The 144,179-nt window shown below is 39.5% G+C and overlaps 2 protein-coding genes across 2 annotated transcripts; both read left to right on the top strand.

Annotated features, from left to right (window-relative positions):
* Nucleotides 1-11,960: 11,960 nt before the first annotated feature.
* Nucleotides 11,961-13,303, top strand: LOC121960568 (gamma-crystallin M3-like). Its single transcript, XM_042510344.1, has 2 exons — nucleotides 11,961-12,245; nucleotides 13,025-13,303. Exons 1-2 carry the CDS (start codon nucleotides 11,970-11,972, stop codon nucleotides 13,301-13,303), a joined length of 555 nt encoding a protein of 184 aa, XP_042366278.1. The 5' UTR covers nucleotides 11,961-11,969.
* Nucleotides 13,304-36,493: 23,190 nt separating this feature from the next.
* Nucleotides 36,494-115,545, top strand: tgfbr1b (transforming growth factor, beta receptor 1 b). Its single transcript, XM_042510033.1, has 9 exons — nucleotides 36,494-36,557; nucleotides 84,584-84,844; nucleotides 90,045-90,305; nucleotides 94,746-94,976; nucleotides 98,515-98,682; nucleotides 99,876-100,032; nucleotides 105,120-105,244; nucleotides 105,383-105,513; nucleotides 113,054-115,545. Exons 1-9 carry the CDS (start codon nucleotides 36,494-36,496, stop codon nucleotides 113,177-113,179), a joined length of 1,524 nt encoding a protein of 507 aa, XP_042365967.1. The 3' UTR covers nucleotides 113,180-115,545.
* Nucleotides 115,546-144,179: the final 28,634 nt, after the last annotated feature.

Raw genomic sequence — 144,179 nt, 5'->3', positions numbered from 1 at the left:
ATGTACAAACATGGACTGTTACAACTGGCCCCTGGCCTCCTATCATTTTGATTTTCACTGAAGCCAAGCTCAGCGGTCTGACATTGAAGACAATGAAATGAAGTTGGCTACGTTTTCTGCCAAAGACTGGCCACGAGGAGCTGTCATTGTAAGAATTGGCTGATTTTAGACATAAATGGGAAAATGGCTTGTTTCATGTAAATGACAGTGAAGCTGTTACCCTAAACTTTGACTGAGGCACTGTTGTTGCTGCAGAAAAATAAACAGCTTTAGAATCATAATGTGTCAAAAGTGTCTACCGTCATGGCAACAGTTCCTCCATCCTTCTGTCTACCTTTTTAATAACTCTGGCTTATCTGATTCGTGTCTGTGTTGTGCGTATTAACCAGAGTTTTACACCTGGCCAGCAGCTCTAACCGTTAAATTTCCCACCTTATCTCATCAGTTGACCCAGTCACCCGCCCACCCAGCTGTGAATCAGTATCAGTGGACTATATGAAGAGGAAAACTTTTAGTCTGTTCATTTATCTCAGGGTTTTTGGTGGTTATTCAGTTCTACCTGCTTTGATATCCTGTCCTTGTCTTTTCACTGCTGCCCTCCTGTCACAGTTCTCTTCAACTGTTTGCCAATGATCCAGAGTTTCACACCATTCTTCTCTGTAAGTCTGCTGCTCTCTGAGTGATGCTGTTTTACAGGACAGACTTCTTGTGAAATACTGTTTAGTAGTCTTGGCGCTGCAACTTAAAATGATAAATTTGTCCTAGGGTGTCACCAGTGTATCACAGGCCCGACACAAAACAGACACATATTCACACCTGCATGCAACTTAAACCCCTTTTTTTTCCCCCATTTAGCACATCCAAATGTTTTTTTTTTAAAACATGGTAAACCTGCTAAAAATAGGCAATAAACTACTTTACAATTGGCAGTTTGATGTCAGGCCGGAGAATGGGTAAACAGTAGAGGGCAGCATGAATGGAGGCCTATGAAAACTTCACAGTGGTTATTTATCTCATACCTTTTCAGTATTTCCTTTAAACTCTGTACAGACTAACTTTGAAAAAAAAAATCCAAATTCAGACTGTATGGAACTGGACCCACCAGCTCTATAGGCACTCTCATGCTCCTTATAGTAAGACGTTTCAATCATGTTTCATGCAGACGCAATAGGTTCCTTTTAGCCACATCCTAAAGAGACATCGCTCATGTGCACATTATGCAGACGCAGTAGGTGCCGTCTGCCGGTGTATAATAATGCCTGTTTCACACAGTGCGTGTCAGGAGCGTGTGACCAGTGCCAAGCGTATTGTTTTTTTATTTCTGCGCCCATGTTATCAAGTTAGAGCATTTATATTGGCCACCTAAGCAGTGGTTGTCAGGTGTGTCTCTGAAATAGTCAGCTGCAGCACATCTAGAGATTTTTTTCTAAAGAAAATTTTTTTACACATGCCACTTTTTACTGCAGTTTAAAAGTCCCTGATCCCTTTCAAAACAAAAGCCCTCTGACAGTTTCTCTGTGGACAGAATGCCATCAGTTGCTGATATAAGGCATTTTATTTTGAAACATTTACAAGACCATGTTGTCAGCTGTGCAGGAGCTTGCACAACTTAAAAAATGACTGGAACCTTTGTTGCATCGCAGCAGCGATGACGCAGCACGCTGCATGTGTAAACACCACAAGCATGAAACGCAGCTCGGCAAGGCTGAAGTTACGCACTTCTGATGTGTGCTGTGTGAAACGGGCATAACACGAAGACTTGTTCTTTCCAGCTGCACTCTCACCTGACAGTCTCCAGCAGCATATAATATGCACATGAAAGGTGACTTTTGGGATCTTACTCCAAAAGCACTGTCAGAGCTGTGGTATTTTACAAATTTGGAATGAGAACGGGCTGGAATGCCATTCCATTCCTATTGCATTAAAAAGCCAGATGTTTGCGGATCTTGGCGGAATTTTTGTTCAGTGGAAAAGAGGCTTAGAATCTCAATATTCTCATAGCCTTTGGACTGTGGTGGGAGATTCACATGGCCACACCCAAGCCAGCAAGTGGATTTGCGCTCAGGACCTTTCCATTGATGCCCTTGAACATCCTAATCAAGATTTCAATAGGCTGGTTAGATCATTTCTATCATGTTGCTCAAATTCATCAAAAAAGCATCAAAATGGACTTCCAGGTGGCTGTCCAAATGTGATATGTGTGTAGTTCTGAGATCCGTCTCAAAAGTCTGATAATACACAAAATATCCTAAAATTCAGAAAATACTCTCGTTTAAATTATGCCTAAGTATCGCTACAAAATGTCAAGTGGGAGAGGAACGAAAAATAAATCGTCTACGGACGAGACAGCGGGCAAAAAGAAAGGTTCAGTCCAAGAACCGGAGGATACTTCAAATGCAGCAATCTTGTTAGCATTGCGTCAGCAAGAAGAAAGACTAACTGGAAAAGTTAAGCTGGCTGTGAGAGAGTCAGTCGGGGAAATGCTTGCCAGTGAAATCCAAGCCCTGAAATCGATGATTGAAGCCTCCAACTCGGCAGTGAGCAAACTCAGCGAGGATATCGCACAGCAAGCAGAGGTAGGTAGAAAGCTGCAAGGGAGGCTAGATGCTACATTGGCTAACATGAGAGTGGTGAAACACGATGTCGGTGACCTCCAGAAAGAGCTACTGAACTTCCGCCAGACACTCACTGAGATGGAGGACAGATCACGGAGGTCTAATTTCCGACTTGTCGGTCTGCTGGAGTCAATGGAGGGTGAAAATGCCATCCAATTTTTACAAGATAACTTGCTCGTGAGGATCCCCTCCCTTGCAAGGGATAAGATTGAAATTCAACGGGCTTATCATATATTCACTTCTCAGGACCAAGACCAACAGTCCGCGGACACTCATCTTCCAGCTACTACGTTATCAGGACAGGGAGAAAAATCTTAATTGAGCCAGAGCCCTTTCGTCCGCGCCTACACACCAGATATCCAGCAAGGGGCACACATTGACATCCAGGTTGCTGTTTTTTCCTGACCGGAGCCCTGGCCCAACATCCAGTGAAGCGAGCACCCCTCGCATCTCTTTTCTCACCATGCCAGATGATGAGGGACCCTCGGCGCATACTTTCCCCAGGTTTATACTTAAGGTTTATGACTGATGTTTTATTAATGCCATTTTAAGATACTGTGGACACTATGATAAACTTTAGTATTGATTAGTGGTGATTCGACACAAATTATGATGTGTTTACCCCTCTCCCTTTTTTGTATCATTATCTTATTCTAATTTTATATAAGCATACTACCTCTTAATACTGTTTAAGTCACTTTAAGTATTCAATTCAAGTTAATGCAGACTGATTCTGAGGAGTTAACCTGATCAGAGCCCCTTTTTTTTTCAATTTTACTTGGACAGGAGACGTGTATCACTGTTGAGAGCCACAGTTAGTCAACAAAAAAGTCCTTCTTTTCTTCTTTTTTTTCTTCTCCATCCTAAGAGACCATCTATCATCTCTTGTGTGTGGAATGTTTTGTTGTATATGTTCTGTGTTTGTTGCCAAAGCCTTGCCATTTTTGTAGAGACTGTTATACTTTTTTTTTTTTTTTTCGGATCTGTATGCTTTACATTTGAGGAAAGCCATTTTTTGTAGACCTACATGTGATATCCTTCAATTGATAAGATGGCACAAATTTGAATATAAATAACTACTTTAATGTAATGTCGTGGAATGTACGGGGCATAAATTCTGCAGTAAGATGAATTTCTTAAACGTAAAGAGGTCTCCATTGCTCTGATCCAAGAAACACATATGAAAACAACTGATATTCATAGGTTTCAGAATAGATTTTATAAGTGTGTTGCTCACTCTCCTGTGACAAATAGGACAAAGGGAGTGGCTATTTTATTCAGTCAGAAGTTAGGGGTGTAGGTGGAAAAATCGGGCAGTGATGACATAGGTAGACTGACTAATTTCTGTGTTACAATTAAAAGTACAAACATTTGTCTTACATTGATTTACGGCCGAAACATCCACGATCCAAATATCTTAATTACAATTTCTAATACTCTTAGATTTTTCAGGCCATACGCTTATAGTTATAGCTTATATATAGGTCACTTTAACTAGGTGTGTGACACAAATTTAGATAAATTGGTAAATTCAAGTCCAACCGAGGACTCCTATACTTTTTCTCAGCCAGACACAAGACATACTCAAGAATTGATTACATGTTCATTTCCGCCGCCTTAAATCATTTTATCAATTCCACTGATATCCTCCCTATTGTAATATCAGACCATGCCCCTGTGTTAACTTTAAGTCCTTACAGACACACAGTAAAGATACACACAGGTGGCATTTCAATATAACATTACTCCAGAATACAGATTTTTTGAAAAAACTGAGAAATAATCTTAAAGTATTTCTAGAAATTAAATCAGAGACAGCAGCCTCACCCCAAACACTTTGGGAAACAGCTAAATGCTTTATTAGGGGAGATGCCTTGTCATTTGCCTCCCACTTGAAGGCGACCAAGAGGCGCAGGGTTACACAATTAGAAGATGAGATACGAACTTTGGAATCTGACCTTAAACAGCAGTTTTCTGAACAAAACCACTCAGCTCTTTCGGCCCTGAAATTTGAATTGAATAATTTGCTCAAGGCTAAAGCTGAGTTTATAATTCATCGCACGAGACTCTTGAAAGATCAAGCAAGCTTTTAGCAGCAACATTAAAACAAAATTAATAATTTTTCACTATCAGTGCATTCCAAATATCATCTGGATCTGTCACCTATGACCCAGTTGAAATAAATAATACTTTTGCAGAATTTTATTCCCATCTCTATACAGCGGACCCTGCTCCGGACTTGGCTACCCTAAAATTGTATTTGTCAGAACTTAAATTACCATCACTGACCGACAATGATGCAGAATCCCTTGAAACACAGACTCTTTCAGTACTTAAAGAGGCACTGAGCTCGATGTAAAAAAGGAAATCGCCTGGCCTCAATGGGCTGCCTCAAGAGTTGTTTTTGGAATTGTGGGATATTGTTGGGCCACTGCTTTTAAATTCTTTTAACTATGCTTTAGAAATTGGCTCCTTCCATCATGACCAAAATACATCTCTCATATCAGTCCTGCTTAAGAAAGATAAACCACCTTTGAGATACGGCAGTTACAGACAGATATCACTTATCACAACAGAACTGAAGCTGTTTGCCAAAGTGTTCATCAGGAGACTGGAGCGATTGTTGGTGAATTAATCCATTGTGACCAAATAGGTTTTTTTAAAGGGGAGACTTACATTAGACAATGTCTGACACCTTTTGCATATAATACATGCGTCAGAAATGGATAGACACCCCGCAGCTATATTCAGCTTGGATGCGCTAAAAGCCTTTGATCGAGTGAGCTGGATATATTTATGGCAGGTTTTGGAGAAATTCAGATTTGGCAAAAAATGTATATCAATGATCAAAACACTGTACAACACTGTACACTGTACAACTCGGCAAGGCTGCCCACTGTCCCCACTCCTTTTTGCTTTGTCATTCGAACCGCTAGCCCAGACAATCAGATTAGACCCACACATCTCACGCATCAGTATAAAAGGTACACAATACAAAATTTTGCTTTACGCAGATGATGTATTACTTTTTTTACCAAGATTTCTGAGTCTCTACCTCAAATACTCAAAGTCTTCATGCAGTTCAGTCTATTTTCTGGTTTTAAAATTAATTGGGATAAATCCCTCCTCATTCCTTTAAATGCCCCTGCAAAACACCTCACTTTACCAGTCATTCAACATATTCAATGGCATAACTCAGCATTTACATATCTAGGCATAATTGTGACCAATTTTCCCTATGCCTCCACCACCTAAATACTTTGATGAACTATAGTCCCTGACCACTAAATTCATATGGAATGATAAAAGAGCTTGTATTCGCCTACACAAGTTACAACAACCAAAACATTCTGGAGGCTTGGCAGTTCCTGACTTTAAATTATAATACTGGTCATTTCAAGTAAAGCAATTGGCAGTTTGGTGCAATGAGAAGGTTGTCACACCACACAATGACAGTTTGCCTTCTGAAGGAATTCACATTCTTCAAGATTTGTATGACAGAAAGTCAAGTCAAGTCAAGTCAATTTTATTTATAGAGCCCATTATCACAAAACATGGTTTGCCTCAGAGGGCTTTACAGTGTACGACATCCCTCTGCCCTTAGACCCTCACATCACCCAAGGAAAAACTCCCGAAAAAGAACCCCTGACTGGGGAAAAAAAGGAAGAAACCTCAAGAAGAGCGGTAGAGGATGATGAGGGATCCCTCTTCCAGGACGGACAGACAAGCAATAGATGTCGTAAATAACAAATGAAATACAATCATTGCAAAAAAGGAAAGAGAAAGAGAGAGGGGAGGAGAGGGGGAGAGAGGGGGAGAGAGGCACGGCAATAATAGAAACAGATGCATGTTATATTACAATAACGGTGGGTGTGAAATTATCAATTGCACTCTATGATGATGTTGAGGGTGATGATAAGATTCTCATGCATATGTTGATAGGGAGGTGTCCAAAAGCAAGATCACAACATCGGCGCAATCAGGACCAGACCACGATCAGGGCGAGCGGGGGGCACAGTATCAGTACAGCCACAGCACAAGCACAACCAAAGGCCAAATGGCTTGATTTCACTCCAGGTGCTCAAAGAACGTTATTTTCTCCCTGGGTTTCCTTGGTTCTTGTATTTCCGAGATCTGCAATCTGTGCCCATGGAGTTCCATGCGATTCACCTTTACCCTCTCATCCGTTGGACACTTGGATTTCCTCTCGAACACCCTCTACTGGATTAGTGTCCATTATCTACTATGGTCTGCTCTCTAAAGGTGTTAAACCTTTGGGAGTTATTAGTTCTTGGAACCGTGAACTTGAGGGTCAAGGTTATGATCTGGACTGGGACAATATTTGGACCAACATACCCATCTCATCAAAAAATCCAGCACATCAACTTATTCATTACAAGTTTGTGCACAAATTTTATGCCACACCATACAGATGCTTTACAATGAAACTGACAGATGATCCCAAAATGTGATCAGAAAATTGTTGGCACATACCTTCATGTTTTTTGGGAATGCCCCTCTGTGTCTGGCCTCTGGTCCAAGGTGCATAGTTGCCTTGAAAATATTTTGGGATTTAACATTCCTATCCAACCACTTCATTCAATGATGACTCCATTCTTAGCAGCAAAAGAGATTGGCACATAGGAAAACTATATTTGCAGGAATGACTGCTGTTAAGAAGACTATAATACATTCATGGTTTTCGCCAGACACTCCATCTGCAAAAGAATGGCTGAACCACTTTAGAGACATTGCTCTGTTAGAAAGGTCACTGGCTGTCATACATAAAGTGTGTGCTTCTACTGTGCAGGTTCATTTTCAGACATAACTTTGTTTGCTTGCATATAAGGTGTTACTGTGAACTAATGTGTCTGATTTCATAGGTCAGCTCATCACCAGCCTTCTACTTCTCCTCTTTCTATTTGTGTGTGAATGTATGTATATATATATATATATATGTGTGTGTGTGTGTGTGTGTGTGTGTTCTTCCTTTTTCTTTAAAAAGGCTTAAATGGCAAGGCAATGGCACAATGTTTGTAATATAGTGTTCAAATTGTTCAATAAAAAGTTTATTACAAAAAAAGCATCAAAATAGAACTTGCTCTTTGGGGGGAAAAAAAACAAAAAACCCTTGGGGGGTTCGGGATAATTTCTCAATGTTCTCAAATCCTAGAAATGACACTGCTCAAGAGTCATGTTCCTTTCATGTACACATCTTTTCCCAGCTACTTTAACAGATTCAGACTCAAACACATAAAACAGATTTCTGATGAAACAACAGACCAGTATGTAATGAATAATTTCAAAGTCAGAGTGAACATATTAAACTCTCATTGATGTGCTCTGCACACTGGAGGGGCATGTGATATGTCTTAACTTGAGAATCGCTCTGGAGGCCTCAAGAGCAAAAACAAACTTCTGATATCAAAGGAAAACATTAAATATTAATTATAATAACACATTTTTTCTCCATGTAGCACTTCAGTAAAAGAGTGGAGTGAGGCGGGATATCTGAGCTGTTGGGGCAGAGAATTCAGAGGGAGGAGGCAGTAATGTAGGAGGTTCTGTACCGCTCAGGTCCAGTGCCTGAACTTGAGGTCAGTGAGGTAGGAGAGGGCCTAGGTTGTGATCGGATTTGTGGATGATGAGCTGAATTTTGAACAGGATTCTTTGTTGAATTGGGAGTCATTGGAGGTTTTGAGAGGACTGGTGGGGGGCAGGTGTGATCTTTGGTTTTGGAGTAGGTGAGCAGGGGCCATCTGAGATTTGGATGTATTGTTTGTTGAGGACTTTGAAAGATGTGCCGCACAGAATGCTGATTCATGTCCCAAGGTGATGATGGCACTGATCAGCATTTCTGCGGCTGAGAAGGAGAAGTCCTTACTAAGAAAAAAGCAATGGAAAAACATGGCTATGTCTATAATAACAAAGCTCAGTGTTTTTTCTATTTTGATTTTCTTTTTTGGCCGGTCATGGTAATGGTAAAACAGAATTTACTGCTATAGTGCTCGTAATATATTATATACACGTACTGTATCAATGTGTGACCATGGAATAGTATTACCAGTGCAAATATTATTTCAGCAACTGTCATCTTATGCACTACTTTGAAAAGATTTTAGAAATAGTAAAAAAAAAACAACACAATACTACACAATATGTAAATTTATTATCTTAGCATTACTACCTTTACCATGAAGGGGCAATGAAAGTGTTTCATTGAGCATTGCTTTAGAAAGTAAAACAGTCATACTTACAAAATTATTTCACCATATTTATAATTTTTTAACATTAATAATGAATGAATCAACAATGATTGATCAGAAGTTCATTAATATTTTAAAAAATAGTCCATCAACCATCTGATGGAGCTTTTTTTTTTCTTTTATATCATTTGAGCCTCATTTAATTTTTATTTTGTGTGTGAAGTTACATAAATTGGTTAAGTAAGACCTTTTTAACTAGAACATGTTGAAAAAAAATCCCACCACACAGAGCCCTCATTTCTGGTGTGATTATTGTTGTTACCTTTTGTTACAGGCAGACTGTTTAAAGACACAGCAGCATCTCGTGGATTTTTTTTATATACATAACTAAACCGACTGGTAGAGATAGCTCACTTAAGCTGAGATAAGTTCAACACATATTTCAGTAAGATGTAGTGACCCCAAATGTGTTTACCAAATGGTTGAACAGGATGTTAAAGGATTTAGATGACAAAAGGCAACTTTTGTGATGTAGTACAAGTGAGATTCAAAGGAGAGGGATGGTTCAAGATGACATGAGTGTTCCAGATGTATGTGGAAGCACAAACAGTAGAGCCATCCATGAAGAGGAAGAAATCTTGGCAGGGTTTTTTCAAGGGATTTGAGGCATATGATGAGGATTCCAGATATGTTGCTGTTAAATTCAGAATTCCATATCTAATTAAGCAATATCACACAAGAGGGTGTGATATTCTGCTGTATACAGCACAACACACAACCTCGAGTACAGTAGTTCTACAAGCAACTTTTATTTGTTTACAAGCAACAGCAAATTATGATTTATGATTTGTTTGTTAGACGTGACAGCTGTTACCTAGCAACACATAAACATTTTCCTGCACGCTGCTTGCTAATCTGTGTTAGCTCGGTCGTCATGTTCTGCACAGAGCAGCTGCTTAGTATCGTGAACATTTATCTCTGTGTTTACAGTGAAATCAGAGTCCGTTAACAGACACTTTGGTGGCCTGTGTGATTCAGATGAGTTAGTTTGATCAGACAGTTCGTCGCTGCAGCATGCATCCACTCACTGCCGTGATCTCCGTCACCCCGAGTCTCGTATCAAACAACGTTTGTGTGTGTATGTGTGTGTCGGTATCTCTCAGGCTATGGATAGTGTCAGACGAGTGTGTCTCACTGCACATCCTTGTAACATCTGTAACAGTCTTACTTCCAGTTAACGGCGGTTTACTAAAACCCGTCCGTCACAGCTGCCCCCTCCTAGACTTCCTCATAACTTTTAGTAACTCCAATGCATGTAGGCTACAGTCAGCACAAACCACGCTTAAAAATTTCCGTCCTTTCTTGTTCACACCATGGCACCCCACTCCTCTCTTCTCTCTTCTTCTCTCCTCCCTCAACCTGACCAACTGACAGCTACGTGAACAGCGCCAACTAGCTGTTTGCACCTATGCTTACACCATGCTATAAACATATCCCACTTTTACTCTTAACAGATTCTGAACAGCCGTTAAGCGGAGTGATACATGCAGAGTTAAAAGTGAACAGTCCCAGTGATGTTGTACTCCAATATCTATTGAAGGTGATGTGCTGGCAAAAATGCATGAGGTGAAGATGTAGAGGTGGGTGTCACCGGCATGACAACAGACATGGAGGTGGTGGCAGTGTGTTATGTGACCAAAGGGAAGCACGTACAGCACACTGTAAACACACTGGCTGATCTTACTTTAGAAAAATCTAGGAAACTGATTGCGCTGATAAACTATTACTTTTAATTTATGTTTTTTTTTTCACATCTGTTTACCCACATTTTTGTTGTTTGTACTTAATTTTATGAAGTTGTAAGTTAAAAATGGTGTGGATTAATATGTTCTTTGTAAGTGATAGCAAGGAAACCAAGTTTGTCAGACTTAACTGAACAGTTTTATGTATTTTGTAAATTGGCTGAGGCTTGATATTTATGATGGAATGGCATGAGATGGAGTCCTCTTGAAATAAAGTCAAAGAGAAATATTTAGTCTGAATATTTCTAGATTTGTTCAAAATAAATTAATAGATAGATTAATGAATTAATTTTAAGAAATATATATGTGTATGTGTGCGTGTGTATGTTTGTGTGTGTGTGTGTATGTGCTTTAAAGTAGATTTGTTTTATTTTTATTATAATGTTTGTCCCTACAAACACTGTTCTTGTCTTAACATGCTCAGAACTGTATTTTTTAATGTATTTATTTATGAATTGTATTTATTCAGTGAAAATAATCCTGTATTAATCCATTCTTGAATTTCCTATGTAATAAATAAAGTATCCATCTATCTGCAAACTAATCATCCTTTGTTGGGCTTACTTTATTTATCAAACACAATCAATTCCTAAATTCATCTGTGTAAACACAATTGGTCTGTTAAGGCAGACTGACTTGGTTTGATTAAGCTTCCCTCACTTAAAAAGAAACAAGTTAATTTCCCTTGTCATTTTGAAGTTGACTTAACAAAATAAAGTACAACAATATTTTAATTAAACCTTACAGATAGATATAAAGTAAACATAGTTTAAGAATAGCTACATTTACTTGCCTTTTTCAAGACAGTCGGTTTCCACTTGTTTCCACTTGTTTTTGAAAATGAGATAAACTTGTCAGCTTTTACAGTGCATTAGTATTTGCAACTGTGTACTGTTTAGTTTTGCTTTTTTATTTATTCTTTTCTTTTTACTTTGCTTTCTTTGCTAGTACACACACACATGCAAACATGATCACCACGTTGTTCTCTTTTTTCTGAAAAATCCTTTGTCAATTGTCCTGTATTCATTTTTGCCTTTTCCTTTTGTTTTCCTCAAACAAACAAAAAAAAAACCCTATTCAGGTGTTAAGAGCACTGTGGGGAATGCCTACTGTACAGAGAGAAAAGGCTTTTCTAAAGACTGCGAGGTCCCCGGTCTCTGAAAAAAAAAAAGTCCATAACCTCTGTATTCTTTTGGCTTCAATGGTAAGCTGCTGAGTCAGGGGGTTCTCTTGGGGGTGAGGGGGGTGAGGGAGGGGGGGTCAGCGATTCTTTGGTCAGGTATAAAAGCAAAGGGTTAAACCAGGGAGGAGAGCAGTTCAGGAGCAACATCACCTCTGCAGCTAACATGAGCAACAGCGGCATGAACATGAGGGGCAAGATCATCTTCTACGAGGACAGGAACTTCCAGGGTCGCTCTTATGAGTGCATGAGCGATTGCTCCGACATGACCTCCATCCTGAGCAGGTGCCACTCCTGCAGGGTGGAGAGCGGCTGCTTCATCGTCTACGACCGCCCCAACTTCATGGGAAACCAGTACCTCATGAGGAGGGGCGAGTACTCCGACTACATGAGCATGATGGGAATGAGAGACTGCATCAGGTCTTGCCGTATGATCCCCATGGTAGGTAGAAGACAACATCCATCACTTTTACTCTAGTATGGCTGACATCCGAGGCCGCCAAACAGCCCCAAATAATTCTCATTTTGAGCGTTTTTTGTCACTAGATCAGGGATGCCTAGCTTGCTTTGCTTGGAAGCCACTTTTGCAAAATGACAGGAGGCCAGGGGCCAGTCACAGGCTGCCCCATAAATGTTCTTCGGATTTTAGGACATTTCTGGGATTTTAGGAAATTACAAGAATTAAAGGACATCCTAGAAATGTATGGCATTTCTGAGATTTTAGGACATTCTAAGATTTCTTAACATTTGTTGGATTTTAGCACATTGCTAGAATTTAAGGGCATTCCAGGATTTTAGGACATTTTTGTACATTTGTTTTGTTTTGTACATTTCTAGGATTTTAGGACATTTCGAGAATTTTAGGATGGTTTTAGGATTTTGGGACCTTTCTGGGTATGGTTTTAGGATTTTAGGACATATTTGGGATTTAAGGACATTTTTAGAATTTTAGGATTTTCGGGTATTGTTATGTATTCAGGACATTAGAGGCAGATAGGATGGTTGTTGGGGGGATCCTCCACTGGCACTTTCATTTAATAAAAAAAAAAGTTCTACTATGGTGCTATATTCAACTAAGCATACAGTCCTAAATTTTGCCCATATTACCAACTAACATCTTTTACTGCCCTCCATTCTAAGCAGTCTGGAACCAGGTCTGGTGACATCTTAAACAAAACTTGACATTAAGGCACTTTTTTTCTGTTCTCTTGAAATAAATAGCACAGAGGCCAGTTCAGGATGATGATCTATGAGAGGGAGAACTTCGGTGGTCAGATGCACGAGCTGATGGACGACTGCGAGAACATCATGGACCGCTACCGCATGAACGACTGCATGTCCTGCAACGTGATGGAAGGACACTGGCTGCTGTACGAGCAGCCCCACTACAGAGGCAGGATGGTGTACCTGAGGCCCGGAGAGTACAGGAGCTTCAGGGACTTGGGCATGGGCGGCATGAGGCTCATGAGCATGAAGCGTATCATGGACCCCTGCATGTAAATGTTCACTAAACGATCACTGAATGTATCAAATGCCAGTAAATTAAAATCATTTCTGCACTATCAAAAAAGAACAATAATTTCTTCATTGTGTCATACCTTTATTTAAACTCTGCTGCAGGAACATTCGTTCTCGAGCAGCAACATTTTCTGAAATTTCTTTCATATTTTCTCTTGATTTTCTGGTCAGAAAATATGAGAGAAGTCAACTTCAGATGCAGTAAATGTTCTAAATCCTCCAATTCTGCTCTTACTTGGATGTGATCATTGCTGAATCCCACTTGATCATAAAGCATGTATAAGCATAGGTAACTCTCCTTAAACACCATTTAATTGACTGATTGTTTCAGCTGCAGTGTATATTTTCATATTTTTGGTTTGTGCACAAACATCTTAATTTGTAAAGCAGTTATCTAGTGATAGTAGTGGAGTAAAAAGTTTAATATATTCCTCTAAGGTGAAGTGGGGTAGAAGTGGAAAGTACATGAGATTAAAATACACAAGCAATTCCTCAGATTTGTACATAAGTACAGTACTTTAGTAAATGTATATAGTTACATTCCAGCAGAGGGACGCACAGTAAGCGAAATTACAGTCATTAGGATCAAAATACTAAGTACAGCAGTATCTCTTATATTTAATCATCTAGTGATTAAAATTGCTCTAAAACAATCAAAATTCTATTAAATCATATGCATGCATTTTTTTTCCTCACATGTCAAACTTACTTTTCGTTGCACTGGGCAGCAATTGGTGATCTGTAAAAACAAAATATTTTTCTCTTATCTGGTAAGAGTGCTCTCATCCGCTCATAATATTTTCTCCCACCTAATACCCCTTTCCCACTCAAATTAGGGCACATGCGCTTTTCACACATGGGCTAAATATAGGCGATCACCTACATTACCACAGTGGTTTCTTCTCTTTATATATCTTTGCTTACCCAGTCTCTCTTTTAAACTCGATGCAGACTAATTTGGAATAATGTTTGAGCGCTGCTTAGGAGGAAACGGAGGGTGTTGTGTCCTCATCAATGCTGATCTGAGCAGGAGGTGCTAAAAACCTGTGTCTACTGCAGTCATTTGACCCTGGTGTGAATGCCAATCATACACATTCTCATTACAGCGTGATTTTTTATGCAGTGGTAAGGCTTTAGAGAAGAGCAAAATTAGAAGACAATCCAAGACAATCAAGGATTCGGTGAATCCCGAAAATCAATGAGTACTGACAAAATAAGAACATATTATGGATACAAACAAAAATAAGAGAAAATTTGCTTGTATATCATCGCTTGCATGCAGCTCTATGAGTCTGTTAAAAAAATCATCAAAGACAATTCACTTAAATCACTTTTAAATATTAAGTCTTTAAGTCGGTTACAGCTATTACCTGTGATCAGGTTTGGAAATAAGCATTTCTTCATTGTCGTTACAGACACCCAGGAAGAACTTTGATTCTGCATCTTCCACAGAAACATCCCATGGCAATGTTGACCAGCTGCTGCATGCTGTAAGACCAGGAGAACTGTGCCAGCCTGGGACCTGTCACATATCATCATCTTCACCAGACATAAGCCTGGAGGGGTGAGTCTGTGTATCTGTCTGTCAACAGCTAATCTTGCAAACTACTGGACCAGTTGGCCTAATATTTTGGGAGCACATTTATGACTGCATGCTCAAGGACCTCACTGACTCCTCACTCCTCTAAACCAGCTGGAGGGGACTGCAAGTTTTCCAGAAATCACTTCAGTCTGAAAACAAAATAACCCTCACTGTCTGTTGCCAACCACATTTTGGCCTTCCTTGTGGCTCAAAAAAGTGACATCCGAAGAAAGGTTTGGCCTCATTTTGAAACAAGACATCTACAGATTAATTCCAAGATTTTATGATCCACTGAAGTTAAGCAAAAAAGTTAGATGAATAAATCCCCATTTTTGTTATCCTCGCTGTCATCTTAACTGTAATGGAGCTGGGAGGGACATTTCCACCGGCTGCAGCTGTCTATGGCCTGGTTGACATGTCTGTGACCCTGTTTGGTCCTGTTCTCTGCATGGTGTTTAAGTACACCAGGAGCATTTTAGAAGTTGAGCGTTTTGCCTGCTTGATATAGCAGACTTGGAGATTTCGTTCACTTGGTTATTTTTCCATTTCTGCTTGTACTGTAAGAAATTGAGAATCATTATAATAATTATTATTATAATCTCTAAACAGTAGATAGAAGGTAAGTGAAATGATAACAGTACAGTTTAAGTATAATAATAGATAAAAACATTTAAAAAATCATAAAATGATATACCATCTTGTAAAAGAGTGAAAGTTACTATAAATAATAATCAATAAAAATGCAGGAAAAGCTTAATTAAAATCCAGACTAAATCCCCCCCACTCAGGTCTTCAGGCAGGTTGCTCCACACATGTGGACCATTGTAATAAAAAAATGCCTCACCGTTAGCTGTAGTCCTAACTTTTAGGACTATCAAAAGGCCACTGCCAGAAAACCTGAGGGTTGGAGAGGGCTCATAAGATAAAAACAAAGCTGATAGATAACTAGCACCAAAAATATTAAGAGCTTTAAAAACTAAGAGGATCTTAAAATAAATCCTGAAACACAACCACAAATGCATATGTAACTGGTTTACACAACAGAATATATTCCTTTATATTATAATCTGCTTCAGATGAGTTTCTCTCCAAGTTAGATGTTCATACTCTCCTTTTAGTCCACAGTAAGCAGCAGTAGCTCAGGTGTTGAAGTCAAATAAAGTAGGCCAAAAAAACTTGTCAGTAAGACAATTAATGTTTGAATAATTGACTAAGTAATTTGATATTAATAAACAGGTTTAGACTTGAGGTCAAAAGAGCATGTCTGATTATGCATGCTGCTGAGGGTGCCTTTATTAAATCATGTGCAACTAACTTGGCTTTTCCAAATGAACAACATGAGCACTGTGCTTTCAGTTAATGTGCGTTACTCCGTGAGTTTATGAGATGTAAATGTCAGACTGTGAGGGGGAAGGTGGCATGCTGGACACAGGTCGGCACAGTCGCTGCATGACAAACCACTCTCCCCTCTTCTCACTCAAAATACCAAATCCCATTTCGCCACGTTATGACATTTATGAGAATACCAACATGTCAAGTGTAAGCTCTGAGTGATGATTGAACATGACAGCTCTGGCTGGGTTCCAGTCAGTCAGACACTTGTAGTTTGCTTTATCTTCTCTGCTCAATCTCATGACAGCACTGCGTTTTGGTACATATTTGCAAATTATAGCTCAAAAATTAGTGTAAAAAGAACGGAGAACAGCTCCAGATATGTCCCATTGTTTGTTTACATCTGCGTATTTCTTCTTAAAGTTCCATTAGGCAGGTTTCTGTTACCCCTAAAATTGTGCAAACTGATATTGCGAATATGAAATTTGGCTAATGGAAGCATGTCAGTGTAAAAAGAACTCAAATTCACTGCAAAAAAAGTTTTTACGCCCACATGCGGTGGTATTTCAGGTAATATGAAATAGAAACATTTTGCAAATCTGCAATGCAAACCCTTTTTTTGCTTTTATAGGTCACATGATAAAGATACTGGCTCCCTTGATCAGGGTGCAGCAGAGAGGCGTTTTTGTATCGCATATTTTAACTAAAGTTTCGAATCGTCAAAAGAACCCTCAGAACTGTTATTTTCACTTGCATACCACGCCTACTTCACTTTCGATTAGAAATTATAAGGGCTACAATAATATAATATATAATATTATAGAATATATTATTTATTACTGTCAATTGTTCGAACTGTTTCCATGCTTTCCACAATTTCTTCTGCCCTGAAATGTCCTACAAATGTCACAACTCGGGTATCATCAAAATTTCCCAATTTCCCACTCATAATAACAACTTTGGAGTGCCGTTCATGTGCTCGTAGCTCTGAAATACAATATTTCAGAGGAGCACATGAAGGCAGCATCACCTTCATAGTAAATGAACCACCATCCGACTGGTCACCAGTTGCTCCTCTATGAGTTTACTTCTCTGGTTTTCTTTATGGTCAGCAATCCAGCAACAAGTTTTCCAGGCAATCGTCATCCACGGTTTCTGCTTCCTGCAGACTGTTTTCACACCTCATCATCACTCGTATCAAGTCCAAGTTTGTTAAAATGACAAAATGCAAAAGCCTGCAGCTGTAGCTTCACCTTCGTTCATTTCACTGCTCTGTTTCCAGGACGTGTTCTGACGCAAGTGAGAGAAATGGTTTACAGTAAATGGGGGATATGAATTGTTGGACCTATGATTGGTGATGTGTGTGTGATTGCCTCTAATGATGAATATGCAATTTTTTCATTCTTTCTTGGTGCATGCAAATTACATAGCCAAAAGCAGCCTCATTGCTGTTAAGAGATTGTTTATTTGGGTTTCCGTCTGCTCAAAACATACTGTTTTAATGTTACTTGGGTTTTTTTTTGGCTGAGTTTCACACAAAACCAAAAAAGCAACATGTACTGTCCATAAAAAAGTGTTTTTATTAATACTTTTGTCCATAAACAGAAGAAATGTGTATCATATCAGCAGTCTCCAATTCCAAATTTCCTGTAAGATGCTTCTTGTCTGGCACTGGCGCCAGATTACCGCTTTCCGATTGGTTGCTATTTGTGATCAATAACAAGGCTGACTCAAAGTCTGAATGTCAAGTTTCTGCATTTGCCCTCATGAATATAATTTCTATCCCCAAGGTTTTATGACTCCCTGTAAACTAATGATAATAATATTCCAACAGTCCACTTCAATCAAATTTGTTATTAGACAGTCAGTGACATGCTTTTTAGATGATATAATGCAGAATAATCATCATTGTTTCTATGCAGGGAGGACAATTAGCCTTCATTTTAACTGATGGGGAAAGAAAGGGACATGGATTTGGGGTAGGGGGCTGCTGGTCCACCAAAAGTTGAGGAACAGTGATTTATGTGCATTTCCGGCATTTATCATCTCTCAGTATTAATGACATTTTTTCTGTGCAAATTAGTCCTCAAAACTTTCCAAAAAACAACATGGAATTAAACAAGCAAATTGGCAATAAGCATTTCTTCATTGTCGTTACAGACAAACAACTGGAGTTTATTATTCCTCTGAGATGCATCACAGAGTGCCACAGGAAGTCATGCCTGTCTGTGACCATCAAATTTTACAGCTCCTCCCTCACAGTGTCTGACACTCCAGAATTTATTTATCATACTTTAAATGTGCAATAGTGTTTTTAAAGTGCAATAATTTTTTATATCACTGTCTTAACTGTATTATTTGGTGCAATACTTCAACCACAGTAATCCTCTGTGCAGTTATTCTAATGTGCAATATTTAACATGTGACACATATTGTATGTATTCTTATTGTTATTCTTTTTATGTATATCTCTGTTGTTTATGGTAGCATTGCACACATGGCACAGCTCTATATTTTACAGACTCTATACACTTAGCACATTTTCCATATTATGATTTAAATACTCACATGCTAGTGTCAATTGTCTATTACTGTATTTCTTTACATTTATATTTTTTACACACTTTAACCATAAGGGCCCTCTTTAATATTACACACACTCATATCGCTCTTTGCACAAAATTCGCTTTTTTTAATCAAGCTTTAAAAAAAATACCATGCATTTATATTATTTCCTACTTTCAATGAATTATATTTTAACCAGCATCAGTCCTAATCATAAACATCCAATGTTCCTTTTTAAGAATGTTATCCCTTTAAATGCCTTTTTTTCCCCATGATGCCACTATGTTTTTAGTATTTTCTCCTTATGCCAAATATGGTCAAAATGATGTCATCTGGTGGAAAATAGTAAAAACACAAATTCCAAGGCAAAAGCCCAGAATGACACCCAGAAATAATATAATGCATGTTTTATACTTTGTTGGCTATGGAATCAAAAGCTGCAGTTCAGATGGGTTTCAGTGGAGCATTTTTTGCAATTATCAGTATGAATATAACAATTTAGTTTTCACGGTATATTTTAGACTTATTGAAGGAGCTGAGCTGGAAATTCACTGATTAAACAAAAGTACACAAAATGTATGTCATATGCATGAACACAGCCAAAATTATCAAAAAAAAAAAAACAGTCCCTTGAAATACTCAGAAACTCAAAAAATAGTAAGCAATAAGGACTAGTATGTAACGATTAAAAAAATAAAAGGGTCTATAATAGGCTATTTTATATTTGTACATACTTGTGCTGTTACTTATTTGTCCTTGCTATAATTCTCTCAGCTGGCATCAGAGTGACTGATGAATTTTCTTTGGGGATTAATAAAGTATTTCTGATTGTGTTCTGCTGAATCTCTGAGTTCTACTGAGGTAAACTGTGATTGTGAAGACAGGCTTTATAAAAAACTATATAACTATTGGCCCGTGGCTGTAGTCCTTGAGGTGTGTTGAGGCGCAACTTTTTAGCCGAGACACAGGGGACGGTGGGACAACAGCTCCCGTCACTGCTAGTTCAGGTTTGGTTTGGCGTGTCTGGGCCTTTGTGATGTTTGGGGGTGCAGTGAAATGATTTCTGAGAGATCCATTCAGCTCACTCTTTTGAGTGTGAGCTCCATTCTATGGTTGACCTTATACTGTATGAGTTCTAGCTATTGAAAAGAAGGTCTATTCTGCACTCGTAGAGCAGTTCTTTGTAAGCCATGGAAGCAGAGTTTTGTGCTTTGTTGAAACGGGTGGTGAACTTAAGTCTTTTTGTTTTTGTGTTCCTGAGCTGAGGTCTGCACGATGACTGAACTCCAGGGGTGGAAGAAGTATGCAGATCCTTTACTTAAGTTAAAGTGCCAGTGCAGCACTGTAAATGTATTCCATTACAGCTTGAAGTCCTGCATTTAAAGTATTATCAGCAAATTGTACTTTTATCCAAATCAAAGGAGTAGTTCTGCAGTAAACACTGACTGATATATTATTATATATAACATTATTAGATTGTACTAATGCAGGAGTTTAGTAGTCAGGGAGTTTAGCACAATGGCTCCTAGCGTGGAGGCTGGGTGTCATAAGAAATCTGAAGTGATTGTGACATGATTAATGAGGTAATGAGGCAATGATGCAATGATGGCGGTATAATAATCATTGCATGCGTCACTAGGCCGGTTTTCATTAACCCTCAAATTGCGCAAACTGAACATGTGAATATAACATACACCAAATGGAAATGTGTTCATTTTGGAAAAAACGTATCGCCATATTTCACTAAACTGTGAAAACACTTTTTTGGCTTTCTAGGTCATATGATGCTATGGCTATGTGCTTGTCAGTAGGAACTGGCTCCCTCATGATGCTGCAGGAGCCACAAGAGGTGTTATTGCATCACATAACTCTTCAAAAGTTAAGCGGATCATGCAGAAGTTTTAATTCCACAATCACCTTCCATGTCATATGTGGCCACTCCCACGTATAAGGGACTTGCCTTTTCAATTATCACTCACATAACACGCCTTCGTATCCTTGGATTGCAAATAATGACGGCTGGTGAGGTTGCTGCAATAGAAATAAAGCTGCCATGCTTCTTGGAATGTTATCACCAGAAGAGAAGTCACAGAACATCACTCAGTGGAGAAACAGTCATCTCACAATTGTGTTTTATCGACATTTTGAAAAATATTGCTTAAGTTTTGTGCAAATCTGTAATGGAAACCTGCCTAGTGTTAGAAGCAGCGGGCAACAACCCAACTCCCTAAATACTGCTGCTCTGTTAGTGGACTTCAGTGTGAGACACAGACACATTAAAACACCTGTCACAGTGGTGAAATAGTTTGTCAGTTTGACAGTTTGTGATGCCACTAACAAGCACCATTATATAAAAGACAAAAAATTTAAAAATCCATGTGAGACGTCGTTAACAGCACGTTGTGTTTTATAACCTTATTACATTTAATTAAAATATTGCCCATATCTGGTACTTAATATTTTCATACATTCACAGTCTGAATGGAATTATTCATGCCGACCCTGTAATTCATTGAGCAGCTGTGAGTTGAAATCAAAGGAGCTCTCTTTAGTTAGCATATTTCCCCCTGCCCTACTCCCTACTCACTGTTAAATACCTTTTACATTACAGCGTCTGAGAGCCATGCATAATGTAAATGGATATATCCTCGACTGTAGGCAGACTGATTACCCCGCTGCAGTCCCATCTGCTAAAAGAGGCGTTAGGCATAATATGCCACTTTTAGCTTTAGAGGAAAATGTCATCTGGAGAATACCAAGGTACTTTTAGTCTGCCTCCTTCTTCTGCCCCCCTGCCATCCATCCACACTCTTAATATTCATCTCCAGAATCTCCACAGAGATTCCTCAGTGTGTCGTTTAGCGGGAGGGTTTGCGGAGCTTCCACCTCCCAGCGAGGTTATTAGTCATGAGGAGAAGTACGGTGAGTCCGTATATCAGTTGCTCTTCAAAGCAAATAACTGCGAAGGCAGCATACAAGGAACATGATCCCATAGGCAGGCGCAGTGCCAGGGAATTAATGCTGTGCCATAAAAAGGTGTTAAATGCTCCGCCTGAAGGCTACTTTGGTACAGGACCTATTTGCTGCCTGGTAGAATATTACACAACACTGTCGGTTTGGATGAAATATCGTAGGAGCCACTGTATCTGACCGGAGCTGCGGTCAAAGAAACAAGACAACAAATAAAGTCCTGCAGGCAGCTTATGATCTTCATTCCAAGGGCAGCCGTAGGCCAAAAGCTGCAGGGTTCATCCTCTGGTGATCATGACTGACCTCGGCAATCAGAGTCAATCTTGAATTTTGATATTTATATGTTCTTACATTTTGAATAGACTGTGAAAATATCACCAAAGTAGTTTGAGGCCCCACCAAAAAGCTGAATACACAGGCTGTATTAAGATTGATGTCAGTGGGCAGCCACATCACTAAAACTGGCAAAGCACTATTTTGGTGTGTGCAACTTAGGTAAATGGGTGGCAACTAGGATGGTTTCCATTACAGATTTGTGCAAAGCTGTGTAAACTGGCAATGCTTGGATTATGTGAGAACGGTGATGTCACAGCTGCACTTTGCACATGTTGTTCTTCTTTGGTGGGTTATCACAGAGTTACACTGCCAACTATTAGCCTGGCATGTATACTACAGCATTTGGGGTTGTTTTTTACAGAGCCCTTTACACAAGGATTGTTCTCACAATGTTGTCATGCGAAAGCATATTTTTTTTTAAAGATGTGAAGGAAAGACTTTTCCGATTTTAGTAGGGCTGTTCTCGTCTAAACATGGCCTGACACAAGGAAACTGGAAGTGCTGAAATGCTAACTGATTTCCACGTTTTAGGACTCATTACTGGGAGCTCTATTTCTTCATAAACAACAGCCAGGCACAATGACTTCCTGGAAAGAATGTCATGGAGCCAACTTTTTTGTAAAGCACATAAATTTCCTAAAGCCACAACTCTTTTTTTTAGTTTTCTGTTTGTGTATGGACTCAGCAAACCAGATATGTGGTAAATAGTGGGGAGCTGAAAGTTGCTGTTTCTTTTTTTAACTTTGCCCAGGGCCATGTTACTTGTTGACCCCTGTTCCCAGTCTTTGTGTTCAGCTCCTGACTCCAACTCTGTACTGGACACAGTAAGCACGTTTCCATTAAAAGATTTGCACAAAACTTGAGCTATATTTTCAATATGTCGATAAAGCACAGTTGTGAGATGACTGTGTTAAGTGATGTTCTGCAACTTCTCCTCTGGTGGTAACATTCCAAGAAGCATGGTGATGGATGTTCAAAACATTAGCAGCTTTATTTCTATTGCAGCCAAGACACTAGCTGTCATTATTTCCAATCCGAGGACATGTAGGCGTGTTATGCAAGTGATGTTCGAAAGGCAAATCCCTTATACGAGGGAGCTAGCTCCTACTGACAAGCACATAGCCATAGCATCATGTGACCTGAAAAAGCCCAAAAAGTGTTTCCATTTCAGTTTAGTGAAATATGGCTTTTGAAGTCACCTGAAATATCACCTCATGCAAGTGTAAAAACTTTTTTGCAATGAATGTGAGTCTTTTTGAAATTGATGTGTTTCTATTTGGTGTATTTTATATACGCAATTTCAAGTTGTGCAATTTGAGGGTTAATGGAAACCCGCCTCATAATGGATCTTTTTTTGAGCAAGTGCAAACTGGGAAGACACGGTGAGACCATGTGTCACTCACACTGTTTTGCTGCTCTTACATGAACTGTGTTTGTGAAAAGTTACCTTCTGTTTGAACAGTGCTGGCTCTCCGTGCCCTGTGATGATGGTCTGCCTCAGTCTTCACCAGCTGCAGGTGAGAGTGAGTGACTGGATCACTTTAGACTCAGCTGTCAGCTCCAGTTAAGCAGCTCTGAAACAGGTTGAGTGCTTTTGAGGAAGCCCCTCAGGAACTGCTGCAGGCTTTGAGGGCAATTTGACATAATGGTCTAAAAGTGTATTTTCAACTTCTCAGTTTGAAAGCGGTCCAAAAAGCATTTTTCCCACATAAATTTGTGGGAAAAGGAGGTGCTGAAAAGTTGTGGATGCATTTTTGAGCACCCCTGATATCACCATCAGAGCTTGATCCATTTCATGCGATAACATTTGGAAAGTTTAGTAGAGCTGCACAATTAGATTCTCATTTTATCCCCATTCAAGTTAGCAGAAGGCAAAAATGGAAGTCTATGGTGGGCATCAGGGGCATTTCGAGGATTGAAGGACATTAGGGGCTTAGCCCAGACCTCTGTAGGGGGGCCAGGGGGATTCTCCTATTTCATGAATAAGCTCTATATTGATACTTTTTATACACTCTGGCACCTTATTAACTCTGAAAACCTTGTTCTAATAAACTTAAATTCTGAATTCTGATGGTTAAAATATTAGTAGTTATCTATAATTAGTACTGAGTAGTGGCAGAATACTTTATAACTGCAATCATTAAAAATGTATTGAGCTGGAAAAATATTTTGTATTTTTGCTAAAAGTAGCAGAAGGTAACTAAGTACATTTAGTCCAGTGTAGGTATGGACAGATTATTAAATCTGGTGCTTTTATATTTATTAGGGACTGTTTGTTATTTATGAGAGGGGTGAGGCTGGCAAGCATGTCAAGTAATTGTATAAGCACTGGGGACTCAAGTTTTTATTTTCGCTTAGGGGAGAAGCATACAACTTAAATTTGTTTTGTATTTATTTTCCACAGATTTTATTATTTATAGGTGTAAGCAAATATATTTAAAACCTGCAGGGTTTTCTTTTTTAAAAAATGATTTTTCCCCCTTTAAAAGTTTTTTTTTTTTCTCTTATAATTTTTGGTAATTTATTCTTTTTAGAAACATTTTGACCTTTTTTTAATTTTGGTGATTTATTTTTTCTTTGTTGTTTTTCCAAGCAGTCTTTGAACATCATGTGGGACAAATGCTTCATGCATTTTCGTGAGTCTCTCAGGGAAAATACATGAAGCATAGCTTTAGGGAAGGTAAAAGAATTATCCCCAAAACATTTTTTAAAATGTTTATATGTATATATATATATATATATATATACATATAGCAGCTGGTGCGTGTGTTGGTTGGGGGGGGGGGGGGGGGGTGGACTTCACAGACAGACAGGAGAAACAAGTAAACAGTACACAGCAACAGAGGTCTCTGAAAACTTTTCAGTGGTTTCTTCTCTTTATATATCTTTCACTTATTCAGTTTCTCTTTCAAACTCTGTGCAAATGTATTTGGATCTGTATTTAAGCGCTGTTTAGGAGGAGATGGATGGTAATTAGTGACCGTGCGTCATTGCATCTCACAGGTTTAAGGAAGTGAAATTACCACGTTCACCAGGATGTTGTGTTTGCATCAATGCTGATTGGAGCCGAAGGCAATAAAAACCCGAGTCCACAAAGAGTCATTTGACCTGGATGTGAATTGCCGATCACGCACATTGTCCATGTATTAAAGCCAGATGTTAGCGGGTGTTAGCATATTTTTTGTGCAGCTGGGAATGAGGCTATATATACAGGTCTCAGGATCCAGACCCTTACAACTATAGACAGTTTATAAATGTTATGCTTCATTAATTCACTCAGGGTTGCAGTTGTTCATCAGGTGGAACTTTTTGCCTGAGGGTGGCGACAGAAGGAAAGCTCAGGAGGTTTCTACGGTCATTGGCAACATCCTTTGCAGACTTTATTGAATCTTGAAGCAGGCTCCTGAACTGCTGGACTCCTGAATGTGAGGGTTATGTAGGGGGGGGGGGGGGGGGGGGGGGGGGCGGCTGCTTGCCCTCCTGCTAGTGACATTATCTCTTAACATATCTGATGCTATACTGATCCACACCTTTTGGCTGTGCGAGCTGTTACTTCACAGCTGGCTGTGATGTTGAACTTTCAGAAGAATTGATTATTTACAACAGTGTTTGCTGTCTTTTTGCTACAATGGCAGAGCTGCATTTTTTGTTGGTTATCTGATTTTTTTTTTTTTCTGCAGTCAGCCACTGTCAGCAGAGTGATGTGCTGGCCGACAGACCCACACAGAGAAGAATCTGAGGGAAATAAAGATGTTATAGAACAATGATGTTTTTATGTAGGTCTGTGGCATTTTTCTGTTGGACAGGGTTTCCACACATTTTTTACCAATACATTTTCAATACATTTCCCACAATTTTTCTCTCATAATTTTCCTCCATTACCATTCAAATTTAGATTCAGCACCTTTATATTTTCCACTAATTTGTCTGAACAGCTTGCTGTGTGCACATACAGTAACATGTAGACACATAAACAGATGAGTAATAAATAAAAATTAATGAAAATTAAAAATATGTCAAGAAGTTCAGTGGAATAAACGAATCCATAAATAGAATAAAGTTTAACTTTAATTATGAATTATAAATAAAAACAATAAAACCAAAAAAGAATAACATTTACACAAAAAATTAAGAGTACAGAGTACAGAGAACTCACCCATTACTTTCTGGACTGGTGGGACTCCTGGTGGCTCAGTGGATGGAGCGGGAGCCCGATGTATAGGGGCTGTGTCCTTTGCTGTGTTTTGCCCCCTCTCTCTCCTCCCACTTTCGTGCTGTCCTGTCAATTAAAGGCAAAAACGCCCCAAAAAAATCTTTAAAAAAAAAAAAAACTGTGTGATTGGTGCAAGCGAAACCACCTCCAGATCAACACGGGGAAAACCAAGGAGCTGGTTTGTGGATTACCGCAGGTGTAGACATGCCCTCCTTACTCCAGTGAACATCCAGGGAATGGATATTGTGATAGTGGACTCTTACAAGTACCTGGGTGTTCACCTGAACAATAAACTGGACTGGACTGATAACACCACTGTACTTTACAAGAAGGGCCAGTGCCGACTCTACCTGCTCAGGAGACTCAGGTCTTTCGGGGTACAGGGCCCGCTCCTGAGGACTTTTTTTTGACACTGTCGTGGCATCAGCCATTTTTCTATGGAGTGTCTGCTGGGGCAGCAGCATCACGACTACAGACAGGAAAAGGCTTGACAGATTGATCCGGAAGGCGAGCTCTGTCCTGGGATGCCTGCTTGACCCAGTGCAGGTGGTGGGAGAAAGGAGGACGATCACCAAGCTGTCCTCGATGCTGAAGAACGACCCCCACCCCATGCATGACACTCTGACTGTAATGGAAAGCTCCTTCAGTGACAGACTGCTCCATCCAAAGTGTGTGAAGGAGCGGTGCCGCAGGTCTTTCCTTCCTGCTGTTGTCAGACTGTACAGTCAGCACTGCTTCCAGTAGACCACACACACACACACACACACACACCAACTGGACTTATACCAAAAGTGCAATTTTCTCCATGTGCAGTTGGTGCAATTATCTAATATTTTAATAATTTAGTATTTTTACATTTGTAACAGTTTTTTTTTACTATTGTATTGTTCTTTCACTGTATATACTAGTACCTCATAACTGCTGTAACATTGTGAATTTCCCCACTGTGGGACTAATAAAGGCTTATCTTTTTCTTATCTTATCTTAAGCATTTTAAAAGGGGTTGGCCCAAAAATATGTACTTACAGGCATTTGTGGATAAGCAAACTGTTAGCATTTTGCTATCTCACAAATCGAAAATTACTGCCACCAACTAACTGCATACGGCAAAAACTGCATACATGAACTTGATGTCGTACCCGAGTTTATTAGATCCGTGTCACCAGGTGTAGATGCACTAAATTTTATAAGATGCAAAAATCAGCAGGAGGCTCAAGTGTGGAGCGTGTCATATGCTGTGCAGATTGTAAAGCCCTTTGACGTTAATTGCTGAATTTGGCCGTGTAAATAAAATTATTACAATCATTTTATTAAATCATAAATTAACTCAGACAGTCACACAGTCTACAGTCTGGTTTTATACAGTTTTTATAAAGGCAACCAGGGAATGGGCATGAAATGTTCTGCAAATTGCTTATCTAAATTGTGAAAAGAAAATGACCTTTCCTAAAAACCTTTGCTTAAAAAAGAGTGACAGAGGGAAAATATTTAGAAAATTATCGAATAACTCAGAAAAATATATTTTTTAAACTATACAATTAATACAATATTTTTTTTTTTATATTATTAATTAATTATTAATTTTGGGACATTTCTTTAAAAGTTGCTCATTGCCTTCTTTCCATGTTTCTGAAAGAAATCAAGCCAATTTGCTCAGGTCTCAAGGTTGACTGGAGGATTGCCCCATATATTTACTCATATATTTAACAAGTCAAAACAGATGACAGTGATGAAAAACAGGGAAGTAAGGTTAGATTAAATTTGGCATCCAGAAAAAAGTCACATGACTCAGATACCTGCTGAGGAAACTGTTCAATTTCTGGCTCAGTGGAAGATTGCTCAGTTTCTATCAGGGAAGGTGGATATATCATTTGTTTCCTGCGGCATTGGGACAGAGCAGGTGTCAGAGTTTTTTTTGGAGGGTTTGGTCTGAGTCTAAAATAAAAGCAGAGGAGTGGTATGACTGGCAGAGCTCCATCCACACTACCAGATATCAGGGGTGGAGTCCCACAACGATCCCTGGACAGGGCACAGTCCATCCCTTTAGGTAAACACTGTGTGTGCGTGTGTGTGTGTGTGTGTGCTTGTGTAGTGAGGCCAAGATCTGTATTCCACAAAGAAGGCATTTAATTTTCTCCGTTCAAACATTTTTTCTAAGATAAAACAGCATTTTGTGTATTTGATGATTCCAACTGAAAGCCTGCTCCATCAACAAAAAAATAACCAAGATTTATGAAAAAAATAATTGGATTCTGATCTGACAGTTATTCAACACAAACCATGTTGTTTTTTATTTCAAATCACTATGTATTCTACAGTAGAATTTGAGGTTCACAGTGTAACATTGGCTCCAAAAACAACAAATTTAAACTGAAAAACAAAAGTAAGCCTCAGATAAAACTGCACGGTACAAATAAACACAAACACAGTTATTTTGCTGGTTAAAATGTGTAAATGAAAAATAGTGATAGACCAAATGTTTTCTTTGATGCATGCATTCAAAATATTAAACAAAGAAGCTACCCTGTAACACCTTTTCCTATTATTATATTAGATATATAAATCATTCGTTTACATGTCTATATCATTTATTAACTGAACAGTATATCGCCATTAAATGTACTACTTTATTCTACAGTAGAATTTGAGTTTTACAGTGTAATATTGGCTCCAAAAAACATCAAGATTTACAGTGTTTCGCTGTAATTCGGTCAAAACTGTACATTTCTGTGAGAATTTGGCCATATTTTTACAGCCGTAGGATTTATTAATTTTTTTAATAAAAAAGAAGTAAGATTTATGGTGTCTTACTGTGATTTGAATAAAACTGGTCATTATTTTACAGTATTGACATTTTAAATCAATTCATTATGATATTACCATTAAATTTCTAACTGTATTCTACAGTACAATTTGACTTTTACAGTGTAATCCAAAAACCATCAAGATTTACAGTGTTTCGCTGTATTTTGACAAAACAGTGCATTGCTATTAGAATTTGACCGTATTTTCACACCGGTACTTTGTACTCCAAAAAGCATCAAGATTTACAGTGTTTAACTGTATTTTGAATAAAACCGTATATTGTACATTTGACAAACTGCACATAAATGTTAGAACTTGGCTGTATTTTTACAGAAATTTATTACAGTGTAGATTTCTGCTGAACATGTGTTTGTCAGCATCCTTCCATTATTTTATAGTGTAAATACAGTAAAATACTTCATTTATTCATTCATTTTCTGTAACCGCTTGTCCTCGCAAGGGTCGCGGGGGTCTGGAGCCAATCCCAGGTGTCATTGGGCGGAAGGCAGGGTACACCCTGGACAGGTCGCCAGACTATCGCAGGACCGACACATATAGACAGACAACCTTCCACACTCACAGTCACACCTAAGGGCAATTTAGAGTCACCGATTAACCTGATCTGCATGTCTTTGGACTGTGGGAGGAAGCTGAAGACCCCCGGGGGGAACCCACGCAGACACGGGGAGAACACGCAAACTCCACACAGAAGGGCCCACGGACCGAATTGTGAGGTAGCAGTGCTAACCACGACGCTACCGTGCTGCCCTAAATTACTTCACATTAAATTTATTACAGTATTCTTATGTAGAATTCGAGGTTTACGGCGTAATATTGACCATCAAGATTTATGGCATTTCACTGTATTTCGGAGAGAAAAAACGGCATTACTATTAGAATTTGGTCATAGTGTCACAGTTACAATATTGTCTCCAAAAAGCATCAATTTTGGAAGGAGTAATATTGCCTTTAAAAAAGCATCAACATTTACAGTGTTTCACTGTGTTTTGAAAAAAACTGTAGATTACTGTTAGAATTTGACTATATTTTTTACAGCAGTACTGTTGCTTGAAAATTTACAGAACTTATCATGTATTTTGGATAAAACTGTATATTTTTCAGCAGTAACATTGCCTCCAAAAGGCATCAAGTCTTACAGAACTTTTAATGTATTTTGAATAAAACTGTGCTTTACTTTTAGAATTTTTACAGCAGTGATGATGTCTCCAAATTTTTTTTACAGTGTTTCACTTAATTAAAAAAAAACAACCTAAACATTACTGTTAGAATTTGATTGTATTTTTACTGCAGTAACTTTGCCTCCCAAGAGCAATCAACTTAGTGTTTTACTGTATTTTTGAGAAACGGCACACTACTGTTGGTATTTGGCTGTATTTTTCAAGTTTATTGCAGTGCAGATTTCTGCTAAACGACATGTATTTGTTAGAGTCCTACCATTATTTTTACAATGTCAATACCGCAGATTACTTCAACTTTATACTACCATTTCATCAACTACAGTATTTAACTGTAGAATACGATGTTTACAGTGCAACATCGGGTCCAAAAAGCATAAAGATTTTCAGCTTTTTCCTGTATTTTGAAAAACTGTACATTACTGTAAGACTTTGGCTGTATTGTTACTGCAGTTATGTTGGCTACAAAATGCATCAAAATGAAGCAAAGCATGCAGAGGTGCTGCTGATGTCTTTGTCAGAGCTCCAGCAGTGGTTTAGGGTATGATGCATTTATGAGTCAACATCAAATCCTCTGCCTTTGGTTTGGAATTTCTCCAGCTCTCATCATCTTTCAGTCATCTCAGAGTGAACATTACAGTAATTCTTCATTGGACATGTTTGTGTTTCCAGCCTGAAAATGTAGTGAATCCAATATTCTCTGCATGTGAAGGGGGAATGGTTTCAGCTGCAGACATGTGCAGGAACAGATGCGAGTTTAAAACGCAAAAGAAAAAAGGAAAGAGGAGGTACTTGATTGAATGAGAGCAACATGTCATCAGAGAGGACCTCCTGAGGAATCAGCTTTCTCAGTCAGACAGAGGTCAGCTGCACTCAACCAAAGTAGGACAGCAGTTAGCATAAAATATGGACATCAAAAAGGGTAGTCTGCACACTCACAGTGACAGTATTAGCATGTTGATGTTCATCCATATAGATGTGAGCATGCTTACATTTGATAAATAGCACAAAAGTTTAGCTGAGGCTGATGAGAATGTCATTAGCTCTGCAGGTATTTGGGCATAAACCAGTTTGTTTTTGACACATTAAAATGTCAACCTCATGCAGCCCGGTCATCAAAATTAGAAAATGTTGGCTTTGTATGTTGCTGCAAACCATGTTACATTTGCATGTTTAATACATGTCATATGAGCATTTCTTAAGTGATGTAGTGTATAAGCTGGTGGGAGGTTAGGGGGATGGTGGATGGCATATCACCTGAGCGAGACACCTACCAAGCTGCAGATCACTGTTGTACTGCTTTCCCACCAAAATTAGCACGTGCACATGGGTTTTTCAAATGCAGGAAAACACGCTAAATTCTGCATTCCCATCGCCAGTGAACACTGCATGAGTCTGTTTCTGTCAGCTGTGTGTGTGTGTGTGTGTGTTAGTGTGGTTTTTGTGCAGTGGGAATGAGACTTTAGAGACCAGTGACAAAACTGGTTGTTTTTAGTACGTCAATGTTTTGTTTCCAGCTGCTTTTTAGGAATCAAATGTGGATGTGTTTTACACAGACATTTCTATGTTTGAGATTGTGTCCTCTAAATCAGATATTTAAAGCCAAATCATGATCTTTTCCTCACTATAACCAGGTGTTTTTTGTGCCCAAGCCTAACCACATGTTAACCACAGTGTCGTTGAAATATAAAGTACCTGCTACTAAATAATATACAAATATAGTGTATCCATAGTTTGCAAAAACATACAATGGCAACATTTATTCTATCTTGTTGGTAAGAGGCTAAATAATGCTAAAAGTTTGGCTTAATTTTGCGGGGGCAGAAAGTGGCATTGTCATTTTTCAAAGTGGTGTATTTGAATACTTCTGTATATTGAGGTCCCCTAAACAGTCTTGGAATTGCAAATGTAAAACACTCTAAACCTTGGGTTTTGAAATGGTGATGGATATGAAGATTAAATTTAGGCCTGGTTGTTAAATTGTGATTTCATCCGATTAAACGCCTTGCAGCAATTTCTTTAATCAGTGTTGGAGGGCTTTTGCCGATCTCTTTCTTTTGTTTTCGAGCACAAGGAGGAATGTAATGGTCACAGTCTTATTTGAAAGAAAATCTTTGTAAGTGTTCTGAAATTGCTGTCATGACCCTTTGTGCTTTGAAATGGTATTGAGTATGCAAAACAGAGCATGGCCTTGAAGGGGTCTATAACACTGGATTTAGACATAGTTGTAAGAGACTTCATCTCTAAAGCTAATGGCCAAGATCTTATTTGAAATAGCCCATGTTGAGCTATGGGTGGAGGTGTTGGTGCTGGAGTGGGTGTGTGAACGAGGGGCCCAGTTTGGAAAAATAATTGTCTGCCCATCATCAGAATAATTAGGAATCATCCTATGGGGATGATGAATATCCACAACACAGACTTCAGCTTCTATCTCTATTTTGCAAGTCTTGGTGGTGTTTTCAGTCGTTGGTGTTGCTGTGGTGGCGTGTCGCTGTGAGTCAGGACAATTTCTTTGTCCCGATGACATACGGTTGTGTTGTTGTCATACACCACTGGACAGTACCTGCGGAAGCAACATTATACACAAACCCTGGACTTTTATGCAGGAGTCCATTGTTCGCTTCAGATCTGAATGTGATGTTTATTTGCCACACCTTACCATGTGCCTCTTGAGCCTACACCTAACCATCTGTGGCAGCATGTACGTTTGTTGCCTAAACATAAAAACGTGCAGCATAATCCCACCACGTGCATTTGTTAACAACATGGTAGCGGCATCCCAGAACGTCAGCAGCAGACGCAAAGGGATACCTAGAGCGTAATATGTGGACATGGAAGTCCTCTGAAGTATCAAAACGTGACAACTTTATCTGTTGAACCTAAACAGCCTGGTGAGCTAGTTTACATTTCATAAAAAAAATGTTTTTAAAAATTTGCACTTTTTGTCTGAGCATCACCACCTTTACCATAAACTGTCCATTCAAAAATTTGGTTGAGTATGGCTATAGACAGTAAAAAATCATACTAATACAAATATTTCAGCATATATATTATGGATAACATTAACTATGTCTTCAACAACAATGAATAAACAGGGGCTTTTTGAAAATTTGATAGTAAATAGTCAGTTTTAATAACATTAGCTTAGCTTCACTACCTTTACCATAAAAGGACAAATCAACCATATGTTTTTGGGAAGAAAAATTGTATAAAGTTACAAATTTAGTCTGTACCATTACACCTCTGAAACTATAATATGTTGAATAAACATGCTTACCTTTCGAAAATCCCACCACACAGAACCCTCATGTCTGGTGTGACTTTTTTCTTTTTGAATTAGTGAAGCTAGTGAAACTATTTAAACACAGCAACATCTAGTGGATTTGCTTAGCATAACATACCTAAACCCAATGTTAGAGATAGCTCAGTCAGGTTATGTTCCACGTTTTTTCCCATGCTCAACCAAAATGCTGAGCAGGACATTGGTAAAGTAGCGTTGCAGTTTTTAAGTGGTCGTTTTGCAGAAATGTGCAAAATTGCCCATGGAATGTTCAGAGGTTGTTAGTGGTGTTTTACTTATAGTGAGACCTGCTTCATTACTCATTTAACACCATGTGTTTGAAGAGGGGCCACTGTCAGAGCAGGGTTTACACTTGAAATACAGTACACTTGCAGATTAATAGGCAGAGTAATTTATGTTCATTATGTGATCAAATATTGCAGATGTGCTTTAATGCGTCCTCTGTGTGAGGGAGTGATGACTAAATAGAGTGAGAATGCATTCTGGGTGAAATTCACTATTGACTGCTACAGTCAGTGCGTTTACATGATGTTAGAAAGTCAAATTATTGTGTTAGTCTGAGTAAAACTAGACTTTTAAAATACATGTAAACACCTGTCTGACATCGACAGTGAGTTGAGTTGAGGCTTCAGATTAATGGAACATTATTTACAGTGAGATGGTAGCAGAGATTCTCCTGGATGACGGTGCCAAGGGGAAATGAATGAAGATGTGTACGAAATAACTAATATAACAGCTTGCGTCATCTCTCCTGACCTTTGACCACTCAAAACAGAACCACCTGAGGGTGAAAATGTATTTCCTGAAGGCAAATTTATTTCTCAGACTAAAATGAAAAAAAAATCTCTGTCCTTCAACTCTTTTCCTTGGACTTTTTTTCTGCAGCATCATTCTGTATAGCACTACCGTCACTGACCTTTACACTTACTTACTGTGTCTTGCTTGTAATTTTGTGATTAAAAATCAAAGCTTTTTCTCCTGTTGCAAGTCACTCCGGATGAATGCGTCAGCTAAATGCCAAAATTGTAAATGCAAATGAGACAGGTACAAGCACTAAAGCATGGACGGCATTTGATTACTGCTAAGAGCAGCTGGTGCCTTTGTGTGTGTGTGAGTGACTGTGGATGTGTTTTAGGGGGGTGGTGTGTCAGAGGTGCCTCTCCATTTAACAACATCTGTTTAAGTCAATATAATATTTAGGATTTGAAATAATTGTGTTGGTGCGTCGCAGAATTAATCCATCTCCTGTATGCTGTTCTGTTTATTTGACCAGCGGTGTAATTCTTATTCTCCATCTTTTAGGCATAACTACAATAAATATGCATGAGAGTGGTGCACCAGCCTTTGTGTGTGTGTGTGTGTGTGTGTGTGTGTGTGTGTGTGTGTGCATGTGCATGTGCACGAAGGGCCATGCGGGGCTCAGTTGGACATCAAATAATAGGCCATCATCAATCTCTGTCACACTCTCCAGGGACTAAAGTCTGTGTGTGTGTGTGTGTGTGTGAGTGTGTGTGTGTGTGTGCATGTGTGTGAGGGTGTGGGTGTGTGTAGACTCTCTATGAGATGGAGTAAATGTGGACGAGACAAAGGACGGGGTATAGGCTTTAGAGCTACGTACGAGGGATGTGTCTGTGTGTGTGTAAGCTGCCGTGATGGTGTAGGGCATCTGTCCATGTTAGTGTATGTGTGTGTGTGTGTGTGTGTGTGTGTGTGTGACAGAGAGCGAGAGAAAGACTGACATATGGAGCATGCACACAGGGTTAGCAACAGCATGTCATTGAGGATATCTTATCTGGGAAGAGAGGCAGCAGTAAGAATGTTATCTCTGTTTGCTGATGTTATTAATATGATATGTTTCCCTGAGTCAGAGCCACAGTGACATGTTCTTTCTGTCTGGCCAAATTCACGAGTGACACCTTCCTCGCACTATAAGTTTTTCCCCTCACAAAAGCTACTTTTCCATGGAGGATTCTATTCAAAGTGAAGCTGCATGACACATGAATAGAGGAATCATTTGAATCCTGTTTAGCCTTTACTTGAATTTTCCTTTGTGTTCTTGAAGGCTGTAATGCACTAAATATACGACTGAAATTTTTAAAAATATAAAAATGACATATAATGATATGCTGTTCGTGGAGTTGAAAGTTTGGTACAGAAGGTGGTTGTTAAAGATTAACCCTTAAATACCTGGATTGACATCGGTTCTCTTGTGCTGCGTTCAGGTGCCTTTCACAAGCATTTGAAGATTTAGAAAACTGTATTTAAAATGTCTATGTCTATGCATTTTCTCTGCACTTTCTTAAGCTCATTTTCTTTTTTGTTTTTTCTTTGCCTTTTGTTCTTTTTGTCTTATTTTCGGGTAGTTTTACAACTTTCTTGCTATTTTTCCCCTTATTTTTAGGTAATTTTAGTGTAATTGTTTTTGTCTGATTTCTTTGTAATGTTTTACCTTTTTTTTATTCTTATATTTTTGGTGTAACTTTTTAATCATTTTTGGACCATTTCTTGTGAAGCTCCCCATCGACTTCCTCCTATGTTGTTGGAAGAAATCAAGCCACCTTGTTCAGGTTTCAGAGGATTAAACTGGAACATGTCATGTATTCATAAATATATATTTTAGAAGTAATATGAATGTAACTTGATAAATGTATAGTTTGTAATTATCGTGAATAGCAACAGTGTTTGTTTACAGCAGTGCAAGAGTTGCTCTAGTGGGGCGGGACGTGGCAGGTCTCTCGGCCAATCAGTATCGAGCTTTTCCCCAGCAAGCGATGGAGAGGCGGGACTTAAGGCTTAATTGGCCAATTGGCGTCTACCTTCCTCGGCGCTGGGAGAAGTTAGCAATCGACTGCCAGTCTGGTCCGTAGCCACGATGGATGCAATACCATGCCTTCTGTTCGTCCTCCTGTTCGGGACAAGGGTACAAGAAAATACCGGTAAGTGCCCTTAATTGGGCAACACAGAGTTGTGTTTTGTATTTGTCTTTTGTTTCTCGAAAGTTACACTCTCGGGTCCGAGCAATTCCGCTAGAAACGCTCTTTGTTCAAGAAGCCTGAAGAAGCAGAGTGTGTCTAACTAAGATGGCGCAGGGTCGGCGGCCAGCCTGCTGCTGCCTGTCTGAGGAATGTTTATTGTCTGGGAAAAAAAGGAGCACGGAGCTAAAAGTCACATTGGGTTTGAAAGGGCCGACGGCGGTAGCTCAGGATCAAAGCTGGCCTCTTTTCGGCTCGGTTTTGGACACAGCTTTTGGGTTCTGCTTTGCCAATAAAGAGCAGTGGAGTCCGTCCGGAGGAACAGTCCTCAGTTTCGCAAAAACAAAGTTGGCAGCATCACTAAGTGGATGTTTGCTTTTTGTCAAGCTCTGGTTGTTCATTTACTTCGTGGCTGGGGAATGTTCCCCTAGCAGATTTTTGGAAGCACATAGTTGGACTGCAGAAGTTTGTGTTGCCTTTCGGACTGAACGCCTCTGTCTCGTTCAGGTTACCGTTATCTCAACAGTGTTTCACCTCATGTTTGCAACTCACCTCTGATGCTGTTTTCTAATATCGAGTCTTACCACAGCGACGTCTCGCGCTGCGGTGTTTGTGTACATGTTTGGACTGTTTCCTGATTATGTTCTCGAGCTTACATTTGTTGTCGAGTCTGCTAACGTTAAGTGTCGTTTCTGTCCCGTCTACCCTCTTCTTAATTAACTGTTAAGGGATGCTTACTTGTGGTTAAACTTCCTGTTCAATAGTTTTCTGACAGTTACTTCTTTGCACCATCACGTTAGCTCGCTAGCTTTAAGCAGCGTCGGACTTAAACAGAGTTTCGACAGTTTCGCCAGCGACGGTTTAGTGTTTGAAAAATGATCGTTTCTTCTCGTTAAATTGATAGTTTCGGTCCTTGAAATTCCAACATGTGGCACAGATGGATTCTGACCCGGAGTCACCGCTGTTAAACAGCCTGCCGTCAAAACATAAGCAACAATTTCTCCAGCACTTCTCCATCCTCCAACAGTGGCTGCGCCAACCTCAATTCAAGAATGTGCAAATTTAACGCTGCTTTGTATGATCGGAAGTCTTTCAACGATTTGTTTGACTTTTCTGGTGCATTCGGCTTACATATTTTAATCGGCACATCATTTCACTGAAAAACTTGACTCTGGAAATAGCTTTGCAGTGATAGTGACACAACGTGTGATTGCAGGGGAAGCGGACTGCAGCTGAATCGTTTAGAGGAAACCTGCTTGGCTTCTTTCATTCATGCCGAATAGACGAGAGTCTTCTCGGTGAAAATCTTGTGTAATGGGGTGTTTGTGTTTACCGATAAGCAGTATTGAATTACCCCGCAAGACGTGTGGATTGGATTCAGCATTTATAGCTACTCATTGGAGAATGGCACTGATAAAGCAGTCACATCCACTGCTACCATTCATGCTATTTTCATTTTGCAACAGTGACTGTGTGCATGATTCTTTGTTTCATTTGGTCATCATATTGCAAAAAATAATAAGGCTTTTTTCATCGGTGCAGCCGATAGGGTTTTTTTTTTCCTTATTGACTCACAGACTCACGCGTTTCCTTTGTGTGACATTCCTTTGTGTGTAACAGAGAGAGAGAGGGAGGGAGAGAGAGATATTCTGAGTGTAGGATCATGCTTTCAAACGGCATACATAAAGATCTCATCAGAAACTCCCCATGCCAAAAGCAGGGTCGTGTCCTCATATACCCCATCGCTGCCTCAGATGCATGCTGCTTATTAAATTGATATGTTGGCTCAAGGACACACAAGAAGGGAGGGAATTCCGCTTCCTTTGTCCAGCAATGGGATTGTCATGGCGTGGATCCATGGCCAGAGCTTCATCATTTACATCAGAAAAGAATCTAATATTTTAGATGCAGATAATCTGAGAAAAAAAGGGATCAGTGCAGCAGCGCACATTTCAGAAGCGAGTGGCATGGAATCCAGGCTGTATTTTAAATTTATAAGCATTCAAAAAAGATTTAATTAAAAGACCTGGTTTACTTAAACATCACTGTTCGGTGTTCAGCACCACACCCCTGCAGCTCACACACACTTGCTTCAGCAGCAGCATTCACACACACAAAAGCATCCGCACACATCCGAGCGCTGGCAGCGGGCTAAATTGGGTGGTGTCACTATTACTCTCCTCATCCTCCCTGGCTCAGTCATCCTCCCACCTAATAGGCTCCGTCCTCGTGCTCTGTCACTAGTTTCTCCCCCCCACCCCCCCACCCTCCAGTTTCATTTGTCTGCTCTGAGTCTTGTGCTTCTCCCCTGCCCCCTCTAGGCATGGTAAGTAAACGGGCCACATTTAGCTGGAGTGGCTGGTATAAAGGATGAGTGTTGTGTCTGCACTCTGAGCCTAATGCAAACAGTCAAGGGTAGGGCTGCAATGGTTCGGGTATGTGTGCCAAACAGTCATGGTACGGGTGTCACAGCTTGGCGCACATAGAATATACAAAATGTGGATTAATGCAATAAATGTGGAACCAAAGTTCACATGCACAACAGGAGCTAAAGCAACATGTTAGCAACATGTGGTGAAGTTAGCACAACAAGCTGATTGGCATGCAATTAAGTTACTTTATGACCAGTGCAAATGAAACAGTGGATCTTTAAGACTTGCCCAACTCTGCCTTACTCTGCCTCTTGCTGGCTTACCCTAATCCTCAGGATTCAACCCATTTGGTCTAATAACATTTGGAAAGTCTAGAAGAGCTGCGAGATTAAACAGTTTCATACCTGTTTAAGTTAGCGGCGTGATAAGGTTGAAGGGCCCTTTTTTACAAAGTGAACAAGGACATAACATTGAAGTATTTTTCTTATTTTGCCCGATGAATGAATAATAACATACACTGAAAAGCATTGTATTTCATGTCTCCATCTGCTGGTTGGCTATCACGATAAGAGTATGCAGAATATAATGTTAATTCCACAGCAGAGGAGACTTGGAGGATGATCACTAAAAGCAGGTGGAGAAAAAAGTGAAAATGTCTATCGGTATTTGTTATCAGCCAAATAAGTTGTTATAAACCTGCACCAGCATGGCACATATTGGCACTATCAAAGAACATGGTTGCTTTGTTTCACAATCAGAAGCACGAGTGGACGCCGTCCCTTTATTTCTAGCACAGTTTGCTGTAACCCTCCCACATCCAACTCCAGTTGCTTTGCATATGTGTCATACCCCAAACCCTCTCTCAGGGTCAAAGACCATGTCCTAGCCTCCAAGTTTTATTCTTTATTATTCTATTATTTTGGGGTTTTTTTTTAATGTCATTGCATAAGAGATAGTTTTAAGTTTTCTAGTTTTCTGTCACCTGTTGCTTTTTGGAAAAGTGTTTGTTCAGTTCAAATGGTGTACTTAAGAAGTGTATGAAATGTTCCTTATTCATATAATGAAAGTAGAGGGCAAATGTTGCCTCAGTCCCCAGCAAGAGGATTTTTTTTCTTTGGCATTTGTATCACTATCTGTTCACAATAGTTTTAAAGAAACGGATCCTTATGCATCCTGCTGTCGTGAACTTGCACTGAACTGTGACTTCTGTGTACCATTACACCCCAAATCAAGCGGACTCCAAATTGGTCCTGACTGTCCCAGACAACAGAAGACGTGGGGGATTGCTACAGGGTGTTAGAGTTCTCAGCTCCTCTTGCTCTGGGGTCGTGAAATTTCTGAACTAACTTTTGCAAGGAGTTATTTCCTACAGTGTGTCCCACTTTGAAGCTTAAGTATACAATGTGTACCAAGAAAGACATAATAGTTGGGCAGTTTGAATGCAAGAAACAAAAAAGAAATGAAACAAGGCATGTGCCGAAACTGCGTTACTTGAAACATTTCTAATGTCACCATTTCCCAAAAAGCTAGTCCAAAGCTGTTTCAAGAGACTTTATTTGCTTTTTAACACTTAGCAGCTCCTGTGCTTTTACTGTGTTATTACATGTTAAGTTCTTGTTGTTGAAACCTGGCTGAGCCTCATTCCCTGTTTTTGGATATGCCACTTGAATTGTTGTGACCCTTTTGAGACATCAGTAGAATTCAGTAGAATTTGAGAATTTTTTTCATAACTGGGATGCAGAAGACTTGAAGTGTTTACCATAGAACTGAAACGATTAGGTGGTTAATCAATTAAAATAACCCGAAAACTAATTTGATAACCAGTTTTCAAATTTTCAGTTTCTCAGATGTGACAATGTACTGTTTTTTTGAGCCTTGCCTAATAGTAAACCAAGTGTCTGAGATTTGGTCTTTGGCTGAGACTAATTGAAAATGTCATCCTGGAGTCTTGCCTAAATCTCAATCAGTGTATCTGCCGTCACATTGATTTCATATTTTTGGAGCTGGGCTGTTCATTAAGAGTGGTACTGAAGTATATGTGCTGTTCGGCACTTCATTGCATCACACTCTTGAAGTGCAGAGCGTACTCTGGGCAAAGACAGAGCAGCAAAATGTCAGGTGCAGTTAAAGTGAAACGTTGTAAATTGTGCTGGGCTTTAAAGATTGTACCCCCTTGCCTCCATCAATGTCCATATTCACCCCGCAGCTCAAACTCCACAAACTGCTGTTGAGGAAAACAGACTATATGAAGAGTTCTGCCTGCACCATGTGGATGGTCCCACAAAACACTTAAATTTATTGAGGGGACACAGAAATATAAAAAAAAACAAACAAGAAGTTTGCTGACACTGGGGAAAAAAATACTAGTTTTACCAAGAATAAAACAGAAGCACTAATGTACATATACATGTATATGCAACAACTCCACAACCAAAAACCCTGCATTTTTAATCTGACATGTCATACATTCTTATTTTTGTCATTTTCCACAGGCAGCTGGGGATCACGGTCAGTCATTGCTAGTTTGAAATTTAAAATGAAAGCAGTAAAATTCAATGAATGCTCAGGGGATGTTACTGTACAATGACATTGCAGAGAATAGAAACAGATTGTTGCAGATAAAAGTGGTCTATAGCCCAGTTGCAATTGAAACCAGTATGTTCACTCCTTTAGAAAAAACAGCGACTAATCAGGAGGGAATATTTTCACTAAGGCAATGGTCATGTTATTTTTCATCAAGGCTGCTGTGGGAGCTGTGCTTTTCTATAAGCTTCAACAGATATGTTGTGTTTTTTAATCTTGCTACTAATATTGTTAAAATTCCACAGAGACTGCAGAGAACTGATGGTTTACGCTTACTTTCATCTGCACCATGTTCTCCCTGCCTCCCTCCCCAGCTGCTGGGGGGCGTTTTTTTGTTGGTTGTGTGTTTGTACGAAAATGCTTGTGTAGCGTTGTTTTTCTGGGTGCTGTGTGCTGCCGCTGTCAGTACTAGCAGCGGAGGAATGCCAGGCATGCGGGTGACCCTGGACACCCGTTGTCCCGGCCCAAGGAACCACGACTAATTTGAGAGGTTGTAGTCATGCCAGTGACCATTGGATTCAAAGGCACCAATGCGTTAATGAATTGCCCCCCACTCTGCTCTCCTTCATGGGGAGACCCGGGAATCACAAGCTCTGCTGCTGATCCTACAGGGGTGGGCATCTCTTGGAACCTCATGATGCTATTTGATAATTTTTTCATATCTGATAGGACTTAAAATTTAATTAAATGAATAGAAAAGGAGGCGCAATTTTCAGTCTCTTGCTCCAGTATATTGTGTGTCAAGCCATTCTCTGGTGTCCCTATTCCACTGAAGTACAACATGAAACATAAATTAATATAAATGGCCCGCACACTTTTTATTTTAAAAAGCATGAATTAATAATCATGCTTAATTAATTTGAAAGCACCTTGTACTCTCTGCCTCTTTGAGAATAAGGAAACGAGGGGGGAGGTGGATCACTCTGCTGTGTTATTAACTTTGTGTCTCCAGCAGTTGAGAGCAGACTCTGTGTCACCAAAGGTGCGCTTGGCCTGTGGATTTTTCCATATAGCACAGTGTTTCCCACAGAATCAGAATATATATATATGTATTGGTAGAGGTCATGTTTTTTTTAATCTTCTGTGTGTGTGACCCTTTTTTGTTAATCATTCTGTGCTTCATCTCTAAATTTGGATGTTTTTGTCGGTTGGTGAAGACGTCGCAAGCGAAACTCAATTATTTTATCCCTCAGGCGCTGTTAGAGTAGCATGGCGGATAACTGATCAGCTGATCCATTCAGAGCAGGATGAGAGGAGAGGCACAGTAAGAGAATGCAAACTTTCAGACCCAGCACAAGTTGTACTTTCACTGCTCCTGGTGCTCTGCTGCTCCATTAGTGACAACATGCACGCTGCTGTGCTATGAATAACAGTACAGTATATATCTTTAAGTAGTGCTGCAATATTCTTTGGGGAGGCCTGTCACAAATAAATGGATATGTGGCACTAGAAGATAGCTTTTTTTTAAAAACCGTGTGTGTGTTTGTGTCCCTTTCTTTTTAATCATTCTGTGCCCAATCTATAAATTCAAACATTTTTGTGAGTCCGTGAACGCGACAGGCGCAACTCATCATAAGTTAGTTTTACCACTGAGAAGCAGTTTGAGTCTTGGATAATTTTTCAGTAGATCTGGTGAGCTGATTAGACTAATAAGAGAAGAAGCAGAGTGCAGAGTGAGTAAATGCAAACTTTTAGACCAAGCACAATTGAGGTTGAGTTTCACTTTCATTGCGTCTGGTGCTCTAGTTCTCCGTCACTGACAACATTAGCTCAGTGCTCTGCAAGTGTGGTGCAATGAATAACTGTACGGTATATACATTTTAATAGCACTAGAAAATCTATTTGTGGTGGTGGATGTTGAATTTGGCAGCACCTGACAAATAATTGAATGTGTGAAAAACCTTGTATCCTCTCTTTGCCATATGCAATAAATGCACCATTGCTGAATTTACTTGATCTACTGTTTTACCCGTGTCAACGTGGGATTAAATCTCTTTGAATTGAACTCAGATGTGTGTGGCAGTATCAAAAAGAAGTCTGAAGACGGTTTCTTTTCTAAATAAGATTTTTGTGTCAGAAAAGGGGACTGCACCTCAGACACGATGGCTAGACCTCAGCACACCATAGAACCCCGTCCACTCTCATTTGCTGAAATATTAAAAAAAAGGAAGTTTCTGTGATTGTGTCAGAGCTGTGATTTTTCAAATTTTTGTGGCTTTACTGGCACTGTTGCACTATGTAACATGGCCTGTTAAGGATGAGTGCATTTACATGCACTGAAGCCATGTTCAGCAATTGGATTGAACCATGGGCCAATTGATTGAGCACCGTTCAGAGACAAACAACATTGTTCTGCAGGTTTGGGGACATTCAGCGTAATATGTAGTGAAACTTTTTTTCCCAGTAGCGTTGTATTTATTTTTTTTTGAGGAGTTTCGACAGGGAAAGACTCACATTGAGAACTGCGCATATAGTTAAAGGGTGCAACATTAAATTTAAAGTCCAAATATTACTTGCAAAGAAACTTCCACAGGCAAACCCTGTTTGGCAGGCAGTGAAGAAATACAAAGATGCCTGTTTTACTCCAACTTCCTTGCTTCCCTTTTAAAAACAAAATCCCTCTGACTGTGTCTCTGTGGACAGAATCCCATCAGTTGCTGATACAATGTATTTTATTTTGAAACATTTACAGGACGGGGTAGTCAGCTGTGCAGGAGCTTGCACAACTTAATAAATGAGTGGAATTTGTACTTAATTAAAATACAGCACTCTTAGCAGCAGGCAGCGACGCAGCAGCGATGTTGCAAAAACGCACTAATTTTACTGTAAGATGTTTTGTTGGGCTGCTGCATTTGAGGTTTGTTACTTTAACAAAGAGTAACTGTTTTGTTATTCCTCCTGAAAGTGACTTGAATTTTACATTGTTTTATTTTTTTGCTGTTGGATTGCTAAATTTAGATTGCACTACATTCCTTTTACTTGAATGCAAAAAGCTCTTGCATTAATTTTATTTTGGAGACACTTTATATAAGACTGTAAAACACAGATTAAGACTGGGCTGTTTTTTGCTGGGGAATAATGCCCTGCAGTGTATACTGTGTGTCATGATAGAAGATGATTAAATAAAATATTGACATATAAATGACAAGTTTTAAAATGTTATTTTCCGTATTTGTTGTTATATTAATCGAGTTATAAAATAATCATTAGGTGCAGCCCTAAAATGCATTCTTTGATTTCTTCTAATAACTTTAACCATGCTAACAACTCGCTGCTGTATGGAAGAATTTTCAGTTTACTGTGGTTTACATTTTTTGTTTTCGTACCCAAGGAAAACCTTGACAGGACAGCACCAGTGTAGAGCAAAGCAAAAAAGAAAAATGTCAGTGCGTTTTTTTTATGTCCAAGTTATACGTCAAAGTCATCAAAGGCTGTCTAGATTTTTTTTCCTCGTGAGAAAGTGGTTAGACAGACAGACAGACTGATAAAAACATCATGGTTATGATTTTCTTTAAGCTTTAATTTAGCAACTCTAGCTGAAGGCTGTCCATTAACTTCTCTGGTGCTCTCCTCCCCTGCCTCTTCCACTGCTTGTGTTTCAGGGTTTTTCTCTGCATGTGTGTACGCCCTGCTTTAGAAGTGACGTAGTCATTTATCTAAGGCTGCCCTGCTGTTGAGCCTAGACAGTGCTGTGTTATAGGAGAGAGGAGTGTTGGTGCCTATAAATGTGCTCTGATGTGGATTTCCTCAGCTGTTAACTCATCCCTGGAAACAGTATCAGCTGATAACAATCACAGTGTCTATTTGAATGCTTGTGTTAATTGTGTAGCATTATTTATTTATGTAAATATTCATAGCCACATTATATATCAAGTATTCAAAGAATGAGATGAGAAAGCATCATGAATTGACAGCTTTTATGTTTATTAAAAGGCAATGTGTGTAATGTATTCCACTCTTTCTCTTAGAGACGTAACACGGCAACAATACTTCTTTCTTTTAAAACATCCCCATAAAAAGAGAAAGCTCTCCATGCGCACAAACATTTCAGCAATATTATAGAACCATTTTTGGTGTTCAATCTTCCAGTATTTAAGACAAGAAAATAAAACAGAGAAAAACCAGCAATGGTGAAACTCTAAAATATATCCTGGTCCTACTGATGCTTGTCACTGCTGTAAACAGTCTCCAGCTGACCACTCACATATGTGACTAACTTTTGGTCCTCAATACAAATTTAGAACTTAACCCCTTGACTGCTCTTTTTGGACTCCCTCCGCCTGAAAACTCACCTGTCAATGCACAGCGTGTCATTGCCTTTAATACCCTGCTGGTCAGGCAAATTGTCCTTTTCAGATGGAAACCCGTTTCTCCTCTGACTCACAACAGGTGGATACAGGAAACTTTGCATTGCCTGCGATTAGGGAAATTAAGCCTCAGAAGGGATCTCGGATAGAGAGTTTCTCTGTCGTCTTTGCCTGTCACAGTGAGCATAGATTGAAAAGGGGAGCCACACGTTTGTTTGTTTGTAACCCACCAACTGCAACACCAGATGACTGTTTGAGAAACAAACTGAAGACTGGGACAGAGAAAATAAACAAAGAAGAACCCTTCCTAGGGGGTGTAAAAATAATTTGTGGTTAAAATTACGTGAGTTTTAGCTTAGGCACAACACAAATAACAGCATTAAACATGTATTCTGATGTTGTACCTGAAGTTCTGCATAGATTTGTCATGTCATAACATATAATATATATAGAGAGAGTGTTTTCAGAGATGTCCATCTTTGGGTGGTGCATTTTACATTAATCGGTCTCCACCCATGTGGGCGATACACAGGTATAAACTGCGCCCTCCTCTCTGTGTGCCATAATGGTGAGTGGGAGCATCCTTTCTGTGGGAGTGGATTAGGCTTGCATTCAGCAGAGCCTCATTGTAACAGTACAAACAGCCTTGCCCTGTCTAGCTGCCAGCTTTGTTAGAAGAGAAAGCAGTCTATGTGAAGGAACAGTAAAGAGAGAGGACATTTTTGGATGATGATGGCAAATACTTTGTTGGACTTCTTGGTCAAGGGCTCAGCCTTGAATTCTATCATAAATGACTGTGTGTGTGTGTGTGTGTGTGTATGTGTGAGGGGGGCGCGCACGATGTCTGGTTTGGAGCAGCTGGCAGGGTGCTGGCTGTCTAACCTTTAGATCAAGCTGCTGCATATTTATAAGACCAGCAGTTTAGACAGATGTACTGCCTTCTCCTCCCCTCCCATTCTCAATCTGTATGGTAGGAGCAAAACGCCGTCTCCATTTTATTCCGTCTTTTGTGATAAACAGGCAGGCTGCATGGCATACACATACATGGGTTTTATAAGGATGAGTTGTAGTTGATGCAGCTGTCAGCAAATACTGCTGCAAGTGTGCTGCAAAAACAACACTGACAACTCTGTCTTTTTTGCAGCATTCGTTACCTATATTAGCTAGAAAATCAGCGCAAACACACATATACACACATCAAATGGCATACTCATATCTCTTAATCAAAGTAACACTGCTGTCTGGGGTCTCTGAAACTCTCAACTTAACCATTTGAAACCTGAATAAACATCAGTTTTCTTGTGCTGCATTCAAACACCTTTCACAAGCTATTTAACTCTAAGCAAATTGGTTTGATTTCTTTTGAAAATGAGAAAAAAGGTAATGAGCACCTTGGCAAGAAATGTCCTGAATATGCCTGGAGAAACAAGGACCTAAAAATAGTTCTTTATCAAAATTTTTTTTAAAAAAAGAAAGAAAGAAAATTGAACCCAGAAAATTATATTATTATTTATATTTCCTTCAGTGTCAAGGACAGTGTGTTGTATCTGTTGCAGTGTGCGCCACAGTTTGGTTTACACCACGTCGCTGAGCTTTGGCCCCAGCTTCGACGTGCCAGGACAAACAATTCAGCAGGCCAGATAGCAGCCTTTCTGGTCTGCTCTGTGTTTGTGTGAGGGGGATGTTCATCCAGGTCCGGGGCAGTGAGCCCCTTCACCCAACACACACACATACAGAGAGCGCATCTGGTATGGACAAAGGACTGGCCATAATGGAGGTGGGAGGCGGTAGGGTGGATGGAGCGGATGGGGCCATGACCTATGGAAATGAGCTGAGAGGTCCCACTGAATAAGGGAGACTCGGCTCACATAAAGAGATCTAAGGAACAGAGCGGGGGCAGGGCGACATGTGGATGGTAACATAGGGTTGGGGATGTACGTGTTGGTATATATAGATATATATATTCCATTCGACGTTGACCGTTAACAAAAATTGAAAATCCCCCAAAAATAACAGTAGGTGCATCAGCTGGAAGTGGGTCTGTATCAGGAGAGCAGATTTGGAATGGACTACTATCCTTTGCAAAATATCACTTACACCACCACCCAGTGCAGGACAATGCAGTAAAGCCAGCAGCCACCTCCAAAAACACAGTCAAAATACAGCCCAAGTTGTTTTGCACTACCATTACATATGGTACCAGCATATAAAAACTGACTTCAAAATAAAAGCATCCTTCTGATGAATATAATAGGCATTTTAACATTAATTTGATAAGACAGTCAGTCTGTCAAGCATAAGTCAATAAATGAAAACACAAATGATAAATAAAATAAATCATAACTAAATAAATGCTGCCTGCAAACTGAATTTTCATATGAAAATTGAATTGTGTAAATAATTGAATTGTGTAAAAATAAGCCAACCTTAATTATAAAGAATCTTTCCAAAGACCAATCTGACAGTACACCACATCAGGGTGCCACTCAGTTTGTTTAGGTGCACAGTTAAGTGGAGCTACGGTAGCTTGATTAGTCCTTTACACTGGACTGCTGTTTTTCCCAGTATACAAGCACAAGGGGAGAATTATTGACGGAGGTATGTCCGACTCTGCCACTGTAGGTAGCAATATGCCCCCCTTGTGCTAGTTGCTGTTGGACCTTTTTTCAGTTGATTTATTACATCACATAACAAACATATTAGCAACCAGCAAATGGGTTGCATGTCCAGCAGTGACAACATGGACAACTTTTTGGTACTGTATGTTACATAGTACTTTTATAGTGTGTATGTGAACACACTGAGTGAGAAATAAATTTCACTTCAACCTGTTAGTAGACCACCTCAAAGTGTCCCTCAAACAGGACATTCTGATGTGGAATTTCAAAATAAAAGCCATCCAAACTGTCATATTTGAGCTCTGTTCCCTCTTTATTCAGATTAAAAATGTCCATACTGGCATGACTATTCTCATCCAAGGGCAGTAATTTTATGGTAGAGAAAATATTAAAATACTAAGACACACTTCATATATACTGTGGCATAGTCCAGTAATATCAAGATACTATTCATAAGCCTTATATTATACATAACAGTAATGGAAAAAAACACATTAATTGCACATGGCTGAGTTGGTTACCACAATAAACTCTGTTTTGTGTTGGTTTTGCTCATTAGTTTCAGTGACACAACTTAACAGAGTATGGCTTCCACCACAATAAATTTGAATGGTAACCTCTATTGCAGGATTAACACTATTAAGTATAGCACTGAATTAATGATGTACTAGTTAAGACGCTTTGTAGCTTTATCAGTGTAGCTTTGTCCTAGTTGTGCTGTTCACCCTGCATCCATGAGACGCAGGAGCAGATGATGGAAGTACTGCCGCTGGTTCAAAGACAAACGGTTGAACCTGTGTGTCTTGTTTTTCATAAGAAATATTTTCTCCTGCTGAAGCTGCACTGCAGAAACCCCCCTCACACCTTCCCTGGCACTTTCAGGATGTACATCACTTATTTTTGTCAAAAATAATAAAATACATACCAGCGTACTTTGTTTTTAGAACCGCACAAACCTTAAAAAAAAAAACAAAAAAAAAAAACAAGAAAGGTGAGCCAATGAGTTGCAATGAAAGCAAGTCTCCACATTGTCATAATAAAAGTTAAAATAAAGAAAAAAACAACAACAAAGGGGTTCCAAGCGTAATGCCATCCAGGAGAGCCAATCTCTTTGCAGAGATGTGGTTACCATGGTGATAAAAGTAATTAATTCAGCACACGACTGGGGTAGAGCGAGGTGTGATGTGTTCATGTGACTGCACATTCACCAAGGTGTTGCTTGTAGCACATATAAAACATAATAGCATGCCTTAGGTGAATGGAATTGCTGTGGGTTGTAGGCAGAGTGTTCCTGGAAGATGAGGTGCTGCACGCTCTTTTTTTTTTTTTCTTTCGCTAAAGACATCATTATGTTTCCGTCCTTAGGGTCGTCATCAAAGATAGCAATAACTGACAAGGAATATAACGCATCAGAGCTAGGTGTCCCATAGTCTTTTCTTTCCTTTTAGAGGGATCTGGGAAAAACAGCCATTTCTTGGCCATGAAAACATGTAACCAGGTTTATAAGACGGCATATTTGTTAGGCTTTTTAAATGTTAAAATGCTGTTTCCATGGAAAAACTATTTTTGTTCAAGCTATTATTTGTTTTTGTAGAGACAAAAAGTTCCATTTCGTGAGGAGAGTTTTTGTCTGGAAGCGGGGCAGAAACAGACAAAAAGATGGTTTTGCAAATGTAACCTTTTTAATGTGGACGTACTTGGTCAGCTGTCTTTTTGTTTGAGTATGTGCATGACAAAGACTTTAAACAGAGAATTTAACGCCTTGACAGCTGAGCTGCAGAACGAAAGAAAGATCAATCCAAAAATCAAAACTGAAAAAATTGTGTCCAACTAGGGTTAAAAACCAAATAACCTCTTGAAGTTCAAATAAATATCTACTGCTTGATATTTAAATATTAATCAAATCTAGAAACATTTCAACTGAAAGGAAATACTTGATGCAGAGGGTCAAGAACCCCACAGAATACCTTAAAGCAACATTATGCTAGAATTGATATTTCAGTTTGGCATCCCCACAGTTTCAGAGTGATACACCACAGTTGTAAACACAAATTGCGCCTGTAGGGGCGGGGGCGGGGTCTCATGTAGTAGCACTCCTCCATTGGCACTTTTAGCCGTGCCAAGTCACACCATGCCCCACCAAGTGGCAATTCAGTGGTCAGTATAACCCTTTGAAACGTTTTTACGATGAGAGGACAATGAGCAAATTACCATTACCCCCCAAAATAGCAAGAAGAAATGAGGAGATTATTAAAAATAAAAAAATAAAAAACATAGATCAGAAAATTCTGTGACAATAAGCACAAGAAAAAGTAAAAACAAAAACACAAGAAAATGACTAAAAAGTGTTGGAAATTGAGTATTATTAAATTAAGTATTAAAATGTTTACATATGTATACATGTATACTTCCTGTAAGATGATTTTCAATATATGATTATAATAATTATACAAATGTAAATATTGATTTCTTTTTTCTTTTTTTTTAAGTTTTGCCCTGTTTTTAAAAAAAGTATTTTTCAGGTAGTTTTCTTGTTACCTTATGTTACAAATGTCTTGTTGCCAATCCCAAGTTACCCATTGGCTTTTCTCCTTGTTTACAAGGAAATGAAACCAGTTTTCTCCGGTTTCAAAGTGTTGCATAGCTCATGAAAGGGCGTCTGAAGGTAGCTGATATAGATCCAGGTTTCAAACATGCAGCGCCCCAGATGGACCATCATTCGAAGACAGGCCAAAAGCATGCTCGACCGCCTCCGAGTAGGTTGCAGTTAAGTCTCAACAACTGCAGCAAAACCCTATCACCCACCCATCTCCCCTCATGTCCCCATCAAGCAAGCGTGTGCTGCGAGACTAAACTGATGTGCTGTGATCGACTTCTAGGAGCTACATCAGGGTATTGCCCTGGCAGCACTGTATGGCTCCAGGCTGGGCAGCGGCACACTCTGCTGTCTCACCGTCTCCCCTCATAGCTCCAGTATGTTCTGTTTTTATCTGTTTAACTGATAGATATCTTTCTTAATGTTAGTTAACGGTTAAACAGTTTATCATTATCATCGCCATTATAGACACAGTAAGAAACTTCAGAAAGAGCTCAGTCTACCAGTCTAAGTTGTATAAACCTGATAAAATGATTCTGTGAAGAGTACTCTTCATGTTTATAAGAGGTAAGTTGCCTCACTGCTGTTTTATTGACGTGTGCAGAGAAGTTTCTGTGAAGTTCTCAGTGTCTTATCTGCCTCCGTTTATAATTAAAAAAACTGTCAGTTTGGGCTGTTTGTCCTGGTTGGACAGGCTTACTTGACAGCAGCTTCATCTGCAGGGGAGATGTGTTCCTCAAAGATTTGTCAAGTTCACAGGCTTCCTGTGATGTGAGCTAGGTGACAGTTCAGTTGGGACTGTTGTTTAATTCAGGACGGGCATTTGAAATGTGCAACAGCGCTGCTCCTCCAGATCCCAGGGAAAGCAAAGGACTGACAGTTTTGATTCTCATTCAAAGTGCCTCATGTCAAACCTGAGATCTATTATTTGTGGAGCTGGAAGAAAGGACTTTGTTCCAGACTATCAAAGATACCTCGCCAACCTCCAGGGAGGATGTTTTTCTAAGTACTTGAAAATGTACAATATTTGCTTTATTGAAATTCTATTAGCTTCATCCAGACAGGTTTTAGACTGGTTACACTGTGAAGTGGACCTTTGTTTACATGACATTAACTCCCTCTATACCAGAAGAATACAGACTTATAATGCAGTGAATGCGACACAACAGTAAGGGAGTATACAACTATTTTAATACCTTATTTCCATAATAAGGGGATTACACTTGAGCCTAAATTGCCCATAGTGCAACTCCATATATGCTTTGTAGCATCTTTTGTAGTCTTTGTGACCTTAATTGTAGACCGAACCACAGTGATGTTGCGCTAACAACATCAATAACTGCTGGGTAGACAACTGGCAATTGATATCGGTTCCACAGACAGGTGAAACCTGCAATCTTCTCATTTCTGTTGTCATTTTTAGTAACAACTGTAATATTTTAAGATCAATTAAACACGGTGTTCCAACCCATCTGATGTTTCTATTATTTTAGTGTGTTTGTTGCTTTGCTTTCATCTCTACACTTATTTTTTTCCCAAGAAGTACTTGTGCTCCCAATTAAAAAAAAAAAAAAAAAGAAAATTAGGAGCACACAAAGAAAATAAGGAGCACACTGTCTGTTCCAACACAGATCTCATCAAACCAATTATTGCATACATATTTATACTATGCATACATGTTAAGTTCCTTGTCCTTGTGTATTCTATTTGTTCTGCAATGCAGTTTTGTGAGTGAGATGGCTGGTAGATGAAAAAAAAAAAAAATTTCAAAATTGACATGTTTCCGTCAGGCATATTTCATATTCACATTATCAATCTGTGCATTTTGAGAGGCAATGGAAACCCGCATACAGACGCACTGTTTATGTCTAGGGCTTTTATTTTGAAAGTTAAGAACATAGGAAATGGAGGTAATGTGTTGCAGAGACTTCTGTCCATGTCTACACTCACAACTGACAAATAAAACTATATTAGGATCACTTATATGCAAAATACATCCTTTTATTTTGAAAGGGCCCCACCCCACTAACTGATAAACAGTTCTTCAGATCCTTCCAGTTTTCCCCACAGCAGAAAATAACTCAGTGTTGACACACTTTGGCTTCAGTGGGGAGACATCAGAGCCTTTTAACAATCACTGGGTCATCTCTATAATTACCAGCAGCAGGCTGACAGCAGCCCGTGTGTACAGTAAAGCTGACAAGACATAAACACGGCATACCTTCTAATTATGTGTCACACAAGGTGCCAGTAATTGGGCATCAGTCAACTGCCCGCAACATGCTCCAGTTTACCACCCAGGTGATGTGTTGTGCTTTGTACCATCTGTGTTTGATCCTCCTAATAAATGAGTCACACTTGGTGTTAGGTAAATACAGGTTACAGACCCGGGTTGGCTTATCAGTGACGAATAAACCTGAAATCTGAAAGGCAAGTTCATAGCCCTTTAGGACCCATTCAAAGTCCCTTCTTTATGTCTTCTTTGCATACAGTGGCGTTATGCCACTTCAGTGCATGATTTTAGACAGCATCCAGCCTCACGGAACCAAAAGAGGCATTATGGGTGTGATGTTTAACACAGCAGCATCAGACTCTAGTGGTACATAACATGCATACTGGCAGTGGTTCATTAACTATAGGATAACATGGCAATAACAAGCATTTACCTTCTCTGTTATACATGTCAGGATTTCCCACACATTCATTTATTTGTGGCGGCTTGCCACAACAAAATAACCTCCCACAACAACATTCTGCTGGGTCTAAAACTTTACTTTTACTTACAAACATCTGCTAACAGCTGATGTGACAAGTGCAAAGCCTGGCTTGACGCAGCATAGCAAAACCAACAGCTGAGCTTCTGGTTAAGATGTTTCAGGAGATTCAGCTGCAAAACTATCATTCAAGTTGAACTCCCACACCTTCCAGCATTCACTCTGCTGAGACTCCACTTCAGACATGCATATACTTTGTGGCTGGCAGCAAAATAGGAGGCTCTCAGAGTACACTTCCAGCTTCAGTAGGCTGCTCGTAGAGCCCACACACTCAGTGGAGTGTGAAAGCTCCACTCTGTTTCATTGACAGCCCAATTCACAAGATTAGTCACCACAAACACGGAAGTACAAGTCTGCCATTTTAATAGTAAACTGATTAATCTTTCTTTAACAGCAGCTTGAATATCCCACCACAAGTAGGGATGGGAATTGATAAGATGTTATTGATACCAGTGTCATTACTGATTCTGCTTATTGGTCCAATACTTTATCGATTTCCTTAATGACTCCTGATCAATTATCTTTGTAGCAAAGAATGGGCCTGCACAGGTTTTCAGCATCAATTAAACTGTTTATTATCCCTGAGTCTGAACACAGTGTGCAAACCATTTGAATGACTGAAATGGGAATTCTAGTCAAAGAAAAGAGATCTAGTAAACCTGCCTGCATGCCGCTTATGTTTACATAACGTTGGATATTTTGGTAATTGGCGTTGCACTTGTGTGCAGAGTGTCAGATACATTCCTGGAATGAAAGCCCTTATGCAATTAAATACGTTTTAGCATATTGCTGGTTACCACCTTCATTTTAAATGATAGTTTTACAGACGTTACAATATTTCTTTGTTGAATCAAGCCGTGCTTCACTCAACAAAACTGCTCCGTGCTGAAAGTTTTCAGCAGCATAGGTGCAGGAGATTGACGTTATTGTTTTGCAACTGTCAGAAAAGCATGGCTGCATCTATAAAGGGGGCTCAGAGGCACTGGAACCAGTTCTTGATTCCCATCTCTAACCTCAGGGTAGTTAAAATTGCTTTAAATCATAACCATATTTTGTTTTTATGATTGCCAGACCCATTGATGGATTATGTAACAGGCTAAACAAACAAGTTTGAGGACCCAAAAGTCTATTGTGCTGACAGATATGGTGTGTTTGTGTTTTTTCATGAGTTAGACCAGAGAATATTGAGTAAAAACAGATTGTCAGTGCTGTTTTGCCCTCATTTTCTGTGAAGTTTGCTGGAAGTGATTTGAAATTGAGTATTAACAAGGAGAGAGCACTGCACAGGACTTCAAATGCTACATTGCTTATCAATAACTGGTTGTATGGTAATTTAGGAGCCAATCTTTTGTCCTTATGTGCTCTGATTAAAACCCTGCATGATCAGGGATGTTGTATACCACCCAAAAGTGCACTATTTATTTTTTTTATTATGTCTCTGTGTCACTGAGACCTAGAAAATTCCTTTGAATTGCCTTTGTTACTGTTGTAGATTTCCAATGAGAGCTCCAGTGCGATTGTATCCCTTCCAGAAGCTTTGCAATTCAGCACGGGACAACAGAGAATTAATAAAACTAATAAATCTGACAATGAATGTCTTCTGTGATCACGTTAGGAAAAGGTCGTAAAGGTTACTCCTTTACCCAGTAATTTTCCTTGTGCACCGCAGACACTCATTTTCTCTGATTAGTTACTCTATTCAACAGCCCGACTTCTCATTTAGATTATTTGCGTTTTAATGTTTGCGAAGAGTTCATTCTGCTGAATCCATTTAACCCTTTGAAAGTTTTCTTCTGCTGTGTTCAGATGCCTTTCACAAGCTGTTCGACCCTTAGATGACTGAAAAATTCATTTGGCTTCTTTTGAGAACATGGGGGGAAAAGGCAATGACCAACTTGGCAAGAAAAGTCCCACAAATTGCATGAAATTAGTAAAAGAAAATGATCAAAGAAATACTTTGAAAAGGGGGGGGGGGGGGGTTATTAAAAAATATCCAGAAATGGGAAAAGGACATAATATCTCCAAACACTATATTTATAATTATAATGATTATGTATTTAAAATTATGTTACAGAAAAAGAATGTAATCAAATATACAAAGTAGTACACAGACACACAAAAATGATCATAAAATGACCATATATATATATATATATATATATATATATATATAGAGAGAGAGTCATTTTATGTTTGTTTTCTCATATTTTGTTTTTTTTTTTTGTTGCTTATTTTCAGGTAGTGTTCTTGTAACTTTTTTTAAAAATTACTTCTTGCTCATTTTTGCCTTCCAGAGTTTTTTTTAAAGAAATCTAACCAATTTGCTTGGGTTTCCAACAGGTTAATAAAATAAGCTAAATCTTTTGGCTCATTATTTTGTGTTACTTGAGTCTTATAGCTGTTTAAATGTCGGCTGTTCTATGGCAGGAATTCTGTAATATAAAAACCTTCATTGGCTGTCCCCCTGACTCACTGATTTCATAGCATGCTTTCAGATTTTATTGTGTCAGGAAGGCAAAGCGCGTACCGAAAAACATGACTGCATATGGTGATTGAATGGCCAAAATTGTGCCGAAATCTAGTGATGGCAGTGCTCTGTTTTTCTCTGCAGCACTTTATCCTCTTCTCCTCGCTGTGCTGCATACAGCCTGAGCTCTGAATGCCAGATAAATCAATTACTGCCTGGACATTTTAGAGCTGTGGTATGTGTGTGTGTATGTGCGTGCGTGCCTGCATGCACAGGTATGTATAATTTTATGGTTTTTTGTGAAGTGGTTGTGGAATTAAATTGCTATTGATTTGTACAATGCCAAGCCATTGTCTTTTGCCGTTCCTCTTTCCCTCCTGCCCTCTGCTGTGAGTCGATGTATTAGATTAAACTTTATCCTCCCTTTTCATTTGAAGCGTCCCGTGGGGCTTCCTCCACGCTGCACGGTAGCCACTTAAAACCCAGCCAAGGCAATGTATCTTTCTTTCTTTCATGTATTCTCTCCCCATGTCTTGTGTTAGAAAAATGGCTAGTTTAGCCCTTAATCCAACTGTCTAGAGTGGCATTAGGTTCACTTAGACCACTGATGACTTGCAGGCCTAATCAGATCCCCAGCACCCCCTGAAAGAGGTCCTAGCTAAGCCTCTAATGTCTTAAAATACCAAAAATTGTCCTAAAAACCCAGATGTCCCCAAGTATCTGCTAAATTCCTAGAAAATGCTTAAACCTTAGAAGTGTCCTGTAGTCCTAGAAACATCTTAAAATCCCAGAAATGTCTTAAAATGCTTCAAATGAGCTAAAATCCTAAAAATGTCCAAAAATCCTAGAAACATCCTAAAATCTGAGAAACGTACTTAAAATCCAAGAGACATTTTAAAATCCTTGAAACATGTATGGGGTTGCTGTGACTTGCCCCTGTCTCCTGTCATTATGCAAAAGTGGTGCTCCAGTGAAGTGAGTTAAGTATTGCTGATTCAGATGAAATGTAGATGTTGAGTAACTGTAGGCGACCGGCCTCCCAGAGTCTGTGTGAAGCTCGTATTTGTGTCTGGGGTCGTAACATGCAGACTAATGAACTGAGATGGGTTGCAGCACACACCTGGCCTTTATACTGTGTCAATTATTTGTTGTTTGCTGGCATTTTTACTGCGGATACCTGGCCAACTGTAGATGCCATGGCGCTGCTCTCTCAAAGCACAATTTCATTATGTCTCGTTGTTTTGTTATTTCTTCTTCTCTCTCCACCTACGCATGTGGTAACCCAAAACTGAAAGAATTCACCTTTCAGAGGAGGTGCTGACTCAATATTTTGAAATTGAAAACACAGGCATTGAGCTTTTGTTGTTTTGCAGTTTGGCTATCAGCAGATGTTTGCTCGAAAAACAAAGCCAGTTAGGAGGGAAAGCAGAGTTTTTCTGCAATTTCGACATCAGGATTTGAGCATCATAGAAATGTTTTGAAACTCAACCTTGGAAAAATACAAGTTGAGTTTGATTTGGAGCTGCAGAGATTAGCCCACTCAGTTTTTTTCTACAGTCAATAATGAGTTGATAAACAGAAAACTAACATTTGCTCGCTCCAGCTTGTCAGACGTGATTACATGTGATTGTATACTAAATTTCTTTGGGTTTTACACCATTGGTTTGAAAATTAAATCAAAGCTATTATGTGTAGAATTCCTGACTTCAGATCCTGTCGTGGTATCCAGTGGCATTATCAGCGCCGGTGCATGCTGCTGTCACTAAAATGGTTTTCGTGATAGACATATCAACATCATGTTGGAGCGTAACATGTCCTGTTACATGTTTAACACACTGGCACAACCAAATAGCTGCACTTCTTTTTCTTTTATTTAAAATGCTAATAAGAACATCTTGTTCAAGTCTCAACATGTGGTATTATTTTATCAAGATTGGTTTTATTTGTCAAAAATACATACAAACAAATAAAAGTAAATAAAATGAATATTTGAATGAAACGATAAACTGGACCTTAAATTTCACTCCCTCTTTTGCTGCACCACATAGCAGGACTGCAGCTAACAGTTATTGTCATTGTCAATTAATCAGATGGCATTTTTGATTAAACAATAAGTTGTTTTGCCTATGGGATATGATAAAATAGTGACAAATGACTGTTATTAGTTCCCAGAGTCTGAAGTGTTATTTTCAATTTCTTTATTGTTTGAGCCCCTCTTATTCTGGATTTTTGTCGCTGATACCAATATTGAGGAGTAAAAATTACACTATTGATGTAATGTTCAATATTTTAGATAAAATGTATAATTCTACATTACTGCAAGCATCTTTTTCTGCATTATGTTCTGTTAAAAATATGTATTTCTTAATATTGTGCCTATAGGACAGCACAGAAGCTGATAGGTATATATCTGTGATGGAACAATATTAGCCTATAAAATCAGCTGAGTGGTGTGTATTAGTTTCTCTCTACTTGTCCAAAACCTAAATGGAGTAAAATCCTCCTACTGCAAAAGCTCGAAGAAAAGAACTATTTTTGCTTGAAAATGATTGAAAATAATTGATTTTCCAGAGTAGTCACTGATTATTTTTTAATTAGAGTTATACAACATAAATCCTCTGGTTACATGGAGGATTTTTTCTGTTTGAATCAGACAGTTATTTCCTGAAGTAGTTCCAAAATGCTGACATGTGGGAGCATTTCTGTCAACAGTGTCCCCATGCCTACTTGAAATGGCACTATTGACGTTCTTCCTCCACTTCCCCTGTTGCTGCACACTGTGCTTTACATTTCCGCTATATGTTGACACAGTTGTCTGGTGGACAGGGATTAACTTTATATTCTTGACCTTCTAGCTCACCTATTTTGTATAGAAAGTTGTGACATTCTGCTGTACGCACAGTCAAATTTTCATGATGAAGAAAAAACCCAAAACAAAACAAAAAACTAAGCAGAGATAATAACTATCATCAGGTCTATCCAGCACTTATTTTAAATTTTTTACTTAAAGTAGTCATATATCGAAATTCAAAACACAGGATGGGATGAATAGCTTTATGTTCGAAAACATCACTCTTTAAACTGCTCATTGTTTCACATCAAGGTCAGACTGCAAGTACCACTGGTCATCTTTGGAGAAGAGTTGTCTGATTGGCTGCCTGCTCACACTGAGCACAGAGACCGATTAGTGGTGAAAGGCTTTTTAAGGTTTCAACTTGTGTCTCTTTTTCTTCACTCTCTTTGAACCCTCTTTGAACATTGTAACAGACAAGCACCAAGGCAAAGCAACAAATAAGTATTGGATATTTCTCTTCAGATTCTGACCTTGCAGGAAGCAAACATCAGAAAAATACCAGCCTTTCTTTGAAAAGTCTTACATTTCAACGTTAGCAGTGCCAGCACTCAGCCACAGGGAGATATTATTTTCATTATTAGTTGATCTGCAGATGATTTTCTTTATTAATATATTGTGAAATGGCAGAAAATAGTGAAAATTACTCATTACAATTTCCAAGGGCTTAATATGACATCTTGAAAAATTATTTTATCTGCTAACAGTTCAAAACCTTAAAATGTCAGTAGTTGCTTTTACACAGAGATGCCGCCATAGGGCCTCTACAAAGTCCCTCCTTTATACACTTTCAAAAAGAAACAGATAAAAGCGGCATTATTCCACTCCAGTATGTGATTATACACTGCATCGTGGCATCCTGCGATCACAAAAGGCATGACGGGCGTGACGTTTAACTCATGAGCGTTGACCTCTAGCATTACATATGACATATGTGCCAACAGAGCTTTCTTAGTAACCACAAAGGCATAACACGGCAATCACAATCATTTACCGTCTCTGTTATATGGCGGCTGATCTCATCCCTTGCTTGGAGGGTAAGGAGCTTCTGAACTTTATCGTTGTCCCAGTTTGCGGATATTTATGGCCGCCGTTCTTCTTCTGTGAGTTAGCTGCTAGCTGATAGCTGCTTTTTAAATCTCCAGCGTTTGGCTGCATGCATGAACACGTCGACAACATGTCACATGCTGCCCATGGTCACGTCCTTCTGACTTTACATTTTACACAGACCCTGTTTCAGGGCTGTAACTACCTCCATTTCTGGCCCTGTTCCTCTTTCTGCGATTGAATGTTCTATACAAAACAGCATAACGCAGTTACATCTCCGCCTTGAACAGGCAGTGTAAATGCATCTTGTGTTTCCCCAAAAGTCAGAATCTGTGTGGCAGGAGCTGACGGTGGCACCAGATGTTTTTTGGGGTCACTGAACGCTGTGCAGGCAAATCTCATAGTGAGGCACATATATTCCACAGCAGCAGTATGAGTCGTGGCATTGATAATCGATCACTTGATCCATACAGAGCTGATCAGATTAATGGAGAGGAGAAGCAGAGTGAGTGAATGCAAACTTTTAGACTCAGCACAGTGAAAGATGAAGTTTAACTTTGAGCACAGTCAGCACTTCTAGAATGTGGTGCAGTGATTGGCCGCATGGTATATATATTTCAGCAGCACTAGAAATTCTATTTATGGCGTCAGATGTCTTATTTGTGGCTGCTCCACCGTAGTTGGGGATGCGAGTAGAAGTGCATCGACGTCTCTGTCTTATAAATAAATGAAAAGAAGACAGATTTATGCATTTGTTGTTTTTTTTCTTTGCTGTACCGAATTCACAGAGACTTTGTGAACATTACACACCTACTGTACAGAGATCTAGTCACCTCTTCACCAACCGAAGCTGGAAGTGACACATTCATAAGCTGTCACAGTCTCAAAGTCAAACAACAGTTGTAGCAGCTAGCTTAACAGTGTGAAGGCTTCAGGCTGGGGTTATGTGCTGTGAATCACACAGGACAGAGATGCTGCGCTGCTCTCTGAGCTGAATTCAGGAAAGTTGCTCTAATGTCACAACCAGTAATTACCATCGGCTGTGACAGATGAAATGCACGCTCTGGCATCAGTGGCAGGGGCATGACAACACACAACACAAAAAACACTAACACTGCCGGAAAGCTCTGTCACAATATTCTGCAGACCCCAGATGTTTATCACCCTTCAGCGCCTGGAGAAATGATATTTTTCTGGCTGTAATTTCTCCCTGCACATGTGTAAAAAGTCTTGCTCTCTGAAATCGATTCCTTTTCATAAGTATGACTCTGAGATAGGAGCGCCTGAGCGATGGGGCTTTGCTCCCATTCTTCCTCCTTGTCCACTACAAGGTTGTGCTTCATAGATAATGCAGATCTCCACCAAGAATTGAGGGACATGATGATGTTGATGCACAGTACACACATATACAACACGAGCCTAATATCTGGTGTCTGATAAAATCAAATCCTGCAGTGTTTTCTTGTTTGTTAGTGAAAGGAGGTTTCCCCTCATCGCAGCCAGCCTGGATGCTTTGATTTATTGCAAACAAAAGTCAGAGGGTTAGCCATTAGCTTAGTTATTACATTAAAAAAAAACTATATAGAGTTGTTTTTGTTAATATGTTGGGCATTATAAATACCTTTATTTAAAAGCAATGGTGGACAGTTGACAGGAAATGACGGAGAGAGATTCAACAAAGAACCCTGGCCAGACTTGAAGTGTACACATTGCAGTTCATGGTCAGTGTCTTAACACTTTGTAAATTGGCAATACATTAGTAAAAAGTAAAGAGAAGAGAAGAAGAAGACAAGAGAAATACCTGAACATTTGTTTGAATGAATAAATTAAATTTAAAAAAGATAAGGGAATGACAGTGGAAAAGTGCTCAGTAATCTATTAATTCTGTGACTTTTAAAAAATAATTTTCTAAATAATTCTCTAAATCTATCAGTTTCTCACAGTTTGTGAAACATGCCTGTTGCTCATTGACTTTTTTTGACACTTTTTTGATAAAAATCAGCAGATTGCTCAGGGTTCAAAGGTTTAAATACTTGCAAAAGGCATCTGAAAGTAGCACAAGAACAGTGATGTCACTCAAGGTTTGAAAGGGTTAACCCTTAAGCCACATAGATCACAAAGTGGAAATGTGTCACTGTCTCTCTTCCTCGGTTTTGTCAGTAAAGAAGCGCAAAGAAAGAGATAGTGTGAGGAGAAATGGCAGTGAAGTGGAATGTCTTTGCCTAAAGGGACAGTCTTTGGTGTTAAGCAGCACTGGACTTTGAAGAGGTCACCTGCGTCAGTGATTGATGACCTCACCCCACCCATCCATCACTCCTACCTGAGAGCTGGACCTGGTTCCAGCAGTCGGACATTGTCCTGACAACATAACTCCAGTGTGATGTGAGAAACTTTGAGTGAAAAGGCAGTCAAAATGAAACCTGCTAAACTCTGCTTTGGAGAGCTGCTCACAAGACTGATCATGTATGCTGTCAGCTCATAGGTGGAGTAGTTTTTATACATAGAAAGGCTCAGAGCGTTTGCTTCTTGTGCCTCACATCTCAATAAGCACTGCTGACAGAACCTGACTCTCCTCTTAACCAGTTTAATAAATGCCATATTAATTATCTTTAGAGGCAACACTCCTTAATGCCAAACTCTGTGGCTCATTAAAAGCAGGTGCTGATAATTATTAGGGGCATAACGGTACTTCACTTTAAATCAATACAAAGTACCCCAGTAATGAGTCTCAAAAACCTGGAAATAAGTTAGCTTTTCAGCACTCCTGGTTCCTTTGTTTCACAGTGGATGTGTTTTTGGATGTTGTTTCTTTGTTAGATGCCTGAAATAAGGTCTGTGTTAACCACAAGCTGAAGAGACTCCTATGTTTTGTTCTATGACTTGAAATAAGTCAGTAATTATCCCACTATTGAACTTTGAAGCTTTTATGTGTCTTCAAAATGGCAGTTGCTAACAAGTGGCTAAATGAGACTTCAGAATGTCGCGCTAAACACGGCTTTACAGCCTTGTTGTGGTGGTGATGTGACTGTGATGTAATTCGTTTATAGCCCACTGTTAGCTTTCTGCTTTTGGTGACTGCATTAGATTGGTTTCATTTCTGAAGATTATCTTGCTTAATAGATTGTAGTGGATGCACCGGGAGGGCAAAAGGCAGCGTCTTTGTCAAAGCTCAGATGTGCTCAGTGTATAACAGCAGTTGAAACATAGTCCTCAGACAGGCTGTATGGAAGTGAGTCAGTGTTCCTCTGCTGTGCAATGCTGCAAATAGATGGAATGTACTGGGAGAACTGCTCTGCACTGCATGATTGGTTCTGGTCCATTTTTACATACCTTAATATTAGCACTGAGTGTGTTTACATTCATAAACTGAATGACAAGTTTATATTGGCGTATCTGCATCGCTAACATATTGGAAATAGTTGTCCTCTGCTCTTTGGCTGAAAGCCAGCTTTTTTAAAATGATGCATTTGACTTCACCAAACATCAGAGATCCCCAACCTTTTTACAATAGAAACAAGTTGAAAAGCGGCATTCATCGATACTGCCTTGACTTTATTTAAGACGATTTTATTCATAGCATTCAGCTCCCAAATAAACAAGCTATAGATTTCAATCAGTCTGACGTGCATACATCCATGCAGTAGCTGTGAGGGTTGCACAGAGGCTGGAACTGACATTGACCCAGAGGATCACACTAAGACAGCCAGCCATGTATGCTCACAGTCACTCCTACGGGCAATTTAGATTTGCCAATAAACCTAACCTGCATGTCTTTGGACTGTGGGTGGGAGGGGTGGGGGGTACATGCAACCTCCACACAAAACAGGCTCAAGCCCATTGGCATGTTTGAATTCAGACTCTTTGCTGTAAAGCTACACCACTGTGCTGCCCTCATAGTGCCAACAAAAAAATGTTATACCTTTTTCAAAAGGTTCTGCAAGGGTCAATTTTAATCACTCAGTACGTTTACATGCACAGTTGAGTCGATCTAGGGTTATAGCTCCATTAGGCCATTTAATTGGACTACTGTCCTGTCCCAGTGTACATGCCAACTCCCCCCACAGCAGGTGGAGATACAGCCCCTTTCAGCTAGTTTTAATTATAATCAAAGCTGTTAATTTATAATAACGTTGGGTAGAAAACTGCCGTTTCGAGTACAAATAATCAAACGGAGCTGAGTAAATTCTGCTTTCACTGATGTAGGTTTAGTTTTAAGCCTAGAATATTTTCACTGCTTTCCCTTGCTGTACAACAGCCCTTATCAATAGGGATTTATAGCCTTTATATCAAAAACACCATTGAGAAAAAATTGTACTCCTCCAATCAGCAGAGTTAATGCTCTACCCCTGCCTCCATTAGCTGTTATACAGGAGCAAATACTTATAATGCATACTTACACTGATGTTGATTTTTGTAAGTGGTTTAACTATGTTTTGATGTGGCCATGTCCACATCGCTACATCACTTAGCTTCTTTGCTGATGTTGTGGGACTGTACTGTATTTAGCAGAGGAAGGGAGGGGGGCTGGGGTGTGACTTTATTTAAAATAAATATAAAATACTATCTTTTTAAGTTTTATGTCCCTCACCTAAGCCAAAGTTAAAAACACAAGTCCCTCCATAGTGCTTACTTTTTTATGTTATTACCTTATAAGTTTAGCAGCACCCCATCCTCTCCTTCATAAGTGATGAACAGTCCCTAACAAGGGAGGCATGCACGGCGACTAGGAGCATGCGCAGATCACAGTCCAGTTAAAGTCCGACCGAGGTGTTAACATGATGGAATAGCTCGACTTCCAATCATATTATCTGGGTGTGTCAGTCAGATTTCAAGAAGTTCGATTTAGTCCGATTTCAGTTGGACGTACATGTTAGCATGTACTTCAAAATTCCAGTTTTAGTCAGACCTACTTTCCGTTCCACTTTTTCCAACATCATGTAAACGTACTGACTGTGGAGTATATTCATGATTGTTATGGAATTTTAAGTCTGATCCAAAAACAGACATTACAAAAAAGAATCTGCAACCATTCTGTAGGTACTGTAGGCTTTGAGTGCATTCACAGCAATAGATGTGTGAATATTTTAGTCCAACTTTTGATGTCTGTGATCATTTTGTAGTTTGTAGTTTGGAGAGTAGAACCTGGGTCCCATAATGCAAAATCTGAATGTGCACTGTCATTGATTTCCTTTGCACAGTGTAACTGCTTCAGTTACATTAAGAGCAGTCGTAGCCCTTCTGCATGTTAAAGTGGAGGCAAGCCTTTTTGGATTCTGGGGTTTAAAGGAAAAATTCACCATGTTTTAAGTGCATATCCAATCAGTGCTGATGGTAAATGCAGTCCGTTGAAGCAATAAATTCTTCAGTATTCTTCAGAGTTTTCCTTCTAGCACGGCCAAGTTACAATTCCAACATGTACAGGGATGCATTGCACCTGAGCTCCTGACGTTAACCCCCAAATACTCCCCAAACCATCTGAAATAATTAATTTCTCTGTTCAACTGGAAAAATCATAAAACTAATAAAACTCTATTGTTATAAACAACAGACAGGCATGTTTGTATAGTTCCTGGAAGCTGAGAAGCACCTCCACAGTTGTCAGTGATCATCTGCCCTCTTGTCGTATTGCAGTTTGTCTTCAGAATCCCGAAGAAGGTCTCTGATGAGTTTCCAACCGGGCCACAGTTTGCTCAACAACTGGCGAAGTGTGAAATTCTCCACATGCTGTATTTCCCCGCTGTCTGTCAGCTGACAGCGAGCAGCGGCTCTGTCATTCTTTGGAGGCAGAAGCGAAATAAAATGACAAAAACGGCCGACAATGTACTCAGCCAGTCATCACATATTTGTCCAATAGTCCATCTGTGTCTCAAGCACACCTCTGTCCAAGTGAGAAGCAAAACTTTCAAGCATAGGAACACACACACACACACACACACAGAGGCTCTCTCTGGTGTATTGCTGAGTCGCCCAATACACTGTAAAAAATACCCGTCTGCATTCAGAGTAAATGATGCCATTTACACAGGTGGACACACACTTTATTTGCAATGCGAAACAAAGGGGAGGATCTGTTTTTGGGTGCATGTAGAGCACACTCCCTGGATGTCCAGAGGAGGAGACCACAAGCTGAAACAGGCTGTAGATCTTCTGAGTACCACTGACGTCACTGGTTCACTGAAGTACAGCAGATTTTGGAGCAGCCTCCAAAGAACACTTAAATAGAAAAAAAAAAAAAAGTTGTTTTATGTCACACTATACCCCAAACTTGGATTGATGAAGTTCATGTTGAAAAATAGCAAAATTCTCTTTTAAAACTCTCTGAAGCCCAGCTCGTCACATTCCCACCAAAAAATGTGTATAGTTTATATAAAATTTCATAAAGTTTGCCCCTTACTTTTTTCCGGTGGAAGTCAGTAACTTTGCCCTTCCAATGCTGCTCTCAGTGCGATTGTAGCCCTTACAGAAGCTTCCCTATCCAGCCTGCAACTTGTGTGTCTTTTTGGGGACTTTGTACAGTAAATCTATGCTCATAGATCCAATATTGATCGCCTTTTTTGTCCATATTTTATTCATAGTCAATTATTAATCATCGCTAGCTTTGATGCTAATGGGCGTGTTTGGTTTTCCATAATACTCTGTGAGAGTCTTTTGACCCATCAGAAGTTATGTGTGAACTAAAGAAAGTCACTCAAGGCAGGCAGAAACCACTTTGAAGAATGGCTTAAGAAATGCCCACACACACAAAGTGGGAGAAAGCCTTTGGATTTTTTTTTTTGAAGAAATGTATGTAATTTGTAAACGACATAGCTCGTAATGGTTTTGTTTTGTTTTGGGTTTTTTATCTTTTTTTAAATAACCTTGGGAGTCCCAACATTTAGAACAGTTTTAGGAAACAAAAAAGATTAGATCTGTATTCTTGTGTATTATTTCAGTAAAAATCTGTAAGATTTTCTTTTTTTCTTTCCTTGTTTCTTTCCTTGTCTGAATAGTCCAATCACTATTTTTACAATCAGTTGACATCACCGCAGCACAAATATTCTCATAGCCCAGGCTGTCCTGAAAACAATGACGTTCATAGCTTGTATGTGCATTGCAGGGTTGATGTGAAGCTTTATTACACAATAAATCGAGGTGGACCAAAAAAAGACGAAAATGGCTTAGGGCTCAGATCACAAGTAGCATATGATAGCTCTTACTACTTTGTGTTTTGGCTGTAATTAAAGAGCCGGGTGTATAAACCATAGGAGCATATCTCTACTCAGTTGAAATGGTAACTTTTGGTTTGAAAGAATTAGAGATTGTTTTCATCAGGGTTATTACTCTGACTGTGGTGTGGAATTGAAAGTTACCTCAGCTAACATAATGGATGAGACTGACTTTGTTTCATAGCACTAGATGAGGCTGAATTGTTCCCATGGTAGCAGAGGATATTCACTGACAGTCTACACTGAATCAAATTCCTGAGGGTCACAGGTCTAATTACTGTCATCAGAGCTCCGGTGATAGAAACAGACAAGCTTCAAGTGCAACAGGAAGTTACACTTTAAACCACTTGTGCCTCTTGTTTAATTATTCCGGCTTCAAGATAGAACCCTGTGGAGAAAAACTAAAATCAATTATTGATACAAACTCATTTTGTTCACTCGGCCTGTTTAAATGCCTCAGCCCATAGCTCCCTCATGCACTGATGAACAGAACCACACAGAGACATGGTAATCAGTGAAATGAATCTTAGATTTGGCGTAATAAGACTGAGAGGGAGAGCCACTTGGAAACAAGCTCGAAGATGAAAGCTTTATTTAAAATGCCTTTGTTTAATTTCATTGATTGATTTTGCATGATGCAAAAACTGCGGACAGAGTTTTTATGCCATGAACAAGGGATTCTTTTTCTTAATGTATATTTTAGCGGGCTATTTTACCTCGGACTTCCGCTGGAGAGAGCTGCTTTGCATTCTGGTTGAGCCGCGGCTCAGTCTCTGTGGCAGTTCACATGTCCAATCCAAGTGTTGGAGAAGTGGAGCGTCCAAAGCAGTGTGTTGTTTTTCAGCAGGCACTGTTCCAATATAGTGTAGAGTTGTTTTAGTGCATAGTGAATGCATCTGTGCAGCTCATTTATAATCAATGCTGGAACTGATACTCTGCGGCTTTACTCGTGCATACTGTCTCAGCCTTACGGTGAATCTGAATGTCCTGAGCAGTGTGTGTATTAGCAGAAGGAGGACCGTAGCACTGAAGAAGTGACACAAATTAAAAATAGTATTAGTAACACTGTCTCTAGGTATGCTCTGATTCAACATGAAATGGGTTTCTTATACAGGGTTTGTGCAATCATGAAAAATGTGGAAAAGTCATGGAATTCGCAAATAACATTTTTTTAGGCCTAGAAATGTTTTGGATATTTTAATTTAGTCTGGCAGTTTTATAAAAGTTATGGAAATTATTCTCACAAACCTCAATGGCCCTCGGAAAATTAAAATCCAACTCTGTAAAATCTAATCACTGTTTTTACAGTTCCTGGCTGTGATGAATGGTGTAATTTTTTGAGATTTTTTAAAGAAAACATGCCTTCCAAACAAAAAAACAAAACAAAATCCACCAAAAACCTTTAAAGAGATTTTTTTTTCTCTAAAAGCCACCTACATTTTATAAAGAAAAATAAATCCTCTTTTTTTTCTAAACTCGCAAAAATTCAAAGAAAAAATGAAAAATTAGCCCAATTTCCTATTTAATGAAAAAAACATTGTTTTTTTTAAACTTTTAAAATCAAAACAAAAAAAATCCGAAAAAAATTGGCAGTAAAATAAATAAAAATACAGTCATGTTAAGTAATATACCCCTCCCCAAAGCCCAAAACCATGTCCCTCCAAAGTGCTTGAAAAATTATTTGACATTCTTCCCCCTTTTTGCACCAGCCCCTCAGCTGCATAAATAATGGGCAGTCCCTTAGTTAAAAAGCAGTCGTATAGTACAGTATAGTATATTATAGTATAGTATAGTATAGTTATATGAAAAACAACTGAGATGAAGTATCAATGGTCTTTTTAGAGAATGCATGGTTTATGAATTTTGCCTCGAAGTCATGGAAAATTCATGGAAATGTATTGGTAAAGATGTGTACGAACTCTGCTAATATGTGAAAAACACATGCCGTATGTGTCTTGAGGACAGGAAAATGATTGTACTATCAACCATCTCTGGAGATATTGTTTATTCTCACACTGATTCCACCTGGTGCAGTGCTGTGCTTTGGGTTTCATTACATGAGAAAAATAGGATGACAAATGACTGGTCCTCACTAGCAACAAGAAGAGAACTGCATCATATTTATTTTTAAAGGTCTCCTGCAGACGCTGGCTCAGTACATCACAGGGCTTCTTAAATATGAAAGCAGTGCTCAGCAGAGCAGATCTCAGGCCTGTTTAACTGTACTTAGCCTCAGGTACGCACTGAACTTGGGCGACTGCCTTCTACTGCTTTGCACTTTCTGAATGGAATGATTTATACAGGATTTAAAAACCTGAATGTCTCATATCACTGGCTGATTGTAAACTTTTAACTTCTCATGTATTTAGTGCTGTTAATGATCCACTCTGAGGCTGAATGTCTGTTTTTTTCTGCTGCGCTCAGGTCTCTCTTGCAAAAAAATGTGAAGTTCAATGAGACTAACCGATTATATAAAGGTTGCATCATTCTTTTTTTTCTCTACCCAGGGTTATGGCAGATCCCAATACCAGTACCATCTGTACACCACATTGCATGACTCTACAATCTGAGTCTGCAGCTCACTTTAATGAATATTACTGAATTTTCTGATCCAAACAAAGACATTGTTTTTAGTGTTGATCAGGTACGTCTGGCCAATACCAGTTTTGCTTTAGACCTTTTTGCAGCAGACTTTGTGACAGCATGCAAGGAAAAAACTTTATTTAGAATCATAATGATTACATATTTAAAATTATGTTCCAAATGATTTTGCACTTTGCACTTTGCACTTTTTTGAAAGTAATTTCTTTGTTGTTTTTTAAACTTTCTTTTTTGTGTTTTTTTAACAAATGTTCAGGTAATTTACTTGTACTTAATACTAATTTCTTGCTAATTATTGGGTCATTTCTTTTGTTTTTCATTGATGTTATTCCATGTTTTTGAAAGCAATCAAGCCATTTTGTTCACATTTCAAGAGGTTAACCTCTGCGTAACTGACATGCATAACCAATCAGAATTCTCCTTGGTGGATATCCAGGGCAAACTGAACCATTCAACTCCCCATCAAGGTGTCAAACTCAAGAGCAGATTTATTTTGCAGATCAAAATTCACACAAATGCAGTTTAATCACAGGAACACATCAAATTCAGATTCCTCTAATCTTCCTTGCAGAACCAACACCAACGTATCCTTTAACAACCCTTTTCCATCAGCAGTTCACTGGAAAAACAAGCCATCTCTTCTTCTGTAGTGCTGACCCAGAGCCCCATTCACTGCAGAGGATCTGCATGAACTTTAGAGGAGCTAACTCAGCTTCCAAAATAATGTCTTTACCCTGTCGCTGTAAGCACAGCGTTTCTGTCCCACACCAGGCTCAGATACACACATGACCATGACCAGGCAGATTACACCAAATTAATTTCATGCTTGTATTTTGAAATATTGACTCTAACTGTCCGCAGCTTGTAGATTTCCTTTTCTTTTCTTTGTTCTTGACACTCGTCTCAGCATTTTTCCTTGTTATTGTTGTAAGAACGAGAGGCAGGATAGGGAGAGGGTCAGAGGAGGGGAGGGGATGAGGGAGGGAGGATGTTACTAAGGAGGGAGCACTAGGCGAGGAAGAGAGAGGAGGGGTGGATGGAGGGATTAATCTGGTGCGGCCCCTGCTAACGGGAGGCTTTGTAATGTATTGTTCCTCGGTTGCCTGGCTACCACTCAGCCAACAATGCACAATGCGCAACGTGGCTATAAAACGGTGTTTTGTGGATCAATGTGGTGGGAATGAAGCTGTGCGGCTTCAGCAGAGACTGAACCTGCAGATAGCACTGCAGTTGACTCAAACATGACAGACTACACAGACATTGTGGACCACTTATCTAAAAGTGACGGTCAGAAAAAAAACTAACTGAAAATCACAGAATCAGTCCAGACTTATTAGTCAATATATTAATTGCTTGACAAAAGAAAAATCTGCAATAATTTTGACCCTAAATGAATCATCATTCTATTCAACCAAACAGCCCAGTCATTATCTGTTCCAGCTTTTCTTACTGTAAACTGCAGATCTTTCTGGCATTTTATAGACCACACGATGAATAGATTGAACTATAGAATAATTGGTAACTGATTAATAACTTAAGTAATGGTTTCTTGCAGCCCTACACAGAATAGTTCATGTAATTATTTATTCAGTACTGAAATGAACATGTGGTGCACTAAAAAGTACTTCCTTTTGTTGAAATATTTGTATTTTTCAGAGGAAAGATTGCAGTCTTTACTCCTACTTTCATCTGGCAGTGGTACATTACTTGACTAACGCTTGACTAAAAGCTTGCTACATTAGTCTTGGCCCTCACCCACAGTTTGATCAGTTAAAGGTTGTTTAATTGCTCACTTCCATCCATTGATGAAGGCTATGAGAAAGTTCTCGAGAAGACATCTAGTGAGTGGTAGTTAAGATTTTTTGTCAAATATATTAAACATTTAGTTGATAAAGGTGCCCAAACAAAGAGATGTAATTTGCATCAGTTAGAACTCTAACAAGAAAGAAATCTTGGAACTAGAGCATGTCGGGCTCTTTAGGGATGCACGAGAATTATTTTGCACAGTGAATGATTATTGAAAAGCATTGTATTTTATGTCTTAATCTGCTGGTGGGCCATCACATTAAGAGTATCCATAATATCATGTTAAGTATGCTACAGAAGAGAATTGATGGACTTGATCACTAAGATTAGGTGGTAAAAAAGTGGATGTATCAGCATCAGTTATTGGCCAAATTAGTTGTTATATATTGGCATTTTAGTAAAAAATCCAATATTGTGCTTCCTGAGCACTTTTTCTGTCTGAATGACGAAAACAATTAAATGAACAATGTGTGACATTTTAATACTGCTGACACTTAAGCACATTGATAATTTAAGGGTCCACGGTGTATACAGGAACCAGACTAAAATCTGAACCACTCCACTGACACAGAACAGTATGAAAGATCATTATGAGAGATGGATTGTAAACATGAATGTTCATGAATTATCAGCATCAGAAATATCAGAATAAACCCAGGAAAATGCTTATTTTCTCAGAACCAGTGTACTTTGAGACTGTCCAGAATAGGTACACTGAAACCTTATCAGGTCAAGCCATGTTTGGTCCAACTGTTGAGAAATGCCTTTGGGATCAGACAAAGGCCACATCATCACTAATATGATTTGTTTTAGAACAGTGTTTTAAAGTGAAAACTATTTCTGTACACATTAGCATTTTAGGACAGTTTCAGAAATAATTTCCATTAGTAGTAACACCTGAAAATGCATGTCACATGACTATTCAGTGGGATTTGCGTGCAGATGTAATCAGGAAGCAGGTTGTCTGCTATGCCATTGGTTGCCTAGTTACAAAAAATAAGAGGGAGATTGCAAAAAGTAAGAGCAGAGGTGTCTTTGCTTAAAGCAGCGCTGAGGTAACTCATGGGAAAGTCAGTCATGGTTGCAGAAAACAGATTGAGACTTGTTGCAAAATGATTATTGTGACATACTATAACCAGTACAGGAAACATTACAAATCACTAAAGGAAGCCATGGTAATGGGTAAGAAGTCACATTACCACACAAGAAGGTGTGTAGACATAGCTTTAATGTTGGGCTTGACTTATGAGACCCAATGATGGGTGTCTGCGTCATCGTTTTTACTGTCTCAGTTTCTGCTCATCAAGATTACAACACAACCGAAGAGTTTTCTCACTAAACTGAGGGTCAGCGGTGTTCTCAAAGATCTCTTTTAGTGGATCCAAAATACCTGAGTGAAGTGCACGTTAGGTGCAAATGCAGCAATTATTCTGCATTCTTTTTAAAACGAAAAGGTATTAGTGCAGATGTAACTTTAAACCAGGTGAAGAGAGAGCCATATTCTGAATTATTTGAAAATCTTCAAGAATGAATAAGTGGCCTACTTTCCTACTCCAGGCTATTTCACAGCCTAGTGAACTTAAAGCGAGGAGGAGGGGAGGGGAGCTGGCAAAAAGGCTCAGCCTGGCTTGTTCTGGGCTTTAGGGCTCCACAATTGTTGGTTCAGAATGGAATTCAGCATGTTTTCAAAGGCTGCCAGATATGGTGCTGGCTGCAGGTCACTGGCTGTGGGTGGAGGTCTGACCTGCAACACTTAAAGGTGGAGATGGTGATAAGATGATGATGATGCAAGAAATCGAAACTAAGGCTGATTGTGCCTGCTTTCATTCTGGGATGAAGAGCTGTGGGGGGCTAGGTACTGATAGGTGCTGGCAGTGGTTTTGTCAGGAATCTGATGGTATTTCAGAAACTGGAGCATTTTCATTTGTTGCTCAGCAGCCAGATTTGACTGTTTCATGGTTGTGTGCTTTGCTTGGGGGCCACTTTTGCATAATGACAGTAAGCCAGGGGCCAAAATCCCAGCAGCCCTATACATGTTTTTAAGATTTAAGGACATTCTGATTTTAGGATTTTGGAGCGATTCTCAGATTTTAGATGTTTCTAGGATTTTGAAATGTTTCTAGGATTTTAGCAAATTTGGACAATTTTAGGACACTTCAAAGATTTCAGAATATTTCTTGGATTTTAGGACATTTCTAGGATTTAAAGACATTTCTAGGATTTAAAGACATTTCTAGGATTTTGGGACATTTCTAGGATATTAGGACATTTTTAGGATTATAGGACATTTCTCAAATGTTAAGACATTTCTAGAATTTTAGGATGTGTCTCGAATTTTAAACATTTCTAGGATTTTTTGGATATTTCTCAAATATTTGAACCTTTCTAGGATTTTAGGACACTTTTAGGAATTTAAGACATTTCTAGAATTTCAGGGTGTTTCTAGGATTGTAGGACATTAGGGGCTTAGCTAGGACCTCGATTGGGTGATGCAGGGGATCCTCCACTGGCACTTATTTATTAATACACTCTTTTATGATGCAGCTTCATGCACTTCAGCACCTTTTGTATGCCTAAAGCACAAAAACATTTCCCAGTGTGAATCACTGTATTTTTATTGTAAATGTAGAAAATGGTTTGGGGGGCCACCCTGCACCCTGTCAGGGGCAAGATTTGGTCAGTGGGCCCTAAATTGAGAATCACTGGTCTATTTCTTCATCCATGATGTTACTGACTTGAGACATTTTTGCATTTTACAAGCATACTGGATATACTTTTGCTGCTCGTTTTTGATTGATGTGGGGACAGATCTGTTGTGGCTGTTGCTGTGCTGCTCAGGCAAAATTAGAGCAATGCAGAAACACAGCAGAAGGGAGACGGCTCAGCCTAAAAGGACAGGAGTGACTCGTCCTGCTGACATCGGTCCACTTGCTGGAGTGGATCCAGTGTGATGGGTTCACAGCATGGCTGTATTGGTTCACAGGACCAACAGATTGTACCGTGCAGTCAGCAGGTGTCTTTACCTCACAGTCACGTCTATATGCTTGGCTTGAGAGACCAGGCATGAGAGGAGGAGTTGGGGACAGATGGAGGATTGCTGAATCAAACATCCAGAATAGGAACACAGGCTAATGACAAATGCCATGCTTGCGTAGATACCACCCTTTTTACACACATATAGTGACAAGCCCCCCTGCCTTTACACCTCAGCGACTTGTAGATGATGAGGAACTTTCTCTCAGATGCATGCTGTGTAAGTACAGCTCTACTCTGTCCAAAAATCCCCACCTCCCAGAGGAACGCACACACACACTCTTCATATTAAAGTAGGCCGGAGCAGCCTTGGCAGCAGCGAGTCAGGCTATTGGTCCATATTGTGTGTGTTTAGTCTGGCTGGCTGCCTGGCGTCATTCAAAGCAGCGTCGCAGATTAGTCGACCATGTTCTGTCTGACCACAGTGCAGGAGTCTGGCCTTGTGTCTGTCTGCCCTCTTATACTTCCTCTATCATATCAGAGGCACTGTGTGTGTGTGTGTGTGTGTGTGTGTGTGTGTGTGTGTGTGTGTGTGTGTGTGTCCTCATTACAACAGAGCCACACAAGTTTCTTCAACAAGTTTGAGATCTTTTCCGGCTTTAATTAGAAGCACCCTGTCCTCAATACTGATGTTCTGCCACGTAACAGGTTCTCTCTGGGACAAGTGTCACATGTTTAATGTTAGCTGATAATGGGAAATTTGTCAAGTTATCATTATGATTTGGTGTCACTGGCGTCAGACTGACTGTAGCACTGGTTAACCCAAGTTTGCAATATTTGTTCTCACTTCCTATCATGGTATGTTTCAACTCACATAGTTTTGTTTTTATTTTTTTTCATTTGGTAATATATCACCCTTCTCCAAATACAGTGAAGGAGGATCAAATCTGGTTTTTGGTAGCATTCAGTAGTGGTTGTAGTGTAATCGACAGTTTTTTAGAATCAATTTGAATGCCATCCATGCTGTCAAATCTGAAACTAGGTTGTGGATTGTTTGAATAGGGCTGCAACTAACAGAAGTTTTTATTATCGTTTATCTGTCAGTGAGTCTCTAGACTGACTGTTGGTCAGACAGAAAAGAAATGTCTCACAGCTTTTCACAAGAACAACTACTGTCTTCTGCAGAAATGCTCCCCATGCAAATTGCTGACTGTGTGATTTTCTTAAGTTTTGTTTCTGTGCTTGCCATTTGTCAATGCCATGAGCACCACAAAAATGATTCCAATCAGAAACGGACAGCTGAGAGGCAGATATCTTAGACCATCCTCAAATTGTGATAAACAAAAACAGCATCAACATTTACAACCCTGTAGCTGACCTTCCCCTTTGTTTCTGTTGGTCCAGTGTCTGCTGCTGCTGCCAGCAGGGTTACTGGCAGCAGCAGTTGGGTTGAACTGACATCACAAAAAAGTCAATAAGTGTCACCTTAGTGTCAGTAACGGTCACAATCATTCCACAACTTCCATTACGAAAGTGTAATGTTGAGGTAGTTCTGTTCCTCATTAAACTCAAGTCAAGCTGAGCCAAACAAAAATCAAGGAACGATAAAACTGCTCAGTTGTTGTCTGACTGATGTGACTAACTGTTACGTGTGTGTCTTTGTAAGTGTGTGGGTGTTGCCTGGAAGCTTGCTGTTTTTTTGAATGAATAATTTCAACCAGAAAAGGTTGAAGTCCCTGTTTTGTCAAAGAAATGAACAATGGAGCACAATTTGGAGTAATATTGTGTTTGCCATTTTCATTATTTTTTCCAAAAAGGACTGAATATTTTCTGTCTTGTTCCATCAAGTGCTATCACCCTGCAGGAGCTGTTGGCTACTGTTTGTACAGCTATCACCAGGGAGAGGAAAGTGATAGCCAACCAGCTTCGTGTGCTCGGCATTTTGCTATATTTGTGTCTTTCTGTGGCTGTGACGATTTTGTGGCTTCCTCTTGGATGTGTGCTGCTTACAGTTTGGCACCTGTTCGCTACCTTTTTATGAAGTTGCGACCTCACCTGTGCTCGGGAACATCTCCAACACAGCAAAAAATGAAGTTAATCTAGGCAGAGGGCAGAGTCTCTACAGACGCACTGTCACACACTGAAAGTGAGTCATAAGTGATGATTGAGAGGAATTACTTTAGTATCAGCCTATACATTGTTTCTTAGGAAAATCCTACAATGTATATTGTATTATAAGATATCGTTTGGTATTGTTTATTTATCTTAGCATTGCATTTGTTCTTATGTTAATACACTGTCTACTTTGAAAAGACAAAGTTGTGTCATTGGATTTTGTTACAAATGTCTACTTTTTGTTAAGGTTGTATGAGAAATTAGTTTTACATATAAAATGTACATATTTTGTATTGGCTGAAATTATGATTGCGGCTAAATAGCTTTTGCCAGAATATCTCCTAGCTTGTACCCCATAAAAAGTTAATAGTTATAGGTGGAATATTAATAGTTGCATGCAAATATCATAACAAGGAACTGTGAGAAACAACATGTTGCTGTAAGAAAATTAATAATCTATAATGCAGCGCGTGAGAAGATATCCTCTGTTAAGCACAGCACTTACAATCTCTTTGACCTACTCATATCCATCAAAAAGTGCATAATGTGTCGTTATCATATTGTTTGTGTGATCAGTTTTTTATCCTCAGCATGTGTTGTCCATAGACAATAGGCGGGTTTCATAAACCCTCAAACTGCGCAAATTTAAATGCGAATATAAAATGTGCCGAATGGAAACACGTCAGTTTTGAAAAAAAATCCTATTTATCGCAAAAACATTTTTTCACAAGTTTTCATACCACAATTCCTCTCAGAAATTCCTTATACATGGCCACTCTCACGTATAAGGGGCTCGCTTTTCTGTTATTGTTCACATAACACACCTACATGGCTTTGTAAGGAAATAAGGATGGCTCGTGTGGTTGCAATACAGATAAAGCTGCTAATGTTTTGAACCTCCATCACCATGCTTCTTGGAATGTTATCACCAGAGGAGTCACAGTCACAGTCACTTAATGGAAATGCAGTCATCTTGCAATTGTATTTTATCAGCATTTCGAAAATTTTGCTTAAGTTTTGAGCAAATGTGTAATGGAAACCTGCCTAATGTGTTCCTTGCACTCTCACTGCATTGCATTCTTTAAACGAGTGGCTGTCGGCAGGATGCTTTCTCTGCTGTTGTGCAGTGTTATCTGCAGATGCTTCATGTGTATAAGTGCTCTAATTGGCTGTTCACTCACAGAGAGACACTAGCCGTGCCGCTGAGAGCAAATCTTGATATAAAGTAAGAGGCCACCCCCTCAGAGGACAGGCCTGTGGCAGTTTTATTATTTGGATTATTGTTCAGTTGTTTTATGAAAGCATTCAGCGGTTTGTTTGGGGACGCCTCCTGGCCATTGAAATTGGAAATCTCTGCAGGTGACTGCTTCATGAAATTTTGCTTAAACTCTTTCTGCACAGACCAAGCGGCTGCACTGATGCTGACTTTATGATGGAGGAGAAGCAGAGGGGGGGCATAATGATTGGTTGCTACATTTAATAACAGAAGTAATGAGTTTGTTCATCTGCCGCTGACTCATCTGTGTTGTTGACTTAGTAACCAAAAACCACTGTCGGCATCCAAAGACCTGTTGGCCTGGTTAGATTTTTCTCTTCCCCTATACGCCGTCTGATTCATGCTCTGCTAGAAGAGCCATAATAAGGTCCAATCTTTATCACTCATCATCCCAAACTGCATGTCAGAACCTGTGTGTTTGTGTGGTTCACAGAGATGCATACGGGGCTTCTGCCGTCACTCTGCTGAAGAGGAAAAGCCAATGAGTTCATACAGTGGTTCTGTTCAGACATGGAAAACCTCATATTTGTGGCTTCAGCAAGTTAATGTTCCCTTTGTTTCATTTAGGATCATTATTGAACAAGTCAAATATACATACAGGTAGAGTTGGGCAACAGTTATACTGATACTGCTGCTGGAACCCCAGCGGTACCATTTTTAGTGCCCTAAACCATCAGATGCTTGTGGCAGAGTGTGCCCGAGCAGGTAACTTCAGCAAGCGGAGCAACTGACTTCTGCTTTAGCGCTTCGCTAGTTTAAATGGCGGTTTGGAAATTTAACCTTTTTTGCTCTTTTTGACTTTCCAAATATTATGGAATCAGATGGCTTAATTCTAGATAGTGAGATGAGTGGTTTTGCAGGGGTTTTAATGCTCACAAAAAATTATCCAATGATTTACAGATGTCTCTTTCCCACTGTGAGTCAATGCAAAAATTTATTTCTGTGCCTATGGGCATCATGTGACTGACCTGGACGATGTAATTCCATCCCTGGCCTTTATGTAACATTTGCATTAGAGCCTGGCGCACTCGCTCGCAGGCTTGGTCCAGTAGCACTCGCTGCATTTCCTTGTTGGTGATACGGAGTGAAGTCTGCACCTGATTTGTCATCTACTGAACAGGGGTGCATGCCGAGATTTTCAAGACAGACTGTAGTGAGTCTCTCTTAATGGGATATTTAAAAATAGCGTCTTTGTGCATTGACTCGTTCTCTGTCAACAGCAGGGGTTTAGAGTTGCAGGTGCATACCTATAAGACATTTTCTTTACTCCAAGTGAGGAAATAGATTATCTAATGTTCACATAATCCAATCAAAATCAATATATATATTTTAAGCGCTTGAGGATCCTCTCACCTAAGAGAGACAAATGGAATGGTCAAAGTTGCCACGGTAAAATTTAATGTGTTGTTGGATTCATATCATCAACTCATGCATTGAGTAATATTACAAGTAAATGCCCCACGTGTCTTCTTGCTCTCACTCTTTGTTTGTACACAAATGACAAATGTGTGTAATAAGTGCATAATTTTAATAACAAACAGCAGGGATACAAGGCTATTTGCAGAATAAAATAAAAAATATAATAGACCGGTTAGACCACAACTATCAGTGCTGCAGTGAAAGTTTCAGTTTGCTGAGAAGCCAGCTGAGTTCTGTTGCTGGCTCTCGAGTTTTGGGGCAACTTGCAGCGCGTCAGGCCTCCTCTTTGAACCCAGAGCCCTGTTGTCACCGAGGCAAAGCGCCCCAAAGTGGCTCCCCTGCTTCGGAGCGCTTTGCAGTGCGTCCACCTCCTGAACCCAGCATTCTCAACCAGGGGCGCTGTTTAGGTACCGAAATTTGGCGTGATTGATTTAAAGCATCCGATAAGCCTTCAAACTCTGGTATGTGAACTATCATCCTCCTCCTGTGTCCCGAAACAACACAGCCCCACCAGCAGGGGCAACTCGGTCGACATGGCCAGTGGCAAATTCAAACACTCATCATAAATTCATAACTTACAAAAATGTGGCCATTCCAAAATCACTTCAACACATAAGCTGTGTGGTTTTATCAGATATGTCCCTCAGTATCTGCACGGACTTTGAACCACCACTTCCAGTTAGCAGGTTCCCTTTCATACATACAACAACACATGGAGCAATTCAGTTGTTTCGGAGGTCTAGACATCTGAGGCTGACACAGTGCTGTGTGTGTGTGTGTGTGTGTGTGTGTGTGTGTGTGTGTGTGTGTGTGTGTGTGTGTGTGTGTGTGTGTGTGTGTGTGTGTGTGTGTGTGTGTGTGTGTGTGTGGAATAGACATATCTGACTTATCTGTTCTGAGGCTGAGTCAGACGAGACAAGTGTCAGCTGGCTTTTATTTAGCTGTCTCCTTTCGTCCACTGCTTGATCCGTCTCCCTTTTTTACTTCTTCCTGAAGCAGCACAGCTTTCTCTACACACACACACACAGACACACACAGAACACACACACACTGTTGTTTTGTTGTTGTAATTATATTCACCTCCTGCATTTTGTCTGTCTGGAATTCTCCTCCAGACAATTCCATGAATTCCTTGAGCAAGAACCTGCCGTGAATAATGACTCACATTCTCAGACTGGTACTGTATTTCTTACTGGCATTTATTTAGTAGTTCATTCTGTGTAAACTCTCACGTTATTCCTTTGAAGAGGTTGCATCATAGGGTAGATTTCCACTTGTGTGTCTTTACCATCTGCCCGTGTGTGTGTGGATGTCAAACACACTCTTTATTCAACAGAGTGTGTGCCAGCCCTGTTAATTATTCACAAGGTATGTCTTAGAAGGTGTGTGTTGCTTTAACCTGGCCAGTCATGCATGATGTGTCTCTGAGCTGCACGATGATGATACCAGACTCTGAGCTCTCTGTCTGCCCTGTGCTGGGGGCAAGGACACTGTGGAGAGAGACACAGAGACAGTGACCTGGTTTTTTCCTGCGACTCCATAACACCACCACTAATGGTTTAGAGCCTAAGGGATGGCAGAGCAGACTTTTTACGTTAAGCACATTCCTGACTGCTGTTGTTTTAAGGTGATTAAAGATGTCCTGACCTGTGCCTCCAACAGCTTTTAAGAAACATAGAAAAACAGATTTACATTTTATGAATGTCTCTGATGATGTATAGCCGAGTTGAAACACCAAATATACATTTGCCCGTTTTTTTCACTTAATGTAAGAAAAAGATGCACAGTGCCTTGCAAAAGTATTCACCCTCCTTGGCATTTTTCTTATTTTGTTGTATTACAACTAGGGATGGGCACTATACACGATATGTACCGTTACTGTGATATAAGACCACATACCGCCTGAGATTTTGGATATCATCATATATGATATCAAACAATTGTTGTCTTTTCCTGATATTAAGGGCTGTAGTACAGTAAAGTGATGTCATTTACTAAACTTAGCAGACTGTTCTAATACCCACTGAAGTCATAAAATCCACATTACTGATGATAATCAATATCTACCTATTTCGTCGTATCGAGACATTTGATTTTGTTGCCAGTCCAGCATTCATGAAGCTTTTGAGGAGATTTAAAATATGGTGATATTGCCCAAAAATATTTTGATATTATTTCAAGGCCATACCACCCAGCCCTAATGACACTGTTATTTAAATTGAGTTTTTGAATTTATTTATTTTTTTTAATGGACCTACACGGAATAGCCAAAATTGGCACAGTGAAATGAAAACAAAGTTTTAAAAAAATCTGAAAAATGAAATAATGAAAATTGGTGTGTGCCAAAGTATTTACCTCATTTGCTGCTACGCCTCTTAACTCACTGAGTGCCAGCCCTATTATATAATGGAAAATGGCTTGTGCCAGCTTTTCTGGCCATTTTGAGTCATCTTTCAAGACCCACAGAATGTATATACAAAGACTCTGAAAACACCGAATAGCTCAAGTGAAAGAAGAAACTTTCCTTTTCGTCATGGAGAGAAATGTTTGTTTGCACCTTGTTCCATTCTTGATTTATCTGAAGTTGAATAGAGGCTAGTTTCATCAAAAAGACCACTTTTTTTCTAGAAAGCTGAGAAAAATGCATTTTTGTGAAAGGGAGTCAAGCAAAACAGTGATTTGAATCTTATAATTTTGCCTTCAATGACATAAAAGACTTCTGAAAATTGTATTACAAATGTGTGTAAAATTATGGCCCCAGTTCAGAGAGAGAAAACTCACAAAATAAAACCGGACTCCTATTCCATTATTCCTACCTGCAGTATTCAGGCAACCAGGCCTGCCACTCTTTTTTTTCAAAGTACGCTGTGTCCAATGCTTTGGGAGATACATGAGAGTTTCTTCCAGCGTCCGCTGGCGAAACTGGCCACTTGACCCTCTCCGTTTTTTGGGGGGCATTTTATGCCGATATTGAATTGATGTAGCTTTGTTGCTGTAGTTTCGAATCACCTCCTTAAAGATCACTCTGCTCTCTGATCCCGGCTACTCCACTTCATGTTTTGATCTACCGTCTTTTGTACTTCAACTACGAATCCCAGCAGCCCCAAAATTACACACAGGGAGCGTGAGAGCGCCCCCTTGTGCCAGCCGCCAAAAACAACCTTTGACGTATATATACATCAATGGCACTCAATGAGTTAAAAAAGACCTGGAGCTACCAATCACTTTCCAAAGTCACATAATTTGTTTAAAAGAGAGACTGAACTATCTGTCCATAGGACCAGTTTGAGCCATGAACTCCACAGAGCTGGGCTTTATGAACGAGTGTCCAGAAAGTTTCACTTTAGTCTTGTATGACCAGAATACCTACTGCCATATCTGTGGGTGGTCTCCTACCTGATTTACCTTTTGCCTAGTGCTATCTGCACAGGTGAACCTTCTCAGCCAGTCTCCCCTGTTAACTGAAATGCACTCATCAGGCACCTAGTTGGAAAAAAATCAGAGGTACTGTACATGACCACTCATGTCTGCGCAAGGTATTTGTTGAAAATGGCAAAAAATTAAAATGTCTTTATCTTTAACATGAATTTGTGTGCACAACATTCTTAATGCTTGGAAACCTGCGATAGATAGGGTCTTTTTTGTGTTTTAGTATTGACTTTTTAAAAATCCTTCAGTTACTAACCCAAGTATTGTGGTTATTGCTGTTTTTATCGTTGGTTTCTACAGTTGGCATAAGTCCACCTCACAAGGACGGCCTCAGCCATAGGTTCTCTCCGTGTGCTCTCATTTTCTGTCTCCATCACTACAAGTCATAAACTTAAAGGACACTGATGTTTGTCATTGAGGGAAAAGGACCATCTTTCTCCCGTGTTGATTTCAAAGTGCACGCAGAAGCAGCCTCAGGTAGCCAGCTGGAAGCAGACTGGTTACTGCCAGGAAAGGATCATGGGAATAATATAAAGCAGAGTTCTTGATTAGCAGATACACATTAAACGTCATTTGTATTGGACAATTCTGTCCCAAGTTTTTTAACATGTAAGCATTCGATTAAAGTAACTACGATCACTGTGATTTCCACAGTATTAAAATGAATCATCATTATCTGATTTGAGACACAGTTCTCTGGAAAGGAGGACTGAAGGGCCCGCCTTCCATCCGGAGTCTCCTCTAATGTCAGCTTTGTGCTCTCCAGCTGTACTACAGCTGTGTGTCTGTCTGTCTCACGCACACACTGCGCAGGGACTGAGCAAACATTTGGAGCAAAATAAAGTCTGTGTGTAAAGTATGACTGGAGTGATGTAACGTCTCACATGTCCTCAGTGAGAGTCCCACCAAACGCCCACACACTTACACACACACAAGCATACACACACAAACACACATCAAAACATGCCTTCAAATTAAAGAAAAAAAGCAAAATTCTTTTCTTTAAAAGTTGCCATCTAAAAAAAAGAAAATATATATAAATTTTTAAATTGCCACACATATTTAAAGAAAAAAAAAGCCAAAAGTTGCCAAAAACAATTCAAGACAAAAAAAACTCCAAAGGTTTTTCTTTTAAAATCACCATAGAATTTAAAAGAGAAAAAAATCATGACATTTTTTCCATTGCAAATTGCCCAAACAATATAAAGATATGCTTTAAAATGTCCTCTTTAAACATCTGCAATGAAAAAAAGCCATAAGAAGGATAGATGGTTGCTTCAGAGAACAGATGGTCTTGAAAATTAGTCTCATGGAAGTCATGGAAAAGTCATGGAAAATTTTTGGTAGAAATATGCATAAACCCAGAATAAATATATTACTGTGGACTGTGAACTGTTGGATTGCTTGGTAACTTTGGTGTAACAACAGCTCTGAAAACTAGAGGGACTGGTCATCTTTCCTAAATCTACATAACTTGTTGGATTATGAGAATATCTCCTTTGGAGCCTCGATTGTAACTCTCCATCTCTTTCTCCTCCCTTCTTCCTCCAGCTCTCCAGTGTTACTGTGACCGCTGCAGTGCCAACTCCAGCTGCACGACAGACGGCGTCTGTTTCGTCGCTATCCGCAAGTCAGGCAGCCGGCTCACCACTGAGCAGCGCCAGTGTGTTCACGAAAACGAACTGATCCCGCGAGATCGGCCCTTTATCTGTGCCCCATCTGTCAAACATGACACGGGCATTTACCCCATTTGCTGTACCACGGACTACTGCAACAAAGAGCCTGACATCGTCATTACTGGTAAGCCCACACGCACACACACACACACACACACACACACACACACACACAAAAATATACATGTGTTAATACACTTGTGAGGGCCTTATATTCACTACATTAACGTGCATATGTATATTCCACGATTATCCCAAATATGACAATACTCTGATTGTCAAAGACAGCACAATACAGCTTCACTCCATCTAGTCTTATTTCACAGTAACAGCCTAAGACATATACACTGCATTACTGCTTACCGGAGGAAATTAATTTCCTCCAGTTCCTTGTGCGGTCCGGCTCCGCTCCGTCACGGCAGACAGAGCAAATAGAATACACTCTAGTCTATGTGTTAACTTCTACTGGCTCCACTACGTTGTCAATCGACTCTGTCCCAGCTCCGGAGGTCGGATGCTCGCGGATTATAAATGCAAGCCTTCTATTTTTGCCAGACGCTGGAGCACTTTGCATCAATTCAGCCGAATGAAGCACAAAGCAGACAGGAAGTCAGACAACCTCTGAACATGCAAATATCTGGATAATTTTCAGGAATAAAACACTCCCTGTTTTACATCTGATCGTATTTCACTTAACTACATCAACAAAACACCACAATGAGCTGAGCCAACAGGTCAGAGGTTTTCAGAGGTCACTACCGACACCATGGATGAGGAGAATCTTATGATGTCGGTGGAAAACCACAAAATTATCCTCTTTTATAAGGAAAACCATAGAGAGGAAATTGCATGGAACTCCCCATCGACAGTTATGGGAGTGAATAGAGTTATTACTTCTTCTACTGCACTGATTTAATTCACGGGATTCTGTAATTACCATGGAACTCCTCGATCTTGCCACTCCAGCTGATCAGGCAGTGCTGCGCCATGCCGGACTCAAACCGCAACTGGTGGGAATTGCCGGATGAGGGAGCATGGAGCAAAACCGTAGCCTCTCCATGTCTGTTTGTTTTGTTGCTGTTTTCTTGCTGTGCATTGTGTAGTCAGTCCTTGGCCACGTGGACTGACAAAAATGTGTAATCAGATATCCTAAACAAAATAAATGATAGCATACTATAAAAATATTTTTATTTAATTTTTTATCATCAGATGATATATTTTGTCTTATGCACTGCCCTAGCACAGAACATACTATAAACCAATAATATTGCACAAGAATACTGATTGTAACACCTTTAGTGTAATGCAGTCCATTAGGAATAACTATAAAATGACTAGTTTACACCTTTCTGACAAAACAAAAAATGAGCATTTATAGCTTGATAGAGAATCAAGAAGGTTGTTTTACATTGCATTTTACATTGGATTTAATTTTTTTTTATCTGTTTACTCAGTGTAGTCAAGGACACAAAAAGGTAGTTGAGAAATAAAGGATAGTCTGGAACCTGTCTAACTTGGTCAGGTTATGACAAATAATATGTCAGCAAGTTTGAGAAGTGAACACATGAACAGAAATCAGTATTTTCAAAGGCCACGGGACACATAGCCACTCATTACCGACAGCGTTCACACAGCGTGTCATACTTATCAAAGGGTGTACAGTTGTCAGTCATTGGCCATCTGTCTCCATTTTTTTAAGTAGTAGAAGTTTTATAAAATATGTGCATTAGAATTTTGCCATTGAGTACCACATAACTGTTGCATTCCATCACAAATCAATTGCTGTCTCATCTCAGCCCCTTTCCTTTTAATATCACTTTTCTTGTGCTGCCTTCAGATGCCTTTCATGTATTTAAACCTTTGAACCCAAAGCAAATTCGTGCGATTTCTTTCAATAACATGGGAAAAAAAGGCAAGGAGCAACTTGGTAAGAAATGATCTACACATTGCAAGAAATTATTATATTTAGAAAATTAATTTTAAAAAATGAATAAAGCTAGGGAAAAAAAATAAGAAAAAAGCTGGGGAAGAATATATTTCTAATTATCATAATTACATATCCAAGAGTATGTTACAGAAGCACTTTTTCCATTTTTAAGCTTCTTTTTTTTTTTTTTACTTTTCTTTGGGTAAAAAACAAAATTGAAATAAAATAATAATAATTAATAATAATAATAATAATAATAATAATAATAATAATTCCAATTTGCTTTGGTTTCAAAGGATTGAATGAATAATAACAATGCCCATTAGAGGTCCTAAAACAGACCTAACCTCAGATTTGAAGCTTACACAAACACGCACAGTTGTGTGTTTTCATATGGAAGTACTATGGTTAAGAAACTGTAGAACCAAAGGAAAGGGCAGTCTGACAGCAAGGTAAAGCAGTAAAAAATATTTCAATATAGTGTCCACTAAACTGTTACTGTTTTTTTTTTTTAGGTTGCATTGCGCCATGGCGCTTGTGACTTTGCCCATAGAGTGCTAGTAGAGGACAGGATTGGTTTTCTATCTGATCCAGCCTGAAACCACAGTGGAATAGTGAAAAGTTGCTGCTTTATCAACTGCCATAACTGTTTTAAACTACCAGCGTGGGAATAGACCACTAATTGAGTACGGTTTTTCAGTTTTTCCAGCTTGCATTTGGCACTGTGCACACTCCCCTTGACCACTAGAGCTGAGGATCACCCATGACTTGAGTGGAGGTTCATTAAGGCATTGAGTGTAAAACCTAATTTAAATAGCCTTCATGTTTACAGCTAACGTGACGGAAACTAGTCCATAAGAGCAAAGAAAAGAACAGCAGCTCCGGCTGGAATGCACACTTGGTAACAAATTGAATGGAAACCAAAATGTGGCCTTAGTGGAAGATAAACTGTAATGTGATGCTCTGTTGGCCTTGGAAAACGATATTGTTTCCTGGAGTCCAAAGTGGCGACATAGATGTGATGTAGTGTGTGGTGAGTGGTGATTAGGTTACCTACTTGTACTAGTCTATAATGCACTAAATGGTTTGGGGCCTAATACATTTCAGATTTACTTGTGCGCTATGAAGCATGTGCTCCACCTGTGGAACAAACTGAATACCTGAGGACTGCTCTAACTGGGCTTAAAACATTATTGTTCACTGTGGCTTTCCAAAAACAAACTTTTTTTTTTTTAACCTTCAACCTCTTATCTGCTCGCTTTTGCTTCTTTGTATTTAAGTGTTTGAATGCATTTTCAATGTTTTTCTTAATGTTTTGTAATTCATTTTTTTCTATGCCCCTGTAGAGCACTTTTTATTGTCCTGTATCTGTGTCACCTTCAGTAGCTTGTTGAGATTGTATGGATCAAAGCTGTTTATTTCTTTAATTTTACTCATAGTGCTCATTTTCTTTCTTGTTCAGTAAGAAAAGTCGCACTTGCACTTTGAACGGTCCAGTCTCGTCTTTTTGTCTCTGTTGAAGAATTATGTCCTAAAGACATGCCTGTAGAGTGACCCAGGATGGCATTTTTCTGTGTGCCGACGCAGAAGTTAGCTTTGCTCTGGTTCTCTCGTCAAAAAGCTTAAGGTTTTTCTCTATTCTGTTTTGGGTTATTGCAGGAAATAAGCTCTGTGGCAGTCAAATGTCCTTGATAGTTTTGTTCAGCAAGATAATCTTCAAACATGAACCAAACCACTTCTATGACTTTTAAAGCCTAAATGCAATCACCAGAGCTAAAAAGCTAACGTTGGGCAATAACTAACTACACCGCAGATGCTGCCACAACAAAGACACTGTAAAGCCGTGTGTAGTGTCATTAAGCCAAATTGGCTTGATTTCTCACAGAAAATATGAAAACGGGGCAATGAGTAACATAACAAGATAAGCACAAAGTGTGCAAAAACTAAATAAATAGTGATAATCTGCAAGAAAATTACGTGAAATTGGAAAAAAAGAGTAAGACTTAATACAAAAAAATGGATGAAATTTAAAAAATAATATAAATAATAATATATATTTCTGTAAACTAATATTACATATAAAATTATAAATAATATAGTTTTGATATTTTTCATTAGTAATGTGATAATTTACTAATGATTCTCCCTCTCTCTTTTAAGCTTGTTTTAAGGCAGTTCTCTCATCACCTTTCACAATTCTTTTTAGCAAATTGCAGGACATTTCATGCCAAGATGCTGTTTACTTTTTATCCCATGTTTTTGGAAAAAAAATCAAACCAATATGCTTACTTTTCAAGGTCCAAATACTTAAAAGTGAATTAATACTGAAAAGTGTCTGAAAGCAGCACAAGAAAAGTGATATTGATCCAGGTTTCAAAGGGTTTAATAACCGCATTTTAAAAGACACATAAAAGCTTCACAGCGACATATTCATCGATTTATTTTATTTTGTAAAATAAAACTTGAAACTAGTTTGTGTTAACAAATGACAGCTCCAGCTCCAAAAACCCATTCAAAGAACCCGTTGACTCTGAGACGAGGAAACCAGAGGTGCTGAAATGCTATCTCATCTCCAGGTCTGTTATCAACGTCGCTACTCAAACTCCATAAACTGCTGCTGAGGAAAAAAATGATCTTATGAAAAGCTCCACCTGCGCTGCGTTCACAGATCCACAAAAACGTCATCAGAGAGGCACAAAAAGACACAAATGATACAAAGGACACGCATGCGTGGGAAAAAAATTGCTGAAATCCTAACCCATTTCCAAGTTTTACGAGTCATTACAGGGGTTCTCTATTCTAAAAAGACTTATAGGTTTTAATTCAATTTGGGAACACATTCAACAAAAGTATTATGACAGAAATGACTGGGAGGAAACGTGTCTGTAAAGTATGCAAGGTCAGCAGAGTGTACGCACAGTGGCAGCCTCTTCTAGCTGAATTATTGAAACTCTAGTGGCTCATTTGTTTAAAAGAAGCACTCACTTTTCAGTGTCACTCACATATATATTAATGAAGACATTATAGCTGCCTCTTTGAATCGTGTGTGTGTGTGTGTGTGTGTGTGTGTGTGTGTGTGTGTGTGTCTGTGTGTGTGTGTGTTAGCTACAGGCCAAATCTCCCATCAGCCTAGCAGATGGAATGTGCCCCCGCACCACTTGGCCTGTTAGCTTCCTGGCTCGTGGCTAGCACTTGAGCCCTGCCACTTGCCAGCCGTCAGTATGCTCAGAGTGAACCCTTCCAACAGTCTCCGGCCTCATTTGATCTCTCACTTTGGTGTCAGAGCCAGGTGTAAACCTGCTCCATGCTCAGGTCATATATTAACTTTGGATCTGTCAAATGTTCTCATGCCCTCTGTGTGTGTGTGTGTGTGTGTGTCCTCTCTCTGTCCCTCTCAGTCCCAAGTCAGTGAAGCCTCCTCCTCTGGGCCCCGTGGCCCTCGCAGCAGTTATTGCCGGCCCAGTGTGCGTGTTCTGCCTGCTGCTGGTCTTGGCGTTCTATGTTTGCCACAGCCACAGGGGTCTTGGGGCCGGGGGTGCAGGGGCCCATCACCACCATCACCATCGGGTGCCCAATGAAGAGGACCCCTCAATGGACCACCCCTTCATCACGGTCGGAACAACACTGAAGGACCTCATCTATGACATGACCACCTCGGGCTCTGGATCAGGTACAGTGCAACACTGGGGTGACGTGGAGAAAATATCAAATTACCAATTACCTCAATATCAATTTTGTCTGTGTGTGTGTGTGTGTGTGTGTGTGTGTGTGTGTGTGTGTGTGTGTGTGTGTGTGTGTGTGTGTGTGTGTGTGTGAATACATTGAATATTATCTGTAATAAATACCATTAATCAGTGTTCCACTAGCTTTAGTATACCAGCAGAGTAAAAACATAATAATCATTCATAATAATGTTATGGTGGTTTTAAGGAATTGTATCACATTTTTTATGAAAGCAAACATCATCCTGAATTGTATAATGAACTTATACAGTGAACTCTTAATTAGTGCTGCACCTATCAATTATTCTTATCTCGATTAATCTAACGATCATTTTTCCAGTTAGTCAACTAATCTAACAATAAAATTACTGATATTCAAAAGATTAATTCTTGATTACTCAGTTAATATAACAATTGATTTACCTGAAAATAAATATCAAAAACTAGTCTCATTAATATAAAAAAATATGTAAAGAATTGTATTTATTCATCTTAAACAAAAAAAGAAATATATAGTAGCAGTTTATTTTAGAATTACTCTAATTTTCATGTCACTGCTGTGTTTTTACTACTAAGTAGTAGTAGTAGTAGTAGTAGTAGTAGTAGTATAGTAGTAGTAGTAGTAGTAGTAGTAGTAGTAGTAGTAGTATTAAAGAGCCTATTTGCTAGATGCCTGATTAGAAAAAAACTGGACCTAAAACTCCAAAGAAATGCTGTGACACATACAGTAGATGCATTAAACGTTGTATAACATAGCAGTCCTGTCCCTGAACTGGTTAATCAGTATCTTTTCTTGAATACTTGACTTAAATCTTAAAATGTTTGTCAAAGGGATGCAGTTTATATAATCACTGGCAAATGTATTACGGCATCAGTTTGTGGTAGAGAAAATAACAATAACAAAGACTGGTAATCTTTACAGACTAGCAGCAGCACAGACGTAGTTCGACGCTTCTCCCTCATTCGTGCACGGCCATTAAAGTACACAGAAAATATAAAAACGGTCAAAAAGCCACCAACAGGAGATGCACTGATGCAACATTAGGGGGTGCAGAAAGTTGAAGTGAGTCCTGCTAACAAACAGATACATGTTCCATGTGTTGTTAACTCTAATCCACCATGTTTGGGTGAGGACAAACAGGGAACACAATAGTTCTGTCTGCTGCCGTCTTGAGAGAGCGATCCAGGACGGTTTTGTTTCAAGTGTTTGTGTATAGCAGGTATACTGCTGTGCATTTTAGCTGCAGCCATGGGCTGCTGCTCACACTCTGGTGGAATCCATCCCTCAAACATGCGCAGCTTTCTATATCATGATGATGCACGTTTTGCAAATCGATGTATTTCCATAATCAATGATATCAATTACGCCAATGCATTGCCCCCAAATTAACGCAGGGATGTCAAAGTCATTGTAGTGCATGGGCCACATGCGGCTCAATTTGATCTTTAGTTGGGAGGACCATTTAAACCATGAAACAATAACCTATAAAAATCAATTCCTTCAAATGTCTCATCTTCTTTTAGTATAAAGAAGTGCATTCTGAAGTGCATCCTCTGGTGAAAAATAATTTCAGCAATATGCCTCAGTTTTTCCACATTCAGTCAGTCCACTATTTATGTGCACACATTTCCACTGCTATGTAGTGACGCTGGCATCACCAAACTAAAGTGGAAGCTATTTAGGAAGCAGGTTCAGTTATCCTCTGCCTTACAAATATTTTGGTAGTGCCTTAGCTCCAGGGTTTCACCAATACTATCTGTGTTTAAAACAATGTGCTGTATTAAGACTATTTAATATAAACAGAATTACAGTGAGGACTTGTGTTTTAGTGGTGTCGTTTTAAGTTGATGTTATCCTGTTTGTGTGAGTGTGTAACTATTTTAAAGGACATAGGAGCACACACACTGTCCTCTCTGTGTGTGTACACATGTATAGAATCTGCAGCTGCACACATCTTAAAGTAAGAGTCTCTTTTAATAAGTGGCTGGCCCAGATTCAGCCTGTGCAAGTGCATAAACACACACACACACAGACACACGCACACACAGAGTGCTTTGGCAAAATCTGTTCTTTATGCTGGCCATAAATTAGCACCTCTCTGTGGAGACTGGCACCTCCAACATGCTGCCAAGGAAAAATTTGGATTCAGTTTTTCTAGCTATTTGCACCATATTGCACAATATGCAATTGTGTGTGTGTGTGTGTGTTTTTGTGTGGTGTGTGTGTCTGTCTGCCTGTTGTGTCTGTTGTGTGTGTGTGTTGGCAGACTTGCGTGGGCTGTTTTAATCACTTTGCTGACTCAGAGTGTGTGTGTGTGTGTGTGTGTGTGTGTGTGAGAGAGTGTGTGTGTGAGTGTGTGTGTGTGTGGTGCCTGTTGAAATGGTAGGAGGATTGTCATTCCACTATCATTTTGTTTCCGCATCAGCTCTTTGCCAAACTAGTGATCTGACAGTTACAGTTGTTGTACTGAAGGTCCAGTTTTCTCGGAGTTATCGAGCAGAAGGTAAACCTTATGTTTATCTCCACTAAACTAGTAAATATCAGCTGTTCAAAGGTGAGTGGGCTGTGAAATATGCACCACTCAGACAAGAGGGAGATAAAGCACTCAGACTAGGAATGACAAACAGAGGTAACAGAGTGCAGCATCCTCCCACCACAACACATTTGGTTTAATTTAATTGCTTGATTCAATGGGCTTAAGTATGATGCCGCATTCACTTTTAATAGAGAAAAAAAACATTTTGAAAATTAAGTCATAATAAAATCAACATATTATGAGGAAAAAAGTCATAACACTATGACACTTCTAATATGATATCAGTAGGGTTGGGTTCCAAACTTGATACTTTAAAGACTACTGACCAAATAACATCAGCACTACAGAGTACCAATTAACATTAAATTAATCTGTATCAAAGTTTGGTACCTGAAAAGGCATCAGTGTGAGAACACACAGCTGTCTCCTCTGTCTTAAACAGCCACACCAATATTTACTCTTGTTTTGCTTCCTCATATGTCGCTTCTTTTCTTTGCCACGGCATGTTGCTTCTTTCCAGGGGCTGCAGTGACTCACTGTCGCCTCTCAGGCCAGGATGCATTATAGCAGAAGGGACGGCCCGTCCCTGGCTGCTTAGCAGCTGATATCTCTGCAATACAGTACATAGGCATCTTGGAAAGAACATAAAAACTGTGACTTCTTCACACTCTGTTGATAGGGTTAGTTCACCTTTTGAATGGTTTCAACTAATATTATGTTCAGAACTTACATAACGCTCCTTTAACTTTACTTTATTTTCTCTCTATGTAAGTACATTATATAAATGTACATTCAGCAATAGCTGAACTGTGAGCTAGATGGTCGAAAACATGCATGCCATGCAGCAGGCTGCCCTGCTCCATCACAGAGAGCTCTCCTCTGGATGAAATGTACAAAAGGGAGCTGGTAAGATAAAAACAAGATGACATTTATACATCCTAATTAGACAAGAAAAATATTTTCTTGATTTTTCCGTAAGCAACAGCAGAGCCGTTAAAAGTTTTGCACATCTGCGTTTTAGAGTTTGCATGGCTGCATGTAAACAGGAATATTGGTGGAATATTCATTTTCATTAGCCATCCAAAGCTAAGTATCAATATCATCTTTTTTGGAATAAGGGCAAAAACTGGAATATTTTTTTGCATGTAAACACACTCACTGACATTTTCTTGCCCCTTACTGCTGCCAGATCGCTGCTTCAGTGCTCAGTATCTCGCATCTAAACTGACACGTGGAACATGATGTTGCCTCGTCCTTTGGGGGCAGAGTGACCCAGAGTACATCATTGATATTTCAGATATTTGGAGGGTCAAGAGAACAAAATTAATAGATCTTCACTTGACAAAAGAAAACACCTGATAAAAAAACTCAGATCAGATGAGATGAGAATGTAAATAAGTAACTGTACATGTAGTTTACTGACTCAGAAAGTGGATTAGGGTGAAGTCCGTCTTTAAGCTGCAGTCTAAAGAGGCCTGGCTCTGAACTGCTGTCTGGGCTGTCAGTGAAGACGTCATTAGTGTGAATATGTAACTTTGGTTCTGTGCATTCTGTCTGACTAACAGATGAATTAGGAAGCATTAATGAGGATGAGACATGCCTAGTGTAGACATTCAAGGACAGATGAAGGAAATAAAGTTGTTCCTCAGAAATTCGGCTGTAATATTACAAGAAAATGTTGCAGTTTCAAAACTGCTGACCAAAAACGGTCAAAAACAGTGGCGGTTGGTACTTCCTCCTTATTTGTCTTTCTTTCCACTCCTCCACCTTCCTCTTTTTCCACAATCAGGAAATATGTTCCTTGTCACACCTGGCTGTCAACTTCTTCAAAGTTTGTCTGTTTTTCTTCAGGCCTGCCACTGCTGGTCCAAAGGACTATCGCCAGGACCATCATCCTCCAGGAGAGCATTGGGAAGGGCCGTTTCGGGGAGGTGTGGCGGGGTAAATGGCGTGGCGAGGAGGTGGCAGTGAAGATCTTCTCCTCCCGCGAGGAGCGCTCCTGGTTCCGCGAGGCTGAGATCTACCAGACCGTGATGCTGAGACATGAGAACATTCTGGGCTTCATCGCTGCTGATAACAAAGGTGGGACACATCCAGAGGAGCTGCAAGAGGCTGGATTAAGATAAGACTGTGGGTTTAGGGTTAGCATACAGAGAGGAACAGAGTGTAAATCAGACCAGAGGCAGCAGGAACAGACAAGAATAACTGAACACAAAGACATGAATGGAAACGGATAGCTAAATTATAAGGCTAATTCAAGCAGCACCAAAGAATTAAGATTGATTCAATCGTATCTATTCTAAAGCCTGTAAATGAGATCTTCCCTGAGCTGAGCTGTGTGGGCAGCTTAAGCTACATGTGAACCTTGAGCTGTCAGAGCAGGAAAGCAGCTCCGCTAAAGGTGAAGTTAGTGCAGCGAGCCTTAACTGTGAATAGACGGGCTGGTAGACAGTGTGGGGGAGGACCAGTTCACAGTAAAGGCCAAACACACATTACCACACTGTCTTAGCAACTCCAACAGCACGCGCGCACGCACGTACACACACACACAGGAGTTAATGGGATTGTGTGTTCATTACAGTTTGACTGATGGTGGGGGGGGTTGTAGTTTGTTATTGACAGGGTTTGTACAATCGTGAAAAACCTGGAAAAGTCATGGAAATAGCAAACAGTAATTTTTTGGCCTGGAAAAGTTTTGGAAAACTAAATATACCCTGAAAGTTTTGGAAAAGTTATGGAATTTTGTTTTACAAATATATATAATGTGGCATGATGTCTTCAAGGAATGTCGTGATAAAGCGTGTCATTAATTTTAAAGAAAACATGCCTTTAATGGCCTTTTTAAAGAAACAAAATCGTCAAAAAGCTTTAGAAAAACTTCACCAAAAATTCTTAAAGAAAAAAAGTTGCCCAAAATCTTTTTTGACCCTAACCCTAGCCCTTTTTTTTCAAATATTGCTAACAAAATTTAAAGCAAAAGAAAAAAATTGTAAAAACAAAAAAAAAAAAAAAAAAAAGCTTTTCTTTTTCTCTTTAAAAATTTTCTTAAAAAATTCTGTGCGGAAAAAGAACAGATACAGATATGGAGTCTAGATGGTCATTTGAGAGACTGTATGTCTTCCATCTTGAAAATTTGCAGAAAATTGTGGGAATTTATTGATAAAAATGTATATAAACCCTGATTACAGTATTGACTGATAGGGGGTTTCGCAGGTTATTATTTATACATTATATGTAAGACATGATGAAGTTATGGTGACACTACGAGAGGAAAATATGTCCACACAAACAACTTCATGATTCAGTCAAATCGGACACACAGACATCATAAATAGCTGGAAGAGCTAAATAGCTCATCTGACTCACTCTTTCCAGGTGGATATTGGTCGCAGATAAATGGTTAATCTGCTGAGAAATCAGAGAAAATGCCATCCATACAGCTGATAGTCATCATGTTTAGACCTTTTCTTTAGTGTCACCAGTAAGCCATTGATTGCTGTCTATATCCATGGTTACACAGCAAACAGGAACTGCAGTATCTAATGCATTTATTTGTGGAGGCAGCCACAATGTCATTATTTACCACCTCACAGTGATTTTTATATTCTTATTATTTTTACGATTAAAATCCAAAAGCTGATAAAATAACTTCATGGAAAAATGTGCTACTTTTGGCTCCAATGCAGCCCCTCTGTCTGCTGTCACCGCTCTGTAGCCTTGCTCAGTGTCCCACTTTCAGGACCGTTTGATTGGTTACACGTCACAAGTCATAGCCTTTCGACACTAAAGGCTGCTGTGCCTCTGCTGAGTAAAGACATACAAAGACTGAAGCTGCTCCACTGAGCAAGTGGACTCAGAACTGTGTGTTGAAGACAGCAGATAATGCAGAAGTTATAAAAATCACAAGTAAATCAGTCAGCAGACTTTTCTTTCCACAAGTGTGCCCCCTTTGTATCATTATGTATCCCCTTTTTAATGACATATTTTTTTGGGTCCATGACTGTAGCGCTGTCAGAGATCTTTTTTTTTCCTAGCAGCAGTTTGTGGAGTTTATATAGCAAGTTGGATAATAGAGTGCCCCAGTAATGAGTCCTAAAACTCACATAGAGTTAGCATTTCAGCATCTCCGGTTCCCAGTTCACAGTCGATGGGTTTTTGGTAAAATGCCTTTAATAAGGTCAGTGGTTAACACAAGCTAAAGAAACTTTGATGTTTTGTTCTACGACATAAAACACATCAGCAAATACTCACAAACTTTGAAGCTTTTCTTGTCTTGAAAAAGGCGCTTCATCATGCTTTACAGCCTCTTTGTGATGATGAAATTGGTAAAGTTAGGCTATAAATGAACTATACTACAGTCAGATGAGTTATCTGACTGTAGTATAGTTCATTTATAGCCTAACTTTACCATTTTACCTTTGGTGATTGCATTTTCGGCCTTAAAAGCCCTAAAAGAGTGGCTCATTTATGAAGATTTTGCTGAACAAAACATGTAAGTATCATAAACGTTTGTCACAGAGCTTATTTTCTACATTAATTCAAATCCAGTGGAAAAATCCTATAGGCCTTTTAACATGGGAACCAAGGCAAAGCTAACTTCTGCATCAGCCTACAGAAAAACGTCATCCCTGGGGCGCTCTATTGGTCAGTGGAGAACAGAAGCAGCTGCTGCGCAGACTTTTAAATCAGCACAATCAAAGGTTATGTGTTAATTTCACTGCGTCCAGCATTTTGCTGCTTTGTCTGTGCCCAGAGTATGCTATGTGCTCTGCTGGTGGTTTACATGCTACCCTTCAGCGGCACACCCCACAGCTCAACATTACCCTGCTGTATACGGCTGATTTTAAAACTTTAAAAAAGGCCTACCTAAAAAATGCAATATTAGCCTTAGTGGCCACTGTATTGAGAGTGCTTTGAACGTGTTTTGTTTCAGTCGCTAACAGCACTTTCTGACCCAAACAGCTGACCGCCAAGTGATGAGAAATGGTAAGGAAAGGGCTGTGTGACAGCAACTTAGACGGATTTAATTTTTTTTAGCCACCCCATCTGTTTCTGCAAACCAGAACCCTGATTTCACTGATAAAGCAGGCGATTACACAGTAATATTGGACTCCCCCCACCCACCGCCCAGCTGATGCCACAAATTGAATGTAATTATGCAGGCAACACTGTGTGCTCAAGGTCTTTATGGTTAATGTTTTTTTTATACTGTATATATATATTTCCCTCAAAGCATGATGGGTACCCTGGTAGGAAAATCTCAAAATCTGTTTATTTAATAAGAAAAAGAGAAAAGTAACCTATTACTTAAAGTTGCATTTGATTGATTTCGTTTTGTTTTATACCACAAGTCAGTTTAACGACAGTACTGAAGTTGAGATTGTCCTATAGGTCTAGTGGTTTTATCTGAGGAACACAGAAGCCTCTCCTGTCTGTGTCTCTGTGCAGACTGGCATTTGTTTGGACTGAGGTCATAAAAACATCCCAGTGAGTTCAAACTGCACTGTGCCATCAGATGAAATCAGCCAGACTTCAGTGGAGACAAGTTCTTTCTTGAAGACCAAAAGCACAATTATCTTTAACCCTTTATCTCCTGGCTCCTCTTTCTGTCTGTGTGTAGATAACGGGACGTGGACTCAGCTGTGGCTGGTGTCTGATTACCATGAACACGGCTCTCTGTTTGACTACCTGAATCGCTACACTGTCACTGTGGAGGGCATGATCAAGCTGTCCCTGTCCACAGCCAGCGGCCTTGCCCACCTCCACATGGAGATAGTGGGGACACAAGGTGAGAGAGAGACACACACACACACACACACACTTCTCTTTGCATGGCTATACTGCATGGCTACCTGAGGAAGCTTTTCATAAATGTGTAAAACTGTTTTTATTTTCACAATTAAGTAATTTTCCTAGATTTTGTTTCAGTAATACAGCCTCTTAAATCCATGTCTGAATCACCTGATTCAACGAGCCAATTCAAATCTATAGAAACTAAAATGAAGAATAAAAGGCCTGTTATGAAAGATGTCCTCATGAAGAGGAAGAGCATTTTTTTTTTATTTTAATTGAACCTGAAATATTCCCATTGAAACTCTGAATTGCTTTTTCGAGGAGTCCTGGCGAAAACAGCAACATGATGAATTTCACATAAAAGAACAAGTCGAATGTCAAAATGTCAGGAAGCACCACAGCTTTAAAACAGTTGCTAAGCAACATCTTTGTTGCAAACTCTGCATATATACATATTGTTCTGCTTGTTAGGAGTTGGCAGGAATTATAAAAATAGATATCAATATTCTTTCAGTATAACCAGGCTTAAAACTCCCTAAATCTGAACTCACTGTGAGCAGCGTCTCCTCTCATCCTGACTGTCACACACACACACACACTCACACACACTCACACACACTCACACAGACACATTCACACTCACACAAAGCACAGGAAGCGAATAAATGGCAATAAATGTCTCCCTTGTTCCCTGATGATCTGAATAAGTTGCTAGTCAAGTCAAGTCAATTTTATTTATAAAGCCCATTATCACAAAACACAGTTTGCCTCAGAGGGCTTTACAGCATACGACATCCCTCTGTCTTTAGACCCTCACATCACCTAAGGAAAAACTCCCCAAAAAACCCTGTAACGGGGGGGGAAAAAAGAAAAAAAACTTAAAGCGGGCGGGGAATGGTTCCCTCTTCCGGGACGGACAGACCTGCAATAGATGGCGTAAATAACAATTAAATTACAATAATGACAAAATAATGTGTGTTGTTGCTTTTTAAAAATAACGTCTCTGAGAGGGTCTGAAAAGCAGCTACATAGCAAGAAAGTCATAAAGTTTGTGGCCATCTCTTCCTTTTGTTCTATTACACAACATCCGTCACAGTACCCCCCAGAGTATAACAGTGAAAACACGTAATGACAGAATATCTCGTCAGTGGCGGGGAAAGTGTTACATTTATGACTCTCTGTCTCTAGGTAAGCCAGCTATCGCACACAGAGACCTGAAGTCAAAGAACATTCTGGTGAAGAAGAACGGGACCTGCTGCATCGCTGACCTGGGTCTCGCTGTCCGCCATGACTCAGCCACCGACACCATCGACATCGCTCCAAACCACAGAGTGGGAACCAAAAGGTAACTACATGCTGTCAAGAACCCGCTTTAAAACGTTTTCAGCCTGCTTTCTTTAAAGGCAGTCAATAGAAGGAGGAGGAGGATTGGACATCCTCTTCGTCTTCTTACTCTCTGTCCTCTGCGGTTTCCGTCAGGAGTAACTGCACTTCTCTCCTGGCGCTCTTTCATCGTGACATGAGTCTCCTTTTGGGCTGAACTCGCCTCTGTGTCACAGTGAGTGAGTGCTGTGGTGTTTTACAGCACATCTCAGAGCTGTAAAACCAGTCACAGCTGTGAATCGAGGATGTAAATAAGAAAGCCAGGCCATTTCAAGTGTCAGCCTCTCCGTCTCCACTGTTAGGACTCGAAGAGGTGACTCAGTTTCAGCTCTGAGGTTTATCACAACTTCAATCATCTTGTCACTTTTGAGCATCCCGTCATTGCAGACGGTGGAAACAGAGTGTCAGTTGGTGCTCAGACGAGCAGCGATAGCATCGTGTTACAGCGAAAGACAGGACCTGAGGACACTGTGGACCTTGAAATGAATCCTATGCTCACTGCCCAAACACTGACTCGAGATCACTACAGTGTCGCCTCCAGTCTCTGCTTTCTTCTTAATATGCAACTGAAGGACTTACAAAAAAAACGCGGTGAACTTGGGCATGATTTGTGATTTCGGTTGATGGTGCCTTTTTTTACCATGTGCTGTAAAAATGTCAGCCAGTGCAACAGTGAGGCTCTCAATGTTTTTAACAACAGTGGAGCTCTGTCGCTCAAAGGAAGGAGACGCTAAATGTCAGGCTGTCATACACACACGGTAGGTGTTAGTACAGTGTTGGTTGGGTCTGCAGTTACCATAAAGGCCCAGAAGCACCAAACCAACATCAGAGACGTAGTGGCGGATCACACTCTTACATCGCCTCATGTCACCTGTGTGTTAAAGGGATACTTGACCAATTTTCAACCAGCTTTCTATCAAAACAATGTTGGTACCGTGTGTAGATGAACTGTGGTAAATTTCCCTCCATCTAACCGGTGCTGAGATATCCCCCATGGCAAAACTCTGCCAAATGGTGTAAGTTACATCATTTCGCTCTGTTTGATCTCAATTTTTTTTGCATATCTTACATCATTTAGTGGGGTTTTGCTGACTCAGGGCTTTTGCTCAAACTACAGGCTGTACTTCCACATTTTCGTGTTGCCCGCCAACCATTGAGCCAAAGCAGACACGAAGAGAATGCAGCTGATCAAGTATAAACCAACATTTTGTTGCAGCATTGCAGATTTCTCACCTCAGATGTTTTCAGAAATGTGTTTTTGCTTAGTGTTTAACTGTAATACCAGATCAGGCTGGCCGCCATTTTGTCGAATGGACAAGGTTGTAATATGCCACCCACCAGCAGGAGCATTTATTGATGAGATGCATTCTAGTAATTGTAGGATTTTCTGCCTTTTGCTCAAAAGTCAGTAGCCGCTTTTACACAGAGATGGCGTTATAGGGCCCCAACAAAGTCTCTTCTTTAGACTGCCCCTGCACTTTTACACAGAACCAAACGATGGCGGCATCATTCTAATACAATGTGTGACTGCATTGCAGCATCCTGCAATCAAAAGAGGCATGGTGGGCATGAAGTTTAATACGCAAGCATCCGTCTTTGGCATGACATATAACATATGTTGTGTACAGGTGTGAGTGTGACTTATGCCGCAGTCATTTTCTATGTTTTCTCTGCTCATGAAGCACCAATGTCAAACGTTTCTGTGTCTTTCTACTGCAGAGGCGGACTAGTTTTATGTGAGGACTCACTTTATAATGGTGACTTTATAATGAGTGACATAAAAAAATCTCTCTGTGAAAGCTGAGGGTTACTGTTTTCAGTAACTTCCTCTCTTTTCTACCCAGCCAATAATTCTGCAGACTATAGGTGACTTCTCACTGTCGCTGTCCCTTTGTGTGTCCCTGTCCACATGTCTCTTGTTGTATTATGTAGACTTGTCTAGCTGCGGGGTTGGAATGCGAGCAGTGCACTGAGGCCACAGCCAGCTCTCTTCTCCTTCTTCCTTCCTACAGTGATATGAGCATAGCTTCATCCCGCTCCGTCTGTCTCTCTCCCTCTGATTCTGTCTTGTTTATGACTCCCTTCTGCCTCGGTGTGTCTGGGAGCCGCTCCGATGCTGCGGGCCGTTTCCAGGGCCACTTAATGATTCAGAACGCCTCGGGTCAGTGGAGGCAAAAGCTGCGGCCTTGGCTGAAACCCACGTCACATATTGATGATCTGATCCCAGCTTTCAAACTGTCTTTCATAACACCAAACGTCCAGCAAAGCAGCAGTACAACCCAAGTAAAGTGTCTTTGTTAGATTTTGTGTAAAATGTGAGTGCATATTGCTTTTGTTAAAATTGCATCAGTTTATGTCGGTATCTTTTCTGAGCACTACAAGATTCCTGTCTGTCCTCCTTTCTGACAGTTTGGCCTTTTGCAAGTGTAAAGCAGTTTGACTGAGTGATCAATTACTACGATCACCACACATTTTTTCTACTGTATTATTCATTGACAGTCAAAGGCAACTCGTTCTAGTGAATATAAAACAGCACAGTTAGGAGTCTGTTATTTTATACTACACTAACATCACCACTATAGACTTAATAAATAATGGACGCAGGTAACGCTACATCACCCATCGGTTTGTGGACTGCCATTTTGTAGTCTGAAGTTTGACATTTCAGCCATCGCCATCTTGTGTTTTTGGAAGCAAAAGTGACCATATTTGGGCAGTTTGAGTTGTGGAGAAACGAGGGGTGGACACTCAGCAGATAGCCTGCCACTCATAGCTTCCATACCCTTAATTATGCATAACTTAATAATAATAATAATATTAACCTTAAATTTTTATAGCACCTTTCATACATAAAATGTTACTCAAAGTGATTTACATGCAAGCGTGCTAATTTAAATCTAACAATATATAGAAATAGTTATTTTAAAAATATATAAATAAAGAAGTTGATTAAATAAAATAAATTATACAGCACATGGATACCATAACTCTGGTAACAAGTCAAAAGTTGCAGACAGGCCAGAGGTGGAAAGCAAACAAAAGAAATGTAAATATAAAAGAAATACTCTGTAACAAAACATAAAACACATGTCTGAGATCATAATATGTGATAAAAATACATTGAAGGTGGAATTCATTAAAAGCAAGAGTATAGACATCGGTCTTGAGCTGCTTCAAAAAACTATCTACAGAAATTGCTTCTCTTATTTGCATGATCAGTCTGTTCCACACCACTGGAACATAAAAATAGAATGCTGCCTCACCATACTTTTTGAAATTCATTTTCGGCACTTAAGCAGGCCAACTCCAGAGGACCTGAGAAATCGGGTTGAAACATATTCAGACAAGCAGTCAGAAAGGTAAGAGGCTGCTAAACCATGTGGAGCTTTACTGTAACAGTACTTTATTTAACTTAATACTTTACTTCATTAAACATTGTAACAGTATTTTATTAAACTTAATTATAACAGTAGTTTATGTAACTTTATTTTATAGCAGTAGCTACTTTCATAATTTTGTATTTAAGTAGTTATCAGTACTTAGATATCAAAATATTGAGATATATACTATATTGTGTATCGCAATATAGCCTGAAGATATCATTATTTTGAAGCCATATCACTCAGCCCTACTGCCTTTTTGGCTCATCATTAAAAACACAGTTACACACACACACACTGTATTACTTAAACACACTTAAACACACTAAACTCCACAGAAACCAAATAAAACTCACTCAAACCATCTTGACTACTCTTGTTAGTAATCTAGTAAATAAATCCACTTATCCAACAATTCCGGTTTTGTCTAAATAAATCCTTCATTCACCAAGTTAGATGTAAAAAAAACATGCCATTATTCCTCCGATCTCTGTCTGCCTGCTGGCCACTAGCTGTTTACGGTCCTGGAACTTCTCCCTCTACCACTATGTGTCGCTGTGTCTTTCAGCTCAACTGCCTGTTCCACCAGTAGAGACTGGAGACCGAACCCTGGTAGTGCGTGCTGTGCACTACATACAATAAATTTAATAGAAAAAGCAGCATCTGTATTTATAACAATATTAAAAAACATACCTTCTGGATTTCTAAATACCCCGGTACACTGTAATTCCATGATACTCAAGCCTGTTTCGCTGAAATTGTGTAATTTGTTATGGTTGTGATTTCACAGCATCCTAGAGTGGCTGAATTATTCAAAATTGCCAAATCCTCTCCAGAAGCTTTCTTTCAGTACACTGTACTGAATAATGTTCTGGCCCCCATACACAATCTTTATCAAAAAATCTTCCTGCAGACAAATGTGTGTGTGTGTGTGTGTTTCATAGATGTAAATAAGGACTGCTTGCTTTTTAAATTGAATTGATTTGCTTCCTTGCTGTTCACCACATAATTACATTTTCTCTCGAGTTTCTTTAGGAAAATATTGACGTTGGTCTCTTGAAGTGTGTTGTTTTTGTTCCTTCTCGTTTATGTGAAGTAGTAGCAGTTTGCTAAAGGAAGCCCTCTATTCATTATTTTTAAACCACTCAAAGAATTCAATCAAGACTATTTGATTACACTGTTAAATCCATCTTATTATAGATCGCCATCAGTGCCCACGGGTAGAGACTGAAGTTTGGCCACTTGATGTGGTCAGTTAGAGGAGGTTTCTGTGCAGAGCCCTGGTGTTATTTTCACATGATTAAATCAGGGCAGTGTGTAATGGCTCCTAACTACAGTGTGGCACATTTCAAATTGGAGGCTGGAGAATCATCAGTCACATCCGTCCTGCTACCTTCAGATGGCTACAGGGCTTTAAAGGTTCAACCCCAAATCAAAAATACATGTTTTTCCTCTTACCTGTTTCTGCCGCTAGCTCACCTCGCACTGAGCTAGCTAATGTTACACATCAGCTGAGGAGGACACCATTAATATTTACACCATGGCCCTGATGGCAAAAGCACATATACAATGACATAACATTATTTTCTGCGCACTTATGACAGAAGACACAAAAATGATTACATAAGCAAGAAGTAGTTAAACAGCAGTGTATTGTGTTTGTGTGCAGGTATATGGCTCCGGAGGTCCTGGACGATTCCATAAACATGAAACACTTTGAGTCTTTCAAACGAGCTGACATCTACGCCATGGGCCTGGTCTTCTGGGAGATCGCCAGCCGTTGCTCTATGGGAGGTGAGAAACTAATGAGGGGGCTGAATCACTGGCTCAATGAGGGATGAATGGAACACAAGAGGAGTCTTAATTATACAAATATTGACACACCATTATCTGCAAATCTGCAAGAGTATTTTAACCTCATCTTTCCATCAGGCATCCATGAGGATTACCAGCTGCCCTACTACGACCTGGTCCAGTCAGATCCCTCAGTTGAGGAGATGAGGAAGGTGGTGTGTGAGCAGAAACTTCGACCTAACATTCCTAACCGCTGGCAGAGCTGCGAGGTAGGACACACATTGCTGAATCTGAGTCTCACTCTCTTTTCTGTTTAAGGATATTAGATGTTGACAGGGAAGGCGCAGATTTTTCACATTTTTCCCCCCATGATTATGTAAGTGGTGAGACTGTAGGCTTCAGTCCAGCCATCCAAGAAAGAACCTCGAAGCCTTGAAGTCCTTCTCAATAACACCGCTCAATCACATGATACACACACACACACACACACACACACACACACACACACAGGCTCATTCCCACAGTCCCTAGAGAGGAAGCAACCACTCCGACTGGGGGCGGAGAAAGTGTGTGTGAATCTCGTGCAGTCTCCTGTTTCACTTTAACAGCACACACGCCTGCTGTGTTGGTTCACTGTGTTTAGTGTCATTACAGTTTAATCTTCCTCAGGTACATTTAAGCAGCAGCACTATGTGAAGGCAGATTCATAAGCATAATGTTTAAAGAACATCTGCAGGGCATTTGTTTATTAAATTGTTTCTTTGCAACCCTTAAAATCGTTATACTAAAAATACCATGTTTGATGCTACTTTAATCCAGCATTTTGAAGTAGTTACTGTTGGGTGTTTTTTCATTCTGTCGGTGTTTTTCTTGGAGAGCAAGTTTTTGAACCACACACCACAGAGACACAGAGGAAATGATTGCTCCATAGTGAAGATAAGGAGATGGATGACTAATGGTTGGACAGTCTTTGATATGGTCCATCATATTCCCTAAAACAAGCTAGTGTTTAACCTTTTAAACCTAAAAAGTTGTTGGTAAAAAGTTTCAAGAAAATTACATGAAAAGAGAAAAAAAAGTTTAAAAAATAAGAAAAGAAAGGATATAAAAAAATATTTGAGCATTTAAACAAGTGGTGGATAGCTGTTTTATAAGTTATGTATGTTTTTATGTGTTCTATCTATTTTTTATGTTTTTTATTTTTTATATATTTTCAAAAAATCCATATAATCAAGAGGGAACTAATGCTACACTGCTTTTTTTTTAGCAATGCCAGTGAGCTTCTGCTGCTTTCAGTTGGCTGCACATCTTCCACTGTGAAGCATAACAGAGTAGAGTGACATATGTCTTGTTTTTTCTCCATGACTGCTCCCACAATGTGTACCTCAGATTTTTCAGTGTGCACATGTAAAAAACTCCCATGTATGAGTGAATATTATGTCGAGTAATACTAAGTAACTACCGCTAATCTGCGGGATGGGAGATGGGGCTCCAGCTCCAGTCAGTTTATTTTGTGTCAGGCTGGACTACACAGTCACCACCTGTCTGCTGTTCAAACCAGACATCTTCATAAATACACTGTCTTTTGAGCAGCCAGCTCCGCAGCGTGCATGCTTCTCAGCGTGCATTCTCCTTAACGCTGCGTGTAAACGCTGGAGCAGATCAGGATGCACAGTTGTCATCACACTGCCTCACAGCTCACATTCTGTTGGATATTTTGACCTTGGCCACCTTTTGTCTGGCAGCATCCAGACAGCTGTGGCATTTGTGATCAGGGATGGATCTACCGTTATTTGTCTTCCACTTTAATGCACAATCAGAATCAGAATCAGAAATACTTTATTGATCCCAGAGGGGAAATTGCCTTTAGTTACAGATGCTCCCATTCAAAAGTCTTAAAAGAAGTAGGAAAGTGTAGAATATATCAATAAAATTTAAACATAAGTACTAATAGTAAATATATCTAAACACTAAAGTATAAATAAAAATGTACATTTTTGTTCTTGTTTCTACCATGTGTCCTCATAAAAACAACAGATTACCAACATCTGAATAGAGAATATTATACATGGATGTAGTTATTGCACTGGATTATTGCACATCAAAGTAATGGTAGTAACATTATTAAGAGTCCAGAGTAGAATAATTGACTCAGAGTGTCTGACATTCAGAGTGAGGAATTGTACAGTCTGATGGCCACAGGCAGGAATGATTTCCTGTGGTGCTCTGTGCTGCATTTTGGTGTTATCAGCCATGTACTCAATGTACTCCTGTAGCTGACCAGCCCATCATGGAGTAGGTGGGACACATTGTCCAGGATGACATACAGCTTGGACAGCATCCTCGTCTCAGACACCTCCGTCAAGGAACCCAGCTTCACTCCCACAACATCACTGGCCTTGTTAAACCCAAACCAGTCATTGACCCATACTCTGGGCCAATGCAGGTCCTGAAGACCTCACTATATGAACAACATGTTGTTTTTAAAATGCACCCATGGCTTGTTTCAGCTGTGAGCTCAGCAGCAACACCCCTTGAATGCAGTGATATCACTTTTTAAATGAAACTATCTGAGGCCTTATTCCTCTCTGTGTTTCATCGTCTCCATCTCAGTGTAATCTCATGTTCAGAGTTAGCTTTTGTTCCTCAGCATCAGAGTTTCTTTCATACTTCTGAACAGCCACAGCGTGATACTGTGGTTTTCTGTCTGTAATCTAAACCAAATTGTGTTGACTAGAGATGTAAGAGAATATGAAAACATATTTGATTTGCTCTGAACTGACGTGAACAGCATCTGATATAGAGTCATATCAGAAGGGTTCATACAGTCATGAAAAACCTGGGAAAGTCATGGAATTTGCAAAGGGCAATTTCCAGGCCTGAAAAAGTTCTCGAAAACTTAATATACTCCAAAGGAAAAGTCATGGAATTTTGTTTCACAAACCTATATAATAACACATGTTGTGTCCAAGTAGCATCTAAAATATGAAAATCCAACCAGGATTTCTGTTATCACAGATTCTGGCTGTGATATATGGTGCAATTTTGGGGGATTTTTTAAGATAACAAGGCATGTTTTCAATTAAAACCACCAAATATGCTTGAAGAAAAAAAATCACCACATTGTCTTCTTCAAAAATGGCCAAAAATAAAAAAAATAAAAAATAAAAAAAAAAGGTTTGTAGGTTTTAAGGAAAACATGCCAAAATCTATAAAGCAAATTATTTTTTTCTTTAAAACAGAAAAAAAAATGTTTTTTTTATTTAAAAAAAAAAAAAGGCCACAAGACATGCTGCAGATTTGGAATACATTTTTTCTGTTAAAATCACCCAAAATTTGGAATAACAAATTGCCAAAGAGTTAACAAAAAAAAAAAAAATTGGCCAGAAATTTAGCTAAAAATAGGCATTGAAATAAAGCAAAAATAATACAAAATTCAGCCATTAATAATTAATTCCCCTAGTGAAAAAGTCCCTCTCTGATGCTTAAAAATGTATTTGACATACCTCCCTCTTTTTGCACCAGCCTTTCCCTCTCATGAATAATAAACAGTCTGTAAGTTATATTTAAATATTCAGTTTCTAACCCTGATTTTCAGATTGAATTAATTATTTGTTTAAATAATATATATTTTAAAAAAACTATTATATAATATTGAAAAAGAACCAATGAAGTGTATAGATTGTCACTTCAGAGAATGTATGGTTTTTAGAATTTGCCTCAAACTCATGTAAACATCATGGAAATGTAAAATGTGTATGAAGCCTGTATCAGTTGTTTCTACTTTGATAACCTGCCTCCATCGAAGTCACAGCCTCATTACAGTCACATCAGAACACACAGAACCACAATGACCACAGACCGCAGCAATAATACACATCCAGACAGACAAACAGGTTTAACAAGCTGAAACTAGACAGTACCTGTAGAAGCAGACCCAGCCCGGCTCAGTCTATTATTAGCACAAACGGGTGCTGGTGTGGCACTCAGCCTCCCTCCGAATATTTGACCCCAGAACCCCAGGTGTTTACTTGTTTTTGCTGTGTATTGTTAAAATAAAAATAAACAAGTGTGACCTTTTTTGCAAGGAAACTGTCTTAATGAGCTTCCAGACTTTAGTAAGGATGTAGAAGAAGAGTAATCAGTGCCTGTCATGTAAAATAATTCGAAAAACATTGTGTAACAACCGCAGTATTTTAACAAGGAAGAACCCGGTAAAGTGCAGACAACAACAAAGCTTTATAATCTTTACACATAGATGTAACTTTGACAGTCGTTTTGCTCAGGCCACACTGTTTTAGTGTTCATTAACCAATTGAGTCACAGACAAGCACACAGAGACAAAGACAAACTCATAACTTATGCTGCTTGCTGGAGGACATACTTGTTATATAATGTAATAGTATTTAATGTGGATTGTAGATGTTTTTCTTAGTAACATTTAATTAAATATCTCCACAACTATATAACACTGACATTGAATTGCACACACTTGCACATACATGCTCATTTGCTTGAATAATTGTATTTCACTCCCTTCGCTTTTGTCTCACGGCTAAATTGTGCAGCTAATTGTACAAATCAACAACTGAAATGTCCCATAGGGGTCCTTTTAACTTAGGCTCAATCCCAATGCACTGTTTGCCCTTAGTACCTAGCCCCTACCTTTCCGTTTTACATGTTCAGGCTTGGGCAGTATGTAATACTTAACCTAAATTTTTACAGAGGTATTCAGTAAATGAAAAATGAGTGTGTGGTGCAAAAACACTCCCCACAACAGCGAGTATGCTACTTACTTTCACCTTTTAGATGAATAAATACAGAATAGAAATCCACAAAATGTTAACAAAAGTAATATTCGGTCACTCCTTTTACCTATGAAACAGAAATACAACTGTACACCTTTTGAATTCAGCTTTCTCTTGGCCATGGAAGACTGAGTTGACAAGGCTTAACTGCCTCATCAACAACAGTGAGGGATGTCTTCATCATCATAAAACGCAATTCATTCAATCATGACAGAAACAAAATAAAACTCACCGAAACTATCTTGGTCACTCTATTTAGTAATCTCATTAGTAAGTTCACTGTTCCAACAATCAGCAGCTTCGGATTGGTCAAATTAAATCCTTGATTCACCAAGTTAGATATGAAAAACATGCAGCTATTTCCCACGGTCTCTATTCACCTTCTTGTAACTTCTCCGTCCACCACTAGGTATGGCTGTGTCTTTCAGCTCACCTGGCTGTTCCATTAGTAGAGACTGCAGACTGAGCTCTGGTGGTGCATGCTGTGCACTGCATACAATGAGTTTAATATAGAGAGGAGCACCTGTATTTATGCCAAGATTTCTAAATACCCTGGTGTGCCGTACTACCATGATACCATCCAAGCCCAGTTCACGTCTTAGGACAGGGTGTCCTGGTTATTGTTGGGATAGAGGAATAGGGTAAAGTGGTTAGCATGAAACTTAGGTTGTAAAGGAATCGTAAGTGACCATTCTTTCCTACGTCTATCAGATAAATGGCAGACGTCATTGTGATAATAACGTCATCTCCATAATTGCGTCTGTTTACATAAAGGCCGTGGCCGACTACCGATGACATACCAGGGTCTTGAAGGGCAGTCTCATTTCAAAAGAGAATTTCTCAACCTCTAGATGCACTTGAAAATTCGGAGTAAGGGTAAAACAAGGAATTGGATTGGACTAAATGCCATCAGACTCCAATGAATCTAGCCCCTAGAGTAAGAACCATGTATTCAGAGTTAAGTCTTGTGGATGTGTTAGTCTGTGTAGCTGTTGAAGGCTTGGTATTCCCAGAAGGGATTTTTTAACAGTGTGCTCACTATTCCACCATGTAGCCTGTAAATCAGAATGGCAGGTTTAAGTAAATGAAGCCGTATCTGAAGGCATTTGAATCTGAGAGCCCTGACATAGGAAATGAGCTCCTCTAGCTCTGCTGAAGGAGACAGCGGTAATGTGAAGTGTGTGTGTGTGTGTGTGTGTGTGTGTGTGTGTGTGTGTGTGTGTGTGTGTGTGTGTGTGTGTGTGTGGGAGATTGCAGTGTAAAGTTGGCATTAATCCACCTGATGAATGGAGGACTGGAATGTTACGGCTGTCTTAATGAGCTCTGTAGGAAGTTCCGTAGAGGGAGCACTAGCATCTCAGCAGACGCTGTGAGAGACCGAGGCGGAGACACATACACAGACATGTTGACTCATACATACCAGATGCTGTTTACAGCCCCACCAAGGGAGATGTGGAGGAATAAGTGTAAACTCTGGAGGCTCTTACCGTATCTCAAAGCCTATTAGCAAATTTAGATGAAAGTCGCCACTTAATTGAGGAGTCAGGAAAGTTTTTTTTTTTTTAAGGTTTAAAAGACAATCCATTTTCCAAATCATATGAAATCAAACCATGCAATGATAAAGTAATAATAACTGGAAAAGGGCAGAGGCATTTTTGGCTGTTTCAAGCTTAAATTTTTAAAACCACGATCAGATGCAGGTACAGATGTAAGGAACAGCAGCTCATGAACATCAGATTAAAAGATTTTATTGTCACCCGTTTCAGACCTCGGAAGTATACGGCTTCCCAGATCAAAGGTCTTGTATCTTAACCCTTTGAAACCTGGAGCTACATCACTTTTTTGTGCTTCTTTCAGATGCATTTCAGTATTAAGTATTTACAATAGTACAAAGTATTTAAACCTTTGAACCCTGGGCAAATTGATCCATTTTCTGCAGAAACATGGGGAAAAGGCAAGGGGCAACTTGTCAAGAAATGTTTCACAAATTTCAAGAAGTTGGTAGGTTTAGAAAATTATTTAAAAAACAAAGCTAGGTAAAAAGAAAAAAGTGGGGGAAAAACAAATCATTATCCTAATTGCATATTTAAAATTATGTTATTGTAATTTTTAATACTTAATTTAACTTAAGTCTTGTTTGCCTGGTCTTTTTTTTTTTTTTTTTTTACTTTTTCTTTGCATTTTATTTATTTTTTGGGTCCTTTTTGTCTTTCATTGCTCTTTCTTCCCCATGTTTTTAAAAGAAATCAGGCCAATTTGCTCTGGTTTCAAAGGGTTAAGCCACAAACCTCAGCCCTAATCATTTAAATCAATAACCTATCAAAATGTCCAAAAAGGCTATGGAAACAATTATGATGAGACATTAATTCTCATTAGATGATTAGGCATTAAAAAAAAAAACAAAAAAAAAAACGTATAGTTACACCAGGTCTCAAAATATTGAGCCACTTATGATTTAATAGAAAAACTGCAAAAACAAATCATGAAAATGTATTTGAATGCCGAGATTTATTTCACCTGCTTTAATGAAATGAGCACTCAAAAGAATCATTTAGACCTGAAAATCAAACTGACACGTATTATGCAGTTAAGAAAGCATGTAGATTGCCCAGAATTGAGCCTTGTGGAACACCACAGATCCATTGGGTTGATCTACAACCCTGCCATCGGAAGCAATATGGGGTTCAGTACCTTGCCAAAGGACACTTTGACATGTGGACTAAGGGGACAGAGATCAACTTGTCAGTGTTCCGATTAATGGACTACACACTCTACCTACCAAGAAACTTAAAAAAAAAAAAAATGTCCAATTTAAGCACACCTTTGCTCAAAAACAGACATGAAAAATTTTAGACTGTGTAAAAATACACTTCAACCAAGTCCACAAGTGTCTTATGTAAACATACAACCACAGAGAAGTGTATTTCCCAAGACATCAAGGTGTTCCAGCGTTATGTTGTAATGAAGTCACATGAACCTGTGTCTCCTCTCTCCTCTGCAGGCCTTGCGGGTGATGGCGAAAATAATGAGGGAGTGTTGGTATGCCAACAGTGCCGCCCGACTCACTGCTCTGCGGATCAAGAAAACCCTGTCTCAGCTCAGCCAACAGGAGGGAATCAAAATGTAGACACATCTACCAAACACACACACGCACACACACCCCTGACTGGCATCCATATCGTTAGCATTACAGCGTTATTATCTTCATTATTATTCATCGACTGTTCCTCCCCTTTGGGTTGAGGGGAAGTGAAGACCTTTTTTCCCGCTTGTGCTTTTTTTCCCTCATCCCATTTCATTCATTGACAAACTGCTGAGTCCTGCACCTGAATCTGGGGAACCGTGCATGTATGTGTGTTGCACTCGGCCTACATACACACATGAATGGCTGGATGGATCTAATGAGGGCTGGTTGTGCCTGAAGGGGATAACAGAGGCATAAAAGGAAGCCACCCCTCATTATCCTCCATCCTCCTTTACTACATCCAACACATCAAATCTCTGAAAGACCCACTGGGGCGACTGGTGTCCATCTCAAAACCCACCTCCACCACTCATCACACAACGAACCAAGAGCTCAGACTCCATCAGGTAAGGCCAGCCAGGTGGCTGGGAATCACCTGTGAGGCCTCTGAGCTGCCGGATTATCTTCATCATCACCGCCTTATTTGTATATAAGCATTTCACGGTTCTCTTCAGAGAGAAGCTACTCTTCAGTAGGGCTGCAAGTTGCTCATTTACATCTTTGAATAATGTTTTGAATCACGGAAAATTTCCTCAAATTGGAAAAAACAAAAATGTTTTCAAAAATCCAACTTTTGGATTTGATCCAAGCCATGTGATCTGTCAGTGCCCAATGCATAGTTTAATGAATGTAACTATGTGCACTGCTCCCACACTCATTGACAGTGAGGGATGTACTCACACGGGGCGAGTTGAGCTGTTTAATACCAACATGCAGAACCTTTATCATGACAGTTAACATATTTGTCATGTCTTTGACAAAAATTCTTGGGGAGAATATTTTCCATTTTGCTAATGTGCGTGGCACATTTGAAAATTTTTAACATTCACCTGAAGTAATTGTTTATCTCGGCTACTGGTAAACTGCTAGAAAAGGGAGCAGCACAAAGAGCTTTGACATTTACTGGCAGTTAGAATCTTCTAAATCTCTGAGCTAACGGTGACTAGACCATTATCAGAAGTGTTTGAGGGAGTAAAGATTCATCAAAGAGTGTTTTGATGTGAAGTTGTTTGCAGTCCTACTCTGGAGTGGTGTTACAGTAGCATTGGGAACTGAAGCTTGGACCTGGGGGTTATGGGACAGTCTGTAATCCACCCTACGGGGTCCAGACAAACAATGGCTTCATGTGTTCTTCGTCTTATCAAGTTGTAAGCAGAATCTCTCATCTCTGCAACAGTTTTGCACCTGTTTTTTTCATTTGTTACTGTTGTATTTCCCCGCCTCCCTCCGTACGCTCGGGGAGGCGGACAGGTCTGTTTAATTTATTGTGTTTTTAAACTTTTCTTTCTGGTGGCAGGGGATCTTTTTTGCAAGACTAAACTGGACATGATGACCTCATTCATTTTTTTGGCAAACATGCTGCAACATATGCAATATACAGTAGATAAATGTGTCTATTTTCTATACTCTGCTCTGCTAAACCACAAACAGCAAGAACTACAACAACACCAACAACAATCAGCTGCCACCATGCCTTCCAAGCCAGCTGTTACCGGAAAGTGCCAGTGCTTTAACAACCCAACTCCTCTCATGTCGGCTGCAGTGGCGTGTTTGCTCTCACGTGTATGCAGCTCTGTGCACGTGTGTGTCAGAGGAGGTCTGCGGGAGCCATGCCGGGCACACAGCAAGCTCGTACTATGCACACCCAAGAAGTAGGGACGAAAAGCAAGGAGGGACACACACCGCCGTCACAGCACCCACAACACAGCCGACTCTCTGGTGCCATTTTCTCAAATCCCTCCCCCACCTGAACACCCGGCCACCTCAGCAACAACTCATCGTACAGCTTCTCCTCCCAGTGGACTGGAGTCTGGAAACTGAGCTCCAGCACCTCAAACTGTGTTTCGTTGGAAAAATGATGCCACAAAAAGCTTGCGGCGGCTTTGGGAAAAAAAAAAAGACACAAAGACTTTTAAGCATTACTGACGTTGCCCTATAAATGTAAACTCTTGGATTTCTGATTTTCGTTCTTTTCATGTGTTTGCGCCGTCGACAGCGCAGCAGCGTAAATCAACCTTTCAAGCGTTTTCTTCTTTGTAGGATAATCAACAACAATGAGGTACATTCATTTAAATATAGCAAACGGAGATTTACTAAGCCATAGATTTTCCAGGTTGTGTATTATTTTTCCTTTTTTTTGTGGCAAGGTCTTTTTCTACTAGAATGTACATTTACGAAAAACAAAAGACGAAAAAAATGTGCGTAAAAAAGACAATATTGTCATTTCAGCTTAGCAAGCCTTAAGGGACCAACGCATAAGAGTAAAAATCTGCTCTTATTATTTTCTTCTTATGAATAATTCATATATATATATATATATATATATATATATATATATATATATATATATATATATATATATATATATATATATATATATATATATATATATATATATATATATATATGTATATGTATATGTAACTGATAGCTATCTTAAGGACAAATATAAATATATATATATATATATATATATATATATATGTAGCACCTATTTAATAGTTTGTTTCAGTCAAGTGTTTGTCCTGTTGCTAAAATTGCCATACATCTAAACCCATTTGATCTTATTTTACAGATTTACTTGTGTCCATGTACCACTGAAAGCACTTGTCTTTTAGTACACAAGTCCATGATTAGATGCAATTTAAATGTGCAAAGCGTTTAACTGTCACTGATGAACATATCCAGTAAATTCGACCTGCCAGTCAGTGATTTGCTCAAAGAAATCCTACAGAGTCTCTTGATTGTTCAGCAATAAGTGCACTTCTGAACCACTGCGGGGTTTACCTGTGTGGCAATTTGGATGTCGGCGAGTCAGTCTGTCTCCATTGTTTTTTCTTTATGGATGCATATTGTATTGATGTGCTGCTACTTAGTTGTCCGCCTCGCTTTCCGAGTGGAGGTGAGAGCTGCCGTTGGATGTAATACCCTCAGATTGCCTGAATCTGATCGTTCTGTGCCATGTTGCTCTGACACAAATCCAGCCCGTTAGTCTTGCGGTCGGCAGTCCTCTCAAAGATCTGCTGAAGGATGTTTTAGAGATGTTGTCAGTCATGGAGGTGCAGCAGCTGCTCAGTTCTTCCTCTCTGGTTCAAAGTGTTGATCAGTTGAGTTAGAATGGAAGGCTGCAGCTTTGAGAACCATGGTTGAAAACCACTGTGCCAATCTATCGACGGGCATCAGAGTCGCTTGTTTTTCTCCACTTTGATGCTCACACATAACACACAGCTGGAAATGCATTGATACATATTTACCTTTACGAGAAGCCCAAATGTAGAGTAGGGGATAGCATCCAAGAGACATCCAATTTTTAGAGGGCTAGTGATTTGTAATATTAATTATTCTCTATTTAAAAGAAACTGTTGATGCCCTTATAGTAACTGATCATGTAAAAAAAACAGATGGATTATGTAAAAATTTGTCAAAATATATAAACTTCACCTCAAAAAACCTTCAGTCCCAGGTAATGAAATAGCAGTTCTTATGCACCTCTTCTTAGGCAATCATTGCCAGTCAGAGGATGCTCTGTGCTCATTACTTTGCACTTTTTGTTCACGATTTATAATTTCTTGAAGTCCATCAAAAATTCTTTTTTTTAAAATTTTTATCAGTTTTTAAACTAATTGCAGCAACACAGAAATAAAACAGTACAGCTCCAAATCTAATTTATACAAACAATAAAAAAAAATTTGAGCCTGACAGTTTGTTTTTTACCATAGAAACAGCAAAACTATCTCCACTCATTGTCCACTTAGTTGCTTCTTCCGGACTTTTTAACTGCATCCTATAAACTTCATTAGAGGAGGAAGTTTGCTCAGATAAGATGAAAGTGTAGATATTAAAACTTTCCATCATTCTGCACTCTGGGCCATCAGGTAAAAAGGTCTGAACATCTCGAATGTTTTGGTTCAAAGCTTTCAGTAGAATAATTGAGAAACTGTTCGCAACACCATCCCTCCCAAATGATATCACTAGTACGGGCAATTTGATGTAAAAAATAATACATATTTTTCTTGGTAGATACCCGTAATGCCACTGATAAGACGTGCTCAGAATAAATGTGGAACATAAAGCATTAATACCAAGTTTTATCTGCTGATGAAGCTCCAGAAAAAATAAGTAAGGAGACCTTGAGTGAAGAAACCCTTACCTTTAAATAGAAAAAAACAAATTCTAAGTGCTGTTAGATCGCTGAGAAACAAGTTAAAATCTGCATATATGGCTGAAATAAAAGAACATGTATCCCATAGCCTTATAAACTGTAAAAAAGCATTTATAATGTAACATATCCATTTTGGTGAAAATGATATAATCAGTTGTTTCCGGCTTTTTTTTTTTCAGTGATTTGTCATCTTTTAGAGACTTTAGGGAGCAAAAAAATTAAAGCAAAGTTTGACAAAAAAAAAAGCAGACACGTTGTGTGTACCCACCCGTGTAGTTCCACTGTTCAGAGTCGTTCTCGTGAATGAAGTATTCTTAAAAATGTAGAAATGGTCAGCAGTGGCACAATGGTGACTTATAATTGTAAATATCTTGTGGAGTAAACAAAGAAGAAAGCTGTCCTGATATTTGAAGAAAGTAAAGTGGGTATTGCTGCTATGTGAAATTCAAAAAGGGTGACAGACTCTGCTGAATAATGTTAAATATGTACAAAGTGGCCAAACTAGTGGGGCTTGCCGGGGAAGAGCAGGGCCAAGGATTCATCTCTGGAAGCCATGTGGGTTTGGTGTGCAGCCTGCGGAGTTGCTGCAAACTAAATTCCCGAGTATTCCTTTTCGTAAGCCCTGGCTGGCCCTGCTGGGCCTGTGGGTGGGATTGAGACCGGATAGTGTGTGTATTCCATCAGCAGTGTCATTCTCTGGGACATTAGCAACAACAAAAGCTCAACTCAACAGCACCTCTGGTATGCCTCTACTAGGACAACCTTCATTCTGTCTTAAAGTCACCAGCAGCCTTGTACTTTTTCCTTTCAGAACCCAAGATGACTTAAATGTAAAAAGACGTTTGCACCCAACTGTTTCTCTCTCGTGCTCTTTATACAGCAGTCTCTCTGTCATTCATTCTTTCTTGCCTTTCTTTCTTGTCATTCCACCTTCTCTAATCAACTTAACAAATATCTCCGAGCTACAAGGGCCACGCTTCACTGCAGCCGCTTCTCCGGCTTCACAGCTTCATAGCGGGTGATCCAACTCACATCCATCCCGCCCACTTTTTACCTCTCTAAACTCACATCTTCAGACCGAGCAATGTTTGATACCAAACCAGTTTGTGTGACGCAGTATATCATATGAATGGGCATCGCAGCTCATTCTTTCTGACAGTCTCTCCGCAAAGATGTGTGGTGTTGCATTCAGCTGTGCACACATTTTGAATGGTTTGTGTGGAAAATACACACAGAAATCTTTAACTGTCTCCCCAGGCCAATCAAAAAAAGTAGGCACGCATGTCAGTTTCAGAAAGTTACAAAAATTGTCGGACATGACACAGATGGGCACTTTCAGACAGGCAATCCTTCAACATTGTCAGACTTACGCTGGCCAGTAAAAACAAAAAAGACAAAACATTCAAAATCAGATATTAATTCTGCAAGTTTGTCCTTGTCACAACCATGAATGTATTAAGAGGCTTGGATACTGCTTCATTTCCCTTGAAGTAAAAAAAAACTCCATGCTATAAAATTGCCTGGAAGTTCGGTGCTGCTTTCATTGGGTCCATAGAGCAAGAACACAAGAGACTCCTGCCAGCCAAGCCGGTTACTTCCTATTCTGCGCTCCACTACTTTGAATTTCGATTAATCTTATTCAATCTTCCAACTCTTGAAGACTTTCCAAACGTTATTACACTGAATGGATTAAATCCTGATAGTGATGCGAGTCATTTCATGGAGGCTGTGACACTCAAAAAATGCATCCACTGATTTACAGACGCCACTTTCTCAGTGTAAGTCAACTGGGAAAAGTCATTTTCAGCCCCATGGCATCACGTGAAGGACACCGGCTAGCGCAGTACCGCTGTTTGGCTACTTTGAAAATTGGCATCAGAGTCTGCCGCACCTCCCAAGGCCCAGGTTTAGCCTGGAAAATTTGCTTCACAACTTATCCACAATGCAGCTTGGCCACCAACAGTTGGGTCAAAGACTTGTGGTGTGCTATGCTAGTAGCAGCCAATGTAGCGATGAGCAGCAGAAGTCTGTTCAGATCATTTTTTCTGTGCCATCTAACAGGTGAATCATCCATTCACACCTGGAGCTCAGAGCCTCAACAACTGTAAGGGTTCACACCCACACGGGGTTTAAAGCCTGCGACTCCAGACGAGTCTTAAAACTAAAGAAACTGCTCAGATGAGGCGAAACATCCACAAGAAACAGTTGCCTACAATAGAGCATCTTGAATACACCCAAAATTGTTGTACATTTCTGAAGCTACTAATCTGATGAACAGATTGAATGACTGTGTGAAAGAGTGCTCTGAAATCTCCATATCCAGGCGATCGTCACGTCTGGCCTCTCTGTGTGACGGCAGACTCATCATGTCGGCTGCCTGCAGGCGGAGCTGGGCGACAGGTCACACAAACTGGTGGTTTTGAAACATAAGTTCTCCTTGAGGTTACAGAAGGAGCCGTACTCACTTTTCGCGTAGAAAAAACCTGTAAATCTTGTTCTTTGGGGTTCGGCAAACAGTTTTAGATATTTTGATGACTCTCGAGGCCGTGACCTATTATAAAACCCACTGTACCTCCTCTTTGAGAATCTCACCTCGCCTCCTCTCTCAGCTCAGATTAAAGAGAGGAGGAGGTCACTGTACACTGTTGATATGCAGCCACCATGCAATTTCAAACCTCGCTTCACTGGTCAAAACAGTGGAAGGCGGTGATCGGGAGCAGCAGCGCGGACAAACCGTTTTGTGACTCAAACCCAACAACAGATGCACTCTGTTTGTCCAATATGCAGCCTTTTCATGCATTTCTTTTTAGGCCAAAAGAGGTAGGAAAAGTTTTTTTTTTCTCTGCTCCGCATGCATCGATGGAGGGCCAGAACAGGGAGGTAACACAAACTATGCCAGCAGCTCTTTCGCTTCTAACCACGCACTGAGAAATTCCCACAGCTGTGAATGTATCGGCCCTCTCAGAGTCTCAATCCGAGCACAACCTGCAGAACGTCGCGGCGCGCAAATATCCGGGTCTGTTTCTATCGGTGTCTCTTTTCTCTTGTTATGCAAAGTCCGGGTCATTCGTGTCTGCCCACTCAGTCCCTCTGGATCACACAGGTCGAACGACCTCTCTATGCTAGCATGATCCACACACTGTGACGAGGAAGGCGTCAGGGCCGAAGGATTGTCACGTTCTCCCTTTACTGCCCTCCGTCAGCAGAGACCAGCTGCGCGCTCTCTGCTGATGTCGAGGCGGGTGTTTCGGGCGGTTTGGGTCACTAAAGGGTTCAGTTCTCTCCGGTTAGATGCTGCAGTGAGGCCTCAGTGGCAACAAGGGTAGCAGAAAGCTTTATCATGTTTTATTTGGTGCCTAAGTTTGACAAGACTTCTTTTACTTTTCACCTCGAATGACAAGACTGCATGTGATTGTGTCTGCGTCGATGTCTGCATTACCTGCTTTATAGATGTCATCCAAAAGCTGAGAAGTATCTTAAAAAAAGCATAATTAACATATTAAAAAGGTCACTTAATCAAAAGAAAATACCTCCTTTTAAAGACCAATGTGTTTTACCTCACTGTATATATCTTCTCGATTTGTTTACTCCAAGTTTGCAATTTATCTTTCTCTTTTTGTTTCTATGAAATGCTTAAAAAAAAAGTTGAAGAGAATATTTTGTTTTCTTTTCGACTGTACTTTTTTTTGTCAGATGGCATTGTATTGTGTTTGTGTTGTGCCCAAGCAGTATACTACAGTATTCCTCCTTTACCATGCTCTGTATATGACCTGTTGGTTGTGTTCTGCGTGAGCTGTACAGTCAAAGCGCTTTACGAAATGTCCAAGCCCCCTTCTGAGCTCTGGTACAAATGCCTTGTTCAATATGTTCTTTTGTTAAATGAAAAAAAAGAGAAAGAAGAGTGGAGGTGGAGGAGGCTGGAAGTGAGGGAGGGACTGTAAAGAGAAGACCCCTCAACAAGCGCTGAACCCTCCTCGCCTCGCCACTCTTGGATTTCTAAACATATTATAATCTTGACTTTTTTATATAGTGTGTACAGATGAATGAGAGATCAACATAGGAACTAGAGGATTGACACTTATGTTAACTTCTAACATAGCTGGAGTAGAAAATGGTGTGAATAAAGAAACAAAGTTTCACTACAGGATCTGTGTGTGTGTCTGCTTTATTTGGCGGTTGCTGGGAACTCATCCTCTACAGAGCGACATGTGCCTCTGGTGCTCTGGTGCTCTGTATGATAAAACATCACGGACTGTCTGCGGTGACATTAAACAGTGAATATTTTGACGCGATGTGGACGGTGTATTTGTACGTAATTATACATTTAGGTAAAGATAGCAACCAGATGGAATTTTCACAGTAGCTGATGATTTAAATCAACTTATCCTTCAACTCCAAAGATGTAGCAGGATCAAGGACAAAAAAAAAATGTAATTTAAAAAATGAATCTACCTTGTACCTTGTAAGATGATAAAAGGTGAAGTTTGGTAGCAGATGGATCCTTCACTAATGCTGCATCCATGTGATGTCGGAAGATCGTATTTTTCAGAGTTAAGGAGTCGTTCTTCTAACTTTGTTGTGCTCATGAGCTTTGAAATTGTAAAGTGAAAACAACAATGAAGCCACAAAGAAGATGGACTGCATTTTAATGCTAGAAGCATTTACACAAGAGGGTGATAGCTGTTTACAGCTTATTTATATTTTTATATATCATATTTTAAAATATTTTTTACATTTAATCAGCAGTTAAAATTAATACCATATTACACTTTACATGGGATAAAAAATTATTTATATTTAATGTGTGAATTAACAAAAAAGTTTCTTACTATTGACCAAACATTTACTTTTGCCCGCCATGTTTATGCATTCATGGTGTCAAGTCATCATCTCGTGTTATAAAACAACATTATTATCAATGTTAGTGTACTCTCCGGGCATGTTTTAATTCAAAGTTTGCTTGCGTGCTGCAGCTAATAGATGCAGATACTAACATGTGCAACTACTAAAAGTAAATGATTGCTACCAGGAAGAAAATAACAAAATATACACTTTTTTACCGTCAATTGTTGACACTGTTTCCATGCTTTCCATCATTTCTGCTGCCCTGAAATGTCATGCAAACGTCACAACTCAGAAACTCAGGTATCATAAACTGTCCCCTCTAGACTGGAGTCCACCTCTGCTGAACAGTGTGCAGAATTTGGCAGAACAGCTGCAAGGTTTAAACACGTGATGTCATGTGAATCCTGATGAAAGTACAGACAATAATGAGGTAAAGACAGTCGCAGTCAGGAGGAGACAAAAAAAGAGACAGAAATAGCAACAGAGAGGTAAAAATAGAGTAAAAGAGGAAGTGAGATAAATATCTGAAACCCAGTTTAACTTGAATCCACTTTGGCAAAGATGAAGGAGGTAAGAAAGTGTGTGTGTGTGTGTGTGTGTGTGTGTGTGTGTGTGTGTAACCTGTTTCCAGTGTCACTTGCTGTTTGCCTGCCTGTGGATGTGAGCTGTGTGCAGGCTGCTGTTCATCATGTCTGTCAGTGGACTGAGTGCAGCTGATGGATCAGACTGCGGCCGGATCCAGAGGACGGGCTCACAACAACCTGCACTGAGTTCCTCTCAGTAACAAGCTTCTAGCTGCAGGTTAGTCAGTGTCACAGGGATCAATATTAGGATTAAGATCCACTTTTAATGCTTGGTTGGACTAATAAATGCACATCAAGCGTTAACACGGAGTTAATAGATGACAGTGGCCTGCTGACAGAGGAGCTGCTGTGTGGCTGCTGCTGCAACGTGTTGCTGGAAAATTCACCATCACTTAACGTTAATGTAACTGGGCGTAGAACACATGATGTGTTTCCAGGAACATGCAGCTTCACGTGTAAACAGTCAGACACATTCACAGTGCAGGAGATGTGATGGCAGACCAGCAGGCTGCAGAGGACGGAGCTGCTGCGGCACAGGCAGGAGAGTCTGGATGAGATTCAGGAGTCTGGATGCTGTCCAGGAGGGATCAAACCAGTCATTTATGCTTCTGTTGCCTGAACCACATGTTGCACGCAGGACATCACGTGAAGCATGTTGTCAAAGTGTGACAGGACATGATCTTTAGCCTCCATCCTCCCCTTACTTCCCCTTTTTCCCGATCAACAATAGCAACGATACACTCCACGAGCAAACTGTGTGCCCCTTCTCCCTCTCAGCATTGTTCTCCATCTTGTGGGTTATTTCAAATAAATCAAATCTTCACAAAATGAATCTTAACAAATAAATACATAAATACATCAAATGAATAAGTAAATAAATAATCTCTCTTAAATGTTTTCCCTTCTTTAAGTGAAATCCTCATTTCAAAATCTCATGAAAATTAAATCTCAGACATTATTATTATTATAATTATTTTTATTATTGTTCAAATACAGTCATATGACATCACATGCATTCTGACAACATGCTGAAAGACTAGTTTTGAGTTTTGAGGTGCAGGTTTAAATTTGGTGTCAGATGGGCAGGGGCGTGTCTAGGGAGTGGCCTGGGGTGGCACAGACCACCCCTGAAATCTGATTAGCCACCCCAGGTGTCACCTATCTGCCCAGTCAGTTTGAATGCTTGGAAGAGTAATCAGAGTCGTGTCCAGCCTGCCAAAAATCCACAGAAGAGGAAGAAGATGTGTTTGGATTTGGAGCAGAGCTGCAGAGGTTTGTTAGACTTTTGTTTGCTGTCACTCTGTTTGGAAAATCTTTTAAACTAAACTTTAAACAGGAATGTGAGACACTGTGATTAAAGATGGTTTGGGTTGTGGAGACAAAAATGGTAAGTTAAAGCTGTGCTTGTGTGTGTCGGCTGCAGGTGAGTGGGTTTGCATTCATTGATCCCTCTGCTGCTCTGTGAGCTTTACACACACACACACACACACGGCTCTGACACCAACATGTGCTCTCAGGAAGCTTTCTGTTCTTAAATACAGTTCTCCTGTGAGGAACACCGTAGTCACCTCTCTCTGTGATTTTTACACTCCTGTATTCTTTTGTCCAGAGCTGCTCTGCTGAGAGCTGCTCCTCCTCCTGCTGCTGCCGACACACTGCTGCTCTGCTGGCTGCATGTTTCTCCGCTCTGCACCTCAGCTTCCTCTGTTCTTTACATTCTCCACAGGAGGATTTGTATTGATCTCTCCCTGCTGCTTCGTATGCTATACAGGAAGTGACAAGACATACAAGCTGCTCTCAAAAATATTCTGCTTTCCACAAATACTGCAGCAGTTCTCCATTAGTTATAAAAACTAAAACTCCCAGCCTGTTCCCCTCTTTTACAAAACTTACAAAAAAAGAAGAAAATAAAGAAAAACAATGAGCTACAAAAGATCCAAAAGATGTCCTGAAAACTGCAAGAACTATAGGATTTGTTTTTAAACAGGAAAGAAATCAAATTATTAAAAATACATTTAAAAAAAAATAGAAGACAGCCTTTTATATTTTTAAAATCATATGTTTTTAATGTTGTTGTTTTTTTTACGTCATTTTCTTGTTGTTTGTCTTTTCTTTCTATCAGAAAAAGCCAATAGCAAAATTCGATTGCAATAGCAAGTTTCAACCTTCAGAGAGCAGCCACTATGTATATTTATAATTGAATATGTATAATTTCAATGCTTTGCACTCAAATATCAAGAACAGGAGCTGAATCATTCAGCAGTACTGTAAAATACCCATTTATGTTGCTTTTCAAATGAAAAAATCAGGTTAGGGTGTTTAGTTACTCTTTAAATCCTTTGATGTGCTCCTTTAAAAGTTTCATCAATTCATTTTTCTTCTGTGCGTTTATCTTTTATTATTTTATATCAGCTAACCATTAAAAAACTAAACTAAACTAGAACTAAATTGCAGCTCCTGTAAATAAATGATTCTCTTTTCATCAGATTACAGCATTTCACTTCAACCAAAGCACTAACAAATGAGGCATTTCATGTTATTGCTCAACTCAAGGAATAACAGAAATAACCTCATGAAATGAAAAGCTAAGAGTGGCTGAAACAAAATTATTCACAAAGAAAAAGAAATACTGTCATGATTAAAATTTCCATCCATAGAAATGCAGCAGCTACTTAATGCTTACCTTGATTCCAGAAGATGAAAAACACCCCCGGCAACAACCTTGGTGTAATAATTGATGACAATTTTGATTTCATCAGCTACATTAAAGCTGTGGCTTAGACATTTTAGACAAAATGAAAAGAAAAAAACACTTTGTGTCACAGCAAGATTTATAAAAGATTATTCATGCTTTTATTTCTTGCACTGTAATGCAGTCTTCACCTGCTTTTCCAATAAGACCATCAGACAGCTGTGACTCTTTCTAGATGCTGCTGCTGGAATTCTGACAAACACCAAGAAGAGATGCGACATTTTAGATCTTTTCACCGGCTCCAAGTTCATTATAGAACTGATCGTCCCTCTGTCTGTCTATAAGTCACTCAGTGGTCCGAGCCCAAATTATATCCCAGATATGTTGCTAAATGGAAGCTGGGTCTCTCAGATTTATCTTTTTTAAACTTTATTTAAAATTTGTCTGTACTTTTATTATATATTTAATTTGGGCTAAACGTTTTCAAAGTCAGACGGATTACACAATTACTCATTTCTAGAATTTTTTTTTCTTCTTAATTTAAAGCATTTTATTGACAGGATGTTCCATTTGTACAAAATGTTAGCAAATATAATAATAATGATAATAATAATAATAATCTTTATTTTTATAACACTGTTCATGCTTCCCAAATGAAAAAGGTTTACAGAATGAAATAAGAATAAAATAAGATGTCAGAAACACCCAAGTACCTCATTTAAGCAGAAGGATATTAAGATACACAAACATAGAAATAATTGATAAATATACAAACACAGCGTGAATTTAATTGGTGCATTTACATAATTGGTGGAGACATTGCTCTTCTCCAGGGTTTTGTATTTTAATGTAAAAAAAACAAATTGTTGGGATTCAGAATATGAAAGTTTTATCGAGGACAAATACGATTTTCAAAAGGCTTGATGATGACCTAGCAGCACACACTCATCTTTTTAAAAGAATAATTTCAGGTCATTTTCTTGTCACCTTTTCCTAATTTCATGCAGTTTGTGCAATATCTGTTACCACATTGCTCAGTGCCTATTCAGTCATATTTTCAAAGGGAATTAAATTCATTTGGTCAGGTCTGAAAGGCTTCAATACAGGTGACAGGCGTCTGAATGCAGCACAAGGAAACCTGTAATGAAAATCTTTGTACAAAAAACAGTCCTGATGTCATTAGTAAGCTCATACACCTCCCCCACCCCCCAAGTGGTTCAGGGTCAAGAGCAAGTCATGTTTTATACTTCTGTCTTAAAAATAAAAATAAAATATTTTTGCCTCTAAAGCAAATTAAATAACCACTTGTGTATAACAATGTGCTATAAAAACACCAAGCCTTGCCCACAAACCCTCATTATCTTTAATCTCCTTCCTGTGGCCCTTCTCTTCCTCACAGCGTCTCCTCACACCAGCTTCCTGAAAAACAGTGTGTTTTTTTCTGTCTTTCCCTCCTCCTCTGTGTGTGTGTGTGTGTGTGTGTGTGTGTGTGTGTGTGTGTCACAGACGAGGCTCTCGGAGCAAGCACTGGGAATGAAAAGGTCAATAGCAAAATGAGGAAATCGATGCAGTGAATCATTAAGTGAGCCTCCTGCACCCCCCGCGCACTGCAGTAGTGCCGCGCCGTGCCGCTCTGCCCAGGAGCCATTGAGCTGTGGACGGCTGCGGCTTCTTATGGAATAAAAAGTGCACACTACAGGAGATCCTTGAGGAGGGGGCGGGGGGGGGGGGGGTCTATATGCAGTCACATATACATTCTGTACAGGATGTATGCTGTTGCAGAGGCTGGACAGATTTCCCAGGAGAGAGAGAGGAAAATGCTGCAGCAGGTTTCTTCTGGAGCATGGTGTGTAATAAGACATTATATGCAGAAACACGCTTCTTTTTCTGGTGTGTGTGTGTGTATGATGCACATCAGTGTGTGATATTGCACGCTCTTCCTCCCTCATCTTTTGGTAAAAGTAACCAGTTCCAGTTCCGTCTGGCTGCAGCAGCGGCCATAAATCATTCACAAACGGTCTGATTAGAGCTGTGACGGGCTGAATCATCCTCCAGGAGCTGCACTGTACTTTTGGTAATGATGATATTTCACCTGCGTTGCATTGCAACACTTCCTTTGGCCCGAGGGGAGGGGATCGGTGAGGCAGGGAGTGGCACTGTATTTTCCTGCTCGGTGTTTTTTGTGCCTAGGCTAAGAATAGCTTGACAGGCTCTGTGCAGATCGACAGTGATGTATGGATGTTGGCCTGATGCTGATGCTGCTGCGCACACACACACACACACACACACACACACACACACAAAGAGCAGCAGCCATCAGCAGGCTGAGGAGGCCTGACATCTCCCTGCAACAGTTATGAAAAATAAATCAGGTGTTTAGTGGATGTTTTTTCAGCTAATACATTAATAATCATTTTAAAAGTATGGATTTTTTCTTTAATAAAGCAGTCAGCTGCTGTCAAACTGAAACAAATGTTAAACAGTGACTCTGCACTGTCTGAAATTTGTGCTGACCATTTGCTCATAAATATTAAAGTATGGAGTAGATTGATTTTTGGACCTTATAGAGGTGAACAGAAACAAATGGACGGCTCCAAGAAGAAATGATGGTGCACTCAACGCCCTGATGTGTTACGCAGGCCTCCCTGAAATCTATTTGGCGATCTCAGGTGCCACCTCATTATGATCAGATTGAACTGTTTGATGAGTAAACTGAATTTTTGTTTATAGGTGCAATTCAGAGGCCGTTTACATGGCAGTGGTTCTTGCATTAAACTTTTGTTGTGGTTTGGCCTTACACTTGCATGACAATGATGTTTCGGAGGCCGGAAAATGATTTTTTTTTTTAATTTAAAAAATAAATGGGTGCCAGAGTGTAATTTTTGAAAACTTAAACCCTTCTGTCGCCGTGTAAAATGGCAGTGCACAGATCCTGTGAGAACAGTGACGTCATGGCTGCACTTTGTGCATGTTCATGGTTTTTCTTCTATGGTGTTATATTACACCGCCAGCCACTGGCCTGGCATGCATACTACAGTGTTTTCATCTGTTTTTGTGGATCTGTGTACATGAGTTCTGACTTTGTTATCATATAAACATGGATTTTTTTTTAAATGCAAAGGAAAGTCTGTTGTTATTATGGCTGTTCTGGTCTGAACGTGTCTTCAGGCTAAAACCTGAGAGGCAGTGATGTGATGTGCCAGAGTTGTGTCCAGCCTGACTCATTTTAGTTACAAATAAATTGATATAACTGCACAAACTGTACAATTTGTCCACACAGGCTGATTTATTTTAATTTTTTGGCCCTTTCAATGCTCCATTTTCTTTTGGACTCAGGCCACCACAGTAAAAAAAAAAAAAAAAAAAAAAAAAGCTTAGTCTGGACACGTTATTGCTTTTAATATTGCTGGTTTCGACTCAAAGGGTTAACCTCCATCTCCAGTGAGAATGACAAATGTCATTTTGTTGTATTTCCATGGTAACAAATATGTGAGCAAAAGGGTCAAAGTTCAGGGTGCAGTGTTATGAAGAAGTAGCATGTGCTGATGTGTGCATACTGCATGCAACAAGACATATTTTGTAAGGGCAGCTGCAGCAGCGACGAGAAAGAGTCTGTGATTTGAAACGTACCTATATGGTTCAAACTGCAGCAAAACGGTGCAGAAGGTTTTGAGACTGAACGTATCCCTGATTCTATCACCCCCGCTGCAGGTTATCAGGTAAACACGACCACTTAGCTTGAATCTGCATCATATGAAATAAATATTTGCACAAAACCAACACCTTACCGAGATAGAATACTAACTTACTAACTTAATAAATTCATTCAGGTGTTTTGGCCTGCCTCAGTGTTTCTAGAAACATCCTTAAATTCCACAAATGTCCTAAAATACAGAAATGCCCTAAAATCTTAGAAACATCCTTTAATCTTAGTAACATCCTTAAATCCTTGAAAGGTCAAGAAATCCTAGAAATGACCAAAATCTTAGAAATGTTCTAAAATGCTTGAAATGTCCAGAAATCCTAGGAATATTCTAAAATCATAGAAATGTGCCAAAATCTTAAAAACATCTTTAAATCTTAGTAACATCCTTAAAATCTTGAATCGTCCTAAAATCCTTGAATTGTCCTTAAAGCGTAGAAATGTCCTAAAATCCCAGAAATGTTCTGAAATCTTAGAAATGTCCTAAAATTCTTGAAATGTCCTAAAATAGATAAGTGTCATAAAATCTTAGAAACATCCCAAAAATCCTATAAATGTCCTAAATTCTAGAAACTACCTAAAATCTGAGAAACATGGGGTTGCTGTGACTGTCCCCCGTCATTTTGCAAAAGCAAAGAAATGCAAGCAAAGCAAGCCCTGCCCTTAAACCTTAACCGGGAATAACCTTTTTTCATGTTTGTCGACACAGAGAATAGAAACAAGTCTCAGCGCAGCTCTGAAAACACACCACAAGACACACAACTTCAGAATCCAGAAACTGGATTGACATTACTTTTTTTGTGCTGCATTTAGTAGTATGTAAGTATTTTGTTCTCTGAAGTGCTTTGAACTCTGAGCAAATTACTGTGATTTCTTTCAAAAACATGTGGAAAAAGGCAGTGAGCAACAAAACTTGCAACAAATTTGCAACAATCAGTTTTTATAATTAGCATAATTGTGTATTTAAAATTATGTTGCAGAATTATTATTTATTAAGCAAATTTTCATGCACAATTAGTGTTTTTTTGGTTTTGGTTTTGTTTGTTTTTTGTTTTTTTTGTTGTTGTTTTTTTTTTTTTTTTTACAAATTTTGGGGTAATTTGCTTGTACTTTTGTATTGTACTAATTTCTCACAAATGTTTGGGTCATTTCTTCTCAAGGTGCTCATTGGTTGATTTCTTTTCTAAAAACATGGGACAAAGGCAATGTGCTTAGGTTTCAAAGGGTTAAAATTTAAAGTGCACTGTGCTGCTACATTCATTTCTTGTGCTGTGAGCTACTTGCAAGGAGCTTATCGGCTACAAGTGTGCAAACATCAGAGTTCATCAGAGGGACAGCTTCAGGATGTGTGCTTCTCCTGAGGCCAGCATCCTGCATCTGAAACTCTGGAGGCCCCTTGTGGAGGGGAGGGATTTGAAGAGGGAGTCAGCAGGGTGAGAGGAGTCAGCGACCATCATCGGCATCTTGCGTGTGATGCGTGTGGCTACATGGAGACAGAGGGAAGGTCACAGTCATCTTAGATGCTGTGTGTACAGATCTTTGAAAAAGGGCAGCCGTGTTGCAGACTGTTGCTACAGCCACAGCTTGTTCTCAGGCTGCAGCCAGGTCAAAGTGTCACTGTGTGGTCACAAAATCTGTGGTGAAAGGTTTGTCTTGTTTCCACTCTCTTCAGAGGTAACAGCTGTATAGAAGCTAAAAACCTGTGTAGGCCTCCTTTGATTCAAAGAATCAAGCTAATTAATGACTGCTATCAAGCAGATGTGGAAAGTCACACATGTGAAAGTTACAACCAAGTCTCTCCTGAATTTTTGAGTCTCAAGCAAGTAACTGTGGTTAGAATTGAGCATTTCATGCCCCTGCTATAGCATGTTACTTGCAGATCCTTAAAAAAGCTGAATTAATTAAAGGGCCGTCCACACCAAGAACCATAACTATAACCATAAAAACATAGTTTTAAAAATTGTTCCAGCTCAGTGGATTGCGGGGTCCACACTACAACTGTAACCACAATGAAAGTGGCGAATGATATCATTTTGATCACTCCTAGAGCGATTTCATGATTGATAGAAATACTCACATCCAATCAGAATCTGCCTTATGTAGATGTTTATATGCATATACATATATATTTACACATACATATTGATTGATTAATTGTTAGTTCAATAAAATGTCAAAAAGTGTTGAAAAATGACTGTTTTAAGTTCCCAGAGCCTAAATTAACATCTTTGAATGTCTTTTTTTTTCTGAGCAAGAGTTCAGAACCCAAAAATATTCATTTGAGTGTGAAAAACAGTAGCCTAAACCTTCAAATTAGACAAGATGTTTTTGGATACTTAAAAATGATTTTACCCTTTGAAACCTCAGTAAATTGATTTCTTTCAAAAACACGATAAGACAGCAATGAGCATCTCAGGACAAAATGAATGAAAATGAAAGAAATTCATAAGAAATGTAAATAAAAGAAAAAGATAATGATAATTAACACAGAAAAGAAAAAAGTAAAAAATAAATAAACAAACAAGTAAGCAAACAAACACAAGTACATTAAACGTTACCTAGCTTTGTCTTTTTCCCTAGACAGCTTTTTGGAAAATTGTGGGACATTTCTGATCCAGTTGCTCCAGCTCATTTGGGGTTCTAAAACAGCACAAGGAAAATGATGTCCAGGTTGTATAGGATTAAACTAATAAGCAATATTTATATAATTTCCAATTATTTTTCTGTTGACTGACTTCTTGGTTATTAACTGATTATTGCTTCTTTAATATTCACTCACTATATGCAGTACATCAGCTCAGCTGTTTGAACATGAGCAGCTATCATGGTGTGTGTGTGTGTGTGTGTGTGTGTGTGTGTGTGTGTGTGTGAGTGTGAGATAGAGATAGGGACTAAATGAGCTCCTGGCGGGACTGACCCTCCTCACTTCTCACCGGTCCGTCAGACTGATCACCATCTCTACATTTCAGGCTGCTATGTCATGATGTCATCACTTGGTCCATCGCCTGGTTGGCTGCCTGCAGTCACAGGAAGTGTCCACTGGAGGGTGCTGCTGTCTGTCACATCACTGCTGCACATCAGAGGGTGTGTGTGTGTGTGTGTGTGTGTTTTATACCTGCTTTAATCTTAAATAATTCTTATATTACTCCAGAACAGTTTCTACAGCACGCTGTTGTTGTGCTGTACAGGTTACACACAAGCTAAAGAAAACACTGAACATAACAGTAATAAATCTATCTAGTTCAATTTCAAATCAGCATTATTGGCATGAATTATTGGAATCATTGAGTTTTTTGGCATTTGTGTTAAATTGTTGCCAAAGCAGAATAACAGGTTATTAAACGAAAAATCAAATTTCTAAAAAAATACATTTTTTGACACATATTATACATTTTGTTTTAGTTACACGGAGCCATTTAGTGTAGAGCCCCCTCCCTCCCTCTATCTGTCATCTATCTATCTGTCTATTGATTGATCAAACACACACACACACACACACACACACAGCTGTTAGTTCGAATCGCTGATAGGGTTGCATGCCCCTAACATGTCGTTTAAGAAATTAGAAAAGTGGAGCAGAATGCATATTTATGTCAGCCTTATCAACTGTTGGTGAGCAGAGACGCATATTCTGAATGAATGAATTAAGATCCTGAATTCACCATGTCCACGGAAAGCTCCACTGTAAATTAAATCTATTAATAAAAACAAATATTTGCAAATATATATATATATATATATATATATATATTATATATGTGAGGGATTACATGAGCCACATCAAATTTAAAATATTGTCAATTTTTTTTTAATAAAAATGGATTTTTAGTGTTCATGTAAACATAGCTAGCTTTCACTATCCATAATGTAGAATCAGAGCTGGCTGAATCTCTGCCCACAACCACATAATTTGAAATTATAAAACAAGTACTGTGAGTACATTTACTCACACAGCAGACGTTTAGCTTGATAGATTACGTAAAGCACGGGTGTTAGTCCACTAATAACATTAATGATGGCTCTGTTCCATTTTGAATGCACTAAACAACAGCAGCGAGTCAGCAGCATCATTCAGGTACTCTGTGAGTGGCTCAACTAAAAGGAATGCAGCCATTATTAACGTCATTGATAACATCTGCTCCTTTCCTGCTATAACAAGTTAACATTCCTACCGAGAGAGGCACATGTTCTCCTGTTCTGCTCCTCAGCTCCTGCATTCATCCATCATCCTCCTCCTCCTCCCCCTCCCCCCCCCCCCTCCTCTCTGTGGTTTGATTGGATTTGTCAGGGTCGGATAAAAATTGATCGTTCTTTATCGATCTTTGGAAGGGAATTTCTGTAGCGATCCCTCCTTCTCTCTCTCCCTAATGTGCCTCCTTTCTCAACCCATATTTTATTTTACGCAGCACACTATGAATTACATTTTACTAATGCATTAACTCATAACTCCGTAGCCAGCCTCAGAGATGCCCTTAATGCACACATATTCTTTTAATGTGTAGAATTTTTATGAACTTCAGGGTCACGTAGTGACATCAGTTTAAGATTGCATATTTTTTTTAGAAACAAACAAATATTTTCACTTTTCCTTTCAGTATCTAGCTGAGCAGCATTTATGACGTATGAGAAAATGTCCCCAGAAAAAAAAGGAAAAATTCTGACAAATATATGTTTATAACATACACACACATACACACACACACACACATACACATATACATATATATATATAGTATATAGTATATATATATATATATAGCTGATTGCTGCAACAGCTGATGGAGGCAGCGGTAGAGCAGCAGCCGAGTGGAGTAGTCCAATTAAATGGACTAACTGAGCTATAACTGTAGCTCCACTAAACTGTGCATGTAAACATACTGATTGTCAGGAGTGTGTATCTACTGTAAGTGAGATAAGATAAATTAAAATTCCTAGAAAATCATCTTCTTGGTGCTACTAGAGGTCCAAAACTCTCTTCTTTCTTCTAAAGTTCTAAAGAGGACATTTTTTAACTTGTCTGCTTTATTTACAGGTGTCTTAGCCCATCACACCCAACCAAGTCAAATCAAGTAAACTTTTTTATGAGCTCAATATCACTAATTTACCCTAAGGGGCATTGCAGTCTGTACAGCACCCTCTGATCTTTGACCCTGACTTTGCAGAAGAAAAAACAAACAATGTGGTTGCCAACTGCTTATTCCAGTTCAGATCCTGGCCCCTCTTTGGCTGAGTTAGACTAAAGTGTCTGAATATTTTAGGTGAATATTTACTTTGCGTTCTCTTGGCCAACACAACTAAATTGGACAAACCCTGATCCCTCCTCTCGGACTCTGAAACTCTATCTTGTTTGGTTTAACAGCAGATTTTTTTTTATTTGATCATCTGGGGGTAGTCCTAGGTAGTGAACTCATCTAGGATCCTTTTGGCCTGAAGGTAGATGCTCCTCCTGAGTGTCTTAGAGCTGGTCTGGTGTATCTGGTACCTTCTTCCAGATCTCAGCAGGGAGAAAAGGCTGTTATCTGAATGGTTGGGATCTTTAATGATCCTTCTGGTCTTGTTTTTTTTTAACGCCTGGTGTAAACATACTTAAGGCAGGGTAGAGCAGCATGTAGGCCAAACCAACCACTCTTTCCGAGGCATTGTGGTTCTGTCTGGTGTTGTCTCTGTACCCAGCTGTTATGTTCCCCATTTGGATGTTCTCGATGGTGCAGGAGTAGGAATTCTGCTGTATTTCATGGAATACAGAGAATTTTCCCAGTTGTCTCAGGTAAAACAGTCTCTGCTTTGCCTTTCTCAACCACAGATAAAGAAACATAGATACCACATTGTTAGACATGTTCTCATCCCAAGTCATCACATATTTATGCTTTGCAGTGGACTTTCCCGTCTACATATAATCCTCCTGCGTCTGTTATTTAAGCTCCGGGATGCCACTACCATGATGTAAAAAAAAACACTGCCGGTAACAACATGATATAAAGAGAACGGTAACCGTTATAGGGTGGGCAGGAGGGGAGGTAGATGGGTCGCACAAAGAACTGACTGTTGTATCAAGTCCCAAGTTCAGTTCTCGTGTGGATTTGTGTTTTTTTTCCACACTGTACCATGTGCCTCTTTTGCCCAAACCTAACCTTTGTTGCCTAATCCATTGTGGCAGTCCACATTGGTTCCCATACAGACCATGCTGCGTCATCCCACCATTTGCTGACATCACTGTAAGTGAACAGAGGGGATACCAAAAATGTAATAAATAGATGCAGAAGGCCACTGACAGAGCGGCACCATGAGAAAGTGCTGGTTATTTGACGACTTCAGAATCCTTAGCAGTCATTCAAAGCACCTGATCATTACAGAGGTGATTTCTGAGAGGTAGCTATTCAGGCAGGGTGGTTTTGTTCTCTTGGGCACAGCTGGCCTTCTTAAAGCACATGGGTATGATAGACTGTAAACTGGTGCAGTGTGGAAAGAAGTCCCTCATTAAATTACTTAATAATTGTAATTCTAACAATAACAATCATTCTAACCCCAGTCAGCACAAAAGACTTAAAAGCATCTATTACAAGGAGAGCTCCAGAAGGGAAACTACCAGCAGTATGGTTCACCTGAGGACACTTTTTTTTATAGAATATAAGGGCCAGCTTGCATATCGGTATATTATGCAGAGTGTGTAAAGAGATTGGTCTTAGGGGGGATGGAAAATGATGAGTCAGCACTGGCACAGTTTACAGTATTTCCATGGCGTTCCACTACTCCCTGCTCTGAAACCAAAAATACACATCAGACAAGCTCTGTATGAGGTGTGTGTGTGTGTGTGTGTGTGTGTGTGTGTGTGTGTGTGGGTGGGTGTGTGGGTGTGTGTGTACGTGTGTGTGTGTGTGTGTGTGTGTGTGTGTGTGTGTGTGTGTGTGTGTGTGTGTGCGTGCGTGCGTGTGTACGTGCGTGCTACTCTCTGGCAGCAGCTCCTCTAATATGACTGTGATTCTGTCGCAGCAGCAGCAGTGTTGTTTGTAATTAGATGAGAGATCAAGCACCGCTGTCTGCTGCGATTGTAAATTGTTGAGTCTGATATGACATGCCGCTCGCAAGTTGTAGCATGAATGCATAAATTAACAATAAATTGTGAAACAGTAATTAATAAATCTCAAAAATTATGCATGTACATGAATTAGTAATGATGAAGTGGAATGATTGCACACAACTCCCGCTATCAGAATAAATAGGTTTAAAATTAAATAACAGAATTGAAATCCACCTTGGAGCACCATACTTTAAAAAGGGAGAATTGATATCTGATTAATTCACCTTGTCTTTATTATCGAGACTATGAACTTCCTCCTAAATTCTTGACTCAGCAGGTGTACAGCAACTATAATATTACAAAAAGAACCACATAATCAACTACTTTACTAATGAACAGGTTTATTGATCTACTAACTATATATTCTGATTATAACTACTAATAAGTGATATGAATAAGATGTGAATGAATGACTATGATGAATACAGCGATAAATAATTGATGATGTGTAAATGTGTAGACTGGGTGAAATCAGTGGACAATCTGCAGTTTCCGTTTAGGAAGTTTTCAGTTTTACTAATTTCTTGCAGTTTATTCAACATTTCTTGCCAAGTTTGACATTGTTTTTTTTTTTCTTTCCAGAAATAAAACCAACTTAGTTGTGTTTAAAAAGGTTAAATAACTTGTGAAAGGCACTGAATGCAGCACAAGAAAACTGATATCAACCCAGGTTTCAAAGGGTTAATCCAAAGCCTGATATATCTTATCGTATTGTGCCATGGACCTCCATTGTTGTCCAAATTAAACATATCAACGAATCAACCCCACAAACACTGAGCTGCTGCTGGAAACACTCTCTTCTTTTCTCAGCCTCATTGCCTGATGAGGCTGACAGACACAGGAGAAAACAGACAGACAGACAAATAACATGAAGGGGACAGGGAAGGACAGACACTAGGAACAACAGAGAGCAGATCCTCACATGAACAGGAGCAGTAGAAATCCTCAGACTTCTCACTGAGAGCTACTGACCGTGGTCCACAATTGCGTCTCTGTTCATCCCACTACAAAGCTCCCCGACTATGTGAAAGTCAATGTCATTAATAGTTCAGGCCTGGAGGGTGACCACTGGGCGGAGGTCATTGTCTTAATGCTTAGCATAGCAGGCGACCCACTTTTCTCTATGATTAATTCCTGTGTGTGTGTGTGTGTGTTGTGTGTGTGTGTGTGTGTCGGTGAGCGTGAAGCAATTGTCGCAGGATATGGCCGGTTATCCCCTCGTAAGACTGCGCATCAAAATTCCTGCAAACTGTCAACACTGCGATATAGTGAGTTGCCATAGTGATATTCTCCATTATCTCATCTACAAACACAGTCATCAAAGTTTGTAGACCAAGCAACATTAGCTGGGAAAAAGGAGGGGCAGGAAGAGTCATTGTTGGAATGTATACAGACACACACCAACACACACACACACACACTATGTATATATATATATATATATATATATATATATATATATACATGAATGTAACAAAATATATAAACATAACATGTATATGACATACCACAAATGGGAATAGGAATAGGAGCCAGAGCCTTCAGCTATCAGGCTCCTCTTCTGTGGACACAACGTGAAGTTTTGGTCTAGAAGGCATACACTGTCTCCACATTTAAGAGTAGACTGAAGACTTTCCTTTTTGATAAAGCTTATAGATAGGGCTGGCTCAGGCTTGCCTTGAACCAGCCCCTAGTTAGGCTGATATTGGTCCAGTCTGCCAGGGGACTTCCTGTGATACGCTGTGCTCGTCTGCGCATGTTTATGTCCTATCACTTATGTCATATCACTTAGTATGTTTACATGATGTTAGAAGAAGTCAAATTATTTTATTAGACTGACTAGAACTTAACTTTTAAAATACATGTAAACATGTTGGTCCGACGGAAATCAGACTAAATCAGATTTCTCGATTAGGCTAGGCGTTCTGTGCATGCTTCCAGCCGCTGCGCTGGCCACTGTAGGTAGGTAGAGATAGGGACCATTTGTCATTTATGGGTGCTGCAAAACAGGACAGGCATTTTTTTTAATTAAGTATTGAGGGGGTACTTGTGTTTTTCATTTTGGCTCACTTTTGGTTCTCAAATAGAACTTAAAATTAGGTTAAATGTAATTAGGAAACGTACAGCGAACACAGGAGCCAGTGACTGGTCCAGCAGAGTTTAAGAGGTTAAAAGGGAGACTTTTTATGGCCATGTACCGCGATCTCTGTGTAAAAGCTTTGAGTAAGCATGATAACCTGAAAAAAATAACCTATTTATTTGAGGCTTATTTTTTGTTACCTTACCTCTAACACAACCTAACACAAACAGTGCATGCACATTTGGGAAGGAAACAGCTCTCAAACTCACCTGAGCATCGAGAGATGAGATTTTCTCTATATTGTGAAGAAGATTAATAAAATGCTTTTGCTCATTTTTTATTCATGTCCAACTCCAAGACCACTGATAAATGACACGTAAAACACGTATGATGCATCCATAAATGCAGACACACATGAGGGAAGAAATGTGTTTCAGCTGTGCAGTAGTATGTGTGTCAGTGTTTGATTGCTCTGTATGACTGCTGTTTGTGTTGTGCTTAGCAGGACAGGCTGATGAATTAGTCTTCACTGAAGCGTGGTAATGAGCATCTTGAAGCTCTGCTATAATTCTGCGTCTGCTTTTTTTTTCAAACTACAACAGCACATCTGTCTGACGTACAAAGCAATGCTCTGCTGGATCTGAAAACACAACAGCAAAATTAACATTTCTCCTACAATCACTGCGGCAATAGCTCACTGATATCATATCCAGCTGAGGAATAGGAGAAATATTTGACAATACTGAAGTAATTCATCATCTCGGTTCACACGCAGCAAGAGGAAAAGCTGAGCTTGCACTTTTGGCTATTGCCCTGCGAGAACTGCGTATTGTTATGGAAATGAGAAGCAAATGTATGTCAGTTGCAGAGAAGCACAGATAAGAATGGATCTCCTTTCCCTCTGGGGCAAGAGAGGAAAAGAGCAAATGATAAGGTAATAACTTATAATGCTACAATTTATCATTACTCTCACTAATGTCACTCTAAGTGGGTTAAATTAGCCAAAAAACATACTAACATGGTGTCATGGTGAAATTCCATTGTTTCTTGGTCAAAATGTGCCTGGCCGATAGCAAAAGCCTGGACGCAGAAAGCAGCTGCTTCCAGACAACCTATGATGTTTTAGTTATCCTTGCCGCATCAGCCTATGATGTTCCGGGATGCCGCTGCAGTGATGTCAACAAATGCACGTGCGGTGGGATGATGCAGCACGGTCGCTATGTTCACACAACAGCCCAGACTATCATGATGGTTGGGATTAGGCACCACAGTCATGGATGGTTAGGTTTAGGCAAAAAGAAAACACACACACACATAGGTTGCAAACTCTGGACTCCTGCATTAAAGTCGGTTGTTTGTGGGACCCCCCCACCTGCCCTACAAGTACATTTGCTGTCCTTATATCACATGGTCACCCAACCCATTCTCACTCCAAACTCGGAACATCATAGGTTAACGTGGCAAGGATACCTATGACGTCATAGATTGACTAGGAAAGTCACTGACCGACCGTCACCATGTGACAACTTCGGATCGAGACTATGTTGGCAAGCCTTGTTTAACGTCTTCAAATCTATGTTATTTACACAGATTTGTGAGGTTTTGTTGAGAGGTGTTCAGACCAAATAAACTGGCTACAACAAAGCCAAGCCTTTTAGACACTACAAACAGTATCCAACACTTTGTCATACCTAACAGAAGAATAGATCAATTTCCACAGATTTCTAAAACTGCATATATGACAGACCCCTAAACGACATGATCCTAATATTTGAGTTTTAAGCACTCCAAGTTCGTTTGGAGTGTTTGAAAAAATGCTGAGTCATGGGTCTGAGTCCACTTGGAGGGCTGAAACATTCAAATTCTCAAATATAGGTATTGATGAGGAAGATAAGGAAAGGAATGAGGAAAGGAGCAAAAGTAGCAAAAGAGCAAAAGGTCAGTAGCCTATCTGACTCGGAGGAGAGGGCTGAAAAAGAAGTTAGGAGATGAAGCTGAGTATTTAGGGCAGGTGGTATCAGTAGAGGGGGTGGGAAATTAGTGCATGACAGTAATCTTTTTACAAAGTTAACAAAAGTTGCTGAGTCAGGGGGATCAAGGAGGATAGAGAAGATAGAAGGAGTTTTGGGAGGGGTTGGAAAAAGATTATTGAACTTTAGATTGAAAAAAGGAGCTTTTAACTGCAGATAATGAAGAGGAGAAAGAGGAAAGATGAGACTGATTGGCAAGGAGGTCCTTAGAGAGCCTGAGCCTCTGCCATTCTCTTTCAGCTGTCCGTACAGTGTTTCTGTCAGTGAGTCCGACAACCATGGAGCTGCAGGGTCATGTCAGGCTGTCTGGAGGTGAGAGCACAGAGAGGAAGGGGACACAGAAGAGTTTCTGTGGCAGAGATGGATGAGAGAGGGCATCAGGTGAGGGCAGAGCTGATAGGTAAAGTGTGAAACAACAAATATTCCTAAAAAAAAATGTGTGTTTTTGTATGACATGTTCATGACCGCAATCATGACTTTAAAACAAATCTATTGTGAATTATCTCCTGTACCATAGTTGGATTTCTCCTTATCTCTGTTTTCTTTTGATTTTCACCTCTCCTCACTGGAGTACAGTAACACATATGCTATGTAATTGTCATATTTTGGGAACAAAGACTTATGAGTCTATTTTAGCTGTCTGACAGCAAAATGATCAAGGACACAAGAAAAAATTAATTCGAAATGTCAAAAAGTATTTTGTTGCACATGAATTGCATTTCTTCTTCAGGGAACAAATGTTTTGCACTGTTAATGAAGGGACTCGGTGAATGACAGTTTACAGAACCACACTGAAAAAAAGTGCTTTGTATACTTTAAAAATATTACTCTAATTTGGTGCACCAAAATGTATTAGCTTTTTTTCAAATAATATTTATGATTTAGTTAAAACCTTAAATTTTGATATAATATCAATCAAAATATTTATTTGTCCAAGGACAAAAATTGACATTCACCCCAAAAAAATGTTTATTTATTAAAAGACCACACAATGTTCTTTTTGTTTGTTTTTGTTTGTTTTTTAAACTTTGTTTCAACTTTTCTTTTTCAATTCAATATTTACAACTAAATCCAGGTATATTTGTTACTTCAGAAAAAAAGTAATTGAAACACTTTAATTTTGCTACAGCCAAATTCATTACCATTTATCAAGTTATAGTATTCACTACATTTTTAATTACGCCTTAATCAATACATTATCACCAGTCACAAGCCACAGTGTTACATCATTCATTCATTCATTCATTTTCCATAACCACTTGTCCTCGTAAGGGTCGCGGGGAGGCTAGAGGGACCCTCTTGCTATGAGGCAACAGTGCTAACCACGACACCATCGTGCCACCCATGTTACATCATGTTTGTCAATTTAATAACATTTTTGTGCTGTTTTACAACCTAAATTTGATCATAAATAAAACTAAATTTGAACACAAAAAAGCACTTTTCACTTGAGATAAACTACAACATTTTGTGTTTAATGTAGTTCACTTATTGTGAAAAAAAACGCTTTCTTCAGAAGACCTTAATGGTTAATATGATGTCTTATTAAAACATGCATCTGTTTTTCTGGGAAAGGATAGTTCCTGCTGACCCTCAGGATGATCCTGCACTGTGCTCACCCTGCATAGTTACCAGTCATTCAAGCTACCATCTGTTGTCCAGTCTATGTACAGTATTCTTCGCTTCCCCTTTTCTCCCACGCCCTATATCTATCTCTCACTGTCTCTTTTTTATGTTTTTGCAGTAGGGTGAAAAAAAGACAGCTCCAGTGCTGCTCTGCTGAACCTTGTGAGAAATCATTGCAACTGATAAGACGCCCACACATACATGGCATTATCATCGCATTTATGCGGGTCTAGAGCCAGTCTCTGGGGGATTAGGACATCATTACTGCCCTTCATGATTTCATCAAAAATCTCCCACAGAGTACTGGATGGAGAGGGAGGAAAATGCAGAGCACAGTGATCAGGCAGCAGCACTCTGCTTATGGGAGGATGTGGTGAATGCTTTATAAATTCAGCAAGTGAACCGTATTAATTGCTCAACCGGCAGATGTTTCGAAGATGTGACATGCGCTCTGTAGTCGCCTTCATAAAGCTCCTTGGGATGTATTCAATAGCTTAGCCTACATTTCTGTTCTTTTTCTAGCATCTGCTGAGAAATGTATGCAGATGTGAATCAGATACAAACACAGGCTCTCGAAGATGGTTCTCACCATTAAAAGAAGACAATTTCTCAGAAAAAACTTGTGAAATTCCTGTTTGTATTCCATTTCTACCATCAGCTAATACTGGTTTCTTTTAACCAGCACCACAGTTGTTCCCTGATCTTTAAAGAGCACTCCACTAATTAAGCATTGCAGTCCTATAACACTGTTGGACTCATAATGAACAGTTAATTACAAAACACAAAAAACGATCATAAACAATGTACCAGAATTGGAGACATTGTCTTTTTGCATTCCTTGTCCATGTCAAAACATAAAGCCTACATTACCGACATTGCAACTTGATTGCCAGCATTTAAGTGTGAGAATAAGTTGTGTGCTTGTGAGCATACATACCATAATTAGGTTTTTTAAGTCAGCCAGTATTGACAAGTTTTTGTTGCCTTTGCAGTCTTTAGGGGCCACTGACAGAGCATTGGTCTTATTCGGCTCTGACTGATCAATGTCCTGTATTGATATTCAGAGTTTTAAAGGTCAATAGCTGCACTCATGCTGATATTCTTAGGGACTGTTTACATGGCAACGGCTCTTACATGAAACATTAAACTTTTGTCCTTTCATTCACAAAACAACAGCATTATGGGGGCATGAAAATGCAAACTTTTGAAATAGGGCTCCATAGTGTTTTTTGAAAACATCACCTGTTCAACAAGTAGTTGTATGTACGAAATGTACAGCGCCAAAAAGTTATCCATTTTATCGCTGTTTCACATGCGGTCTGGTTGCTAACTGGTTTGGTGTCTTCAGAATTCAACCAGAAGAAGGTCCAGTAGAAACTAGCTGAAAGGAGGGATATCAGAAGGCTACCATGGCAGAGTTGGACATACTTCCTTCAAGAAATCGATTCTCCCCCGGTGTCTGTATACTGGAACAAGGAGAGTAGTCCAACTAAAAGGCCTTATTGAGCTATAATCATAGCTCCATTTATCTGTGCATGTGAAAGTACTAACTGCTGTTTAAAACAGACTGACCTGAGTCATTCCAGCCGCCTTATGAAGATTCCAAAAATCACCACTGAATGATTAAATTAGTAACCTGTGTACACAGGAAATCAAATTTCATGGCAGTCTGGGACTCCATTTTTACTTGTTAAAAAAAAAGGTCAGTATCAGCCACACACAGACAAACTCTAAAGCTTTATCTTTCCTGCCCTAATGAAGATAAGTCCCACTTGTTTCGCATTTTCATTTAGAGCTTGTCCATTTCCTGTGATGGAGAGCGTGACAGAAAAAGAGCAGATAAGAGACTGAGAGCTTCAACTGGAGGCAGCCTTCCATCAGGTCAGACTGCTGCTGCTGCTTTAAATGCTCTGTTGTATATCGGACTGGATTACTGCAACTGTGCTCCTGTGATATACTGTAAAGGCGAGTGGAGCTGGGAAATAGTTGAATCCAATACCATTAGTGCCCTGATCTCGCTAATTGTTATAGTGGTCAGTCTGTTTGGAAGGGGGAATCAGGAAAGCATTTATGTAAAGTGCTT

Source organism: Plectropomus leopardus, chromosome 21, assembly GCF_008729295.1.
Source record: "Plectropomus leopardus isolate mb chromosome 21, YSFRI_Pleo_2.0, whole genome shotgun sequence".
In the NCBI taxonomy this organism is placed as follows: Eukaryota; Metazoa; Chordata; class Actinopteri; order Perciformes; family Serranidae; genus Plectropomus; species Plectropomus leopardus.
This window is presented reverse-complemented; position numbering and strand designations above follow the sequence as displayed.

What these genes read in the sequence shown, in the direction of transcription:
- LOC121960568 (XM_042510344.1), top strand. Translation starts at nt 11,970, where the DNA reads ATGAGCAACAGCGGCATGAACATGAGGGGCAAGATCATCTTCTACGAG. An exon ending in CTTGCCGTATGATCCCCATG is followed by an intron (nt 12,246 to 13,024) that starts GTAGGTAGAAGA and finishes TGAAATAAATAG; the next exon opens with CACAGAGGCCAGTTCAGGAT.
- tgfbr1b (XM_042510033.1), top strand. Translation starts at nt 36,494, where the DNA reads ATGGATGCAATACCATGCCTTCTGTTCGTCCTCCTGTTCGGGACAAGG. An exon ending in CATCGCTGCTGATAACAAAG is followed by an intron (nt 94,977 to 98,514) that starts GTGGGACACATC and finishes GTCTGTGTGTAG; the next exon opens with ATAACGGGACGTGGACTCAG. An exon ending in GGAGATAGTGGGGACACAAG is followed by an intron (nt 98,683 to 99,875) that starts GTGAGAGAGAGA and finishes CTCTGTCTCTAG; the next exon opens with GTAAGCCAGCTATCGCACAC.